The 137,880-nt window shown below is 59.2% G+C and overlaps 3 protein-coding genes across 5 annotated transcripts; 2 read left to right on the top strand and 1 right to left on the bottom strand.

Annotated features, from left to right (window-relative positions):
• The first annotated feature begins 16,974 nt into the window (after positions 1-16,974).
• PTP4A3 (protein tyrosine phosphatase 4A3) lies at positions 16,975-38,621 on the top strand. 3 transcript variants are annotated; one of them, XM_087447389.1, is made up of 6 exons: positions 16,975-17,001; positions 27,551-28,424; positions 30,633-30,725; positions 32,966-33,096; positions 33,786-33,860; positions 35,872-38,621. In XM_087447389.1, exons 2-6 carry the CDS (start codon positions 28,320-28,322, stop codon positions 35,987-35,989), a joined length of 522 nt encoding a protein of 173 aa, XP_087303515.1. In that variant the 5' UTR covers positions 16,975-17,001; positions 27,551-28,319; the 3' UTR covers positions 35,990-38,621. The 3 variants fall into 3 exon arrangements, with proteins under 3 accessions (XP_087303515.1, XP_087303516.1, XP_004431093.1); XM_004431036.3 differs by lacking the exon at positions 16,975-17,001 and adding an exon at positions 24,533-24,818; XM_087447390.1 differs by lacking the exons at positions 16,975-17,001; positions 30,633-30,725 and adding an exon at positions 24,531-24,818.
• On the bottom strand, positions 38,561-106,512 carry LOC101408306 (maestro heat-like repeat family member 5). Its single transcript, XM_087447101.1, has 30 exons — positions 106,451-106,512; positions 101,209-101,385; positions 99,793-99,943; positions 98,808-98,936; positions 94,832-94,991; positions 93,247-93,299; positions 82,348-82,455; positions 81,884-82,000; positions 81,058-81,177; positions 79,855-80,001; positions 79,068-79,190; positions 78,187-78,266; positions 75,492-75,627; positions 74,216-74,311; positions 72,557-72,730; positions 71,226-71,361; positions 70,764-70,936; positions 67,012-67,161; positions 65,942-66,096; positions 57,112-57,271; positions 55,365-55,573; positions 49,272-49,409; positions 48,673-48,787; positions 47,669-47,812; positions 42,513-42,689; positions 41,767-41,922; positions 40,930-41,052; positions 40,654-40,756; positions 40,360-40,434; positions 38,561-40,006 (listed from the first exon to the last, which is right to left on the bottom strand). Exons 1-30 carry the CDS (start codon positions 106,510-106,512, stop codon positions 39,909-39,911), a joined length of 3,945 nt encoding a protein of 1,314 aa, XP_087303227.1. The 3' UTR covers positions 38,561-39,908.
• A 10,128-nt stretch (positions 106,513-116,640) lies between these two features.
• On the top strand, positions 116,641-121,386 carry C23H8orf90 (chromosome 23 C8orf90 homolog). The gene is made up of 2 exons (XM_087447110.1): positions 116,641-116,719; positions 120,899-121,386. The coding sequence occupies exons 1-2, from the start codon at positions 116,641-116,643 to the stop codon at positions 121,384-121,386; spliced, it is 567 nt and encodes a 188-aa protein (XP_087303236.1).
• The last annotated feature ends 16,494 nt before the right edge of the window (positions 121,387-137,880 follow it).

Below are 137,880 nucleotides of genomic sequence, written 5' to 3'. Positions count from 1 at the left end.
GCCGGCCTTGTGCTGTGCCCTCTGGGATGCCCTCCCTGCCAGCTGCCTGGCTGGGCCACCTCCTACAGGAAGCCTTCCCAGACTACCTCAGGGCACTTTATTAGTTGCCCCACCTCAGGGTCTTGGGTGGCCATCACCTCCATCCTGGCACCCTTACTGTCACCTGCTCCCTCTGGTCCCTGGCATCCCTCGCTGTGTGCCAGGGCTTTTCCCAGAGCAACAGGGCAAGGCTGGGCTGGAGTCAGGAGGCCCTGGGTTCAGAGTTTCCTACCAGGGACTTAACACCTTGCCCCTCGGTTTCTGCATTGGTCACATGGGAGCAGCATGGGTGCGGGATCAGCCGCACAGGTGAACACCGCCTGGGCGCTTGGAGGTGTGAGGTCAATGTGACTTCCCTTCCCTCCTTCCCACCCAGACCATCACCGTGGCCCTGTACCCCCTTGTTGGGAGCAGGGGGGCCTCTCATCATCTGGGTGGTGGTCCTCGGTGGGGCCGGCACCTCTAGAGTCACAAGGGGTGTGGAATCGCTCTAAGCAGCCAATCAGGCATTCCTCTCTCACTGAGTCAGTGAAAACTGAGCACGTACTGTGTGCTGGGCCCTGACACGCTGTGAACAGGAGCTGGGCCCTGCCCCCCTGCAGCTGGCGGTCAGGTGGAAGGGGCTCACACACGCGCAGGATGAAGATCACGTCCCGTGATGAACGTGCTGGGAAGAAATGGAGTAGGTGGGCCGTGGGGGCGGGCGGCCCTAGGACCTGTCCCCGCCGAGCCTCAGCGTCCCTTTTCTCCTTTGGGACAGTGATGCTGCGTAACCGATGGGCCGTGTGTGCTGACCGATGCATGTGTCCAGGGCCCTCTCTGCCAGGTGGGGCTCCAGGCAGTGAGGACCCGGGAACAGAACAGATGTGGCCCTGCTTCCCGGTGCCCTGCCTTCAGCGCTGGGGGGTCTGGTGGGTGGGTGGGCGGGCTGTGGGCCGCTGGGAAGGCCCAGGGCTCGGCCTCTCCCCCCTGCCGTTCTCCTGGCCAGAAGCCAGGCCTGGAAGGACTCTGAAGGCTGGAGGGAATGAGCGCAGGTCCATTTCTGCAGAACACGGCTCTGTCCCCGTCCCCAGGGCCAGAGCGTCTTGTGCTCCGCAGCTCTAGGAGGCGGGGGTGACAGCTCTGCTTACGGGTGGGGAAGCCACGGCTCGGGGAAGGTAGTTGCCAGGGTGTTGGGTGCCTGCTGTGGCCAGGCCCCTTCCCGACCCCATCCCGGTGTGTCCCCTGGCAACGGGAGGCATTGTCCACTCCTCGTGCAACAAGAGGCCCAGGATCAGCAAGGCTCCTCACTTCCCGAGGTCACACGGCCTCTGGCAGGGTGGCTCGGGAAGGAGGCCCCTTTAGTTGGACCCTACGTCTGGCCCCGTGACCCAAGCCCCCTGTGCAGGCTGGGAAGGCCGGCCCAGGTCGGGGTTGGGTGGAAGTGCCTCAGCGAGGCCCAGTTCCTGCCGCAGTGACCACTCTGCTGCCTGGCCTGGGGCCCTGGCCTGGCCTAGGGCCCATCCCCTCCCCTGCCCAGGCGTCAGTTGGGAGCCCAGGGAGTGGGAGGGTGATGCTGGGGCACACATCCCCTGCCAGCCCTTGAAGGACCGGTGGTGGTGGATGTTTGGACGTGAGGACTCAACCCTCAGCGGGTGGAGAGGTGGCTTGAGCCTCGTGGGGACCAGTGTTCTCTCCAAGAGGCGACAGTCCATCAGAAGGTGGGAGTGAGATTCTGCCGTCCCCGGCCGGCGCAGCTAGGGGGTAGTTTAGGAGATGCTTGTCCAGCAATCAGACCTGAGCCAGGCATCCCTCCCCCACGGCCCCAGGGTCTCAGGCCTCTGGGCCATGACCCCCTCTCTGTCCTGGATCTTCTGGGCCACCACCTTTCTTGTGCACCTACCGTGTGCCCTGACCGAGCTTGGCTGAGTCCTGGCTGGGACGAGCTCGGGACGCAGGACCCTGGAAGGTCAGTGTAGGCTGACCGTGAACGAAGTGGTGCCCAGAGGAGGTGGGGCAGAGCCCTTGGGCTGGGCCCAGCGGGGCTAGGGCCAGCAGGGAGGGAGCCCCGTGTCCTGTGCTCGGGAGTTGTCTGCTAGACGAGAGGCCAGTGGGGCCAGGCGCGGAAGGTGGGGTCGAGGCCCCACTCTCCTGCTGGGTGACCCGGAGGTGTCACCGACCGAGGTCTCCCTCTGCGCCAGCACAGGACGGGCTGCCCCAGATCACTGTTGGCTGAGGAAGCTGCTCTTTGAGGAGCACACGCATGTCCCCCCGGAGCCTCTGATGTCCCCGATCAGGAAGCACCGTTGCTGGTGTGGGCGGATGGAAGTTGGGAACCCCCAGATTGCAGCATGCTGTGCTGACTCAGATTCTGGGGGATGGAATGTTCTAGAGCAGGGTGTGGGATGGAGCAGGGCCTGTAGGGGTTCCACTCCCCTGGGTTATGGTCCTGGGAGTGGGGGCATCAGGAGGAGGGCTCCCACCATGGGGGTCTGGGGGTCTTGGGTGTGTGGCTGGGAGCTGATGTGCTGGAACAGGACTGTGGGCCGAGGACATGGGGATGGGTCTGCCATGGGTCTCCCCAGCGTCCAGCCCTGGGCTGCCCAGAGCACGCTTAGTCGATGACAGGTCATTGGCTGAGTGGCTTTAGGCCAACTCTTGTCCTCTGGGGTCTCAGTTTCCCCTCCTGCAGGAGGGGGCTTGGACCTGCTGTCTAGGGCTCCTCCATCCCCCGGCCCCTCCTGGGAGCCGCAGGAGCCAGTTCCCACGGCCTCCCTCGCCACAGAGACCCCGAAGCCAGGGCTGGCCCAGCTGGAGGAGGCGGGCGGGCGGCTCTGCCCGTCCCCTTCCCATGGGACCAGTGCTCCCGGCCGGCGCTCTCCTGGCCCCCGGCCCCTCTTGTGACTCAGGCTTCCTGGAAGAGGCCCGGGAGGGTGCTGCGGAGGATTCCCCGCCACCCCACCCAGAGTTCCCGCCCGCCCGCCCCCTCACCACCCCTGCGGCTACACACGGTGGGCTTTACCTACTGGTCTGCTCTGCCCTGGCCCCGGAGGTGCCCCTTCCTGCTAGCAGGCCCCCCCCCGCCCCCCGACACCGTACTGTCTGCTGGTGTCGGGACGCCAGCCCCTCCCCACCCCCTCGCCTGGCCCGGGCCCTGCCAAAGCAAACATTTCTCTCCTTTCATCTCCTCGCGGGGCAGCTGCTGGGCTTCCTCCTGGGCGCCCTTCTCCCTGGCTGCCTGCCCAGTGGCCCGTCTGCTGGGAATTGCCATGCGGAGCTCAGGGGTGCCCGGGACTGCCCGGGGCTCCCCCCGCCCCGACCTCACTGTCCTCTCCACACGGCCCTAGGGAGCCTGGAGCTGTGGCCCCAGCTCTGCCAGGCCTCTCTGGGTGACCCTGGGCCTGCGCCTGCCCTTCCTGGGCCTCGGTTTTCTTGTCTGGAGAATGGGAGCAGACCATGGACCTTCCACCCCCACCCCCAGCCGACTGGCGGAGGGGTCAGGACAAAGCCAATGGCCTTGGGGGTTAAGCCCCAGCCCCTGAGCCGGGCTGCCTGCTCCCACTCCTGCATCTGCCCCGTATGACCGGACTAGGGGAGGCTCGCCATTTACCGTCTCCGAGGCCTGTGACCTCGGGAAGAGCCATCTGTGGTGCCTCGGTTTCCCTGTCTGTCAGGTTGTGCTCTGGGGCCTGGCCCAGTGCAGGGGTGGGCAGAGAGGGCCCAGCGTCCTGCAGTGAGAGTGCCTCCTGGCCGCAGGAGCTCACATGGGGGGAGGGACAACATTCAAACAGTGCTCTAACTATGTTGTTACTGTTTTAATCACAGGTTTAGTGAGGTTCCTTATAAAAATGCAAAAAGCCCAGGAGATTCGTAACTGCTGCGGGCTCTGGGCTTCTGGGCATATGCTTGACTTCACAGGAACAGACTGCTCACATGTGCTGTTTTGCATCTCTTGAGATTTCCCTTAATGCTGCATGTGGACCTCTCCCCTCATGGCACTCGTGGGCCCAGGTCCTGGGTCTGGATGGACCCTTGTTTGTTAATCAGGACCCTTCTGATGGACTCTTATAAACAGGGCCGTCATCCTTCCGTACCATCACCTCCATCTTGGCTGTGTAGTGGCCTCACTCCTGCCTCCCACTGCCTCTTGAGGGGTGGCCCAGCCCTGCACTGGCCCTCGTGGGGGATGGGAGGAAGCAGAAAGAGGTGGTCGTACCCCAGAAGGGACCTAAGGGTGGACAGGACCCACGGGAGACAGCAGTCACCTTCTTGGAGGGTGTCCCCAAAACTTTGAGGCTGTGGTGGGGCATTAAGTCAGGGTGGCCTTCTGGGAGGAGGTGGCATCTGGCCTGGGCTTGAAGGATGTGGGCATCACAGTAGCTGGAGGGAGGGGGCTCCAGGAAGAGGGGGCTGGGTGAAAGCAGGCTTCCCGGGGCCCAGGGCCTGATTGAACAGCATCACCCGAAGCGATACCGTTGTGAGCTGGCTCGGGGTGGACGGTGGAGCTCGTCCAGGGCCCCTCTTCAGTCCTCATGGTCAGCTGTGTGGCTGCCGCCGCCGCTGCCTGTTTCCCAGGCGGGAAGGCTGGGTGTTTGAGGCCGAGGACCTGCTCGGGGTGGCGGGTTGGGACGTGGGGCTGGGATGGAAGGCGGGCGCGTTAGTGCCCAGTACTCTTTCAGCCGGGGCTGTGCGGTCCTTGCAGAGTGGCCTGGGGCCAGACTGTCCGTCCCCTCGTTTACAGATGAGGTGCCTCCAGGTTTGTGTGCGACTAAGGGGGCAGAGGATCCCATCCCTGCACAGTGGCTGGCTTATCCTGCCCTGGAGACCCTCCCCTCTGTGGCCTCGGTTTTCTCTGTCTCTGAAATGGGGCTCAGAGGACTGGCCTCCAGTGGGGGGGGGGCCTGATAATGAAAGGGGCATCTGTGAGCGGAGGGGAGGTCCTGCTCTGGCCTCTGATGTAACTTGCCTGTCTGTGCCTCAGTTTCCCCTTCTGTAAATGGGAGTGCGAAGCCCTCTTGTGGGGGTGCTGGGAGGCGTAAGGGGGGTGGGTGGTGGGCCCCGGCGGCCCGGGAGTGCAGTGGGTGCTCTGCGGGTGGGTGACGCAGCCCCCCTGCTCCCGCCGCTCCTCCGTGGCCTCAGCGGCTAGGCTGTTCCCACGGCCGCCAGGCAGCCGCAGGAAGCCATCTGGAGGCCTTGTTTACCCCTCCCCCAGCCTCCCTGGCAGGAAGTCACCGGAAGGGCCGTCCCGAGGGGCCCCCAGGCCTGTGAGGACAGCCAGTGGCTGGGGGTCCCCGGGTGGAGCGTGGGGGCAGGGAGCGCAGAGGCCAGAGCTGGGCGCTCCTGGGCCCACGGTGTCACGTGGGCTGGAGTGTGGATTAAACCGTTTCTCGAGGGTGTCCATCTGTCCGTCCACCCTGTCAGCTACCCCGTCCCCCAGCTTGGGCCCCAGACAAGGCCCAGAGCAGCGTGGCCCACAAAGTCAGTCTCCAGACGCGGACAAGGCTACCGCAGCCTCAGTCCTGGGTGGTCTGTCTGATGTTGGGGAGGGGAGGGGCCCCTAACCCACGGGGCGGGGGGGCCAGAGGAAGAGACCTCGGCGTCAGCTGAGGGTCGAGGAGGAGGTGTCCAGGGGAAGGGGGTGGGGGGCGAGGGCTGCAAGCAGAGGGTTGGAGGCCCCCCAGGGTCGTGGGTCTGAGGCTCTGAGAGGCTGAGGGGGTGGGGGTGGCAGGAGGCAAGATAGAGAAGGGCAGGGTCTGGGGGCATGGAGGGTGACAGTGGGGGGATGGTGACAGTAGGGGGATGGTTGACAGTAGGGGGGATGGTGACAGTGGGGATGGTCGCGGCCTTGCAGACCTCTTTCTCTCTACCCCTCCCCCACCTCTCCAGCCCCTCCTCAGACCCCCCCACAAGACCCCCAGATCAGCCTGCAGGTCCAGACATGCCCGGAGCAGGATCAGGGCCTGGGCTTCCGCCCCTCGGGACATGCCCAGCTGCCTTGGCATTTGCGGCAGCCCCAATGCCCACTGACTGGCCTGAGTGTGGCCGGCCGGGCCTGGGGACTGTTCCCACGGACACTGCCAGCTGGGCCTGCCCGGCCCTAGGAGGGACGTTGACCCCGGCGCGGCCTTGCGTCCTGTGTTCTTGGCTGCCTCCGCCTTCATAACGAGCCTGGTGGGCTTGGGGGTCAGACAGCCCTGCCTGGCCAGCCACAGGGGAGCAAGGAGCACCCCCAGCCTCGCTTTCCTCCTCTCCCCCCTTACTGCTCAGCCCTCCTGTGTTCTCCCTGCTTTTCCTCCCCTCTCCCCTCCCCCCTCCTCCCCCCCACCTTTGGAAGTCTCTGGCTCAGGGTCCTTATGGGCAGAGCCCTCCCTGAGAGTCTGCTGGGGTTTGGGGCCCGGGTGAGTGTCCCCCACCCTCCCCGTGAGGAAGCGAGCGTGAGAACCAGGGCTTCGGGCGGGATCGGGCTCCAGGAGCCGCTGCTGGGAGGCGTGTCCATCGGCCAGTCCTGGGCCGGGAGTGAATGTTCCAGGGGCATCCATGGGCTGAGGGCGGGCGGTCGTGGGCCTGTCCCAGGAGGGTCACTGGCTGTTCCCAAGCCCCTACTGCGTGCCAGGCTTGCTAGCGTGTGACCCAGCCTCACAGCTGCCCTTGGGGTGTAGGTACCCATTTGCAGAGGATCAGCTACCTCCCCGAGGCAGAGCCCGGGCCCACCCCAGGTCTGAGCAGTGTCGGCCTCGCCCCACTGCCTTGTAATGAGACACGAAGTCCAACAGAACATGGCAGGAGAGGGAAGGATGCGGTCTTTAAAAGATGGTTGGCTGCATGCGTGACCAAGCGGTGGGTGGGTTCCCTGGTGCTTGTCGAGATGCTGTTGGAATGGGAGCAGCCTTGACGGGCGTTGGGGGAGCACTGGGCCAAGAGTCCGGAGCCCAGGGAGGCTGGCCTCGGGACAGTGGCTGGCCTCAGCCCCCTAGACTGTTTTTTCTTGGGTGCGTGACAAGATGGGGCTCTCCGTGCCTCTCCCCGTCTGCGAGGGAGTCTGGGCTGGAAACTGGGTGGAGGATGGGAGATCCTCGGTGTGTTGGGGGGTCAGATTGGGGCAGGGGCTTTTCGGCAGCTGAGGGCCTCTCTTCCTCTCTTGCTGTTGCTGGGTTGTGGTCAGGGGGTGCCTGGCCCCCAGGGTCACTACCTGGTTGCTGTGGCCAAATTTGCTGTCATGCCAGGAACTGAACTTTTCTCCCGTGAGCTCCCTCAGACCTGAGCACAGCCATGGCACCCAGTAGGGGCTCAGTGTTGGTGAGCTGGTGAGTGGCCCTCCAAGGAGGTGGGATTTGGACGGGCAGAGTGGAGCCAGGAGGGAGTCCTAGGTAGGTGGCACTGAGTGGGCAAAGGCCTCGTGGCAGCATGGGATGCTGTGGGGACGGAGTGCTTCTGGCAGAGGGCACAGCGAGTGCAAAGGGCCAGAGGCAGGCCCATGCTGGCAAGTTGCACAAACAGCAGGAAGGCAGGTGAGGCTGCAGCAGAGAGAGCAGGGGAGCGGTGGGAGAGGGATGTTGGCAGGTCGGCCTTCGGGGTGGTGAGGACCTAGGCTTCCTTCTGAGTGACGTGGGTGCCACTGGAGGGTGTCCACCGAGGAGGACAGGATCGACTTAGGTGTCACCAGGTAGGAAGTGGGGGAGCAGGAGCGGGGGCACCCGGGATGCCAGGGTTGGGGCTGGCTCCCGGCAGGTGCTCCCCAGATTCCCAGTCACCCCAGGTGGCTCCAGGCACCTGGGCCCAGGTGCTGCCATCTCACCTGTCACCACCCACGGCGGCTCTCCTGCCCCCGCTGGGGATTCTGGGGAGTTTCCACTTCTTTCCCTCGAGCTTGATCCAGAGACTGGCCTGGATTGTGACTGCAGAGGCCTGCCCCTCGCCGCAGCGATGCTGAGAGCCGGTGCCCACCCCGAGCCCGCCCTCTGGGCGCGGTCCCTGCGGTTTCCCTGGAGGCTGAGCCACCTCTGCTCCCTGCCCTGTGCCGCCTCCTGGCCTTTGCTCGGGCTGTGCCCTCCACTGGGGACACCCAGCCCCGTTTGCCCTTCTCCGTTGGATCTCTTCAGGCAGAAGGGAGACAGTGTGTCCTGCAGTGTCCTATGGGTGTTGTCCAGCAGGGCCCCAGGGCAGTCCACTCTCTAGGGATGTCCGCACTTGCTGCTGTGGTTGGATGGGGCCTGGACTCCGGGAGGTGACGCATGAATGTGCAGACTTTTGTCTGATGGAGAAGGTGGCCCTTGCACAGGCGACGGAGGCGTTGCCCTGTGGCACCTGGCCTGGCTCTGCTCTCTCGTCTTGTCTGGTGCTTGCTCTTCGCTGCCATAAGCACTCGGTGCCCTGGATTCGGCTCTGAGCCGGCTTTGCTCCTGCCGGTTCCCTCACCAGCAAAGTGAATACACCTCCGACCTGTGCTCACTGTATGTGTGTCGGTTGCGTTTTAACTTCTAAAAATGCTTGGATAAACCTTTCCCGTCCTTGAAGGCCAGCCTGCCCGCCTGGAACCCTGGAGGGCCCCTCCCAGCCTGTCCGGCTGCTGGGACCTCTGTCCCTCTCCGACCTGCCCGGTGCCCTCGGCAGCCTGGTGCAGCCCTGATAGGCCCGGGATGGGGCCGACCAGGTGCCCCCAGGTGTGGACCTGGGTCCTGCCCGCCGTGGCCCACGGTCCCGCCTGGACCCCCGAGCCCTGCACCCCCCCGGCACACCCCGTCTGCCCCGCCTCACTCCGCCCCGCGTGTCTTCACACACGTGGGCGCACAGAGGACTCCACAAGGCTGTGTAAGGTAGCATCTAAGCCTCCTGCTGCTCCAGTACTCCGTGGGGTCTCGGCAGAATGGATGCTTGTGGGTGTTTGTTAAGACACCCCCCACGTCCAGCATCGCTCCCTGGTCTGTGCCGCTGAAATGAAACGGTCCATGTCGGTGACATGAAAACAGATCTGGAAATGACCCAAACGTCCATCAACTGAGGAGCAGATAAACAAAATGCGGTCTCTCCACACAGTGGAATATCACTCAGCCATGAAAAGGGACGAAGTCCTGATCCATGCTATAACATGGATGACCGTTGAAAGCATTATATTGAGTGAAAGAAGCCAGACATGAAAGACCACGTAGTGTATCATTCCATTCGCGTAAAATGTCCAGACTAGGCAAATCCACAGAGATGGAAAGTAGGTGAGTGGTTGCCAAGGGCTGGGGAAGGGGTAACGGGGAGTGATGCTAACAGGTGTGGGGTTTCTTTTTGGAGTGATGAAAATGTTCTGGAATTAGACAGTGGTGATGATTACACAACACTGTGAATATACTGAAAAACACCGAAGTGCACACTTGAAAATAGTTAAGATGGTGAATGTCAAGTTATGTGAATTTTATCTCAATTAAAAAAAGAAAATTTAAACAGCTCCCTGCCCCGCACAGTCTGGCCTGAGCAGGTTCTCAGTTAAAGTCTGCAAAATAGGATTAGCTCGGCTCTGCCCCAGCAGGGCCAGCACGTAGGGACTTTTACCTCTTCGAGGAGAGAGTGAAGCCAACAATTGCACGGTGCTGGGGACGTGTGGGGACTCGACGAGTGCTGGAAAACAGTGAGGCCGTCCTTCCTCCTGCCCCAGTGAGGGCCTTGCATCGGTGAGTTTTGTCCAGTGAGTGAAGGAGGGGAAGCTTAGGGACAGGTCAGTGTGTATGAGCCAAGTCCCCCGCCCTCCCCTGCCCTGGGAGCTTTGTCACCTCGATGTGTGTGGCCTGTGTTCCTGTTTATCCAGGGTCAGTTGTCAGTCTCTCCCCACCAGGGTGTCTGCCTCGCTGCGGGTCCACAGAGCCGGGGCGGGTGCACAGTGGGGTGCGGGCACACGGGTCGTGACGGGAGAGAGGCTGCACGGTGTCTGAGTGTGGAGTGGGGCAGTCCCCGCCTTGCTCTGCACCTCAGGTCCTCGCCCTGTACGGGGCTTACAGAGTTGCCCGGGGCCAGAGGGAGCAGTGGGCACACCTTGGTCACCTCTCAGGTGCGTGCCTCGCCCGTCCTGTCCCTGCACACTTTCCACTTTCGCCTGGCTGGGTCTGATGAGGAGGGGCCCCCGTGCCCAGCCACCCACCTGGCGCTGGACATTTTGCCCAATGCGAAGAAGGTGCCGCCCCAGGGCTCCTGGTCCCCGAGGGCTGACCGGCGGCGGCCTCCCTGAGTCCTGGCCTGGCTCCGCGGGAGGAGGCCTGCGACCCGCGGCGTCCATCTGACCGAGGGAATGGCTGCCGTTCGCTGCCAAGTGGGACAAAGTTCTGGCCCTGGGGCCGTCCTCAGGGCCTTTGGGGCTGGTGTGGTGGAGACCAGCTCCTGGGAGCTCCCTCCCCCTAGCTCCACTGCTGGGGTCCGGGGCTGTTAGGGGTGTGCCCCAGGGAAAGGGGCTGGGCCCGCTCCAGTGCAGGGAGCCGGCTGGGAGCAGCCAGCGCTGTGCCCGGCACAGGTCTGCCTGCCGCCCTCCTGCCGCCCGTGCTGGGCGCCCACAGTGATGCCCAGAGCCTCTGGAGGGAGCCAGGGCCCAGCGCAGACCCCGGGCTGGAAGACCCCTCATAAAGTGCCCGGAGGTTGCCAGTCCCTCCTGGGGGTCCTCAGATGCTCGGGAGAGAGGGCTTTCCCTGGCTGTCCGTTCTGATGGTTGCCGCTTCCTCCCCTGGGAGCCGGGCAGGTGCTCTAGGTGGCCGTGCAGGTGACCTGGGGTCTTGATGCCCAGCTCCCTGGACGCGCCGTGCCTTCTGTCTGGGAAAGCAGCTCTAATGGCGTCAGCGGGGCTGCCGAGGGGGTGGCAGGGGCAGTGGTGAGGGTGGCATGGCTGGTGCTTGGTGGGGCCTGGGGAGGGTCTCTTCCCTCCCTGTGGCTGCAGACTTCATCCAGCCTTCGATGTCCTCGCAGCAGGTGACGCCTGCAGCCAGGAGCCCATCTCTCCATCCTCAGGTTGGTGTCACCATGGCATGATCAACGTGGGGACACCGGGTGGGGGGGTCAGGGTGCCTGGGCTCTGCCCCCACCTCTGCTGTGATGGTCACCACGGTGACAGCCAGTGCAGCCCGCCTGCGACGCTCTTCATAGTCACAACCTGAGGTCTTCGAGGTCCCATTTCACAGATGAGGCCCAGGCTCAGAGAGGTGGACCTGGCCACACAGGCAAGTAGGAGTCGGGGGGCCAGGAGGCAGCTGGGCGGCTGGGGCACAGGGCCAGCCTAGCCTGGCATTGCTGAGGTGGGGTTCTGCGAGGTGCCCTCATTGCTAGTGCCTGGTGTCAAAAACATTCCGGAAATGTGCTGTTGGCTGCCCCCTCGCCCCCACCCCCACGTCTGTAGAGGAATAAAGTCTCTGAGACGTCCTGTGGGAAAGAAGCCCCCTCGGGTGTCCCAAGGAACCCACTGGGAGGATCACGAGCCTGAATGTGGATCCTCCTGGGGACATCAGAGTCCTGTCAGAGCCCCCGTGGGTGCCCGGCACAGCAGAAGCGTGTGAGGGACTCGGCAAGGCTGCTTGGAAGAGGCGTGTCCTTCCAGACCCCAGGAGAACAGCCACGAGCAGCTCCATGAAGGATGAGCTTCCAGCAAACCCATTTTACAGATGAGCAAATCGAGGCACAGAGAGATTGAGGGATGTGCCCAGCATCACATAGCTGGCCATGGGGGAGCCAGGGTGGGAACCAGGCCAGGCCCCCACGCCGGGGACCCTGTGGGAGGGGCGGCTCTGTGACAGTAGCCACAGCCTGAGCAAGAGCATATGGGGCAGATGCTGGAGCCACACTGGGCCTGGGGTGACAGGAGGGAGCTGTGCCCTCCCCTGAGCCCCCGGAGAACCTGCCCAGCCTGGGTTTGGGCAGAGGCTCCACCTCAGAGTCTCATGCCCTCTCTGGGCCTCAGGTTCCTGTTGGTGAGACGGTCTCTGGCGCCCACAAGGTTATGGGGGTGGTGGTGACCGTACGGGGTGAATGGAGCCCCAGGCTGGAGGCTGCACGCAGCGCTGGCATCTCGGGGGTGGGGGCCGGCAGCCCTCAGCACAGGCCCCTCCCCACATTCACCCAGCGTGAGGTGCCCGTGTGGGCGCCTGGCGGTGTCTGTGCCATGGTCAACCCTCCTGGGGCTCTGTGTGCTCAGGGTCCGAGCTGCTGTGAGCAGGGAGCAGAGCCCCCCTGAGTTGTTTCAGGGACCAGATATGGTTCTTGGTCCACCCGAGTGCCCAGCATGGGGCTTGGCACACCGAGATGGCCTGTGAATGCCAATGGGACCATCGTGGAGCTGACATGCTCTGAGCACTGGGCAGGCTTTTTGTAGGGAGACGGCTCAGAAAGGAGAGGTGGCAGTGGGGTCCCCCAGCAGGACCTCGGCACCCTGGGGGCCCTGCTGGCCCCTCTACCATGTGTCCTGGGGGCAGCGACCTGCCTCGCTGGGCCTCAGCCGCCCCCTGGCTCTGGCTCTTTGGGGGCGCCGGGGGGCTGCGTCTTGTTGCCAGGCCGGCCCAGAAATAGCCGTGACCTTCCGCACCCAGCTTGGCAGCGCCAGGCCAGGTGGCCTACGTGCGCCCTGCTGAGTCCTCGTGGGGCGGTGGGGCTGGTTATTTTGGACGTGGCCTCTGGAGGCCAGGTCAGAGCTCTTTCCCGCGGCTCCCGCAGGCTCCTCTGACGTGCGTCCACCAGGGCCTTGGCCAGCCGCCCTGACTACCTCCGTGACCTCGCGCCCCTTCCTGCCCGCCCGACCCGGGGCCCTGCGCTCCATGCGGGGGTGTGGGGGGGTCGCAGGACTGGAGCAGGCGCAGGCCTCCTGGAGCCCTGACGTCCGTCAGAGGGCTGGGCCTCAGTGTCCCCCTCAGGGGCTGTTTTAAGGAAAGCGCCCACCCTGGGCTGGCTCCGAACCCTGGCTCAGCCCCTCACAGCTGCGTGGCCTCAGGCAAGTCCCTGACTGCATGGCCTGAGCCTGCTTCCTCATCCATAAAGTGGGGCAACGGCTGCCTTCCAGGACTGCCTGGAGGATGGATGTGGGGAGGGGCCTGGCCGAGAGCACCGTGTGAAGCCATTACGTGGAGGGGGTCCTCGCAGGACTGGACACCGGTCCTCGGGAGGGGACATCCATGGGATGTACGAGGTGTGATGAGCTGGGCAGCAGCTGAATGTGGACTCAGGGCCATGAGTGGCCTGTGGACCTGGGTACCAGCTGGGCCACAGTCTCATCTTCTATGACATGGGCAGAATGTGCATGCCGCCTGCTCTGGCCAGGCTTCTGGGTGTGGTGGTGAGCAGAAGCGGCCACCACACCATGATGCCAAGGTCCAGTCTCCCCTGGGGCCCGTAGGCTTCCTGGGCACCCTTCTGACAGGGTCCTGCTGTGGAGGACAGGCCTGCTCTGCTCCCCACCTCCCAAGTGGGTATAGAGTGGCTGGGTGGGCGGAGGCGATTGGCTGCCCTGTCTGAGGGCAGAAGCCCCCATCCACCCCGAGGTGCCGGTTGGGATCAGGGTGCAGCAGGAGCGGCCGCATTGCCTGCCTGGTGCTGGCTGCGTGCTGACGGCCCTTCTCCTCTGCCCAGGGTCTCTCTTTCCCCACCCTGGGGGGCCCTGCCCCTGCACTGTCCAGGGGTCCTGAGGAGGAGCCACTGCCGCCCCTCCATGGAGAGGGGCTGGGGGCCCGGAGCCCAGGGCCCGGTTCCATTCAGGCGGGTGCGTGGAACCCAGCCGAGTTCTGGATCCCTCCTGCAGAGCAGGCTTAACGAGCCCGTCTCCTGTGCGCCCCACGCCCTGCCCTCCAGGCCATGTGAGAACTCCCTAGGCACCTGTGGGGTGGGCACCTGCAGGGTACAGTTCTTGTTTGCTCACCTTGTGAAGGGCTGGTTATACCCACTTTGAGCTGGTGACTCAAAAGGCCCAGAGAGGTGAGATGGGCCCAGGGGCACATAGCAGCCGTGGGGAGGACTTCCTCAGTTGCTGTGGGCACTCAGTGTGGGCCTTGTCCCTTTATGGGCTGAGGGCCCCTGTGGGGCCTCCCACTGATCCTGGTGGGTGAGGATTGGTGGGCAGCCTCCTCCTGGCCAGGGAGAGGGACTGTCAGGCCACGTGGACCTCTGCGAGGGCCATGACACCCACTGGGTTCTCTGAGGCCCTGGCCTGGAAGCTGGGTTTGTACCCTGGGGTTCCTTTTGCCAGTTGAGGGTCCCGTGTGTGCACCCGGCATGGGGGGGGGGTGGTCAGGCTCTGCCTGGTGAGCCGGAGAGTCCTGAGCTCTTGGGAAGGCCAGACTCGGGGACCTCCTCTTGGTCTCCTGGGGGCCTCCATGTTCCTGGCAGGAGCTTGAGCTGGGGGCCTGGGGGTGTGAGGGCCTCTCAAAGGCCGGTAGCTCCAAGCGGATCCGTGAAACTCCATGCCCTGCTGGGACGCCACGCCCATTCTGGGCACAGCCTTTAGGGGCCTTGGAGACGCAGTGGCATGGTGCCAGGAGTCGGTGCCAGCCCAGCGGGGCCCCGGAGGACAGAGCCAGGGACTGTGGGTGCAGCTCTAACGCCCAGGCCGGGGTGGCTTTCGGGCTCTGTTCCTCCTGTCTAGAATCCTGGAGTAGTGGAATTCCCAGTCCAGCACCCCGTACTCCAGAATATTGGGCTCTGGGCTGGAAGCCGCAGCCAGCACCTCAGATCACCAGACCTCCTGTTCTACCAGCAGGGACGCTGGGGGTGGGGGTGCGCAGTAGGGCCCACACAACACTGCTCCCAAGGGCGCAGGGTCAGCCGGGCCGGGTGTGTGAATGCAGATGCCTGGGCCCCATAGGGGCTGGCGAGCCCTGGGAACCTGCCTGTACCCAAGGGCACCATTTTGGAAACACAGCTGAGTCCAGCCGTGTCCATTCTGAGACAGCTGGGCTGGGGCCCAGGGCCCACAGTGGGGGGCTCTGACCCTCTGGGCACCAAGGTGGGGCCCCTGGGCCTCAGACGGGTGGACACCCCATCTCCACGTGGAGGTCCCTGGCAGGGTGAAGCTGGAGGGCTCACCCTTTCCAGTCCATCAGCCGGGGCAGAGGCCTTCTAGGCCGCATGGAAGACAGCGTGTGGACCAGAGGGCCTGGATGGAGGTGGAGGTCCGCTGGTGGTGTGGCGGTGCCGGGCTGCGGCAGGGCGACGGGGTCCCCCACCCTCCTGGCACAGGCGTCTGGTGTGGACGTCCCTATTTGTGGCACAAGTGAGTGTACATGTCTCCAGTGTACACATGGACAGAGTGGCCGTTGGGCTGGGTTCTAGGTCCCACTGGGAGGTGGGGGATGAGCGCTGGAGTGCTGTCCGAGCCCCTGACTTGGCGGGCTGGAGCAGAGCTGTCCCATCTGCTTGTGTACCATGATCCTCGGAGGTTTGTATCCTCCTGTGGGGAGATGTGAAGGGGAATGATGTGGCCCTGCCCTCTGGGGGCCCAGACTGGTGGGTGGTCCCAGGTGGACCTGGCCTCTGGGACTGGCCCAGAGAGAGGGGCTGGAAGTGGAGGCGGGGCGGCTGGACAAGGGGAGGTTCATGCAGGGGGGGTGAGAGGGGGCAGGGCAGCCAGATGGAGGGTCCAGCAGGACAAAGGCCTGGCGGCAGGTGTGTGAGTCGCAGCACCTGGCAGGGGCCGCAGCAGGTGCAGCGAGCAGCAGGAGAGGCGGAGGGCTGGGGGACTGGGGGGCTAGGGAGGGCTCTGGGGGCTGGCCGAGAAACTCAGCTGAGCTGGACTGCACAATGGGCCGTCGGGAGGGGCCTCGATCTGGGGGTGGGTGGGCTGGTGGGCAGCTGGAAGGCAGTGGTGGGAACCAGTGGGGACATGTGGATGGGGGGATGCCCGGGCAGGGGGTGGTGAGGTTATGGGGCAGCGGTCTGGGTGGCAGGGGGTAGAGGCCCCTCCTACAGCTAGGAATTGCCCTGATTGCTCCCCTGGCGGAGGAGGAGGCATAAGCATGGACTTCTTGGTGGCCTCCCTCTGCCCCCAGGGGTTACAGTCCTGGGGGCTGGGCTGGCCTGAGATACCCCCACCCCCCATCCAGGGTTGGGGAGAGGACTTTGCCCCTCCCAATGTCACCATAACTGGGACAGCATCCTGGAGGGGGAGGGACAAGTGACCCTGGCCGTGGGAGGCAGGACCAGCCCCTCCCCCACTGGGGGGTTCCTGCTTCCTTAGTGCTTTTGCTGATTGGGAGCCCAGGCCAGGCTGGGCTGGGCTGACCTGCCTATTGCCTGGCCTTCTCCCTGCTTCCTTGTGGAGGCACTGGGGACAACAGGATGAACTGAGCATCTAGCTCAGAGGGAGTCTGGGCAAAGCTGGGCCGGAGAGACCCTGAGGCCCCCTGAGTGGGCTGGGGAGGGTACTGGGGGCTACTTAGGTGGGAGGCAGGTTGCAGAGGGCTGGGCTGTTCCTGTGTGTGTGTGTGTGGGGTACAATGAGCCCTGGGCCCCACCCACGGCCCCCAGCAAGGGAAGGGCCCTAGGATCCCCTTCCCAGACCACAGCAGGCAGGGGGAGAGGCCAGAGACGTGGGAAGCCCCCAGCTGTCCTCCTGTCCCCGCCCACCCTGCCAGCTGCAGGGCCTGGGCCTTGGTGCCTGGACTCCCCTCCCCGCTGGCTCTGTGCCCGCCCGTCCTGCCCACTCCAGCTCTGGCCGCCTGCGGTTACAGGGCCCTGGGGACTGTCCTGCCCGCTGCGGGCCCCAGAGCCTGGCCCAGCGCGGGAGGGGGGCCCTCCTGGCCGCTTCCCGGGAGCAGGGTGCCCGGCGCGACCTCAGACCCGCGTGCCAGCCCCTCCCCGACTGCCGGAGCCGCCCTGGGAGGCGGGACCGCGGCGGGATCTTTCCGGGGCTCCCTCGCCTGCGCCCCCTCCCCGCCCCCGCACGATTTACGGGCGGCGGGCGGGCCCAGGGCCTTTGACGCGGGCGGGCGGCGGGGATAAAGCGGGCCGGGGCGCGGCCGCCGCGGGCCTCCAGGACTCGGGTCGGTGAGTGTCCGCGGGCTCCGGCGGCCCTGGGGTGGGGGCCGGGGTGCGGGGGTGGGGCCCCCGGGGAGACCCCAAAGTGGGCGGGGCCCGGGTCCCCAGGCTTCCGGCTCCTGCCCGCAGCTCAGCTGGAGCCTCAGTGGTTTCCTCTGGCGAATGGAGCCAGGGGGCCGCCCTGGCGATGGAGCCTTTCCTTCCAGAGCACAAACTGACCGTGTGGGAACCTACAGTCTCCTCCCAGGCTCCTTGATATTGCCGTGTGCCCGGAGCCTCCCCGTGGGGGTACCCCGGCCTCAGTGGTACAGAAGGAGGGAGACCGACGGCTGGCTCCCTGGTCACATGGTCCTTTCTCCGCCGGCTGCACCGTCCGGAGGCGGGACGGGGTCACAGTGCAGAGTGGGGCCTTGGCGGGCAGTGGGGTCCAGCCTGGTTCTGCCCCTCGGTGCCCGTGTCCTCTCTTGTTAACGAGGGTCACAGCGCAGTGGTGGCATGATGGATCGTTTATCGTCCCGTCGAGGAGTGAAGGCAGGCTCTTGAGTCGTCTCTCCAGGACAGCTGGTGTGAACGGAGGTGTCCCGGTCACCATTGGTGACCGTCAGCACGTGCCCTTGGAGGTGCTGGGGGGCTGGAACTGCCACACGGGCGATCTGTGGTTGGTCTGGCCATTAATTGAGATGCTGATTTAGGCCACACTCTCTCTGGAGTGTAGACTGACATCCTTCTTTGATCCTGTGGGGATCACCTGTGGGGTCGTGTCAGCCTGTGGGGTGGTGTCAAACCACTTGGTACAAAACAAATCAGTGGAGTTTCAGGGACACACAACCCCTCCCCACCCCCCACACCCCAGCTAATAAACAGAGGAGCTTAGATCTGTCTGGGTCCAGGCTCTGCCAGAAAGCAGGTTCTCAATAAGTGGTAACTGCCATTGTTACTATTTTATTAATTAAAATTAACTTTTAGTTAAAATTTTATTAATATTAATAACAACTGATATTTATTGTTCCTAATAGCAGCTGGGTCATCTGTTGTTATCTTGGGTTTTAACAATCCCCTGAGGGGTTTGGCAGTATCTATGGCTTTCTAGGTTGGTCATAATTGTGTACAAAGCAAGAGTCGCTGGGCTGAGTTGAGGCCCCGGGGGCCTCTCCTGGGGCTCCGTGGCTGATGGTGGCTGATATTGGTGGCTGGGCCTCCTGGCATCCACTTTGGCTGCTCTGCAGGCCTTGCCATGGGTATTAACACTCCCCAGGGCCTGGCTCTGAATGGATGAGGTTTGCATGATTCATTGGTAGAAGAGAAGAAGGAACCCTGGGCTTGGAGCCAGAAAGCCAGGTTTCGGGCAGCTCTGCTCCGCCTCTCTGTCTGGCCTCCGTGTAAAATGGGGCTCATGAACTTTGGCCTCTAGTGGGGTGTGAGTGTGTAGGAGTGGGGTGATGGAAACAGCGTGAGGGGGCTTCCTGAGCCGGCAAGCGGGAACAGACATTGGTGCGCACTGTTCTCGTGGGGCTCACAAAGAGTCTGATGCATTCCCCACTCGGGGGCGCACGCCGTGTTCGCCATGAGGCCAGAGGCCACCTCCTCACAGAGGCCTCCCGGATTAACCTCCCCCCCAAGTCATTTCCTTCTGCCGCAATCCATTGCCTGGTTGTTCTGTGTCCCCCCACCGACCCCCACCCCAGAGTCTGAGCTCTCTGAGGATGGGGTCATGGGGGTTCACTCACCCCTGCCCCTCAGCGCCCACCATGGGGCCTGGAGCCAGGAGGGTGCTGGGTAGGTACACAGAAGAAGGAGAACCCGGTGGGGGAAGCCCAGGCACTGAGGGCTTCCTGGAGGAGGAGGGGACCCTCAGCTGGTCTTGAGGGTGGGGACTGTCTGGGGGCATTCTGGGCAGAGAAAAAAGGGTGACTGCAGGCGGGAATCCTACAGCCCCTTCCCTTCTCCCCCTGGGCTAAGAGTAGGAGGGGCACAGGCCAGCGGGCCAGGCTGAAAAGTCAGAACTCTGTTTTGCAGGCTATAGGGAGCCACAGAGGGTGTGTGAGCAGCAGCAGAGTGGGGGCCACCATTCCTCTCCAGCCCCATGCCAAGTCTCACTGTGGGGGTGCACCAGGTGGGCCTCGACCCATGTCTAGTCTGGGGCTGGAGCTGGGACATGCGCTCATCAAACCTATATTGAACCGCCCTCCAAGATAGGAACACGTGTATCTCTTGATACCCATCCTGGTGGGTAGAGTCGGCCAGCTGGTCCGGCGGGGGCAGTGGAGAGAGAAGGGTTGGGTGGGGGCTGGAGACCCCCGAGATTTCCCTCCTCCAATGGGGGTGCAGGGAGGGCAGGTTGCCCCCAAATTTGGGTCTCAGGTAGGGTCCTGAGCTGCCTGGGGGTGTCAGGGTGGAAGGGGCATAGTGACAGGGGTGAAGGGCCTGGACAGGTGAGGCCTTGAGGGGAACAGGGGTCAAAGGCGCTGGGCCCTTGGCAGCTGGATGCCAAGGCCGGTGGACGCACTGAGATGGGAGGAGGGGCCGTGACCTGCTCCCTGGGCTGCGAGGGTCCCGCAGGTGGTGCAGATAGCTGGGCTCTGGCCGTACTCTGCACCAAGCCCTGTTCTGAGCACGTTCCGTGGCTGGATTCAGCCATTCCTGACAACGGCCCAGTGAGGCAGCTACTGTCGTTTTCCCTCTGTGCAGATGAGGAAACTGAGGCATGGAGAGTAACGGCCCAAGTTCCCCCGGTCAGTAAGGATTTCCTGAGGAGAGGGGGTTTGCACGGAGCTGAGGAAAGGCGGCGGTGGGAAGAGAGGGCGCCCGGGGGAGGGAAGTGCGTGGTCAAGGACTGGAGCGGGGAGGGCCCCACTGGGGCTGTGCGGGGGCAGCTCTGGGGCCTGGGGGTCAGGCTGCCCGAGGCAGGAGCCCGTGGAGGGAGGGGGCGGGGCCAGTGCAGGGCGAAGGCACTGGAACCCCCGTCTGCCAGCCTTGGTGGGGCTCAGGTGTGACCGAGTGACAGGTGGTGTTGGGAAAATGCCACGTTCTAACCCTCCATGTGACAGCCTGGGAAACTGAGGCACAGGATGGAGTAAAGTCTCTGCGAGGAACCCAAGGGGCTTGGCTCTGGGGATGAGGGACCCCTGACTCAGTGGTGCGGTCTGCCTGGGGGCAACCCCGCCCTTCTCCTGGGGCAGCCAAGATATTGTGATTACCAGGCCCACCCACGGTGGGCAGTCTGTGACGTGGCTTTTCAGGGCAGGGGTGGAGGGGCAGCCGTCAGCCTGGTCTGGGAGAGCAGGAGGGGTAGGGCAGGCTTTTTGCCTGTTCTGGTGATTTTTTCCCTTGCATCCTCCAAGCTTAGCCCAGTGCCTGCACTAGAAGATGCTCAATAAATATTTGTAAATTGGATGAATGAATGAATGAATGCCTAGTTCCCCTTTTCCCCTTGGGGGGGTCCTGAGTCTGTGGTGGGAGCAGGGGAGGCCACAGCGGGGACACAGGTGGCAGAACAGGCTCAGAGCCAGTGCTGAGCTCCGGGAGGGAGGGGCAGTGTCGGGGTGGGGACGTCCTGGTCAGTGATGGGTGAGTGGTGGGCTTTGGGCAGAGGCAGGCCGCCCCTGGATGCAGTCCCCCATGTGCTGGAACACCTGGATGTGCTGTGGCCAGCGTGTCACCATGTGATGTCACACATGGCCTGGCCAGCAGTGGACACACCTTCCAAGCCACGGCCTGCCCCCCACTGCTGCCCCCAGCTGTGAGCTCCCGGCAGGAAGGGCCGCAGGAAGGGCTGTGCAGGAAGGGCCATGTGGGGGGCTGGGGTGCCGGGGGCGTGGGAGGGAGGCTGCCGTCTCAGGCCCCCAGCCAGGGGAGGCGCCTTGCCCCTCGCCGCCGGGTGGGCTCGTGAGGTGGCCGAGGGGCGCCTGCAGGGCACTGGGGGCCCGGCTTCTCCTGCCGTGCCTCAGTTTCCTCATCTGAGCTGCCTGGGGGCCACGGAGGCCGTGTTTTCCAGCTGTCAGTGCCTACTGTCCCCTTTGTCCCTTCGACACCTCAGCAAGGCAGGGCTTGTACCTGTTACAGATGAGGAGCCAGGGCTCGAGGGGAAGTGGTCCCAGGCAGCACAGGGTGTGGCAGGCTCTGTGAGCCCACAGCCTGGCCCTGACTGTGCTTGGCACTTGTTCCTGCTGTTGCTCCTATTCTCATCCCTGCCCCTCCTGCCCTGCTCCTTTCTTCTGGCGGTCCCATTGGGGGAGGCTCCAGGCCCCGCAGGCTGAGGCTGGCCTGGTGGTGGCCCTGGTGGGGAGGGCCGGGCCTCAGGAGCCGGGCTGTGGGGAAGGGTCCACGTCTGGCTGGGACTGGGCTGACAGCAGCCCGCAGAGTGGTAGTCAGCGCCCATCTCCTGGCGGTTCTCCACTCACCTGCCGCCAGGCGAGCGCCATCGAGACCGGGGAGGCTCAGGGTGGGGTTCAGGAGATCCAAGGGGCCTGGTCTGGCACCCCCGGCTGCCTGCCCGGCCACTAATGACAGTGGGCTGGAGCCCCGTGGCCCGGCCGCCCACGTAGGCGGCGGTTACAGCTCCCGGGTCTGCGGCGGAGCTGCGGCCTGCCCGGGCAGTGCTCGCGGCCGACGGCACGCCAGGGTGGCCTGGGGGCGGGCCGCCTGGGTTGGCAAGTCGGCACCACGCCCCACAGGGCACCGTTAAAGCCAAGTGTGTGGTGAAGGTGGCCCCGTGTGGCGCCCGAGGGGCAGCGGCCGAGCTCTGGTCCTGCAGCCCTCTCCTCCATCCCGAGATCCCGGCGGCTGGAACAGGTGTCCGCCCGGGGGAAACTGAATCCCGCTGCCAACAGCTCTGCTTCCAGGTCACCGCCCGGCCGCCTCGTGACCGGCTTGGAGCTGGCACCACCGCGGAAAGAGGCTTTCCTCTCTGGCAGTGTCTCCATTTATAGGGGAGGCCACAGGCCCCAGAGAGGGCAAGCGCTGGCCCTGGGTCACACAGGGAGTCAGGGCAGCCGGTCAAGCCCTGACGATGAGGTTCCCGGCATTGGGAGCGTGGCTGTCTCCCCTGCTGGCCAGCTCCACCAGGAAGCCTTCCTGACCACCTGATCCTCCATCTCTGCCCTCTGCAATCCCTGCTGTGCTGGCTTATTCTGCTCGGAAGCTTTCCTCCTGCTGGTCCCCATTCCAGCAGTGGGCACTCGGGAGCACTAGGGGGAGGGACTGATAACTTGGGGAGCTGCCCGAAGGCAGAAGGTGCTGCCACGGAGTAATGAGTTCCCTGTCATCTGAGGTGTGCAAGCTGGGGGATTAGATTGTGTAGGTGACCTTTGAGGTTCCTCTGGACCTCAGGGGCTGTGATCCCGTGATGGGTCCTGGACATTTCCCAGGTCTGGACCTCTGCCCAGAACGTTGGGTCATTTGTTCCTTCCACAAACAAGTGGGGAGCCCTCCTGGTGCCAGGCCCCGTGTGGGAGGCAGGGTGGGATTGACAACCTCTGAGTCCCTCCTTCGGGACATGCCTTCCCTAGGGCTCGGAGGGGCCTGTGGCTGAAGGGAGAGGGGCTAGGACAGGGCCGGGGGAAGGGAGGCAGCAGTGCTTGATCAGTGAGGGAGGCTGGACCCTGGCGCTGCCCAGGGCTCTGGGAAGGTTTCCTGGGGATCAGTGTGGGCTTGGCCTGCTCAGGTCTCCTCTCCCGGCCCCCCTAGCACTGGGGGACTTGGGCTCGCTCTGGGAGGATTCCAGGAACAGCTCCTGCCCTGTTAAAAATAGACTTCTCCGAAGGGCTTGGGGCTGTGCCAGCTGCAGCAGGTGCCCCCCAGGCCTGGCCAGAGTGGGTGCCCCAGGCAAGGGGGAGAGGGATGCTGGGGCCCAGGTTTGCAGCCCGAGCAGCCGGGTGGGCCCTGTGTCCCGGGTTAGTATCGCTGAGCTTGACGGGAACTTGCACCTTGTCCGGATGAGGAAACGGGCTGGGATGATGGAGGCAGCTTGCCCCAGAGGTCTTCTCTCCTGGAGGGCCAGGCTGGGATGAGCAGGGTCTCTGGGGGTCAGCAAAACTCAGCCCCAGCTCTGGTTCTTCTGCTTCCTGGCTGTGTGACTTGGGTAAGTTGCTCGATCTCTCGGAGCTGCTGTGTTTTATCAATACAATGTGGCCGAGGTGTCTTGTTCGTGGGCTGCAGCGTCTGGCACAGTGTCCGAGGGCACAGACTCTCAGAAAGCGGTTAAGGTAGGAGATTGGTGGAGCGCCGAGTGCCCGGAGCCGGCCTTCAGGAAGATGCTGCTGGAAGCAGGAAGTAAGAGCACTGGAGTGGGAGTCCTGGCCCGAGGCCCACCTTGGTGCTGGGTGGAGGCACGAGGGCAGGAGCCCTGCGGCTCCACCTGGCTTGGCTGGGGTGTGCCTGTGGGTGGGGCTTCTGCAGGCCCTTCCACCTGTACAGTCTTCCTGTTCTCACTTCCCCCGCCTGCTCGCCCAGCTTGGGGATGGGAGGAAGCCAGGGTCACAGGCATGGCTGACGCTCCCTGGGGGTGTGTGGGGAGAGCCTGGGAGGGGGCCTTGTTCTGGGCTGGGCCTCTGGCCAGCTTCCCCCCCCCCCCCCGCCCGCCCTTGTGGCGCTGACCGCTGATTGCAGGGGCCAGGCTGGCTGTCTGGGAGCCGGGCTCAGAGCTGGGTTCCCAGCAAGGCAAGGCCTCTGGGGACCCTGTGTGCTGGGGGCTCTACCCACCCTGCTCCACCCCCTTCCGAGGGCCTCCAGGCTGGCCAGGGCAGGTGCTGGGTTGACCGTGATGCCAGGTCCACTCTTGGAGCTCATAGCGGGGGAGCACTTGCATTCCTGACGTCATGCTCCCAGGAGGCAAAGCCAGGACCCTGCTGGTAGGGGCAGGCGGGGACCCTGGGGAGGGTTTCCCCGGGGAGTGGGCACCTGCATTGAGAGTTGGAGGGTGAGTGGGATGTGGCGACAGCTCCCTGGGTACATCCTGCCTTCCTGTGTGACCTGGTGTGGGCTCCTAGTCCCTGTGCCTCACCTGCACACTGGGTGGGGGTGACAGACCCCTCCCCTCAGGGGTGTGGTGAGGATTCAGTGAGGGACAGCAGTGACTGGCACATAGTAGGCAATCAGGAAGTGGAGGGGTCCTCAGGTGGGAGGTGGGAGAGCTGGGCAGGGTTCTTGACAGGCGGACTGGGGATGGGGAGCCCCCATCCTGTGGGTGTCAGCCTCCTTAACACACCTGAGCCAGGGCACCCTCCTTCCATTTTCAAAGTGGGGAGCCCTCCCTCCAGGCCTTTGCCTGTGCTGAGGTCCCCACCAGGCACACGGCCCTGCGCTAAGCTCCTCCTGGCGCTCCAGCACGGAGCCCTGTGCAGCCCCCTCTGCTGTGGGAGCCCTATTGCGAGACGGGGCTGTGGGGAGCCCCAAAGGGTTCTAGGGCCAGCGCGCATACGGCGCGGGGCGCGCGCTCCACCCAGCACAGTGGGAGGAGGGCGGGTGCGTCGGCGGCAGGGGCCCCGCCCCGCGGTGGCCAGCGGCCCTCCCCTCTGCCCTTGCATTTCCCTTTCCTCCGCGGCGCTTCCTCTCCGCTCGGCCCTCCGCGGCCTCTTTGTTTGCCCGGCGCGCGGGCGGGCCCACGGTTATATTTAGGCGGCAGGTGTGGGAGCCACAACAAGCCTGGTCGCCCGCCGGTCACCGGCCACCCCGCCCACGTGATGCCTGGGCGCTATAAATAGCCCCCACGGCGCGGGTCCGCCGAGCATCCGCTTGGAGGCCGGTGCGCCCCGCGCTCTGGGTCTCGGCCGCCGCGCCCGGCCCGGCCCGCACGGATGGAGGCGGCGGCGGGACGCCTGCGCGCGCGGGTGAGCCTGGACGGCGGCGGGGCCGGGGGGCGTGCCGGGAGGACCCCAGCCCTGCTCCGGGGAGGGGGCCACCTCTCGAACCAGCCCCCACGCGCCCCGGAGCGCAGGCACCACGGGGCATGGTGGGCCCCGCCCACGACCCCGCCCTGCCCACGATGGTCCCACGCCCCTGCCTTACCTCTCCTGGGACCCCACTGAGTCCTAGTCCTTCAGCCTACCCCCATATCATACAGGGTCCGGGGTCCAGAGGGGCTGGCCCTTTCTGAAGCCCTCTGGATTCGGCCAGCTCCTTAGCCAGCTGTGACCAGGCGTGAGGGCGGTAGCCTCCCGGAACCTCGGTTTCCTCTTCCGTAAACTGGGGTTGAGTGTTGTTCTTGCCTCCTAGTCTTGAGATTGAAAAGCCACCGGCAGCCGTTGCTGGACGCTGGTCTGGTCAGGGCCCAGAGGAGGTCCTCCACCTCCCCGGCTGGGTCACTTATTTGCCAACAGGGACGACACTGGGGCCTCCCCTAACGGGCCTCTAAGGGATGGCTGTTTGGGACATGGCAGAGAGCTCAGTGCCCTCCGGTGGGAGGAGGCGGGCTGGAGTCCCAGGACGGGGATGTGGGGCCAGTGGAAGAAGGCCAGAGAGAGGGAGGGGTATTGAGTCTGGCTCCTGCATAGTGGGTGGTGGGCTTGGGGGATGGTGGCTGGGTGGGCCCTGCCTGGGGCTCAGTGACCTGACTGAGGGATGTAGTTAGGAGGGAGGGTCCCTCCGTGGGGGGCACTGGGCCTGGTTGAGCCATGTGAGGGTGCGGGAGGGGGGGCAGGAAGGGTGGGGCATCACTGCTTTGCTCCCACGCAGGGTGGGGGCCCCAGCCTCTTTGGAGACTAGTGGGGTGTGTGGCAAGACCCCAGCCTAGTCCAGGCAGTGGCCTTAGTCCAACCTCGGCCCAGATCCCTGACCCCATTCTAGCCTGGGCCCTGCCCCCTGACCTCAGCCAGCCTGACCCCTGCTGACAGGTGACAACTTCTGGCTCAAGAAGGCATAGTGTGGAGTGGCTCTGGAGGATCTGTCCAGGGAGACTGGGCCGCAGAGCCAGGCCTTCTGCTGTTGCCTCGGGGTCTCCCCAGGTGCCCAGCAGCTGTGGGCAGTGAGGTGGCGGGCCAGCCCCTCAGGGAGAGGCCTGCAGTGCTGCGGCGTCCTCGGGCCTTTTCCGTCCTTTCTTTCTGGTGCACACATGCACACAAACGCACGCACGCACGCGCACGTACAGGGGAATGTCCCGTGGCCCCAGGAGGGACAGTGTTTGCGTTTGCGAGCTGTCTGGGCGCCTGCGGCGGTCTCTTTCCTCACCGGCACTCAGCCGAAGCTGGCTCTGGGGCGGTGCAGGTTCGCAGCTGGCTCAACCGGGACAGGATTCCTTCTCTCTGCTTTTTTCCTCCCCCCCGAGTACACCCCGTGTAGCCCTCCCAGGACACGGCAAGGGGCAGGGTGTGACGTGGCACCTGCCTTGAGCCTGGGAGCAGCGGTGGAGCTGGCCCCTGCATGTCAGGGTCCCGGGCCCTGGGCCCTTCCTTGCCCAGGCTGAGGCTCTGGGGGCCTGCAGAAGGGGGTGCTGGGCGGGGGCGAAGGTAAGAGGCGGGGGCTTCGGGTGGAGGACTCTACGGAGGAGCAGCTGGTAGTGCGGGGGGTCTTGGGCCAAGCCCAGTGGCTGGAGGGGTCTGTGGACCACTGGGTCACAGGCTGGAGAAACCTTGGGGCACTTCGTTGGGCCCCCATGGTGCAGATGGGGAAACCATGGCCGGTGCCGTGCCCAGGGTCTCCCAGCTCCGTGGGGGTAGGAGTGGTGCTGCGCTCCTGCTGGGGGGGGGGGGGCGGCGGCCTGGGACCTTTGGGGCCCAGAGTGGGGGAAAAGGCGTGGAGGTGCTTGATGGCTGTGTCTGTGGCCCGGGGGTGACCCTCCCTGGGGCCCTGTCACAGTGTGACCCCACTCCGTGCCACCTGTGCTGTCACCACCTTGGCATGCGCCTGGCGGCCGGCCCTTTGGCTGCTGTGGTCTGTCCTTGCTTCTCCGGGCTCCTGAGGGCAGAGCCCGGCTTGTTGACCTCCGTGGCCAGTCAGCCTTGTGGGGAATGGTGGAGACAGTGGCCAACGGGCAGAGGCCCATCCGAGCTGGAGATTTCCGTGGGGGGCCCTTGAGAGACGCTTAAGGTGGTTCGTGCTGTGAGTGGGGCCGCCTCCCCCTCACCCACTGCGGTGCGGCACCTTGGCCTCCGTGCCTGAGCCCCTTCCCCTGAGGGCGGGCCGCCCCAGAACGATCTGTGCTCAGAAATTCCGCAGGGGAGGGTGGCTGTCTCCGGGGTGGGGGTGGGGTGTCTGCTGCTAGCAGGCCTCAGAGGGGGCCAGGCTCAGGGGCCTGGGCCCTGTCACCCCAGACTGCCTCAGAATCTGTGTGGCGGGTTCAGCATGCTCCAGGGTTGTATGTCCCTGAAAACCCTCCCTCCCTGTCCCTCTCCACCCCGTCCTGGTGGCTGTCCTGTCACCTCAGGGCCCTGGGTTGGCCCTGGCGGGAGCTGTACTTCCCTGTGTTCCCAGGTGGGGACGCTGAGGCCCGAGGAGGTTCAGTCACTCGGCGTGGTCCCGCGGGAGGGCCGGGAGAAGCGTGGACCGTGCTGGTGGGGGTCGGGCAGGCTCCCAGGAGGCGGGGCTCCCGGTGACCCCTTCTCTGCTCTTTTCCTTGTCCCCACAGACCTTGCCTGCTGCAGACCAGCCTGGGATTTATGGAGAGGGCCTCGGGGGGCAGCTCTGAGTACTGCCACGCCCAACATCGCTGCCGCCGCCGCGCCTGCTGCTGAGGAGGCCCCCGGGCCACCGGGCCTCACCATTGCCCTTGCCCGCGCATGGCCCCCGCTGCCCGGCCCGGGGCCGCCTGAGCCGCCCGCCCCGCTGCAGGACTCGGTGGGCCCCGATGGGGTAACGTGACCGCGCCCGCGTCAGCTCCGTGCGAGTCCGCTCTGCCTTTCAGCCTTGGGGGTGCGGGGCCGCCTTTGAGCCCCGGGGGCCGTCCGCCCATCCACCGATGCCGAGAGGACGTCCCCAGCCACAGGCTCGGCCACGGCCACGGCCACGGCGCCCGGACACGCTTCGGGCTTTTTACAATTTTCTTTGCTGAGGTTTTCGGGTGTCGTTTTTATTTTTGCCCCCTTGTAATTACCCGGCTCTGGGGGCAGGAGCTCGGACTGACCTGTTTTACTTCTGGGGGCTTTTTCGTTCCTTTTCTTTTTTAAGGAGTTGGGTTTCTTTTTTAATTCTCCACGTGCCGGGCCGGGCGGCGTCCTCCCCCGTCCCGAGTATTTGCACAATATTTGTGCGCGGCGCAGGGGGCAGGTTTTGTAAAAGTCGTTTCCTCTCTCGCGGACAAGCACAGGGATCTCATTCTTCTCGGGTTCTGGGGGGGCTTGTCCGTGTCCCCTCCCCCGTCTGCAGCCCCTCCCTGGCCCCCCCCCTCTGGAGGAGCCATGGCTCGCATGAACCGGCCGGCCCCCGTGGAGGTGAGCTACAAGAACATGCGCTTCCTTATCACGCACAACCCCACCAACGCCACTCTCAGCACCTTCATCGAGGTGAGTGGGGCTGGGCGGGGGTCCAGCAAGCCTGGCCGTGCTGCCCCGGGCCTCCCGGGAGGCGTTGAGAGGCCAGAGCCGGCGGGAGCGGAGGGGTTATGGCTGTCAACCCACGTGCTGCGCTTGGGGCCCTGGTTGGAGGATTCCGGAGGTGTGACACAAGACACTGGCATGCCGTGGGGAGCCCGGGTGTCAGGGCTGTTGGGGGATCCGCTGGGCTCGCTGGGGGCCTGCAGGGTGGGCAGGTGGGACCCCAGCTGCGCGAATAGAGGCAGGTTCAGAGGTAGGAGAGATGTGCATCGCCCCCTCAGGGCATCGCCCATGACCGGAGTGGTCCTGAGCCCTCTGCTGGCCCTGCGGCCTCTGTGCAGAGGCTGAGCAGGAAGGAGGCGGAGAGGCCCCCGTGGGAGGAGTGGCTCTTGAACAGCCTGGAGACAGGCACACGGGGGGGATGGGGCACGAAGGCCAGCTGCGGGGCCAGCCCAGGATGCAGGTAGCCCATGGGCTCTGGGGGAGGCCTGGGGGCTTCAGGCGCAGATGTCTGTGGGAGGAAGGGCTGGGCACGAGTCTTGAGCTGGCCACGGGAGAGTGCCCCCTGTTCCTGGAGGGTCAGCAGGCAGAGACGTGTGCTGCTCCTGGCTCCAGCAGATGTGAACAGATGTGTTTGCAGAGCCCGCAGGGCTCCACATGGCCTCCTGTGGGAGCCTGGCCTCTGCAGACTCCTTGTTGTTTGCAGAGCCTGTGGCTGTGTGGTAGGTCCTTTGTGGCCTCAGACCCTTAGCCTTTCTCGCTGCAACATGATATAAGCCCTCATGGGTGCTTGTCACAGTTAAACATGGATCTGGGCATGAGGGGACCTTGACAACTGTATAGAGGGAGGCAGTGGGCAGTCTGCCATCAGGGGACCTGGACCCTGGACACTGAGCCGGGAACCCTACAGAGGAGGGCTGCCCCCTCATAGCTGAGACCCTGAAGATAATGGCAGGACCTGGGGAAAGACTGAGCACAGCACAGCCTGTGATCAGGGTCAGGGCTCAGAGTGTGACGGGGGTCAGGGCACAGAGTGTGACAGGGGTCAGGGCTCAGAGTGTGACCGAGGTCAGGGCTCAGAGTGTGACTGGGGTCAGGGCTCAGTGTATGACCAGGGTCAGGGCTCAGAGTGTGACCAGGGTCAGGGCTCAGAGCGTGTGTGGGCTCAGGGCTCAGTGTGTGACTAGGGTTAAGGGTCAGTCTGTGTGAGGGTCAGGGGTCAGTGTGTGACCAGGGTCAGGGCTCAGCATGTGTGGGCTCAGGGCTCAGCCCTGGGCTGGGTGGCCACACCCTCTGCTGCAGGCGCAGACCTCACAACCCCCACGACCCCAGAGCCCTGCACCCCCTCCTGCTCCCTGCATTCTCAGAATAGCTCTGTCCTGCCCTCACTGTGTCCGATGTCCCCGTTGCATGACGAGTGAGGTCCGGCAGCTGATTCCTCACCACTCCCGAAATAGCTGCTGGGAGCAGGTGGGGTGGGAGCAGCCCCTGCACGTGGCCTCCTGGGGTGGACCCCCTCCCCCCGGGTATTACTATCCCTGTGCCTGGCCATGAACTGCCTTGACCTTTTCCCTGGTAGCCTGGGGCTTCCGCACTGTGTGCAGGGCTCGACTCCCTCCCAGCCGCTGTCTGAGCAGCTGCCCGCCCTCCCCGCTCTGAGGGCCACTGCCGCTGAGGCCTGCCCCTCGGAGCCTCCGAAGGCCCCAGTGAGGGGTCTGGCCGTGCCCCTTGCCTGGACCTTTCGTGTACCCCGGCTGGGAGGGCTGCTCAGAGCAGGGGTCGTGCAGGGGTCCATGTGTGGGCTGGCGGTGTTCTGTCGCTGCTTGGGGGCCCAGGAACTTTATCTGGAAGGTGGGGCCTTGCTGGTGTGATCCGGGGTCCTGAGCACCCAAGAGGAGGGAGGTGATGTGCTGGGAAGCCGGGCTCACAGCCTCGATTGCAGTGAGAGTAGGTGGGGACGCTCTCCTCTCTGCTGTGGGGGCCAGGGGACAGTTGCCCAGAAGCATCAGGAAAGCCTCTTCCACCCCCGGCCGGTCAGGGAGCCCGAAGGTCCAGCACTGGGGGCTCACGCTCAGCATCAGCCTTTCTGTTTTGTTGAGGGGGGCACGGCCCTGCCCTGGGGGCCCGGTCAGGAGATCGCCACCCCTGAGCCCTGCCCTCTCCCTTCCCCCCCGCCAGGACCTGAAGAAGTACGGGGCCACCACTGTGGTGCGCGTGTGTGAGGTGACCTACGACAAGGCCCCCCTGGAGAAGGATGGCATCACCGTCGTGGTGAGGGCCGCGTGGCGCCGAGCGGGGGCCTCTCTGGGCCTGGGCAGTGAGTCTGGGCCCCCTCGCTGTGAAGCAGGCACACGTGGCCTCGCTGCGTGCCACCTGCCACTTCCCGGGCATGTTTGTGCCCGGGCCATGTGCGTGTTTGGGCACATCTCCGGGAAACCCGGGCGTCGGGTCATGTGACCTCGAAGGAGTCAGGTCCTCTCTGCACGGCCTTTTTGCACTTCTAGAGCGGGCGTGCTTGTCCCTGGCCAGCCTGGCCCGGGAGGCAGGAGCACACTCCGCACGGCCACAGCCCCCGCTGGTGCAGCCGGTCCTCCCCCGTGCTGGGGTTGGCAGGCTCTGCCGCGCGCAACGGCTTCTCAGCCTCGTGAGAGCCCCGCGTTGTGGGGAGACTGAGGCTTGGGTCAGACGCTGTCTGAGGCCACACCAGACTGTGACAGAGGTGGGACCGCCTGGGGAGTGGCACTTTAGCAACAACGCCCACTCCAGGTGTGCCCCACCCCCCCATGAGCTGCACTGTCCTCTGGGTATGCTTCCCCTCCAGGTGCATCCACCTCCAGGTGCGCTTCCCCCCAGGTGTGCCCCCCCAGGTGTGATCCCCTCCAGTTGTGCTCCCCCTCGGGGACTGGGGCTCTGGTCCCACGCCCTGCCTGGCCGGGAAAGTAGCTCCACTTTGCAGACAGCCCGAGCTCAGAGGCCACCCAAGGTCCCCGAGTGAGTGCGCAGAGCCGGCCCCCGGCGGCTCCTCCCAGCTCCTCTGCGTCTGGGCCTGTCTCAGGACCTCATCTTGCTGCCTGTTTGGGGCCCTGTCGCTGGGCAGCAGGTGCCACTGGAGGGTGGGTGGGCACACCTGTCAGGTCCCTGGGGAGGCTCTCTGTGCAGGCGGTGGGGAGGGACCCTTGGGGCTGTTTCCTTGGTCCCCTGGCTCTGGGGACCTGCATCCGGGCGGAGGGCGGGGCAGCTGTGCTGCCACATCCCTGTTGGTCAGGTGCAGGTTTCACGGGGCCTGCCCTGGCGTGGGGCTGCCTGACTGGGGCTGGAGGCCCAGAGCAGGGGGCGCAGCCCTGTGTCCAGTACACCCCACCAGCTCTGCTGGGCCTCCTCAGCACCAGAGGACCTTTAGTTATCACTCTTCATGCAAGGACACCGTTTTGGCCCATGTTACTGTGTGTAGTCACCTCTGTTGGGCAGTTCCGGGTGGCGGAAGGAGCCGGAGCTGGGGTCATACGGGCCTGGCCTGAAGGCTGCCTCTGCCCCTTCCCTGCTGTGTGACACCCGGTTCCTTGCCTGTGAAGTGTGGGGGCTTGAGAGGCCGCGAGTTGACTGCGTGTGAAGCACCTCTTAGCACGGGGAGCAGCGGCCTTTCCTTCCCGTCCGCTGCAGCAGGAAGGGTTTGCTCAGACTTAGGGCGGCCAGGCAGACCGCTGCCCCCAGGTGTGGCTGTGTCTGGAGGCTGGGGTGGGATTAGCTGACCCGGGGCCGCCTCCCTGTCAGCCTCGGGGGCCCGTGTGGAGTCACCCCGGTGCCAACAGCGCTAGTTGCGGGGCCATTGCCCTCTGCCTGCACGAATCCCTGGGACTTGAGAGTCTCTGTCCTCACTGTGGCCACCCCGGGCTGGGCCCGACCCGCGCAGGTCGCCTCCCCTCGTGCAGGGCGCTGGCGGGGGGTGGGGGGCAGAGCTACGTTCTCACAGCCAAGTTAACCCCGGGGGCGTCTGCAAAGGCCGCAGGTGTAACTGACCGTTGGACCTGGCTCTCAGAATATCGGGCCTCACCCTCCAGCCTCCCTTCACGCCTTCCCCGTAACTGGGCCGGGCCTGCCCTGTGCAGCCGTGCTGTGGGCTGGGGACACGGAGAGGCACGGGTCAGCCGCGTTTGTGGACCAGACCCCTTGGGCCTGCTGAATCAGAACCTCTCAGGCTGGGGGAGGGTCAGGCTGTGACCCCAGAATCACAGCACAGGCTGTCGGGGAGGGGGAGTGGGCTCCCGGGGCTCCCAAAAGGAAAGGGCAGAGTTCCCAGAAGGCTTCCTGGAGGAGGGGCAGCTGCAGTTCATGGCCAAGCCAGCCCCTCCTCATGCTCTCTGCTCTCTGTGGCCTGCTGCCTCTCACCCTCGTGGCTCCCAGCATCCTCTGCTTCTCAGAGTGCCCTGACCTCGTGGGGCCCGCGGCCTGCCCGGCCCCGCTCTCCACCCCACCTTTGGGCAGGGGTCCTCAGGGGCTGCTTCCCTCGGCAGGACTGGCCGTTCGATGACGGGGCGCCCCCTCCCGGCAAAGTGGTGGAGGACTGGCTGAGCCTGCTGAAGGCCAAGTTCTGCGATGACCCTGGCAGCTGCGTGGCTGTGCACTGCGTGGCTGGCCTGGGACGGTGAGTGGGCGGGGCAGGGCGGGGCTCGCTTGAACTCGGGGATCTTGTGGTCTGACTTGCTCTCGGGCATGGGTCTGAGCCCATATCACACATGATCTCCTTCCCAGAGGGTTCCCAGACATGGGCCTCCCACAGCCTGGAAGGGAGGAAGTCCTTCCTGAAGTCTGACCCCACTCCCTCCTGCTGTGGGTGCCACTTTGTCCCTGCACTTGGGCAAGAAGGAGCTGCCAGCACCCCCACCCCCAGACACAGAGACCCCTGTCCCCCACAAACAGCCTGGGTTTGATTGAAAGGACCCAGGCAGTGGAATCCCCGATTTGCCGACTGAGGACCGGGCAAGTGGGGTTGATAGAGTATCAGGCTCTTACCCTAGGCCAGACCCAAGCCTGGTGCTGTGCTCTTCCTCCTTTAACCCCCTCACCAAGACATTTTACACGCAGAGTCTGAAGCACAGAGAGGTTGTGTGGCCCACCTGAGGTCACACAGCAGGGACAGGAGGGAGCAGGATTTGGACCCAGGTGGTCGGGCTGAGCTCTGAGCCAGTGCCCTCCAAGCGGGGTTGGGGGGTGTCTGGGCCGCCCTCAGCCGTGAGGGTGAGGGCTGCCTGGCGTCTGCAGCAGGTGGCCTGTCAGGGGAGGGAGGTGGGCAGGCAGATGCTTGGCTGACTCGGCCCTGCTGTCTGTCCCCAGGGCTCCGGTCCTTGTGGCACTGGCCCTCATAGAGAGTGGGATGAAGTACGAAGACGCCATCCAGTTCATCCGACAGTGAGTGGCCGGCCGGTGGGGGAGGACAGTTGGTGAGGGCTTGGGGGTCCAGGTTTAGGGGGCCCTTACCCTGCGCTGCCCACCCTGCAGGGGCCCAGTGCCCTGCCAGCGGGCACTCCTGACCCCTGGCCCTGGGGTGTCCTCTGAGGAGTTCCTCACTCCCCTGCAGCCTCACGTTGTGGGATCAGCACACCCTCCAGGCCGTGAGGGCCCCACAGCCAGGCCGCCCAGCCCCGAGTGAGGACTGGTCCCTGCATGTGGCTTGTTCGTGGGGTGCTGGGCGGGGTGAGTGAGGAGAGGCTACAGTGAAGGCCCAGCCGGTCCCATCTCCGTGACTCAGCCCAGAGTGCATCAGTCAGGCCAGGCTGAGTAACGAGCAAGCCTAGCACCGTCTCTGACAGAAGAGAGTTGGGCAAGCAACAACTCTTTAGGCCCCGAGATCCTGATGTGGCGATGTCACTCCCCCACCTTCCAGAAGAGGAAGGACCCCCCCAGAAGCCATCCAATCTAGCCCCTCGGGGAAAAACAGGAACCTGCAAACCTCCCATGGCACTGTGCCACCCTGCCTCAGCACCCCTGGGGCCGGGTGGCACACAGGGTCCTTCAGAGCTGCCCTTGTGATGCCCCCCCCACGGTCCTGGCCCACCCCCAAGGCCTCAGTCAACCTCTCTCAGGCACCCCTCCTTGGCCCCCACAGAGGTTTTCTGGCCCACTCTCTTCTTGTGGCTTGGTGGCCTCCCTGGGGAGGGCATCCCACCTGCTCACTGCTCCCGGGAGAGGAGCCCGGCTGGTGCAGGGACGGCAGGGGCCGACTGCAGAGGAACTGGTGCTCAGCTGGGCCCGAGCCTGGCCCCCAGCCCAGCTCACCGTGTGTGTGAGACATGTGCACACACACACACACGCACTGTAGAGGGCGTGTTCTCCCCTGCTCCCCTGACGGCGGCTCCCCGGGCACAGCCGTGATTTTCTCCTCGGGGCAGGCTTGTTTACCAGCCGAGCCAGCCCGCCCTGTGTGCACGGGTGAGCGTCTGCCTGCAGGAGCTCAGGCCTCCGTAGGGGAGCCCGGCCCGTATACGCACCCGTGTGCACCGTTTCTCTCTGCGAGCTCACGTGTGGCTCTGTGCCTTGGCGTGGGTCCGAGGAGCGGTGCCCCGGGGCGGGGGCTGGGCATCACCATGGGCTCTCCTCACCCCGCCCCTCGCTGAGCCCGGGCTGGGCCCACCTCCGTGGCCTGTGGCTCCCTCAGCCCAGGGCGCAAGTCAGGACGGGCCGGGCGTGCTGAGTAACGAGCAGGCCCAGACTCTGTGCCCACGGAGACCGCCCCAGGCTGCTTCCTCCCTCGCGTGACCTGACGTGGTCAGTTGGGCTCTGCGCAGGGCCCTGGGGCACCGTCAGCGGGGAGCCCCATCTCCAGCATTGCGTCGCCGGGCCTGAGGGAACGGGCGGTGGCGGAGCGGCACGACGGCTCCGGGGGCTTGGCCTGGCGGACGCATGTGCCTCTCCCACTCACGTTTCATTGTCCAGAGCGAGTCCGTGGCCACGCCTGAGGTCACGGGCAGGTGGGGAGGGATGGCCTCTGGAAGTGCTTGGTGTGCAGCCCCAGGCGCCCCCACACCCATCACCGAGGTCCTCCCCTTCTCTCTCCCCCTGCCCTCCCTCCCAGGCAGCGGAGACGCCGGGTCCTCCTGCGGCCCTCTGGGAGCCCACTGCTGGGGGTGGGGTGGTAGCTGGGTAGACATGGAGGCCATGGGAGCGTGGGGACCATGGGGGTGGGGGTCAGGGAGTCAGCCTGGAGGAGTGATGGTCAGGTGAGTTGAAGGCCAGCAGGGGTGACTGCAGGTGACCGGGGAAGGGTGATGCTGGCGGCGGGCACAGCCTGGACAAAGGACGGGCTCTGCTGGCCACGAGGACCCGCTTCGGCCCCGTGGACTCTGGGCCTTGAGCCCCCTGGGCAGGGCAGGTGGCCGAGCCCGGGTCCCGCCTGATCCCCACCCCTGTCCTGCCTCCCCAGGAAGCGCCGCGGAGCCATCAATAGCAAACAGCTCACCTACCTGGAGAAATACCGGCCTAAACAGAGACTGCGGTTCAAAGACCCGCACACGCACAAGACCAAATGCTGTGTCATGTAGCTCAGGACCTCAGCCCACAGGGCCACCCGGCCCCGCCCCGCCCAGCGGGGCTCCCGGCCTCGGCCGCCTCCCCCTCGCCTCTTCTCTGGGACACTGCAGCTCGCCCGCACGCCCTTTGCTGTCTCTGTCTCCCCCTGTGTCTGTGCCCGTGTCTGCCGCCTTCCGGATCCATCCTTCCCTTTGTCTCCGTGCCTGGTCTCTCTGTCTCGGTGCCTGAGGCTCTGTCTCTTTATCATCTCTGTGCCCAAGGCTCTGTCTCTGTCTCTCCGTCTCTGTGCGGTGTATGTCTCTCTGTCTCTGTGCCCTATCTCTCTGTCTCTGTGTCCTGTCTCTGTGCCATTTGTCTCTCTCTCTCTCTCTCTGTGCCCTGTCTCTCTGTCTCTGTCTCTCTCTGTCTCTGTGCCCAAGGCTCTGTCTCTGTCTCTCCGTCTCTGTGCCGTGTATGTCTCTCTGTCTCTGTGTCCTGTCTCTGTGCCATTTGTCTCTCTCTCTCTCTCTGTGCCCTGTCTCTCTATCTCTGTCTCTCTCTGTCTCTGTGCCCAAGGCTCTGTCTCTCTCAGGCTTACTTGGGGTCCCCCGTCCCTGGCCCTCCTGCAGTGCTCTCCCCACACGGCCCAGGCAGCTCTCCTCTCTGGCCCATTTGTCAGGGGGGAAGCAGGGGTGGGGGGCAGGTGTATATTTTAACCACTGGGCCCGACCCCTTCTCCACGGCCCCGACCTGTTCACTGCACCTTAAATTATTGGGGCGGTCAGACGTTCTGGACACTCGAAGGCAATAAACAGGTCCCTGTGGCTGTGTGTGCGGAGAGTGGGGTGCGCGGCCGGGCGGGGTGGACGGGTGGCCTTGTGAGGGTGGGCGGGGCCCAGGGAGGCCACTGTCCAGGATGGAATCGTGCAGCCCCTCCGGCCGGGGGCCGGGGCCTCCCCCTGGTGGCCACGCCGGGTCCCTGCGCTCCGACACACTGGAGTGGCCTGAGCTGCGCTCCCCGCAGTTGCCATGTGGACGTTTCGGGGGCTGGTGCACAGAAGGCGAGGCAGGCTCACCAGCGTTGCCCCCCTGCAGGGCGGGGTGAGGGTCACTTGGTAATTCCTCGGGGCCTCGTGTCCAGAGGGGTGGCCGCCCTGTCCTGTCCCGCCAGGTGTCCTCATTCAGCCTTAGGGGCCCAGAGGAGGGAGGGGTGATGGTGGCCGACTCTGCTCGGGGTAGAGGGACACGCCATCCCATCAGCCCAGGGCAGGAGGGGAGGGGGGAGGGTGACCCGGGGTGCCTGGGGTAAGTGGGTCTGAGTGTGTGGGGGGCCTGGCCTGCCTGAGGGCATGGACGGCTGTCCTCCCGTGGGCCTGGGGCTCGGCCTTTCTTGGGCTGAGAGACAGGTGCGGGGGTGGGGGGCGCAGCTGGGACGAGGGGCGAGGGCTGGCCTGACTGGGAGGAGAGAGGCTGAGGCAGTCTGCCCCAGGGCCCCCCCTGGGCACTGTCCCCACCTTTGGACACCACCCAGGGATCTTTACTGATCCCTTCTCTCCCAGGCGCTGGGACCCGCTGGCTGTCATAGTCGCAGACCCGGGCCTAGTGTCCAGGCTGCCTCCCCACCTCTGCCTGCCCAGCCTCCTCCTCCTTGGAGCCCACCTGGCCTGCCCCTCCCCCCATCCCACCCTATACCCTATACCCCTCGGAATGGGTCTGCAGGAGGGGCTCCCCCCTCCCCAGCTCGTCACCCCTGTTTTTCCCAGAGAAGGAGGTGGGCCCAAGAAGGGCAGGCCTTGTGCCCAGGGCGCACAGTGAGGCCTTGGCAGAGACTCATGTTCCCCGGATGTGGGCGCCCCCTGCCTGGGCTCGTTTCGCTAGTACGTGAAGGGTGGCCCTGGGGTGGCTCTGTGGGCTGTGCCTTCCCCGGGGCCCTGGGCAGGTGCCAACAGGGACACAGACCCCGTCTCTCCGTCCGCCGGCCTGCTCCAGCTGGCCTGGCATGAACTGGCACACTGGTGCCGTTAATGGGGCACCCGCGTGGGCCTGCTCTGTAGAGCCCAGCCGCCCTGCTCAGGAGGAGTCGGGCCCCTTCCCACTTCCAAGCTCAGCCTCTCTGAGTCAGTTTCCCTGAGGGGCTTCCGGTCACCGTCGGCTCCAGGAACCCATCGGGTCCAGTCCCACCCACCTCCAAGCTTTTACTAAACCAGACTTTCTGGAGGGAGAAGGAACCAGAAAAGAGCGTGGAGGGCAGCCTGCCTACCCACTGCCCCATGGGGACCACAGGGCACCTGATGGTGAAACCAGGGAAGCATTCCCTTTTAGGGGAGATGGCACCCCTGCTTGGGACCACGCCCACCATGCTGGACCAACAGCACGTTCCTCCCTGGCCCCTTGGTCCTGAAGGAGCACACCGCCCCCAGCCAGGGGGTTGGCGCAGAGGAGGGGCCGGTGGATGCTTGTGGAGGTCAGTGGAGCACATGGGGAGTAGTGAAAAGGCATACCCCCCAGCCCTCCTTGGGGGCGCCATTCAGAGATGACGGATGGGTAAGATGGGGCCGCGGACCCTGGCCCTTCCCGGGCTCCTCTGGCTCTCCCGTGTGGTTATTTCCTCCTTTTACCGAACACATCCGAGAATGCAAATAAATCTGACATCTGTTCCGTGAAGGTCGCTGTATATTTTCAACCCACCCTCCAGGTTGTGGGGCCTCCTCCGTGCCAGCCCCGTGCAGCCACATCCCTGCTCCGAGGGGCTCATGGTCTATGGGGGGTGGGGGGTGACAGGCTAGGAATCTGTCTAGGGCTGGGGGGGTGGCCAGCCTCAGGGCTGGAGACGCGTGGGCTGGTCCTCGAGCAGTGGGGTGGTGTGGAGGCCCCGAGGGGGTGAGGATGGGGGCCGCAAGTGGGAAGAGCTGTCTGAGCGGAGGTGGGGAGGGGTCAGTGTGTCCCTCGAGAGAACAGGCAGGGGGCAGGCTTGGCTGGAGCACCCCACTGGAGGGACGGCCGGCCAGTCTGGTGGGGGTCCCGAGAGAGACAGCCTGCGGTGGGGCCCTAGGAGAACTCTGGCAGGCAGGGGAAGGGCTCAGCCCCCATTTCACATGTGGGAAGACCAAGGCTGAGGGGGTAGGGACTCGACTGAAGGTCGGGTGTGTCTCCAGGTGGCTCCCAGGGAGTGGGGGGACCCAGCCAGGAAGGGGCCTCCTCTGGACGCGGCCCTCCCAGGGGTCTCGGGAGGATCTTAGGAGCCATTTTACAGATGGAACAGCTAAGGCTCAGAGAGCCGGGACCCCTGCCTCAACCACAGAGCTAGTCCAGGGTGGGCCAGGTCCCACTGGGAAGGTCTGACTCTGGGCCCAGGCTGGTTCTGCTGCCACCCCAGGTGCAAGCCTGACTGGACTCAGGAGGATGGAGATGGGGGCGAGGGAGACCAGCCAAGGGACCTCTTCCCTACCTGCAGCCCCTCAGTGACTATGAAGCTCCAAGCTGGAGACAAACTGAAGACTCTGGGGGCACCTTAGTGAAGCGCTCCTTTCAACCGTGAGCCCCGACGGCCAAGGCTGTCCTTGGAGGGCCCTCTCAGCGCCCAGGACACTGGCGGCCGTGGCTTGGGCTCCCGTCCAGTGGAGTCCACCTGATCTCCACGAGTGGAGGGGCTGTCATTTGCAGGGTCCCGCACAGACTTCACAGTTTATCTCTGGGGCACCCTGCCTGCCCCACCACACTCCAGGCCTGGCCCTGTCCCCTAGTCCTGCCAGGGTCTCCTGGGCTTGCCTTGGTCCCCGGGGGGCCCGCAGATGGTGGGCAGGGTGCGGACAGGTGTGACGCTTCTTTGTTGAATCTAGAGCTTTCTTTTAAATGGAAAAATGTTCTGCAACCCAGCTCTGTGAGGACGGGGCAGGGCTGACCGACACGGTGGGCACAGGGGAGGAGGAGGGTGAGGGAGGACGCTGGAGGTCACTGCCGTCTGGCAACCACGGCCTGAAGGAAGAAGAGCTGTCTGGTGGCAAATTCGCGGATGCCGGGCTCCTGGTCCTTCTTGAGATCTTCGAAAGCTCCAGGAGAGGAGGGACACGTCTGAGGTGACCCCACCCCGTCTGCCCACAGCCCCGCCCTGCTGGAGGGAGCCTGGGGCCCCAAACTCCCTGGGAGCAGCCTCCTCATCTCAGCCTGGGGTAGGGGGGTGGCAGGACCGGCCCAGACCCCCTCCTTCGCCTACAAGACCTGGGGTACTTCCCGTCTCCCACCCCACCCACTCCCAGCCCCCCTTGTTTGGGACCCCACCCACAGCCTCGTCGAGCCTCAGGCAGCCCGTGGAGTGGGTGTGAGCCCCCGTCACAGGAGCCCAACCACCTCCGGACACGGGCTGGTGGTGTGGCCTGGGGGGCGGGGACGGGGGGCCGCTTACTACAGAAGAGCAGGTTTATGTCGACGTAGTTCACCATCCGGGACACGGCCTGGGGGTGGTAGCAGATGGTGTAACCTGTGGAAGGCGGCTCGCTGGTGGGTGGGGGGCTCAGACCCACGGCCCCTCTGAGGCCCCCTCACCCACCACGTTTCCTCTCTTTCCTCCACCTCTGGAGTTTGGTGGACCCCGAACTCCAACTGCAGAAGTGTGGCAGGTGCTAGGTGGGCGGGTGAGGGTCAGGGGGCTCAGGCGGGCAGGCCTGGGGGTCCCAGAGCCTGGCCATCCCCTGCTCACCTAGGAAGAGCGCTGCCCAGGTCTTGATGTGCCGGTGGCGGCTGTGCAGGTAGCTGAGTGCCTGCGCCAAGTGGATGCCGAACTCCTCCTGGCTGCGGGTCATCTGGAGAGAGCGGCTGTCACTGGCTGGGCGAGGGGGGCTGGCCCTGCACAGACCGGCGCCCCAGCGCTGTCCCCCAGCCCTCGGGGCTGTGTGTGGAGTGGAGGATAGAGGGGGAGCGCCCAGCCTGGCCCCAGCTCCCTGGCCCTGCCTCCCCCCGCCCCCAGGCCCCTCACCAGGCAGGTCCAGAGGAAGTGGCGGGCACTGAGGCCCCTCTCCCAGGCCAGCGTACAGAAGAGGGTGTGCCGCAGCCGCCAGGGGAGCAGCATGGCACAGCGGTAGAAGGTGAACTTGGCCTGCTGTGGGGACAGCATGGGGGGTCTGCCCGGGGCCTCTGAGCCGGAGAACCACGGCTTTGGGTGGGGTCTGGGGACGCCTGCAATGTCCCGGTTCCTCCTGGCTTCCCCGTCTCCTTCCCACTGCCGGCCCTCCCTCAGCCTGACCCACTCTTCCCTGACTGCACTCTTAACCCACCTCGGCTCCTACAAAGTTGGCCCCCGGGGAAGCCCCCCATCTCCCCGGCGGTTCTCCCATTCGCTGTGGAACTGCCCGCTTATTATCCGTCTCCCCAGTGTCCAGGAGCCCCAGGAAGGCCGAGCTGGGTCTTAATGGCCTGGGTGTGGGACGTGGGCTGGCACAGGGTAGAGCTGGCACACAGTAGGGCCGGCACACGGTAGGGCTTGATCCACATTTCAACAACTTCAACCAAAAGCCTACACCCCCACCATGTGCTGGGCGCTAGGGACACAGCAGTGAGAACAGACCGGGCCCTGCCTGCACAGAGGGCACAGCACACCTGTGCAGTGTGCATGTGTGCGTGTATGTGCGTGCACGTGGGGAGGGGCAGATAGACCTTGGTCAGGGAGATCAGTGCAGGTGTGCAAACCCGCTGCCCCAGGGAGCACCCTTCACCCTCGGGCAGCCCTCTGCCCCCCGCAGACCCCCGCGCCCTGGCCCCCGGCCCCCTGGGGTCCCCAACCTCACCACGGCGAAGGCCCGGCAGCAGTACTGACCGTGACGACTGCTGGGCAGTGGTCCTTCAGGTGCAGGAGCAGGGGCACCATGCTCTGGTGCACCTGGGCTTGCAGGCCGTTCAGCTTCCTGCCTGCCATCGTTGCCACCAGGTCCCCGAACAGTGCCATGGCCGCTGCCCGGATCACATCGCGCTCCTGCAAGGCAGTTGCATGGAGCAACTAAACCTGCCTGGAAGTCCCAGCCTCCACCCCGTGGTGGGGATGGGGCTCAGTGCCCTCAGCAGGATCATTTCACCCAGGCCCTGGGGGAGGGCTCCTGGGGTCGGACCGTGCCTCCCCCCTCAGACAGGGCTCCCGGGGCGGGGCGGTGCCTCCCCTCTCAGACAGGTCTCCTAGGAAAGTCACAGGCCATCCTCAGGGACCTAAAAGCATCTTTCTCTCACACTCACGAGCACATCCTGACAACCCAAGTGTCATGAATGCAGTTGTGGGGGGGCTCATCCCTCTCCTTTCCCAGTGAAGGAAAGACGGTCCTTGTAAGGATGCCCACACGCCAGGAAGGCAGGGACCCGGTGGGCTGGAGGGACTTCGTGTTGGTGCTGGTTCAGCCACGTGGGGAAGGGGCCGAGCGCCACCTGGCAGCCACCCACTGGCCCACCTGCGCTGGGCCACACCCAGGTGCCCCCTGGGCCTCCACCTCCCCACCCCCGTGGAGAGGCCCGCGGCCCTCCCTGCCTTCAAGGAAGAGGGGGAGGCACAGGAGGGACATGGGTGGGCACACTCACGTCGTCGAAGAAGGAGCGGGCATTGATGGCAATGCTGAGGCTCTGGGCCCCTGCGCCCTGCAGGCCCAGGCAGTGCAGCACGTCTGACACGGTGCCCATGATGCGCAGCACCACCGGCTCGCTGTTCTGGAAGAAGCCGTCGAGGAAGAGCGGTAGCTGTGCGCGGAGCAGGCTTCCCTGGGGGCGGCAAGGGCGGTGGGCCGAGGGCACCAGAACGGCCACCCCTGCGCCCCTCCCACCCCCAGCCCTGCCAAATGGACCCAGAACAAACTCAGGCTCTCCCCACCATGCCCCACTCCAGACCCCCATCCTGGCCTGGGCACTTCCCTGCCTGGTGTTGGCCCCCACGCTCTAGGATCCCGCTCTGGCTCTGCGCACAAGGGGAACTGTGCTCCCAGCCTTGCTCTGCCCACCAGGAGCTGTGTAGCCGTGGACAGGGCTTTCCCTCTCTGAGCTCCCTGGGGTCCTCCTGGGGCCAAGGGAGTACGAACCCCATGCTAGCTGGCTCCCAGGTCCTTCCTTCTCCCGTCTCCATGCTGGCCAGAGGGCCCCTTGCCAAGTCCTGGAAGCCACCCTTCCCTCCCTCCACCCCATCCTGCTTTCACCCCCATTCCCAGCCTCCCCGTGGGTCAGACAGGGCCTGGGGGGTGGGTGGGACAAGGTAGGTCGGGTGTGCACGCAGTGAGGTCACTGGCTGCTTCCGTCACAGGGGGTCTGGGTGCACCGGTGGTGGCTCCAGACCTTCCAGGAAGCAATGATGATTTTCCAATTTTACACTAAAAAAAAATACTGAATTCCTTTTCAGCCAATTCTGTCCGCTCCACTCTTGTGCAGCGTATTCAGGAGTTGTCTAGATGAACTGTCGGAAAGTGGCGTGTCGGCGGACGGGTGTTTCCTGCCATTAGGCCCCTTAACCATGACTTGTGTGCAAGCCAGGCTGATTTTCACAACTTTTTAACAAGTTTTAGGCAACTTCCTTGGCTTCCTAAGCTCCATTTAGTTTTACAATATTAAATTCATTTTCAGCAAGTGAGTCACTTGACAGCAAGACTTTCTGAGCACCTACTGGGCGCAGCCAGGGCTCCGGCAGTGGAGGAGAGGGGCTGAACGGCACTCTCGTGGGAAGGACCAGAGAGTAAACTACACACGCACAGCACTGTGTGTGTCAGGGCGACGAGCGACATGGGGGAAGACACAGCAAGGCAGAGGGTGCAAGAGACTGGAGTGGAGGTGGGAGGTGGCAGTGGTGACAGTTGTTATAAAGCTTTAATTTAAGTAAGTAGGATCAGAGGTGTCACTGAGAAGCTGACAGCTGAGCACATTCTTATAAAGAGGTGCTGGAAGAGGATTGCAGCAGAGGGAGCAGCAGTGCAAAGGCCCTGAGGTAGGAGCACACCTGCCCTGTCTGTGAGCAGAGGAGAGACTGATTCACATCACAGGAGCCCACTGGCCGCGGGGTGAGAATACACCAAAAAGGAGAAGTGTATGGCCTGGGCAGAGGTGCTGGCGGCTTCAGTAGGGACAGTGGTGAAGTAGGAGAAGTGGCTGGATTCTGGGAGCACTGTGGGATTTGTTGATCAACTGGATGACCCCAAGGTTTGGGGCCAGAGCAACTGGACAGGCGGAGTCCCCATCAACTGAGATGGGGCCGCAGGAGGAACCTGTCTTGGGGGGAGGACTCCACACATGTGGAGTTTGAGATGCCGGCCAGGATCTCAGCACTAAGGCTGGAGCTCAGGTCCAGGGCTGGGATACAGATTTGGGAGCAACTGGCTAACAGACAGTCCTTCAAGATTGGAGGAGCCCACCAAGGGAGTGAGTGTAGACCGAGAAGAGGAATGGGGAAGGACTCTGGGGTGTGAGCCAGGGCCAGGCCGGGGACGGGAAGAAAGACCAGGGAAGATGAGAAGGCACCACCCACGACGAGGGAGGAAAACCAAGGGGGCCAAGGGGATGGCAAGGTCCCCCAGTCACGTGCACTGAGGGTCCAATAAGACGAGCACTGAGTGACCATTGGGGGCCGTCACGGGTGACCTGGACAAGAGCGGTTTCAGGTGGGCAGCAGGGGGAGACGCTGACCGAAGGGCTGTCTGCCGGGCCCCATGGCTACGTTTGCACCATTTTCAGTTGACTATTTCATTAATACGTCAGCATCTTCATAAAGCAAAATGCAATTTCCAACAAGCACACAATGGCTAGGATGCCATTCCTGAAGATAGTGTCCAGATTGTCAATGTGATTTCCACGCGACAGTGTGAAATACTGTGGACTGGTCGTCTAGACCCCTTCTCTCAATGTGAGTGAGACCACAGGAAGGATCTCCCCCAGCCTGCCATGCTGGGCAGAGCTGCCGAGCCGGCCCATGGACAGTCGCCCCTGTTCCTCGGTGAGAGGACCCCTTTGTGGCTGGGCACACGGGAGCCACAAAGAGATGGATCTCCCTTGCGGCTAGGGGCGACTGCTCAGCCACCAGGACTGGAGCCAGAGAGAGTGCACGACCTATGGGGGTGCCCTCAAAGGGCAGGGCACGCCTGCTGGCTGGAGTGGACCTGCTGGTGGCCAGCCAGCCCCTGCAGGTGAGGGCAGCCCCCAGGGCGGGGTGCAACAAAGGAGGAGGGGCCTGTCCCCGTGAGGCAGAGCCGGACAGCCACACCGGCGGGGAGAAATGCACTTCTATCTTGCTTGAGCCGCGGGTAGTTGGGGTCTTTCGCACGTAGCTGCTGGTTTCCTGGCGCGCACGCCGTTACCCAGTTAGTGTAGTCTGTGTTCGACGGGCGACGGGGCGGCTGAAGAGCGGCGAAGCAGCGAGTGGACACAGTCCTTTGGGGACATGTGTTCTTGCGGGTCCCAGCACAGGGCACCTCTTTGGTGTCTGGGGCAGTGACCGTGACCCTCCCTCGGTCCTGTGGCCTGCTCCATCCCCACCCAGTCCGGCCTGTCCTGTCCCCACACCTGTCCTCCCTGGCTGGGAGTGCTCTGGATCTGCCTGTTTCCCCAGCCCTGCTGTGGCTGTCAGCCCACACCCCACTCGGGAACCATCCCCCCTTCCCCCGCCCTGGCCATCCTGCTCTGGAAGCCCTCCTGCTCTGTCTTCTCCATTCCCTGCCGGGCCCCAGTGCGGGCTTTAGAAGAGGCACATCGAAACTTCCTACTGATGGCCTGTCTGGGAGAGCAGCTGGAGAAAGACGTACGGATGAGTGACCACTGACTGACTGACTGACTGAATGAGAGAGCAAATGTGAATAACTGGTTGAGTGAATGAATAAATCTATAATCAATGAATGAAAGAAATAACGAAAGAATGAGTCATAAATGAAAGACTCAGGGAACAAATGGATGGGTGGATGGTGGATGAACAGATGGATGGATGTGTGGATGGACGGATGGATGGCTGAGTGGATGGATGGATGGGTGGGTGGATGGATGGGTGGGTGGATGGACAAGTGGATGGATGGATGGATGTGTGGATGGACGGATGGATGGCTGAGTGGATGGATGGATGGATGGATGGGTGGATAGTGGATGGATGGATGGATGGATGGGTGGAGGGATGGATGGATGAGTGGGTGGATGGGTGGATGAGTGGATGGGTGGATGGATGGATGGGTGGATGGATGGATGAGTGGATGGATGGATGGATGGATGGACGGATGGATGGATGGACGGATGGATGGGTGGATGGATGGATGGGTGGATGGATGGATGGATGGACGGGTGGATGGATGGACGAGTGGATGGATGGATGGGTGGATGGGTGGATGGATGGATGGGTGGGTGGATGGATGGGTGGGTGGATGGATGGACGAGTGGATGGATGGACGAGTGGACGGATGGATGGATGGGTGGATGGATGGATGGGTGGGTGGGTGGATGGATGGATGGATGGATGGATGTGTGCATGGATAAATAGACGGATGGGTGGAGGGATGGATGGGTGGGTGGGTGGATGCATGGATGAGTGACTGGATGGATGGATGGATGAACACATCAATGAGGAAGTGCTATCTAGTCTCCATTATTAAGTACCTACTGTGTGTCAAGTGCAGTGCAAAGGGCTTTGCCAGCTGTGACCCTAATGGAGATCTCCTCTTAACCATCTGGAGACTTACAAGGCAAACACAATGGGAGTAAAGTGGGCTGACGGGGAAAAGGCTTCAGAGTCTCTTTGGAACGTGGTCCTTCTTGTGGCCTTCCTACGATCAGACACCTTCTCCCATAAGCACTGAAAACGCTTATGTTCATAACAGCCCCTCCCATAACAGCCCCTGGGGTGGATGGGGTGGGTGAAGGTGAGCACTCCCTGATTAGGTGAGAAAAGATCTTTCTCTAACTTGGCATTTTTATTGTAGGGCATCAGCCACTGGCAGGACCCACACGGGGTGCCAGGGATGAAAGGCTACTGCTCGTGACAGCAGATGGTTAGAGGGGACCATGTGCTGGGTACTGGTCTCAGCCTGGCACTCTTGCGTTGCCCACCACGAGGCAGGTCCTGTCACCACTCCCATCTTATGGGTGCTGACACTGAGGCCCAGAGAGCAGAAGAAACCAGCCGGCTAGAAAGTGCTGGGTGAGCTTGGATGACCTGGAGTCTTGGGCAGTGCCTGGACATTTCACCCTTGCATGGCACCCAGGAACCCGCAGCAGGGGCGACGGCAGGAATTCTAGGGCCTGCCCTGGGGGCTGTTGATCGGGACGGCCTTCTGTCCTGCCTCTTTGGTAATGCCTCCACTGTTCATTACAGGATGTGGGCTGTTAGCATGATGGGGTGGCACTGGGAGGGAATGGAGAAGATGAGTCAACCACGGAGGGGGCACCCATCCATAAGATTCTCAGGGGGCATTCTCCCCTGCACGCCAGCCCCCTTGGTGGGCTCCTTCTAGGTGCCTGGAGCAGCATTCATCTCTCTCCTGGGCCTGGAGGAGACAACGTTTCCAGGAACAGACACTTCACCACACCCCCCTCAACCTGCCAAGAGACCCTCACTAGCCCCGTTCTTCAGATGAGGAAACTGAGGCCCAGAGAGGGGAAATCATGTGTCCCCAGCCGGCTGCTGGAAGGGACAGAGCTGAGATTCCAACCCAGTGGCCTTGTCTACATCCCACGCCACCGGCACTGGGGATGGGGGCGGCGCTGCACGGCGCTCCTCGGGCCCTTACCTTCTCCGGGTGGAAGAGGATGTTTCCCAGGCTCTGCAGGCTCAACACGCGGACCTCGGGGCTGGGGTCCCTGAGGCTTCGGGCCAGCACCATCAGGGCGGCCTGCTGGGGGAGCACCTCCAGCAGGGCGGGGCTGTAGAGGAACTGGGGCGGCCCCGAGAGCAGGTGGGTCAGGCCTGGCCCCCTCTCGTAGGGAGCCTGCGTCTGCGTCTGGGAGCGGGGCTGTAGGGCCAGGGTCTGGTGGGGGATTCAGGAAGGGTGGTTGACCAGCACCCTCCAGGTATCTTGGTTACCCAGTATTTGAAACGCACCTCCAAGCTAGTTCTATCCTTCAACGTACAGCTGGGGAAACTGAGGCCCAGAGGGGGAAAGGGCCTTGCCTGAGGTAACACAGCAAGGCTGGGGCCAACATACATAAACAGCCTGGCTCATGGGACACGGTGGACCTCCCCACAGTGCAGGAAGGCCCAGACGATCCTGCTGGTAGGGTGGGGAGCGGCCCCAGGCTTTGATTTAAATTTCCCTCTACTGGTATCTGTTATGGAAATGACACACAGCCCCCACGCCCTGCCCTGCCGCTGTCCCGAGCTCACAGTTGCAAAGCTGTCCACACCCCAGCATCCACCTGGTTCTGACCAATGCCCTCTCAGCTCACAGTCCCAGGGGAGGGAGGACAGGCTTCAATTCGAGCCCATGTCTGCCTGACCTGTGCCTGGTACCCCCTCAACTCTGCAGGGGTTGGGCCAGGGAGGGACGGGTGGATACAGGTCCTTCCAGGCCACAGGCTGAGGGGGAACTGAGAAGCGGGGGCCCCAGCCAGGAGCCCCAGACTGTGGACCCCCGCGGAGCTGGAAGCGGAAGGAGGGGGTGTGAGGGGTCTGCTGGGCCGGCCTCCCCCCGGTCAGGGTGGGGTCCTGGCTGGGTCCTGATGGGGCACTGAAGCAGCTGGGGGAGGGGGTTCAGGCTGTCTCTGAGGGGCTCTTGGCCCCTGCCCAGGCTCCTACCTCCGTGAGGATGAGGATGGCCACCTTCCTCTCCCGCTCCTCCCTGCACTGCAGACTGGGCAGCAGCTGGCTGATCACCGCCTGGATCTGCTTACAGCAGTTCTGCACCATGGCCCTGGGGCGCGGGGGCAGGGCAGGCTCGGGCCCGGGCTCGCGGGCACCGCGTCCACCCTGCTGCTTCCACCCAACCCAGCCGGGGCCGGGCGGCCAGGGGGGTCACTGAGTGTGGGTGGGCACCCATCTCTTTCAGCGTGCTCCTGCTCCCTCTGCACCCGCCAGCCGCCCTCTGGTGCCAGGCCCAGGCCCGGTGTGGGGGAGACAGAGGAGCGGGCGTGGCCTTTGCCCCCTGGGAGCCTCAGGCAGGGGTGGAGGCTGGAGGAAGACGCCCGCATCCACAGGCTCCAGCGTGTGCACGTGTGACCAGGGGCAGGGGACACACGCCTTCCATGCCAGAGGGCCACGTGTGCACGCGCGTGGGTCCGTGAGGCGGTGCTCATAGGCAGGCCCTGGGGGTCACTGCTGTCCACACACACACCCAGCCTCCTGGACGGGCGATGGCCTGAGGCAGGCTCCCTCCCCTGCCCCAGCCCTGCCCCTACCTGGCGAGGACGCCCACGCCCTGCGGGTAGGTGTGGAGGGTGGTGAAGAGCTCCCAGGCGCCCAGCAGCTCAAGGTGGGCGAAGTCCTGCCAGTGCCCCGTGGTGGACAGCAGGCTCTTCAGCGCCTCCAGCGACGTGCTGCGGTGGAGCAGAGGGGGTCACTGGGCCAGCCCTGCCCCGGGGAGGGTGCCCTGCCGCCCGCAGGGAAAGGTGCGCTCTGGCTCCTGTCTTGGCTCAGAGCCTGACACCTTCTTGGGGGCCAGCTCATTCCCACCCTCATTTGGCAGAAATATTGGGGTGTAGGGCGGGCCGGGGCATGTGCTGGGCTCAGGGGGCCGCGCTCCAGGGTCAGGTGCTGGGGCGAGACCGGAGGGGCCTTCTCGGAGGGGGGACTGTTCTGGGGGCAGCTGGGAACGGGCTGGCGCACAGCCCTGTGAGGTGCCTCTGGAACATCTCAGAAGAGATGGCGATTGTGTCCGCAGCCGGCTTTCCAGGGCTGGAGAGAGCGCTCTGGAGACACCTGGGGACCTGTGGCCCCCGAGTCACAGGGTAGAAGAGGGTCCCGGCCGAGCCCTGAGGGACGGTGCCGTTTAAATGTGGGGCTGAGAATACGGAGGGGGCACGGTGGGGAGGGAGGAGGAGAGCTGAGGGGTGTGGCATCATGGAAGCCCAGAGAAGGGTCCGTTTGCAACTCCTGACGCTACTCTGCCCTCAGAGGACTCTGGGAAACCAGGTTCCGCCGCTGCAGGCCACGTGTAACGGAGAAAGGACGCCAGACATGAAGCATGGTGTGAGCACGCGCTGGTCAGCCACCCGCCTCCCCTGCACCGTCTCAGGTGACCCTCTACTGCCACCTCCTGACAGAGGAGGGAGCAGCCCAGAGAGGGGACGTGCCCTGTCCCGGTCACACGGCCTGGTCACACGGCCTGGCCAGGGGCAGCAGAAGTGGAGGCCAACCAGGCCCCCAGCTCCAAACCTGCACAGCGATGTTGCGGCCCCAGGCGCTGAGGCAGGACACAGGCAGGGGGCCTGGAACGCAGGCCACAGGAAGCAAGGCGGCCTGCCCGGGGCCTGGCTCCCCATGCGGCCACCCTGCGCCTGGTCACATCACCCTCTGTGAGTGAGCAAGCCCCCGGAACGAGGCTGCCGGCTCGGACCAGGCACGGTTCTGAGCAGGTCTGCAGAACCAAGTGTCAGAGGATGAAACGCACTCCGTGCAAGTCCCCGTGGCACCAACACAAATGCCAGCTGGCTTGTCATCTCGCCCCACACTGTGCTACTAAAACAAGGCCGCGTTTTCCAGGTCACTAGTTGCAGCCACAGAGTGACACGGTTTCAGGAGAAGAAGACTTTGGGGCAGAGCAGCATTTTGTCCCTTCTGTGACGATTCTCAGGAACTTCTGGTCCTGGGCCACCTTGGGCATCGTCTCTCATGACTGCCTTGTCCCTGCAGCCACACCAGCGCTGCCAGACAGAGGCGATCAGCTGATTCGGACGTTCTCAGGACTCCCTGTCCATGCCGGGGCGAATCACAACCCTGTGGAGCCCTGAAACATGAAGGCCCCCCAGCCAAGCACCCCGGCAATGCAGTCCCGAGGCCGACTGAAGACGGAGCCCTTCAGTCCGAGCCCGGCCGTGCAGGACGGTCCTCCCTCCTCCCTGTGGCCCGAGGTCGTGCCCTCCTGCAGCCTCACACCCGGCGGTGCCCAGGCAGTGGGAATGTGAGGATGAGACCACGGAGGAGGGGAGGACGTGGCGTGTGGAGAGTCGGCGGTGCCACCCGAGCTGGGGCCACCTGTGCATTGGCTCATGTAGCCCGCCCAATGCCCTGGGCATGGACCCCGGTTATCCCCGGTAAAGCGGCGAGGACGTGAGGTGCAGTCCTCTTCTCTTTGACTTGGAGTGGAAAGGCCCTCCCAGGAGTCCCCCCGCAGATGTGAGCTGCAGAAGGTGGGCGCTGCGTCTCCCTCGTCTCTATAGGTCGCCCACTCTGGCCACCTCTCTGCGGTGCCAACTGGATCCCGCCACGCCCTCTGCACAGAGCCTGCCATGGCTCCCCACTGCTCAGGGGGTGGAGGCTGACCTCGAGGCTTCCTTGTTTCTTCCTATCTTTGTCTCTTCCCATCTTGGATCCCCACACTGGAAGGATCTCTGCCCTCCCTGCCCCCACCTGGTGAGCTCTGACCCATCATTCAGGTGTGCCCCCCTCACCCCCTGCCTCTGTCATCCTCTGCAGAGGCCGTGACTCTCCTTCAGGCACTTTCTGGGTGTGTCACCGTCACCAGGCTGTTACTTGACCCCGTCTGCATTTCCATGGGGCTGTGAGCTCCAGAGCGCAGGGATAAACCTCTCGTGATGAGCGTGGTCTGGGACATAGCAGGCGCCGTGAATATTTATTAATATTAATGAGAGTGGGGCACATCGTGCACTTCACAAATACTGACTGAATGACCAACAGCCCGTTACTCCTCTCTCTCCTCCTTTCCACCCAGAGCTGCGGGGAGCAGGGAGCGGAGGGGAGAGTGAGGCTGAGGCCGGGGGCTGGGGGCTGGGGTCGGCCAGGAAAGGAGGCAGGTCCAAGCAGGGCAGTGGCGGGGGGGCTCCAGGGCGGCAAGAGGACAGGCTGGGACAGAGCACCATGCCCCCTCAGCCCCTCCCTGCTCAGGAATCCCTGCTCAGCTCCCTGGGGAGTCACCCCCTGCAGGTCCCAGGGGTCAGGAGGCCCCTGGGCCCCCGAGACCACGACGCCCCACTGGGCAGAGCGATGAGAAGATGCTCGGGCTGGGGTGATGACGGCAAACCCTTCACCTTGGATGGGAACCAAGGCCCGGAGTGTCAGCCACTTGTCCAGGGTCTAGAACAGGAGCTGCCCAGTCTTGGCCATGCCTGACCCCCACAACCCCTGAAGAGAGACCAATCCCAGCGCACAGACGAAGAAACCAAGACCGTGAGATGGAGAGACCAGCTCAGAGTGCTCACAGGGGAGGGCAGAACGAGCTCTCAGATCTCAGGTGCAGGCTCCAAACTGCATTTCATTATGAATTACTTATTTGTTCCTTGTCTACTGCCAAAAACCAGGATCTTAAACAGTATTTTAAATAAAAAAGCTTTAAATTTAAAGCTTCAAGTTTAACAGAGAACTAATCAGAAGGAGGTGAGAAACAAAACAGAAGCACCACACACCACAGTGGGGGGCACTGAGCACTAACTTTAGATATGAGCGCCCTGGCAGCTAGGGCTGAGAGGGAAATGTGCCAGGTTACACTCATAAGTGGTCCAAGGGAGTGTCATTGAAATAAAGAGAAGTCAGAGGCCCCATGAGAATTCAAGAGAGTCAATCCATAATGGATGAAATGAGAGAAATGAGAAGTCCTTCATGGGGCAGGACAGACATTGACTGGAAGAGGACCGGCTCTGAGAACTGACCACAGCAGCCAACGTCTCTAAAGAGAGGAGCGTTGTTCCTCAGACATGCAAAGGAAAGGGGTGGTCCTGCAGGCAGGGCTCCTTGCAGTCCTGCTGGGGGAAGAGTGCAATGCCCAACAGCCCCGCCTGCTGGCCCCAGGGCCCAGCCCAGCTTAGCTGGATATGAAAAACCTCAGAGGTCCAGGACTAGTCTGACCCCGACTCAAGGCTCACCCAGCTGCCACCCAGTGTCCCCCATTGCTGAGGGCAACCACAAGACCGTGGGCCTCTCAGCAGTGTGTGCCCACATCCCTTCCTCAGTCCCCTGTGCCCTTGACGATACCAATCTGCCTGGCATCAGATCCTGGACCACAGTGATCCTGGGTGACAATGCCCTCTGAGGCCCTGGGAGTGGCTGCCAACTCCCCACCGTCCCCAACCATTCGCCACCATCACCACGGGCTGGCCTGCCCCTCGCCTGGGCCCCTCTGGGGTTGCACCAGCATCACGGTCTACCCCTGGGGAAGGAGGGCTGGCTCCCATCCCAGCTTCACGGGACAGCTGGGAGCCAGGCCTGGCCAATCAGAGCCCCACGCGCCCCTGTGGCCCAGGTGATTGGTTCAGGCGTGGGCATGTGACCTAAGCCGGGCCAATCAGAGCCAATGGGCTATGCCAGAGTGACAGCATGGCTGCTGGGGCTACCTCCCCCTCCAGGGGAGGACCCACCCAGAGAGAGGCCAGAGGCCTTGGAAGTGGAGACGGAGAGGGCTGAAGCTGCTGGACCATCTCCATCCATCGGGACTGGGCAGAAAGCGACCCAGGGGCCCCAGTGAGATGGACAGCACCTCTGCTCTCTTGGGGAGCCCTGAGCGAGACAAACAGACGTGCTTGCTCTCTGGGGGAGCCCTGAGTGAGACAGAGAAACAGTCTTGCTCTCCGCAAGTTTCCATTCTACGGGGCGCAGATTCCAGATCTTAGATGGTGGTGGCGCTGTGGGAGAACACAGCAGGGAGGCGGTGGGGCCGCTATTTTGGAGAGGGTGGTTGAGGAGACCTGCAGGAGGTGAGGATACCTGGGGCATGATCAGTCCAGGAAGAGAGCAGCAAGTGCAAAGGCCCTGAGGCAGCAGCGTGCTGGGTTTGAAGAAGAGTGGGCAGACGCTGAGGCTGGAGCAGGGGTTGTGAGTGGGGAGCAGCAGGAAAGGCCTGTCCCAGAGGTGACAGGAGCCAGATGGAGGAGGGCCTGTGGACCCCTGCAAGGATCCAGCTCTTTCTGAGTTAAATGGGGTGGCGGCAGGAGGGTTTTGCACAGGCTCGAGGCAACTTGACAGGTTTTAATAGGATCTGGGCTGCGGCTGGAGGGCAGCGAGGGGGGCAGGTGGGAGCAGGAGAGCGCGGGTGGCCGGCAGGGGCGGGGAGCCGAGGCAGGAGACGGCTAGCGGCAGCTCTCTCCTAACCCTCCCACGTTCTGGGAGGAGAACGTTTTACTAGCTTATTAGGGAAGATTCATGCGTTTTGCATGGTTGATCTGACTAGAAAAGGAGCTTTACGTACATTCGAATTCAGAGGCAATAGGAGAAGAAGTGACGCCCTCGGGGAGAACTGTTAAAACTGACAAGTTGCAGGAAGCGCATCAGAATACAAACAGATGGAAGGAGTCGGCCCAGCGGCTTTTAAAGACTCGCTTATTGGATTTCTCAAAACACAGCAGAGGGGAGACAAGGCCGCCAGCCTGCACTGTAGCAGGCCAAGGGGGGGCGGGCGGCCATCCATGATATCAGTGCAAAAATACTTGGGGTACCAGCAAAACGCACCAGGGGAGCCGGAAGGGCGTCCGCCTCCAGGGGCTGAGCGCCGGCCAGGCCCACGCCCGCCCCTGCCGTTCTGGGCGCTCTAGCTCAGCAACGCAGGGACGTGCTGTGTGGCTCAGGGGAAGCCTCTGACCCTCTCTGAGCCTCAGTTCCCGCATCTGTCAAACAGGGAAGGCACATTCGTCTCACAGAATCCCTGCAAGGAGCACAGTCAGGGGCGGTGCGCACGCTGTGTGGGCAGACGGCAAGTGCTGCCCCACGGAGTCCCCTATGCCGGCAGTTACCCAGTGCCTCCGCCGCCGAGCACCCTCGGGTGACAACTGAACGGGACGCAGCCTGCCCTGAGCCTCACGCCGACTGCTGCCCTGGCCACGGCCGGTGTTTGCAATCACGTCTGTTGGGGCTGAATTGTGTCCCCCAAAAGCGATGTTGAAGTCTTACCCCCTGGTACCTGTGGATGTGACCTTATTTGGAAACAGGGTCTTTGCAGAAGGAATCAAGCTGAGACGAGGTCATTAGGGCGGCCCTAATCCATCGTGACGGGGGTCCTTGTAAGGAGAGGGGAATTTAGACAGAGACACACGGGGAGAAGACCACGGGAAGACGGAGGCGGGGACGGGAGCCGTGCGTCCACAAGCCAGGGGGCACGAGGGATGCTGGGAGACCCCGAAGCTGGAGGAGGCAGGAAGGACCACTCCGTACAGGGTTCGGAGGGAGCACAGCCCTGCTGACACCTTGATCTCAGACTTGCCGCCTCTGGACCTTTGAGAGAAGCAACTATCGCTTTAAGCTGCAGGTGGCGGCACCTCCTCACTCAGCCCCAGGAAGCCCCAGAGCCAGGGCGGCTCTGCCCCCGGTTCCTGTGGGCCTGGTCTTACCTCTGGGGGCTGGGCGCCGCCACCTCCTGGGCCTCCTGGGCCTCCTGGGCCTCCTGGGCCTCCTGGCCGGGCGGGGGCCCCGCCGGCAGCTGCAGCTCCAGGACGTAGTGCATCTGGGTGAGCAGGGCCAGCAGGAGCGCGGGGTAGGCCTCCTGCACGGCCCTCCTGAACTCCCGGGCAAGCTGCAGCTTGTGCAGCGTGTTCATGGCCTGGGGGGCAGCAGGGGCCGCTGAAGCTCCGGCCTGGGGCCTGGGGGCCCGGCCTTCTGATCCACCCTCCGACAAAACCCACGTCCAACCGCGCCTCTCCCCGCCCGCTCACACCCTCCGGGACCAAGACTCTCCGGTATGTCCCTCCTGCGGGGCCCTGGCCCTCCCCCCGTGCCCTCTCTCTCTGGACCCTCCACCTGTCTCCCTCTCCCTGCTGCTCGCAGGCCAGGCGGGTGCCCCCCACCCCTCCATGCCCCAGGGACGCGTCCCCGACCCCGCTTGTTCCCGCTCTGCTGTCTCTCTGGAGCCCTTGCGCTCAGTCACTGCTGAGCAGGCGACCATCTGCCTCATGTCTGGCCCGTCTGCTCTGTAGCCCTGATGGCCAGCCGTGCGGGTCTGTGCTCCCCGCAGCATCCTCAGCACAGAGCCTGGCACACGGCAGGTGCCTGACGAATGAATGTTGGGAGAACAATGGCCCTGGAAGGCAGAGCTACCAGGCAGCAGCCCTGGGGCCTCCTGTGCCTCAAGGGGCATTTGGTCCAGCATGTTCTAGGGGGGTGGGGTGGCCAGCACTGATCTGTGATGACAAGGGGAGGGCAGGGGCTGGGGGCACGGTGCGGTGCAGGGAAGGCCACCCTGCTGACCCCATGCTGCTGTGCGGTCTCCAACAAGAAGGCCGGCATCAGCCTGGGGCTGGGGGACATCGAGGAGAAGGGCCGACGGAGGGCCAGGCCAGAAGAGAGGGTGGGACATCCCTTCTGCCACCACGTTCAGCCGTCACAGCTCTGCTGCAGGCAGCAGCTTGTCTAGGGGGCTCTGGGTGGGGAGGGGAGGCTGCGTGCTCCGGACCGCTGCTCAGGGGGCTTTTAGGTGGGAGGTGACCTCAGCCTGGACAAAACCAGGGTCGGGCCCAGCTGCGCCCCCATCAGAGCCCAGCCAAGGAGGACAGGGTTAGCTGTGTTAGGAAGTGAGCTTCCTGCTCCTGGGGCGGTGCAAGCAGGGCCTGGGCTTGTGGGGAAAGCTGAGGGGTGGGGGATGAATTCCTACAGGAGGGTGGGGGCTGCAGGAGGCAGCCTGTAAGATTCCCCCAGAATCTACAGCCCCCAGAACTGAAGGATGCGTGTGGGGCCTCACCCCCTTCCTCCCTGCCTGAACCCCGCCTGCAAAGCCCCTGTGCTGGGAGCCAACCACGCAGCGAGTCCTGAGTCCTGGGTACACACCATGCGACTGAGTGCCCTCACTGGCCCTCAGGACTGTGACTGTCACACTTCACCGAGGGGAGACGGGCTGCTCAAGCAGGAAGTGGGGAGCTGGGCTTGGGCCCCGGGCCTGTGCTGTCAGCCCCCCACCCCAGGTGGCTCGGAGGCCCCCTCCTCCAGGCTGGGCTGGGCTTCCTGGATATGGGGCTCCCCCTCCCCAGGGGCTGGCACACAGTGGGGGCCCCAGATGCCCCGACATCTGACTGAATGCACACATGACGTCAGCCCCGGCCTGGTGGCAGCTGGGACGGGGTCGAAGTGGGTGGTGCAGAGACTCACGGCCAGCGAGCGCAGGTAGCTCTTCTCCTGGGGCTGGGAGCTGCCGTCACTGGCCCCGGTGGGCAGGGGCCGTTCCCGCAGCCAGGCCATTAGCAAGGCCAGCACCAGGCGGCTCACGGGCAGCTCGGCCCCCAGGGCCCTCCACAGCTGCAAGGCGAGGCTGTGGGCAGAGAGGGGCCGGGAGGGCAGCACTGAACCTCCGGCCTGCGGGCTCAGCCATGCCTGGACCACCACGACCAGGGCCTCAGGTGCCTAGAGCGGAGGCCAGGCTGGGTCCTAAGCTGGATCCTAGCAGGGCGGAAGGCCGAGGGGTGGAAGGAGCTCTCAGGGTGGGGGCTGGACAGAGGAGAGTGTGGCCTGGGGGACACGTGGCAGAGATGGCGCCAGCTGCCCTGATCTGTGCTCCTGGATCTCCCCATTTTCTGGGTCTCCCCTCCAGGCCCCTCCCACCCCAGCTGTAGACTCTGACTGTCTGTCACCCTCAATGGCTCCCAAGTACTGGCAGGACAAGTCCAGCTGGTGCTCAGAGCTGTCACCCTCTGACCCCTGCCCTCTGACCTCCAGCCCTGCCTGCCTTCCCTCCTCTCCTGCCTCTGGGCCCTCACGTGTGCTATTATTCCCTGTGCTTGGAGCCTTCCTCCTCACCTGGCCTACTCCCACTCAGCCCTTAGGGCTCACCATAAAGTCACTTCCTGACTTTCCTAGGAGGAAGCCTGGCTGCTTCCTCCTAGGCCTGGGTTTACTGGGGTCCAGCTTCCCCGGGCCCAACCTGGGTCAAGTTAGGGGCCATCACTGGTATGTGCAGAGCTGTGCAGTGTCCTCGTGCCCATTTTGCAGATGGGGACACTGAGGACTGCGGAGGGAGAGGATGTGCCCTGACCAGGGCCCTGCCTTCTAGCCGGGGAGCTGGGGAGCTGGGACGGGAGGCCAGGCCCGCCCGGTCCTATGGCCTTTCTGCCTGGTCCAAGGACGTGGCCCTGTGAAACCTGGGGGAGGCAGGGGGTGTCAGGGCTCCCAAGATGTCGGTGACCATGATGGCCCTGTTTTCTGCAGTAGGTGGTCTTCGGGCCTGCGTGCTGGGTGGGAGGGGCTAGAAGTACAGGAGGGGCTCTGGAGTAATGGGGTGGGGGCTGGGAGAGCCATAGTGGGGGGCCTGGATGAGCCCACCCCTGGCTTTAAGACAGACCCAAGGGGGGCTGCCCTTGAGCCCTGGGGAAGCCAGCACAGTCCCATCTGCCCCGGGGCTGGGGGCCACAACAGCTCAGAGGACTCTGGGAGATTCCAAAGTGTGGCCACTGCCCCCCCTGGAAAGAGTAAGGCCTTTGGAGTCAGAAGGGCCTGGGCTCAAGTCCCTGCTCTGCCCCCTGCTGACTGTGTGACCTTGGGCAAGTCACTTCACCTCTCTGGGGCAAAGCCTGCCTGGAGAGGCTTACGTGAGACGAGTCTCCAGGAGCAAGGGTGCCCAAAGGGCCAGGGTTTCTATTTTACCCCCTGTGGTCATCTGTCACTCAGTCGGCACGTGTGTGCTGAGCACTGTCATGTGCAGGCAAAGTCCCAGGGGACCTGCAGTGACAGAACCGGTGAAGGTCCCTGACTGCGTGGGAGTGAGCCCCTGTGGTCTGACCCGGGCAGCAAACAAGGGCATGTCAGATGCTACATGTAAAAAGTCGGGGGGGGGGGACAGCGGGAGGGCACAGCTAGGGTGTTGTCAATTCTTAGTAGGGCAGCTGGGTCCCTTCGCTCAGAAGGGGCACGAGCAGAGACCTGAGGTGTAAGGGGGGAGCACACAGCCCTGGGGTGGGGAGAACCTTCCGGCTCTGAGACAGCTGCATTCTTGATGAGTCCAAGGGACAGCAAGAAGGGCCAGCGTGGTCGGGCGGAGGGAGGGGGCAAGGACAGGAGGACAGTGAGACCGTGGGGCCACGTCACGACCCTGTTGGCCACTGTGAAGGTTCTGGATTTGACTTTGGATGTGATGGGGCACCAGAAGGGTTGGAGTAGAGGAGTAATATGGTCTGACTCATTGTTAAGGCTACTCTGGCTGCTGGGAGGGCAGTGACAGAAATGGGCCAGGGACCCTCAGTGAGAGCTGTGATGTCCTGACCAGGGTGGTGGTGGAGGCTGGGGGAGATGATGGGGGCTGAGGGAGATGACGGGGCCTGGGGAGATGGGGGCTGGGGAGATGGGGGCTGGGGAGATGGGGGCTGGGGAGATGGGGGAGATGGGGGCTGAGGGAGATGACGGGGCCTGGGGAGGTGGGAGCTGGGGAGATGGGGGCTGGGGAGATGGGGGCTGAGGGAGATGACGGGGCTGAGGGAGATGACAGGGGCCTGGGGAGATGGGGGCTGGGGAGATGGGGGCTGGGGAGATGGGGCTGGGGAGATGGGGAGATGGGGGCTGAGGGAGATGACGGGGCCTAGGGAGATGGGGGCTGGGGAGATGGGGGCTGGGGAGATGTGGGAGATGGGGCTGAGGGAGATGACGGGGCCTGGGGAGATGGGGGCTGGGGGAGATGGGGAGATGGGGGCTGAGGGAGATGACGGGGCCTGGGGAGATGGGGGCTGGGGGAGATGACGGGGCCTGGGGAGATGGGGGCTGAGGGAGATGACGGGGCCTGGGGGAGATGGGGGCTGGGGAGATGGGGAGATGGGGGCTGAGGGAGATGACGGGGCCTGGGGGAGATGGGGGCTGGGGGAGATGACGGGGCCTGGGGGAGATGGGGGCTGGGGGAGATGGGTCCTTAGATGTAGGTCACAACCCGATCCTAGCTTTTGCACAGATGATGGCTTCCCAGGTGCGTACTGGATCACTACAAGAACCACTGCTCTAAGTAAGAAATTAAAGCAGGCCGTGCACAGAGCAACGATGGATGTGTGGCACACCAGGGATGGCCTCTAGTCCAGTCTGGGGCAGCTGAGGGCCAGTCCAATAAAAGTAGTAGGGGAGGATGAAAGAGAGAAAAGAGAAAACAAGAAAATGTGGTAAACTGATTCTGAAAGTTGTGTAGAAATGCAAAGGGCCACGAACAGCCAAGACAGTCTTGAGCAAGGAGTGGGGGCACTTTCTGTACCGGGAGAATTATGACAAAGTTACGGGACTTAGAACCTTGGGCGCTGGCACAGGGACAGACAAGCAGAGACTGCCGAGCAGAGATGGGCCCCAGCACACGGCACTGGACCGTGAGCAAGGGGGCGTCCGGGCTGCAGGAACGGGGTGGGGTTTTCAGTCAAGGATGCTGGGATGGTTAGGTGAAACTGGGGCCCGATCTCACGTCTCGTGAAAATCACTTCTGGTTGAGGGAGGGGGGCTGGAGGCCTGAAGGCCAAAGGCAAACGCTTGAACTTTCATAAGACAGCGTCTGAGAGGGATTAACCTCAGAACTCCTTTTCGTCAAAGACACTAAAGGAGAGAAAAGGCAAGCTGCAGGCAGAAACAGGTATTTGTAACATAATAATCAGCAGAGGGCTTGTATGCGGATTCCATAAAGAACGCCTAGAAATTGATGAGAAAAAGACAGACAACCCAATAGAAAAATGTGTCGGATACTCAAACAGCGTATCGCCAAGACACCCAAATGGCCAAAGAGCACATGAAAAGATGTTCAGCCCCAGGATTTAATCAGGAAAGTGCAAATTAATACCACAATATGATAAACATACCAGATGGGCTAAAATTTTTGATGATTGGCTAAAAAGTTGATGCGAAACGCTGGAGAAGAGGTGGAGGAACAGGAAAAAACAAACAAAGCCTACTGGTGGAGTGTGAGGGGTATGAGCATTTTGGAAAACACTTTGCATCGTATATTGAACTGGGATCTATGCAGAGCTTTACACTTCAGCCGTGTCTGTCCTGGATGCAGTGTGGAGCCTGGGTGCGTCTGTGCATCGGGGCGCACACAAGCCGTTCACAGCAGCACCGTTCATCATCGCACCAAAGAGGAAACCCCCCAAATGTCCATCTGTAGTAAAAAGCATAACTGGCATCCATACGCTGGGACATGACACAGCAACAGTAATGAACCAACTCCAACCATATGTAATATATTAGGATGAATCTTAAACACATACGATTGAGGGAAAAAAGCCAGATAACAAAAGGATATTGGAAGAGTACATATTGCACAGTTCTGTGTCTACGGTTAGGACACACCACTATTCCTTCATGTACTTCTACAGAAGAAAAATGAGCACAACAGGAGTCCAGTAGGAGATCCCATCCTAGAGCTGGGCCCCCAAGGGCGGCATGTTCAGTGTAAATGTGATAAAACAACATAACACCTGCCCTGCAGAAGGAAACAGCGGGGAGACCTGTGTGCCTCAATCAGCCCTGGGTGCAAGGAGCGGGGTTCTCCTGAGAATTTGAACCACAAAACCTGTCTGGGGTCTGAATTCACACCACCTGTGTGGCCAAAACATCCTTAAGCGGAGACTTTAAATCTGAAGTGTCCTCAGGCTGACAGTGTCCCCATGTGACTGAGAAGCCCACCTAAACCCAGGTGTAAGCACCATCCATGTATAATGCACTCCCATTTCAGACATGTTACATGAGAAAAATGTGCTTCTTAGAACTGAGGAAACAAGACATAAATTCCAAAACAGATAAAACTGAACTACAGACTTCTGGGCAGCTGAAGACAATGGTGGCTGCCCTGGTCCCATCTCTCAAAAGTTCCCTGAAAACAACACAGAGCAAGAAGAAGAGAAAAGTAAAACCACACAAAAACAGGACCCCAGAGAATACTCAAACTTCAAAATTACTGTAAGCAAAACAGAAGAATGCCAGTCCCAGCCTGCAATCTCTTACATCCCACCCACCCCTGCTCCCCCAGAGGCTTCGTGGCAGAAAAGGCAGAAGGACAGAAACTGTGGAGAAGAGAGGAGACAGCAGCCAGCTACGGGGCTCAAAGCTGATCCACATCACCTTCAGGAAGACAAAGTCCATCCTAAGTCTGAAAATTTGGAAAAAGGGGAAAAAAAAAGAGTCCAAGTAGACCAGGGCACTGAGCACAGGAGAGGGACTGAAAAGTATGCCCAGTCTGAAGGGCAGCTGTGGGGAGAGGAAGAGGGCAAAAGAAAGACGCACCCTTTGGAAACTGAGCGGTGAGAGGGAAAGATGCGAAAGGGAGAAATTTAGGGTCCTGCAAGAGAAAAGAGACCCCAAAACTGGAGGATACTTGACCCTTTCGTCTACTACCCAAACGAAAAAATCCGCTACGTTATCTGGGCTTTCCTGTCCTGGCAGAAGAGGGTGCCATTGAACTTGAAATCCTATAAATCACTTCAATAGTGTTTCATAGGAACAGGTACAAAATTAACAGACACATAGAGTTATTGCAAAGAAATCAGAGAACAAAAATCAACACGTCAAATGAGGAAACTCCTCCTCTGAAAAACAATCGTGATGCAGAAAAAACTGTAAGACAACGCTCCAAATGCAGTTAAATATACTCAAGCAAGCATTTAAAGATATGAAAGCCACCTTGAATTATAAATTCAAAAGGACAAAAAGAAAAAAGCCTCAACAAGAAATGAAAAGAGAGTTGACTGAATTCAAGGAAGAGATGGAAAAAAAATGACAAAATTAGCTCAGAAGTGAAAAAAAGTACAAGGTGCCCCAAAGAGATAAGACTCAAATGAAAATCTGGTAGGGGACATTGAGGAAAAGAAGAAAAACCATCAAGAAAATGAAAGTAAATTTAAGAAGGAAGTAAGAAGGATTAGAGAGAAAGCAGTGGATACGGAGGACAGCATGTGAATTAACGGAGTCTGTGAAGAAGAAAAACACAATGGAACAGAACTAATATTTAAAACTATAACCAAGAGAACTTTCCAGAAACAACAACAACAGACCCAAATCTACTTATTCAAAGGACCCACCATGTACCTAGGAAGATTAACACAGAATAATCAATTCTGAGACATTTCTTAGTAAAACTGTTAAATTTCAAAGATAAAGAAAAAATCTCCAAGGTCTCCAGGCAAAAAGATCAAATAACTCACAAAGGCAAAAAAAAAAAAAAAAATTATTGTCATCAGACTTTTCAAAAACAAAGTGAGGTAACAACTGGGCAGCATTTAAAAAATACTTAATAAACGAAAGTATGAACCAAGAATTTTATATCCAGCCAAGCTGTCCTCTAAGTAAACAAGTTTCAACATAAAGGTACCTAGGGGTTCTGAAGCCATGAACCTTTGTTGAGAAATCTATCAGAGGATGAGCTTCATCAAGCTAAGAGATGACTAGAAAATTCTGGCAAAGGGAGTGATGGTGAGTGTGTGTACACACTGAAAACAAATGTGGAGTGAGGGGGGACCACTAGAGTGGAAACTTGCACAAAGTAGAAATGTGCAACTGAAAACATAGGAGAAGGGAGACAGAAAGAAGAAGATAGAATAATCTCACTGATGATTATATGCGCAAGGGGTGGGAGTTAAAGGACATCAATAAAAATGGATAAACCTTGGGGCCAGCCCCATGGCGCAGTGGTTAAGTTCAGTGCACTCTGCTTTGGTGGCCTGGGGTTTGTGGGTTCAGATCCCGGGCATGGACCTACACCACTTGTCATCCACGTGGTGGCAGCAACGCACATACAAAATAGAGGAAGATGTTAACTCAGGGATAATCTTCCTCAAGCAAAAAAAAGAGGAATATTGGTAACAGATGTTAGCTCAGGGTGAATCTTCCTCACCGAAAAAAAAAAAAAAAAGGATAAACCAGATATTAAAAGGTTAAATAAGGAAACAAGGGACTCAGGCCATTAAAATAGGTGAGGAGTACAAAGGTAACAACTAGAACAAAAATACAACCCTTCCCAAATTAAAAAAAAAACCTAAAGATCAAAGACTACACATCTCATAGAAAAAGAAACATAGCAAATATAACAAAATACACACAATTACAAAATATTATAACAGAGCCGAGACTCAAAATATCAGTCATATCAATTAATGTGAATGGACTTAACTCACTTATTAAAAGAAAAAGATTTTCAGTTTGGATCACAAATCAAGACCAAACTGTATGCTGTAAATAAGATGACACCTAAAACAATGGATTCCAAAAAGTTAAAATAAAAGGAATGATGAATGCATACTGGGAAAATGGGAAAGAATAAGAAAGCAGAGGCAGTGATCCCAACAACAGACAACGTGGAATTCGGGCCCTCAGAGCACTAAACGTGACAAGGCAGGACACTTTTTAAGGGGAAAAGTCACAGTTCATAAAGAAGATATGACCCTTATGAATATGAATGCACCAGATAACATGGCAACCACCTTTCTGAAGTAAAAACTAGAGGAGATGGAAGGATACATAGACAGAAACCCATTAATAGGAGGAGACTTGAACACACCCGTCTCAGCACAAGACAGATGAAATGGACACAGATTAAGTAAGGATGTGCAGACCTCAACAGCACGATCAGTCAGGTAAATCTTGTGCATATATATCAAGCCCTACCACTGATGACAGAAAATACACCTTCTTCTCAAGTGTCCGTAGAACATTCACAAAAATTGTTGGAAAGAGCAGTAAATCCCATAAAGCACAAATGTTACAGACAACATTCTTTGATCACAATGCAATAAAACTAGAAATGACTAACAACAACAAAAAAGGCCCTTCCAAATGGAAATCAGAAATCTTTCTGGAAACAGGCCTTGGGTGCTGGCAGCTTGTGGGAACCCCTCCTGGTGGCTTCTGACTTTTCAGTGGAATGGAAGCTAGGTGGGCAGCTGAGCGTGAGGGGTGGGCGGAGGTGCTGGGGGCGGAGGGGAGGGGGTGGGGAAGTGCAGCTGAGGGCCCACTGGAGGCGCGTGGTGGTGCGCTTTTTCCTGCCTTTGGCTGCACAGGTGCAGATGTGAAGTGGGTGGAGCCAGGTTTAACCACAGTTGGGTTTTGCCAGCTAAGTGTGACAGAGGGGACAAGGGACTTGAGGTGTGTTTAGGGAGTGACTGTAACACTGGGAGATGGAATCTACCCTGGTAAGAAGGGAGATGAGGAGAGGTGAGGGACAGTGAGAAGGTGGGCAGGGCAGTGAACCTGGAGGTCCTGGAGAGCAGAGGCTCCTTGGGGCATCAGAGAGAGCGAGCTGTAACGGTGGGAGGTGGTCGGAGGTGGGGGAGAGACGCATGGAACTGGATATGACCAAGCAGAGGGGAGGACACTGGGAGAGGAGGGCTGAGGGAGGACGGAGGACGGGATAGCTGGGAGAGAGGACATCCAGGCACTGAGAAGTCAGGGTGAGGGGAAGATAGTGAATCCCCAAGATCGAGACAGGGTGAGTGAGCCACAGGGTGCTTGTGACCAGCATCTACATCCTCAGGGTCCCAGGGGTGACCCAGGGCAGGCACGAGGTGGATGGATAGCAGGTGACGCAGACTGAAGACCTGGGACTCAGAGCTGGGATTTTAGGGAGGAAAAGGACCACCTAAATGCTCAGGGGTCTGGGGGCTGTGGGAGAAAGCCAGCCCCCCTAGAGATGGCTGTGGTGGCCGCTGGGGGTGCAGAAAGGGGAGTCGAGAAGCAGGAAGGATGGCGAGGCTTTGGTGTTGGCTGGGGTCCTGCCCCCACCCCCCCATCAGGTGATGGGTGGTTGAGCCTGGGGCAGGGGTGTTTTATGTGGAACACGATAGAATGAACGGTGAGCGTGCCTCCCCAGAGCCGGCCCCAGGAGGTGCACCATAAATGAACAAGTATGTGGGCTTTCTCCCTGCCCCCAGCCCCGTGGGGGGTCTCCCTGTGGGCTGTGAGGGGGCAGGCAGGAGGGCCCCCTGCCTGGGGGAGGGGGGAGGGTGGGCAGTGGGGCAGTGAGGGAAGGTGGGCTGGGCACCTGTCCAGGGGGATGGAGAAGTCCAGGAAAGCAGCCACCAGCTCGGGAGTGTGGTTCTGGGCCAGCAGGGTGATGGCGCGCAGGGCATTTTCCTTGGCTTGGGAAATGCGGATAGAGTAGAGCTGCAGGTGGATGGCCCGGCTCAGGCTGGCAACCTGTGCAGGGAGACAGAGTATGGGGGAGAGGGCTAGTCTGACGGGGGAGGCCAGGCCCTGCCCTGGTGAGCCTAAAGGGGGAGCAGGGTCCTGCCCCGGTGAGCTTGGAGCCCCTTCAGATATGGTCCTCTCCCGAGGGGGGAGGCACAGCCCTGCCCAGGGAAGTCTGAGGGGGGAGGCACTTCCCTGTCCTGGATGCCTGGTTAGAAAGGGAGTCCCAGTCTGAGAGAGACAGGTACCACTACTTTTTGCATTGGGTTTTGGGTTTTTGCATTTGCATTTGGGTTGGCATTTGGGTCTTCCAACTCTGTCCAAACGGTGCCCAGTCATTGGAAGGTTCAGACACACCCGCCTCGCCATCTCCTAACACCCCACTTTCCGTGTGCCCGGAAACCCTCCTCCCTCCACTGTCATCCATGAACCCCAGCTCCAGCATTGCCCACCCAAGGCTTCCAGGCCTGCAGGACCTGGCACTCGTTCTCCTCTCTCGGGGGCCCCCCACCCCCGGGGTGCACCCCTTTGCCTTTCCGTTCACTATGCTGTCCATCCTTCTCTGTGCCTTGCCTGTCCCCTCCGTCAGACTGAGAGCTCCCGGAGGGCCAGGCCGTGTCTTCCCCTCCTCCATTCCCACATGAGGGCATGCAGCAGCTGCTCAATCAATGCACGCCTGCCCCTTGACCCTGCAAACACCACCCAGCGCCCCAGGACACCTGCTTGAGCCATCCCCTCATTCATTCATTCATTCATTCATTCAGCGGGACTTAGCAGGGTGGGATCTGTCTCCCCCATCAGGCCCAAGCTCAGGGACACTACCTTGGCCGGAAGGCCCTAGTCCCTGGGTGCTGACTGCTGGGGTGTCCCTCCGCCCCCTGCCCCCTCCTGGCCAGCCCTCAGTGGGGTCCCCAGTGCCCTTACGGTCTCCAGCTTGGCCCCATGCTCCTGGATGGCGACCAGCAGCATGTCAGCGGCCGCCTGCACGCAGGAGGGGTTGGTGGAGCCCAGGCCATCGATGGCCGTCCAGATGAGGTCAGTCAGCTCTGCCACCGTGAGATACTTCATGATCTTCTGTAGCAGGGGGAGTGGAGGGCAGCTGTCACCACAGGTCACCTGTGCCCAGGCGCCCACCTCCTGCCTCTGCTCTTACCCTCTCTCCTTTGCTCCAGCTCCCCCAGGCTCTGAGCACTTCCAGACTCCTGAGCCCCACTCCTCTGGCTCCCCCAACACATGTACCCCATTTTGCAGTTTGATCGCCTGCACAGATCTCTGAGTCAACCACAGCCCAGGGGGCAGGAAGGGAGGGCACGATGCCCATTGTAGGGCAGAATCACGGCTCCCTTCCACACTCAGGGTGTGTCCCAGGACCCATGTGACCTGGCCAGCCTCCTCTCTTCCCCTCTCTGCCCGTCTTCACCTCACAGGCTTTCTCGTCTGCTAGCATCAGCCCAGCTGGGTGCTCCCCAGGCCAGCCCCCAGCATTTTAATCAAGATCAACTGAACTTCAGAGCTTCCACGGATCTTCAAGGTTACCTGGACCAACCCCCAGGCCCTCACCACGCTGTAGGGTGGGGCTGGGCGGGGCCAGGCTGGGTCTGGAACCCAGGGCTCCTGTCCCATGGCAGGGCCTCCCTGGGAGCCTGACTCTGCTCTCAGACCACATTCTCCCAGGAGCAGCTCTAATGGTCCAGGGAGGTGGGTGTCACCTCCAACACCAGACCATGAGCGTTGGGGTAATGAAGAGGCTCTAGCAGAAATGCAAGGTGGTGGGTGGGATCCCTGTTCCACAGCCTCAGACCATGTCTCTGAGAGGGAGTGCTGGGCCAGCTTGGGGCTGCCCAGGCAGAACCTTCCAGAAAGACTTAAAGCATCGTTGCTCAATATGGTAGCCACCAGCCACATATAACTAATGAAACTTTAATTTATTTAAGTAAAAATTAAATTCAGTTCCTCAGTTGCACTAGTCACATTTCAAGTGCTCAATAGCCACACATGGCCAGTGGCTACCTTGAATAGTGCAGACATAGACACTTCCATCCTTCCAGAAAGTTCTATCGGAAGGCCCTGACGTGGAACATCTGATAATCAGAGGAAGATAGAATGCTGATGATGGACTGAAAGTTGGGAAGCCTGAGAGAATATTATAATGTTTGCAAGGAGGTTGAGGATGGTAAAACGTTTCTTTGCACGTTAGGGTATTTGTTGAAATGTCTGAAAGTCTATTAGGATGTTTGTATATTACATATAAAAATAAGTGTTGAATAACAGATGTTAGAATATTTATTAGAATCCTATTATTCTAAAATTCTGGTAAAATGTTTGTGAGAATGGTAGGTTATTAGTTGTTTGTTAGAATGTTAAAATAATTTTAATGAACTATTTGTAGTTTATCACAACTTTTTAAGAAGAATATTTGGCTATTGTTAATGTGGCTAGAACATTTGTTAGAAGATTAAATTTAAAATTGTTTTCTAAATGTTAAATTTTGGTTCAAGTTCTAGTATTTAGAATATTCGTGAAGAAATTCAACTTGGAATGGTGGTTAGATTCTCAGAATCCCAGAATACTACAATCTCAGGATTGGTAAATACTTACGAGATGTCTTACTTTAACCCAGGGCATGAATAAATGTGAAAAGGAGGTGGCAGAGATGGTAGAGATGGTGGTGGTGGTGGTGGTGATGGTGATGATGCTGATGGTGATGGTAATGGTGGTGATGGTGATGGTGGTGATGGTGGTGATGGTGATGATGACGGTGATGGTGATGGTGGTGATGGTGATGGTGGTGGTGGTGATGGTAGTGATGGTGGTGATGGCGGTGGTGATGATGATTGTAGTGGTGGTGGTGATGATGATGGTGGTGGCGATGATGGTGATAGTGATGATGGTGATGGTGATGGTGGTGATGATTGTGATTGTGGTGATGGTGATGGTGGTGGAGATGGTGGTAGTGATGGTGGTGGTGGTGATGGTGGTGATGGTGGTGGCGATGAAGGTGTAGTGTATCCAAGACCACATGGGGAATCAAGGACAGACTTGGGACCAGAACCCAGGTCTGTTCTCCATCTCAAACCTTCCCAGATCTACCATCCCTTGATTAGCAGACCATTCTATCCTCTCCTCTCTCTATGCTCCTGTCTGTCACTGTCTCTTGTCCACAGAGAGCCGGAGCCGAATGCCCACTCCCTGTGTGCAGGGTCAGCGCAGGTTAGGGCAGACTGCCCTTCCCAGCTCCTAGACACTATGCTCCTAGTCCACCTGAGGGCCTGAGTGCTCTGGGGCCCCTTCACCATTGGCCCCCACTGAGCTGATGGCCAGCGGAGCCCTCCCTTCCTGCCTTGCCTCTGCCCCTAGCTCAAGTTCTTTGGCATAAACTGAAGCCAAGCCAAGTTTTCCCATCTGGGACCAGACAATTGATGTGTTGGCCCTAGGGTGTTAGATTTTCTGTACTAAACTTCTGATCAACCTCAGCACGGACAGCTCGCTGCAGCTGCAGAGAGCACAGATCTGGAGTCAGCCAGGACCGGGTTCAAAACCCAGCAGGGCACTTACGAGTCATGTGCTGCCACGTCATCATTTGGTTCAATTTGTTTCAACTCAATGGTGCTTACTAAAGGCAGGCTCTGCCGTCAGGCCCTGTGCTGGGCCCTGGCAAGATCCCGCTTCTGGCCTGGAGTGCTAAAGGTCTAACGAGAGACTGACAAGCACAGCAAGAGCAGGGGTCTTCATTAGCCACGGGCTCAATACCAAGAATGGGCAAGACACCACGCCGAAGCCACTATGTTGGAGACATCATGAACTGGCCACTCAGAACATGAGGCTCCATGGAACATGGCCTGTGCAGCCAACACCAGCGTCCAGTCCACACCCTGCGCCTCAGCCTTGCTCGTCTTCAGGGGACCACACAATTAACATCAGATAGGGACTGTCACAAAGATACGAGATTTCACTGGGGTGACGAGAGGGACCTTGGGGAACTACCAGATTCCCCAAGCCATTGACCAGGGAGGATCTGGCCAAGGTAGACCAGATGACAGCGCAAGAGGGGAGACATGATATGCCTTCAAAGGAGGAGGGTTTGGCTTTCAGAGGATTAAAAGAGGCCCCTGGGAAAATGAGGAAGGCGGGAATATTTCTGCAGAGTGGTCATCCTGCAAAAACCAGACTCAAAGGGAAGGAGCTCGCATGGTGCCTCAGAGAACACCTGCTATTGGAACGGCCCTGAGCCCCCATTTATTGGGGGCTCACAGCAGCCAGGACTTCATTGGCACCACTCTGCCCATTTTACAGAGGAAGACTGAGGCTCAGAGAGGAGAAGGGGCTTGTCCAAGGTTGCACAGCCATGAGAGACAGAGCCGGGACTCAAGCCTGGGCTGCTGATCCCAGAATCTGTCCCCAGCCCCCTCCCTCCAATTTCCCCTCCCTCAGCTCCCCTGTCCCAGACCAGGGGCGGGGGGCTTCTCCAATTGCTCGCAGTTAACCACCAAAGATGCAGGCAAGATCCTGGCCTCGGTTTTAATATTCACACCCCGGCCCAGGCACTGACCCCCTGAGTCCAGCCAGCCCGCACCAACAGCTGGAGCCCTGTCAGAAGGGGCGGTGGCAGTGCAGGTGGGAGCAGAGCATGGCCATGCCCGCCCACCCGGCCCTGCCCACGACTCTAAGCCTTTGACCTTGATGACTTGGGAGCTGTCGAGCTCGGAGATGTGGTCCTTCGGGGTCACCATCCGCCGGGGGCTGGGAGGAGCGGCCTTCTGGTCCCCACTGCTGCAGACGGGGGCTCCATCTGCACTGGGCTGGGCAGGCTGCTCGGGGGCCTGCATTTCCACCTGCGAAGTCTCTTCTGCTTGCCAGGGGTGGGCGGGGGTGGGATTGGGCAGGGGTGAGGGCAGGGAAAAGGTGGACTTGGGGTCTAGGCAGGCAGGAGTTAGGGTGGGCTCATTGCAATCAGAATCAGACCTGTGCCCCAGTTTGGGTGTGCGGGTCAGGTGAGGCCATTACAGGGCTATGGTTGAGGTGAGAGGTGGGTTTGGGGGCAGATTTGGGGGAGGTGGATTCAGGAGTGCTGGCACAGGTTAGGCTGAGGCCATGGCTGGGGTGGGAGTGGGTCCACCATGGTGGCCCAGGGGGCTCACCTCTCTGGCGCATCAGGAGCCAGTAGAGGTGGCCCAGCCCTTCCAGGCTGGAACTCTGCGTGGCCCTGTCTGGGTCCTGGCACAGAATCCCCAGCATGCCCACCAGCTGCCCCATCCGTGTGAAGTCCTCTTTTGGCTGTGGTGAGAGTGCAGGGGACCCACTGACAACAGAACCTACCACGGGGGTCCCCACCCTGCTGTGCACTTAGCCCAGCACGGTCAGTGTCAGAATGGACCCCTCAAATTGCGTGCCAGGACTTCGGTTTGCGCAAAATTGAAGAGGTGGCCAAAGAGCTCAGAAATCAAGAGAAATAATAGTTTAATGTAATATTTAGAAAAATGAAAATGAATGCAAAAATCCACGATGAGCAAAGTGTCAAACTTGTAAATAAGACAGGATCCGACCTTGCATTTCCATGACTTCGCCTTTCTCTCCTCACCCTGATACTGACCCTGGTTCCAACAAAACTTGGTTACAACCACAGGCAGCCAGCGCACAGGCCGTAGTGTTCTGAGCTGATTGTTTAAAGCCTCACACTAAAATACTCATGATTGTGGCGTGTTTTGCTGCCCCCATCCATGTCACCCCTGAGGCGAGTGTCTGACTTGCCTCACCCTAGGCCCCGTCCTGTGGTGTGGAAATTGATTTTGAGTACATTGAAGGCACTCTGAGCCCCTCTAGAGGGGTCCTCCTCACCCCAGGAATGCTGGAGGAGCCTGTGCAGTGAGCTTTCCCTGCGCGGAACACTCCCTGCTGCCCAACACCACTCCTGGCTCTCCGCCTTCACGAGAAAGGCACACCGCCGGGCATCAGGCGGGGACGAACTGATCTCCTGGTCTCCCCATAAGTCTCCATGAGGAATTAGTGCTGATTTTGGCTGAAGCACAGAACCAGTCCCTGCCTGAACATGTGCTCAAGTTCCTTCAACTCCAGGGCCACAGTGACAGACTGCCAGCTGCGAACCATGAAACGATGGGCCTGGTGACGGGCGGAGGGGCCGGGAGGTGGGAAGCTGGCTGCCCCACGCAGTAACTGCTAGCCCTAGTCTGGGGCAGGGCTGCACACTTTACAGCCCTTTCACCGCCCCCGCCCATCTGATTCCCACTCTATCACTCTGAGGAGGACTCATTTCCTCCCATTTCATGGCTGAGAAACAGGCTCAAGGCTCAGAAGGACCTGCCCAAGGATCAACGTGCGTGGATGACAGCCCAGCTTCCTGGGTCAGGGGTCAGGCAGGGCACCTGGGTTCAGAGCCCAGCTCGGGGACCTTGAGCAGGGGTCCCCAACCTCCACCCTGGCCTGCTTCCTTGCGTGTAAAAAGGGGGATTACCTGGCCGGGCGGCAGGGCACTCAGGGATCCACTCGGTCCTGGTGGCAGGGACCCAGGGGGCCTTGAACGCCACAGGTCGGGGTTGCGGCTCAGGAATTTGAGGAGGGCCACGAAAATGTACGCAGCCCGCTGCCGCTCGTGCGTCTTCTCCGACGCCAGCCAGACGTACAGGTGCTGCGGGGGGCGGGGAGGACGGGGGACGCGGACAGGGAGAGCTGCTGCAACCCCGGACCCCAGCTCCGCCCAGGCTCCGCCCACCCCAGCCCAGGCCACACCTTCTGCTCAGGCCCCGCCCACCAGGCTCAGGCTCCGCCCCCTCAGCAAGCCTCTGCCCTGGAAGTGAGGCTCTGGCTCCGTCCCCTCAACGAGGCCCCGCCCTCTTGTCCCAGGCTCTGCCCCCTCGGCTTCCAGGACGCCCCCGTCCAGCCTTCCCTGTCCTTGCGCACAGCCTTGCCGGTCCCCCTGCCCCAGGCAGCCAGCCACAGAGGAGGAGTCATTTCCTTCCTTTGTAGCCCACACACCTCTCCTGCTCGAAGCCCTTTGCGGCTCCTGGTTTTTAACCTGTTTCACACCATGCACCTCTTCCAGAACAGTGCTTTTCAGCGCACAGCATAAATGCACAGAATTACAAAGGGATAGGAAGGCATACTGAAACAGTTACGTCAAACAGTGTGAAGCCAAATTTGAGCCTCTTTGTTAAGGTGGTATAGGATTAGCCAGTGATTCTGAAAAGCGGTGTTTGGAGATCCTGTGACCCGCTGATGTGCTATGACACAGTGGTGACTTCCACTGGTGGCAGACACAGCTACTCCTGGCACTGCTGTGGTTTGTCGCCAACATCCCCAGGGGAGGGACATGCTACTGTGCAGTGAAAATGCATAAGGCATTTCCTCCCAGCCACACTCTCATTTCCTTCCAGCTCAGCACCCCGGGTCGGGAGCCCCCCCCAGAGGCTCCCCTCGCTCCACGAGGCCCCTAAGCCTGATGTGGCCTGGTCCCTGCTGACCTGCGCTCACCCTACCCCAACTGCACACTCACCTGGGCGCCCTCCCCCGCTCCAGCCATCAGAGCCTCCTCCCTTCTGGCACACTGTGCTCCGTCACGCTGCTCCCCTCTGCCCCCGCCTGGCCCCTCCCTTCTCTTCCCACCACCTCCTTAGTCCTCATTCAGCTGAGTCCCACTGGCCCTGACCTCCGACCCTCCCAGCAGAGCCAGCATCCCTGCTCTCGGCTGTCCCCTGCCCCTGGACTGTCCCTGCCTGTTGACTAGTCTCCGTCTTGTCAAGGCGGGACCCCCAAAGGGCAGTGGGTGAGTGGGGTGGTGGGCTCGTGAGACCCCTTTACGGCTGGGGACACTGCTGCAGGGGAAGTTCTCTGGGGGTAGGGAGGGCAGGTCTCGGCCAGGGCCATGGCCCGCTTCCTCACCAGCTCCCTATAGTGTGGCATTCAAGGTCCACTTACCACCAGGCTGCACCTGCTGCCCCCCGCCCCCCGAGTTGTCCCAAACCAATGTGATCGCCAAAGATGGACAGTCCTTAAGCCTTCATGTTCTTGGACCACTCCCATCCCAGTTCGGGCCCTACCTCCTCTGCGACATCCTCCTTCGTCCCTCCCCTGCCCCGCCTGTGCCCTCCCCAGCACTGCCCCCACTGGTCCTCACCGACAGCAGGAAGTACAGCTCGTCGGCCACGGGGTTCTGCGTGATGAAGCTCTGCAGCATCTGGTCCAGTGCCTTCAAGGTCTGCGTGTAGAGGGTCTGTGCAAGGATGAGGAGCCCCGGTGGGACGGAGGGCTGAGGCTGCGGCGGGGCCTGAGCGCACTGGCCTCTCGGTGCTGGTCGTGCCACCTCCTGCAGACTCCCCAGGCCGGGCTGCACACCAGCGAGCCCACACCAGGCTCAGGAAGGGACCCCCACCACCCATCCGTATTTGGCAGCTGGGGAGACTGGGCAGGGGGCAGTCTGGGACCTGCCCAAGGGCACAGGTTTCTCAGGGGCTGAGGCAAGTTCATTCCCAGCAGGGCTGGCTTCACAGGCGTGCCACCCGCACCAGCCCTGGCGCTCAGAAGGGCTCTGGGAGAGCTCGGTTTAATGCTCTGCTGTCACCATCTTGAAGTTCTTAATAAGTTTTAAACAAGAGCCTCTCGTTTGCACTGGTCCCAGCAAACTATACAGCTGGTCCAGATTCCTGAGTCTCACCCACTGAGTCTCACGCCCCAGTCTTTACTGCATGCTTGCCAGGCACGCTCAGGGAGGGAGGGGGCCACAGGAACGACCCAGTCACCCTCTTCTCAGTGCCCTCAGGAGCAGAGCACTGGGGCATTGGCCATAAACTCCCTGGGCACCCTGGGGAACTCCCTTCAGCTCTCTGAGCCCACCTTCGTCACCTGAGAACTGGGCGTGAAGCCAGCCCCACTTGCCAGGGTGGAAGGGGACACTGATGGGAACAAACAGGAGTCCCCAGTCCAGCGCCTGGCACTGGGTCACACTCCCCACGTGGGCCAGTCATGATGTCTCCCTGCAGGGGCGGCTTCTATTAACAGAACCCAGAGGGCTGGGGGCTGGCCAGGGGTGGAGAGCATCCCCGAGCTCCCTCCTCCAGGCTCCCCGGGCGGGGCGGGGCGGCAGAGGAGGGAGCCACTTACACTCCTGTTCACAGAGCGCCCTCTGCATCCAACACAGGGCACCCGGTATCTCCTTTCACCCCGAGTGTTGAGTACCATCAGCTTTATGATGGTCACCCCCATTTTACAGGTGGGCAAACGGAGGCTCTGAGCAGTTAAGAAACATGCCCAGGGTCCCCCAGCCCTGGCCTGTGGGGGTTCAGGGGCCCTGCCCGTCCAGCCCGCCCCCTCTCAAGCCCTGAGCAGCAAGCAGAGCTGGGTACCCTTCCCGAGGGGCCCCTCTTGGTGGAGGGACGTGGGCGCCAGGTTTGCACCTGTACGTCGGGCATCTCCAGAGAGAGGTGGATGTCTTTCTCCAGGACGTCCAGCGGCGGCAGGGCCAACACGCTACGGAGGCAGGTGGACAGAAGCCGCGATTTCCTCTCCGGGTCCGGGGGCGGCCTCAGCTTACTGTTTGGAGGACAGAGGGCGGTGAGGGTGGGGTGTGGGGGCTGGCAACTGGGAGGGGACCACCTTCCAGAACAGACAGGGGTCTGTGATCCCTGAGCAGGGCCTCTCACGCCTTTCTGCATTGACCAGGGACTCGGGCCTCCTGGGCAGGCGAATTCCAAGGGGGTTTGTAAGGGGCTCACCCGGCCTGGCTGGGAGCAGAGACTCCTGAAGCCCTGCACCCTGGACTCCCTTTTACTGGGCAGAGTGGTCTCCCCCAGCCCTGGTTACCCCCATTAGACCTTGAATGACTCTGTTTTGGCAAATGATGCCAAACTTTCATTCTCCAAGGCCTGAATTAATAATAACCGTTACTGTTTATTGAGTGCCTCTTATGGGCTGAGGCTGCCAAGCGCTTACCTGGGTGTGGCTACAGGGATCCCCACAGCTGGCATTTTCTCCTGCTCAATAGACCCTGTCCTGACCCTGCTCCCCTCCAGGCTCCACCCCACTTCTCTCCTCCCCCTGGTGCCCTTGTCCTGGAAGGGTGGTCTGCACGTGAGCTCCTCGCCCTCTCCGCCCCTCTCAAGGGTGCCCAATCAGACTTTCACCCTGAACACTAGCCCCTGCTCCTGGCTGGTCACAGTCATGGGTGGCCTCCGATGGGCAGGTCCGAGGCCTGGTTTTGGGTGGCTTTGAAGAACTGATCACCCCTCCTCAGAACGCTCCTTCCCCTGCTCCCTGGCCCACCCCCACCCTCCACCCCGCTCTGGCCCCCTCCACTGGTCCCTCTGCCTTCCCCGGGCCCTCAGCACCAGGCGCCCAGCCCGGGCCTTGGTCTACTTCTTCCCACCCCCGGCCTTAAAAGCCACCTGGATATGCTGACAACCCCAAGCCTGTGTCTGCAGTCTGGGCTTCTCCCTGAACTCCAGATTCACGTCCCTGACTGCCGACTGTGTCTCTAGGTGATGTCTGAGGGGCGTCTCAATCTTGGCCTGTCCCCAAATGGATCTGCCCCAGGGGCCACCTGCCCACAGCCTGCCCCACTGCAGTAGCTGGTGACGCCATCCTTCTGGTAGCTCGGGGTGAAGACGTCTGCACGTCCTTGATTCTTTCCCTTCTCTCAGTGCTGCATCCAGTCCAGCAGGTCTTGACAGCTCTCCTGTCACCATTCATCCAGAATTTCAGCACTCGCTACCCTCGTCACTCATTACCTTTCTCCTGGATTGTTCTAGGGGCTTCTCACTGGTCCTGCATTTTCCCCCCTGCTAGCAAGCACCATCCTCTCTCTACACAGAGGCCAGACATCCTCTCAAATGTAATCCCCTCAAAGGCCCACCTCACTCAGCCAAGAGCCAACGCCCCTGCAGTGGCCCTCATGATCTTCCCATGACCCCTGGGACCTCATCTGTACTCACTCCTTGCTCACTCCACTCCAGCCACTCTGGCCCCCTTGCTGGTCCTCCAGTACCCAGGTGTTCTCCAGCCTCAGGGCCTTTGCACTTGCCATTCCCTTGGGGGGGTACCCCCAGGGCTCACTCTCTTACCCTTTCCAGTCTTTGTTCAAACATCTCCTTCTCACAGAAGCCCAAGAGTGCCAGGCACCCGTAGGCACTCCATCGGTCAGTACTCAGTTGATTCTCCTTGACTCAACCTGAGGCTCGTTTACTCCTCAACCCCACGAGGACTTTACATGGCCTCCCTTCTCTCTACCCTCTGCCTCATTTTCCTTCATCACCCTCATCAGTCCCTGATATGTGTGGTTTGCTCATTCTGTCCCCCTCCCCAGTGTCAGCTCTCAGGGAGCAGGGACATTCTCTGCTGGCTCACAGCTGGGTCCCCAGAACTCAGAACAGTGCGTGGAACATCTTAGGTGCTCAAAGGTTATTTGCAGAATGAATGAAGTAGGAGGACAGGGTGTGGAGAGGCAGAGTGCCTGGGTGGAGGTGGGAATTAAACCTCGTCTACCTGCTCTGGGGAAGGCCCGCCCAGCTCCGCCTGCCACCCTGCCCGCGGCAGTGCAGGGCCTGCAGGGTGCACGGCTGCTGCCTGCACTGGCCTCTGCAGCCTGAGAACAGGCAGCTCTGAACTCTCTGGGCCTCCACTTCCTAGCCAGCCTCACCCTGTCCTGGCCAGGATAGGGAGGCCAGGTACCGCCTTGCCCCACCTGCAGGTGGACGGCTACATCTGGACCTGTGCCTGTGGCCCTGGGATCCCTGAACGCTCTGCACTCTAGCCTCCCTCCCTTCCCTGGGATGTAGGCTGGAGTCTAGACTCATGGCCCCTTTGCACTTCCTCTCCTGAGTGCCGGAGCCTGCTCTACACTCTGCCTGTGGCTGAGGTCCTGCCACGAATGGCTGCTCTGACCTTGAGTGCGGCGTGAACTCACTTTGGGGGCTGGTTGGGCCCCCCAACCAAAGACTCTGGTTTCTGTGAGCTGCCCACCCCTGCCCCCAGCCCAGCTCAGTGGGGCCTTGATTTCTGACCTCTCCTGCCTCGCTGTCCTGCTGGCACCAAGCCTGAGCTGAGAGGCTGCTGTCTGATGCAGAGGAAGGCCCTGTGTGGGGACGGGGAGCCTACCAGAGGCTGGAGATGATGTGGATGGTCTGCTGGCGGTTTGGCGTGCACAGCGTGTCCCGGGGCTCCTTCTCCAGCAAAACCTGCAAATCCCCAGGTGAAGACTTCATCATCCGTGCCTGGGCCCATCCCACTTCTGACACCAAGTCACATCCTGCCTAAAGACCTCAGTGCTCAGCACCCCGGGACCCACAGGGTTATGCTCCAGCTCCTCACCCATGCAGGGGCCCCTCTCGGGGGGGTTTCCTGGTCCCCACTCGGAAAACTGGAGCATAGACTTTAGAATCAGAAGATCATGTCTGAATACTGGTTACCACATACTAGCTACATGACCTTGGCAAGTCTCCAAGATGCTCTGAGCTTCATTGATTCATAAATAACATGGCATTGTTGCACGTGTGTGACGTATAAAGCAAGGTGTGCAAAACACGATGTCTGAGGCACAGCAGGGGCTCAGGAAACAGGAATTAGCATTATCATTATTGTTGTTATTATTGTTATTATTACTATTATAATCGTCCATCACTTGTGTGTTTCCTCCACTGCCCGGGGGTGGTGTGAGGCCAGAATGTGGGTAACTGGTGCTCTGAGCTGGGTTGGTGTGAGCAGAACGGATGCTGCTGGACTTTCTGGGCCTCGGCCACACCAGCTGTGAGGTGGACACACCTGGCCAGCTCAGGGTCACTGTGAGAACCAAGAGAAGTGGGGGACACAGATGTGCTTCCAGGTGCAAAAGCCTGTGAGGGGCTTGGACACGCTCTAGAAATCCAACTTCCCCACCCCTTTTCCAGGAGGTGCCTCTCATGAGTGCTGCTGGTGCAGGGGAGGGGCACCCCCTCCATCCCCATGAAGCCCCTTCCTCTGCCCCAGGACCTTGTGCTCACCATCAGACTCTCAAGGAGCTCGGAGATCTGGGAGAACGTGTAGCTGTGGGCGCCCTCGTCACGGCTGATGGCCTCCACCAACATGAGGACGGCGGTGAGGAAGCTCTGCTTCAGGGTCTCGTCCTGGCACGGGGTTGGGCCATGGAACAAGGTGGGTGAGGGCAGGGAGTGAGAGCACCAGAGGGGCAGAGGGAGTGAGAGCCATGGTCACACATGGCGGCAGGGCCACTGCTGAAAGGGCTTCCAGCCGGGGCCCACACCCACGGGGCTTTTCAGGTGTGGGGAGCCCATGCGGTTTGTTTAAAAATGTAAGTTGATGACACTTAGATGTCAAGAGGGTGCAGGTAAGAAGCCCAGCGTCTGGTTTCTCTCGAGGGGTGGGAACCTTGAGCCTGAGGGTCTTGAGTGCGGGGGCCTCAGGGGCCTGCCTGGACCCTCACAGCCGCACGGGGGAAGGCCCCTGGTGCAGAGCACAGCGTCAGGGGACTGTCGTCATGAGGCGTGACGGGAAGTCACCCGGACTTCCAACACCCCAAGGCGAACACCCAGGGTTTATTTAGGGGGAGAGGTGTGGGGGATGGGGTCAGCACGAAAGCCCTCACGGCCTTAGGTGGGGCAGGAAGGAGGCCAGGCCCCGCCCCTTAGGATTCCAGGGTGGAGCGGGAGGTGGGGAGGAGGGCTCCGAGGCCTGGAAGGTCCTGGAACTCTCAGAAGCAGGTTCTGGCGGGCCCCTGGGCTGTGACAGGCTGGGCTCCAGAAGGGCGGCCCGGGCACCGTCCGTGCGTACCAAGGGGCTGTGCTGGAAGTAGTAGACCATGCGCGACAGGATGTTGTCCACCCACGGGAGGATGTGCGCCTTGGCCTTGGCCGCCATCTGGCCGTAGGCAAGGAGGATGGTGCTGCTGGCCCACTTCCACCGAAAGTCCTCTGAATTCTGACCACGGTGGGGTGGGGTGGGGTGGGGCAGATAAGAAACGTCAGGGCCCTGCCGACTCCTCTTCTGGGGGCGCAGTGACAGGAGGTACCCCAGGCCCTAGTGGGGTCCTGGAGGCAGGGTGTTCTGAGGGGTGGCGGGCCTCAGTTTACCTCAGTCGGAAAATAGGGGAAATGGAACTTTCTCTGTGGGATTGGGACAGGCCTTGTGGAGTCACCTGGGGGTGTACGGAGGAGTGCTTGGCTCTGCCATAACTGGCCCCTCACCCTCCCTGCCTGTGGTAGCCCCTCCCCAGGGGCCCAGGGGCCCAGGGGCCATGGCTCCCCTCACCCACCTCAGGCTCCTGGGGGCCTGGGTGAGGAGGGTCGTGCCTCCACCTAGAGAGGCAGTGATGGCATTTGGCGCTTTGGCTCCAGATGAGACCCAGAGAATGAGGGGACATCTGGGACACCCCTGGATGTCACCTGAGCACCATTGTGGCTCATGCCCATCAGTGACAAGGCCCCTTTGAGATTGAGAGGTGGGTCCCAGTCCCTGCTCTGCCACCTGCCGGCCGAGGGACCCTGAGGAGGTGGCTGGCCCTCCCTGGGCTGTCCGTGGTTACCCATGACCGCTCCCTCCCCTGTCTGTCCTAACTGAGCTCCTGCAGTCCCAGGCAGTCTCTGCCGCGGGAGTGATCTGGGTGTGGTGAGGACGGGGTGCGTGTGTCGCCCACCAGCAGGGGCACAAGGTTGACCTCTGGCCCTTGTCTCACGTTTCAAATGAAGCACACGGTCAAAGAGCCGTTAATAAACAGACAGCAGCCACCACAGCCACGGCTCTTGTCAATCCCGACAGGAGGGAGGGAGGAATTATTATTCAAGAGGGGGACACTGGGGCTCAGGGGTCACACCGCAGGTGGGCATAGAGATGGGACCGCAGACCAGGATGCCTGGTCCAAAGTGCATGCCTCCAACTCGCCCCACGAGTCCCACCCAACCTCAGACCTTCTTGGAGGGCAGGGGTCCCGATGTTCCAGCCCCTTGCTGAGGCCCCCAATGACCCCCAAGCCAGCACCTTTGGGGATAAGGAGTGGAGGCTCCACTTGATGGGCTTGCTCCGGCCAAACTGCTCCAGGACGGCCCAGACGTGGTCCAGGTGGCAGACCGCGGCCAGCCCCACAGTGAGAGCGATGCCCTGTGGGGGGCAGGGTCACCCATGTGGGGTCACAGGTCCAGGCCTGGTGCCTCACCTGGGGGATTGGACACTGAGTCCCAGAAAGGGAGGGGACTCGTCTGAGGTCACAGGCATCAGCCTCCCACCCCACCCTCTTTAGGACACGCAACTCGGAGCCCAACCCCGTGAGGCATCTCTTACGGGGTCTGGTGGGTGGGTGGGGGAGGCAAGAGGAAGAGGTGACTCTCTGGAGGCCTGTTGCCCATGCCCCCACCAGCTCTGAGTGGACCTGTGCTAGAGGGAGGAATGAGGGTCCAGGAAATATGTGTATGACAAAGGAAGAGGATAAGCTGTGATGGGTCAGGGCTCAGCGTGTGACTAGGGTCAGGGCTCAGCGTGTAACCAAGGTCAGGGCTCAGTGTGTGACCAGGCTCAGGGATCCCAGTGTGACCAGGGTCAGGGCTCAGTGTGTGACCAGGATCAGGGCTCAGAGTGGGACCGGGCTTAGGGCTCAGTGTGCGACCAGGGTCAGGGCTCAGCGTGCGACCAGGGTCAGGGCTCAGCGTGTGACCAGGGTCAGGGCTCAGCGTGTGACCAGGCTCAGGGCTCCGAGTGTGGCCAGGGTCAGGGTCAGGGTCAGGGCATTACAAGGAGGAAGGCTCAGTCTGACCAGGCTTGTACAACTAGGGTCAGGCAGCCGTGGAATGGGGTGCGGCTGTGTCCTCACCTCCCTCTGCTTGGGCCACTGATGAGATGTTTCCAGGAGGGTCAGCAGGTGTTTCCTGACGGTGGTGCTGTTCTCCTCAGCTTGAAGGATCCGCCCGTAGTAGGAGAACAGGAAGGCCTGGGGGTGGGTTCAACTTCCTGTCCTGGGCCTGGCCCACTTCTGTCCATCCCTGTCCCCTGATGGCCTGCTGCCTCCCCTGACCAGGCTCCCTCGGCCTCCCTGGGCTCCTGTCGCTGCCCTCACCACCCTGCTCTGGGACCGTGTGAGCCCCAGCCTCGTGGTGGAGCTTCAAGGGTGCGGCTTCAAGTCCCCGTGCCCAGGCCCCGTCCCTCTGTTTCCTTCAGGTCCACCAGTTCCTTCCTAGGGCCCCGGGCCTCCTTTAGGTGTGCATCCTGCCATCAGAGCCCTGGGCCTGCTCAGGGGGCAGCAGGGGCTGCTTGGGGGGTAGGCGGGGTGTGGCCCACCTTCTCTGGGGGCTGCTCCTGCTGTGTCCAGTTGGGCTTGGTGAGCGCACACAACAGGTCCTTGGACCACACGTCCATGTTCAGGAACGGGACCGACTTGACAGCCATCTGTGAGCGGATGGTGGTGGGTAGGGCTGGAGTGGTCTCTCCCTCCACGCTGGGAGCCGGGGCCTAGGCCTCCACCAGCCCTGGCACCCTCCAGCCACTCGGAGCCCTGACTCCATCCTCCTCTTGCCCCCTTCCCTCTTCTGAGGCTCCAGGGTCAGCTCCCTGATTTGTTTGGTAGCCCTCATGGATGAGGAACTCATTCCTCGAGATGCTCTCTCTGGATATGTTCAAGGGGAGGCTGGGAACGGGGAGCCTGACCGTGTCCTTAGCACTAGGCAGGGGCTCGGACATCACAGATGCTTGGTGAGTGTCAGCTGAAGGCGGCCCCACCAGGTGGCGTACCCGGAGGGCCAGGTTTGCCTCACCTGTTCATGGCTGTCTCCCTGGCACCTAGAACAGCACCCACACGACGTCAATGCTCCGTTAACATTTTTTTGAATGAATGAATGAATAAATGAGACATCAAATAAATGAATTACATGTCCCTTCGAAATATAAAGTCCTAATATCACACAATTTTATGATGATGACTGCAAGGCTCTCTCTTTCCAGTGTTCCCAGATTCCACGATTCAGCAATTCCAAGATTTTTGATCCCAAGATTCCTTGAGGTGGAGATACCCCTCCCAAATACGATCCCAAACCCAAAAACCTTAAAAAAAAGAAAGATTGATAAATGTGAAGATAAAAATTTCAAGTAGTGTGTTCAGCAAAACCACCATCAGTTAAGTTGAAAGACGCAGTAAAGTTTTGTTTTGCTGGGACCTATTGCCAAGGGTTAGTACCACTCATGAAGAGCACTTTATAAACCAAGAAGGAAAAGACAGAGGGTCCACTTTAAACTGGTGAGTCACGTGTTTGACTTTGTAAGACAATGGCAGTTTTCCGCGGCGGCCGCCCCATTTCACCATCCCACCAGCAGGCAGCGAGCTTCCCGAGGCTCCACGTGCTCGTCAGTGTCTGCTGGTGTCATTCTTCCTCACTCCAGCTTTCTCCATGGGTGCGTAGTGGCAGCTCATTGTGGTGCTTTCAACTGACATTTCCCTGAGGATTCAAGGTGTTGATCATTGTTTTATCGGCTTGTCGGCCACTCATATGCCTTCCTTTGCGAAGTGTGTATTTAAATCTTTTGCTCACTTTTTTAGTTGAGCTCTTTGTCTTCTTCTTACTAACTTGTAAGAGCTTGTCATTTATTCTGGATACAATCCCTTGTCAGATGTGCGTCTGGCGAATATTTTCTCTGTGTCTGTGGCTTGCCTTTTCACTTTCATAAGGGTATTGTTTGATGAGCAGACAGTTTAATTTTGATGAAATCCAATTTATGCATTCTTTTCTTTTCATGATGAGTGCTTTCTGGGTTCTAGGAAATATTTACCTTCCTCAAGGTTGGCAAGATTTTCTCCTGTGTTTTCTTCTAGAAGCTTTGCAGTTTTAGCTTCTATGTTTAGATCTTGGTTCATCTCAAATTAATTTTTGTGACTGGTTTGAGGTAGGCATTGATGGAATAAATGAAAAGCAATAAGGAAAGTTAATATTATTGAGGTATATGAGGAAGCCATTTTGGTTTAAAACTGATTCGGCCTGACCTTGTTTTTCTGCAATGGCCTGACGTGGCCTGTCAAGCGTGCATTGTACATCTTCTTTAAACATTTACAGTAACCCAAACCAAAGAATGCTGCCTTTAAATATAGGGATGAACACCTGCCTCCCATCTCAGCATTTCTTTCAAGATGAACATTCCTTCCCAGAAACCTGGCTCAGATTGATCTGCTGTATGTAGAAAAACATCTTGTGATTGTGGTAAAAAGAAAAAAAGGTATTCCTGTCATATTTGATATACGTTGCTTGTTCCAGAATGGTCTAAAACCACGCTGTACAGCTCGCTTCTCCGGACTGCTTCCTTCCCTGGTGGAGTTTGCTCCCCCCGGCTACAGTCCTGAGAATTGGCTCATATATTAAACTCACCTCATTTTTGATCTATAGATTGACTATCAGTTATTTGTGTCGACAGCATTAACATTCATTTGTTTCCCTTATAGGTATGCAATTATTCCAGAACGGTCTGTTCAAAAGACTGTCCTTTCCCCATTGAATTGCTTTGACATTTTTGTAAAATAAATAAATAAATAAATAAATAAATAAACTGACCATATAATTGTGGTTTTATATGTGAGTTTCTATTCTGTTCCCATTGATTTATTTGTTTAATCTGTGTCACTTCCTTACTGTCTTTTTGACTATAACTGTATAATAAATCTTGAAACCAGGTAGTGTAATTCTTGCAACTTTGTTCTTCTTCAAGATTGTTTTGGTTATTCTAGGTCCTTTGAAATTTCCATATGAAATTTTAACTTATAGATTATATTCAATTCTATAATAAAGCATGCTGGGATTTTGATTGACATTGTATGAATCTATAAATCAATTTTGGGTGAATTGACACCTTAACATTATTGAATCTTCTTATCTGTGAACATTACATGTCTCTATTTGTTTAAGTTTTCTTTAATTTCTTTTTGCAATGATTTGTAAAGATTTGGCATATATTTTGTTAAATTTGTCTTTAACTCTTTTATGTTTTTAATACTGCTGTATCATTGTTTTAAAAAAACTTTTCAATTGTTTGTTGCTAGTATATAGAAATTCAATTGACTTTTGTATATTGATCTTGCTAATGTGGGGGATCAGAATTGGCCACCTCAAAATATGTCTCTTTACCTTGATTATTTTCAAGAACAAAAGACTCTGAAAGAAACTTTGACCTCCCCGCTAACTGCCTAAAAGAAATTTAAGATAGAAGGCCTGTCCCCAGGACAGGCCATCACCATAGATAACTTTGGGTATCAATAGACTGGGAGGGTAAGCTAAGCCCATTCTTATCAAAGCTCTGAAAACTAAGTAAAAGTAGAAGGTACCTTTTGTAAGCAACATTTACATTTGTAAAGGAAATCTCCATTTGTAAAGGTATCTCCTTCTCTGTATCAGGAAGAAGGGGGGATGACCTTATCTTCAGAAACTCTTATCAACGTGGAAGGCAAGGACTTAAATCTGAATAGTAACCTTACTCTTGTTTACTGTGCTTTTCTGGTAATCTCCCATAACTGACTTCTCCCACCCCCAACATCCTCCTTTGTCTTTAGCTGAAGATGGTATTTAAGATGAGAGCCTCTGCCATTTTGTTGAGTTATCCACTTTTTCCTGGGTCTGTCCCATGTATACATATCATAAAGCTTTGTTAGATTTTCTCCTGTTATTCTGTCTCATGTCAGTTTAATTCGTCCCAGCCAGAAGGACCCAGAGTGGGTAGAGGCTATGTCTTCCTTCCCTACACTAAATTCAGTTATTAGTAATTAATAGTTCTAGTATTTTTTTAAGTTTCTGTTAGATTTTCTAAGTATGCAATCATGTCTGCAAAGAAAGACAGTTTTACTTTTTCCATTGCAATCTGTATGTCTTTTTTCCCCTTTATCTAAACTTATTATTATTCTTACCTGGTAAGGACCTCAGTGCAATCTTGACCAAAAGTGGAGAGAGTGGACATTTTGGCCTATTTCTGATCTTAATGGGAATGTGTTCAGTTGTTCATCATTAGGTATGTAAGTTGTATATTTTTCATAGATATCAGTTTCCTGTTACTCCTATTTTGTTGACAGCCTTTATCATTGTGATGTGTGATTTATAATAAGGAATATATATTTGGTCATCATCCCTGTTCCTGGCACAGAGCTCCTAAAACCCTTGGAATTTCCTAAGTGATTAGAGCAATAAAGATGTCTTTTGTTATTCACACCAAGCTCCTTTCAACCACAGCTTAGTTTATGGTAATGAGGTGACTTTTGAAAAGCCCTTAAAAGCTGGATGGGGGCTGGTTGCCAGGAGAACCAAACGTGTGATTACAGGGTTGGGACTTTCAGTCCCCTCCCCCTAACCTCCAGTGAGGGGAGAGGGGTTGGAAATTGAGCTCAATCACCAATGGTCAACAATTTCATCAATCATGCCTAGGTAATGAAGCCTCCATAAAAACCAAAAGGATGGGGTTTGGAGAGCTTCTGGGTTGGTGATCATGTGAGGGAGAGTGGTGTGTCTGGAGAGGGCAAGGAAGCTCTGCGCCCCTTGCTCACACCTTGGCCTATGCATCTTTTCCATCTGGCTGTTCCTGAGTTATATCATTATCAAATAAACTGGTAATCTAGTGTAGGGGAGGAAGGCAAATCCTCTACCCTCTGGGTCCTTCTGGCTGGGGTACGAATTAAATTGACATGAGACAGAATAACAGGAGAAAATCAAACAAAGCTTTATAACATGCATACATGGGAGAGACCCAGGAAAAACTGGGTAACTCAACAAAATGGTGGAGGCTCTCATCTTAAATACCATCTTCAGCTAAAGACAAAGGAGGGTCTTAGGGGTGGGGGGGTCAGTTGTGGGAGATTACCAGAAAAGCACAGTAAACAAGAGTAAGGTTATTATGCAGATTTAAGTCCTTGCCTTCTGGACTGATAACAGTTTCTAGAGGTAAGGTCATCCCCCCTTCTTCCTGGTACGGAGAGGGAGATACCTTTACAGATGGAGATTTCCCCTACAAATGTAAATATCCCTTACAAAGGATAAATTTTACTTTTCAGAGCTTCTTGCATGTCTGCAATTTTTAAAAGTAATACTCCTCATAAGCCCAAAATAATCCTCATGCCAAAGAAACACATTTTGGGGTGGCCAATTCTGATCCTCCACACTAGTCAGTAAACTGTTTTCCTGAGTTCTGTGAGCCCCTCTGACAAATTAATTGAACCCAAGGTGGGGGTCACGGGAACCTCCCATGTATAGCTTGTGGGTCAGAAGCACGAGTGACAACCTGAACTTGCAATTGGCATCTGAATTGGGGGTGCAGTCTTGTGGGACTGAGCCCTCACCCTGTGGGGTCTGACACTATCTCCAGGTAGATAGTGTCAGAATTGAGTTAAGCTGCAGGACACCCACTCAGCATCTGCTGAGAACTGGAGAACTGATTGGTGGTGTTGGAAAACACACATCAGAATCACGAATTGACGCCGCATTTTGTCAAATGCTTTCTCTTCATTGAGATGATCATAATTTTAATACTTTATTCTCTTAATCTGTTGAATTACATTTATTGATTTTCAAATGTTAAATTGACCTCATGTCTCTGGGATAAAACCCCCTTGATCTTGTTGTATTATCCTTTTTATGTATTGCTGAATTCAGTTTGCTGATATTTTGTTAAAGATTTTTGAGTCTATCTTCATGAAGGATACTGGTCTGTAGTTTTCTTGTAATATCTTTGGCTTTGGTGTCAGAGTTGTGCTGGCCTCATAAATGATTTGGGAAGTGTTCCTTCCTCTATTTTCTGAAAGAATTTGTGTAGACTTGGTATTATTTCTTCCTTAGCTATGTGATAGAATCAACCAGTGAAGTATCCAAGCCTGGAGTTTTCTTTGTGGGAAGGTTTATAATTACGATTCCAATTTCTTCGATACAGGACTACTCAGATTTTCTGTTTCTTTTTGTGTTGGTTTGACAATTGGTGTTTTTCAGGGAATTTGTCTGTTCAAGCTAAATTGCCTAATTTACTGGAATCATATTTCATTATTGCCATTTCACGTCTAAAGGATGTATAGTGATATTTCTTCTTCTTTTCTGATATTACTATTTTGTGTTTTTTAGTTTCTTTCTTCAGTCTATCAAAGAGCTTATCATTTTATCAATCTGTTTGAATAACTTACCTTTGGTTTTATTCACTCTCTACTGCTTGTCCCTTTAAAAAATTTCTTTGATTTCTAGTCTAGTCTTTATTATTTCTTTCCTTCTCCTTACTTTGGGTTTAATTTGCTCTTTTTTGAAAACTTCTTAAAATGTAAGTTTATATAATAAACTTTACAGCTTTCTTCTTTTCTAATGTAGGCATTAAAAAATATAAATTTCCTCTTATGCATTCCTTTTTGTTGAACCCCACAAATTTTCATGTTGTGTTTTCACTTTCATTCAGTTCAAAATATTTTCTAATTTCCCTTGTGATGTCTTCTTTGACCCATGGATATTTAGATGTGTGCTGTCTAATTTCCAAATATTTAGAATTCTTTTGAATATGAATATTGAGGTCATGTTGGTTTATAACATTATATAAATTTCAGGTGTACATCGTTATATTCCGACTTCTCTATAGACTGCATCATGTTTACCACCAAAAGTCTAGTTGCCATCCTTCACCATACACACATGCCCCCTCTACCCTCTGGTAACCACCAATCTGTTTTCTGTATCTATGTGTTTGTTTATCTTCCACATATGAATGAAGTCCCATGGTAATTGTCTTTCTCTGTCTGGCTTACTTTGCTTAGCACATTACCCTCAAGGTCTATTCATGTTGATGCAAATGGCAAGATTTCGTCTTTTTTATGGCTGAGTAGTATTCCATTGTATGTATATACCACATCTCCTTTATGCAATCATCTGTTGATGGGCACTTAGGTTGCTTCCACATCTCGGTTGTTGTGGATAATGCTGCTATGAACATAGGGGTGCATATATCTTTTCAAATTAGTGTTTTTGTGTTCTTTGGATAAATACCCAGAAATGGAATAGCTGGATCATATGGTAGTTCTATTTTTAATTTTTTGAGGAATCTCTATGCTGTTTTCCATAGTGACTGCACCAATTTACATGCCCACCAGCAGTGTATGAGGGTTCCTTTTTCTCCACATCCTCTCCAACACTTCTGATTTCTTGTCTTTTTAATAATAGCCATTATGACAGGTGTGAGGTGATAACTCACTGTAGTTTTGATGTGCATTTCCCTGATGATTAGTGATGCTGAACATTTTTTCATGTGCCTGTTTGCCACCTGTATACCTTCTTTGGAAAAACGTCTGTTCATATCCTCTGCCTATTTTTTGACTGGGTTGTTTTTTGTTGTTGTTGAGTTGTATGAGTTCTTTATATATTTTGGATATTAACCCCTTATCAGATTTATGATTTGCAAATATCTTCTCCTAATTGGTAAGTAGTCCTTTTGTTTTGTTTTTGATGATTTCCTTTGCTGTGCAGAAGCTCTTTAGTCTGATGTAGTCCTATTTGTTTATTTTGTCTTTTGTTTCCCTTGCCTGAGGACACATGATATTCAAAAAGATGCTGCTAAGACTGATGTCAAAAAGCACACTGCCTATGTTTTCTTCTGGGAGTTTTAGGTCTTACATTCAAGTCTTTAATCCATCTTGAGTTAATTTTTTGCATATGGTGTAAGATAAAGGTCTACTTTCATTCTTTTGCATGTGGCTGCTGGTTTACCCAGCATCATTTATTGAAGGGACTTTCCTTTCTCCATCGTATGTTCTTGGCTCCTTTGTCAAAAATTAGTGGTCGATAGATGTGTGGGTTTATCGCTGGGATCTCAATTCTGTTCCATTAACCTGTGTGTCTGTTTTTCTGCCAGTACCATGCTGTTTTGATTACTATGGCTTTGTACTATATTTTGAAATCAGGGAGTGTGATACTTTCAGCTTTATTCTTTTTTTCTCAGGATTACTTTGGCTATTTGGGGTCTTTTGTTGTTCCATATACATTTTAGGATTCTTTGTTCTATTTCCATGAAAAATGTTGTTGGGATTCTTATTGGGATTGCATTGAATCTGTAGATTGCTTTAGGTAATATGGATATTTTAACTATGTCAATTCTTCCAATCCACGAGCATGGAATATCTTTCCATTTCTTTATGTCTTCTTCAATTTCTTTCAACAGTGTCATATAGTTTTCAGTCTATAGGTCTTTCACTTCCTTAGTTAAATTTATTCCTTGGTATTTTATTCTTTTTGTTGCAGTTGTAAATGGGATTGTATTTTTGATTTCTCTTTCTGCTGGTTCATTGCCAGTGTATAGAAATACAACTGATTTTTGTATGTTGATTTTGTACCCTGAAACTTTACTGTATTCGTTAGTTATTTCTAATAGCTTTTTGGTGGATTCTTTAGGGTTTTCTATATATAGAATCATGTCATCCACAAATAGTGACAATTTTACTTTTCCTTTCCAACTTGGATAACTTTTATTCATTTTTATTGCCTAATTGCTCTGGCCAGGACTTCCAATACTATGTTGAATAAGAGTGGTGATAGTGGGCATCCTTGTCTTGTTCCTCTTCTTAGATGAATAGCTTTCAGTTTTCCACTGTTGAGTATGATGTTGGCTGTGGGTTTGTCATATGTGGCTTTTATTATGTTGAGGTACTTTCCTTCTATACCCATTTTATGGAGAGTTTTTATCATTAATGGATGTTGGATCTTGTCAAATGCTTTCTCTGCATCTATTAAGACAATCATGTGATTTTTATCCCTTATTTTGTTAATGTGGTGTATCACATTGATTTGCGCATGTTGAACCATCCCTTTGTTTCTGGCATAAATCCCACTTGATCATGGTGTATGATCCTTTTAATGTACTGCTGTATTCAGTTTGCCAATATTTTGTTGAGGATTTTTGCATCTATGTTCATCAGTGATATTGGCCTTTAATTTTCCTTTTTTGTGTTGTCTTTGTCTGCTTTTGATCAGGGTGATGCTGGACTCATAGAATGAGTTACGAAGTGCTCCATCTTCTTCAATTTTTAAGAATAGTTTGAGAAGGATGGGTGTTAAATCTTCCTTGAATGTTTGGTAGAATTCACCAGAGAGGCTGTCTGGTCCTGGACTTTTATTTTTTGGGAGATTTTTGATTACTGTTTCAATCTCTTTATTTGTGATTGTTCTATTCAAATTCTCTATTTCTTCTTGACTCAGTTTTGGGAGGTTGTATTATTCTAAGAATTTATCCATTTCGTCTGGATTATTCAATTTGATGGCATACAGCTTTTCAAAGTATTCTCTTATAATCTTGTATTTCTGTGGTATCCATTGTAATTTCTCCTCTTTCATTTCTGATTTTATTTATTTGAGCTTTCTTTCTTTTTTCATAGGGAGTCTGGCTAAGAGTTTGCCAATTTTGTTCATCTTTTCAAAGAACCAGCTCTTAGTTTCATTGAGCTTTTGCTATTGTCCTTTTAGTCTCTATTTCATGTATTTTCACTCTCACTTTTATTATTTCCTTCCTTCTACTGATTTTGGGCTTCATTTGTTCTTCTTTTTCTAGTTCTTTTAGATGTAGTGTTAGATTGTTTATTTAAGATTTTTCTTGTTTCTTGAGGTAGGCCTGTATGCTATAAACTTTCCTCTTAGTACTGCTTTTGCTGCATCCCTTAGGTTTTGGTATGTTGTGTTTTCATTTTCATTTGTCTCCAGGTATTTTTTGATTTCTTCTTTGATTTCTTTATTGACCCAATAGTTGTTCTGTAGCGTGTTGTTCAGTCTCCACATATTTGTGACTTTTACAGTTTTCTTCTTGTAATTGATTTCTAGTTTCATACCTTTGTGGTTGGAAAAGATGCTTGATATGATTTCAATCTTCTCAAATTTATTGAGACTTGTTTTGTTTCCCAACATATGGTCTGTCTTTAGAATGTTCCATGTACAGTTGAGAAGAATGTGTATTCTGTGGCTTTTGGATGGAATGCTCTATATATATCTATTAAGTCCATCTGGTCTAGTGCTTCATTTAAGGCCAATGTTTCCTTGTTGACTCTCCGTCTGGATGATCTAGCCATTGATGTAAGTGGGTCCAGATATATTTTTACTATTGATTTTTAATTTATGTTCTGGTCAGAGAATGTACTCTGTTTGATTTCAGCCCTTTTAAATTAATTGAAACTTGATATATGGCCCAGCAAATGATCTATCTTGGTGAATGTTCTATTTACATTTTAAAGGAATGTCAATTAGACCAATTTGGTTAATTATGTTGTTCAAGTCTTCTATATCCTGAGTGATTTTTCTGTCTTGTTTTTCTATTAATTACTTGTGTTGCTGCTGCTGCTGCTGGTATTATTTCTACTAGATGCCATTTAATTACTCCTATATGGTCATGATAACTAACAATTAACAAGGGCTTCCTGTGTACCAGGCATGGTGCCAAGCACTTTATATGGATTATTTCTTATGATCTTCACAACAAACATGTTATCCTGGTACTTTTATCCCCATTTGACAGATGAGGGAACTAAGATATGGAGAGGAAAGTAGGTCACCCAGGCCACACAGCTGTGATTGGTCAAATCTGCACTTGAACTGAGGTCTGCCAGAGTCTTGCGTCCTTTCTCCCAGCCACACAAGCCTCTCACTTGGGTGTGTGGTCAGAGACGGACCTGCATGATGCCACTCCTTGGCCGTGGTGGCTTCTGTCCACCCTGACCTGCTTCCTTCCTCCTCTGATCTCAGATCTGGCCTCTGCATCCTCTCTGGCCCCCTCAGTCATGGATATAGACCACAGGATGGGTGGGAAGGGCCTTGTATGTGTTGGACACCTGCTCTGTGTCAGGCATTTAGAGGCCAAGGTTCAAGTTCCAGCTCCCCAGGGACCAGCTCCATGACTGAGGTCAAGACCCCTTCCCTCCTGAAGCCTGTTTGCTCATCTGTAAAGTGGGGCTCTCCCTCCTTCCCTCTCCCTCCTCCTGCCCCTTCCCTCCCCTCTCCCTCCTCTACCCCCTCCCTCCTTCCCCTCCCTCCTTGTCTCTCTCTCCTTCCCCCTCCCTCCCTGTGTTCCCTTCCTCCCCTCTCCTTCCTCTCTCTACCTTCTCTGCCTCCTTCCCTCCCAGGGCTGAGCAGGTGACCATCCACACTGGTTTGCTGCTGCTCCCCTGTTGTCCCCACATCGTCCCTGCAGAAGGCCCCAGTGGCTGGGCTCCCTCCCTACCTGGTCCAGCTGCTCCTCCCAGCATGCCTTATCTCCAATGCTGAAGATTTCCTCTGCTGGAGAGAGAGGAGTCACTGGAGGCTAGGTCTGATGTCCATGGCCATGGCCGGATCTTGGGCTCCAAGCCCAAATCCCGTGGACATGAGACTGAGTCAGGGTGACATCGTTCTGCCTCTGCCCATTCTGGCTCCATGGAGAAAGTTAACTCAGAGGATAGTGAGCCAGGCTTGGGCTTGGAGTCCAGAGAGCTGGGTTGGAGTTGTGGCACTGTCACTGTGGCTGTGTGACCTCAGATAGCCACATTCCCTCTCTGGGCCTCAGGCTCACCAATGGTGAATGGAGGGGTCTCTGTGGGCATGGCCATTTGGGATGCCCTGGCGTCCCCTCACGGGTGGGAAAATAAGGCTCAGGGAGGGGTGCACTGTAAGACTGGAAAGCGTTAATGGAACTTTGGAAACCCAACTTCAGAGGGAGGGGCTGCTTCGGGGATGTCCCTGGGGGTCTCAGGGGTCACCTAGCCCACCCAGCCTGCCAGTCCCAGGCAGAGGGTGCAAAGCTGAGCCAAGCTGGGGCCTGCCTCCTCCCACCCAGCCTTAGAGTCCAAACTCCCAAGCATGGCCTCAGAGGCCCCCCACCAGGCTGGACCTCCATGTCGATAGCAGAGTCTGCCACCATTCCCTCCTCAAACTCCTACTCATCCCTCAAGGCACAGCTTAGACTTGGCAGCCTCCTCCAAGAAGCCCTCCCTGATGGCCGCCAGGGCAGCCCAGTACCTCCCCAGCTGGGTGGTAGTGAGCTCAGTCATGCTTGTGAATGAATGAACACGTGACTAAATGAAAGCTGGCACCTGCCTCCCTTGCGAGGCTGTGAGCTCCTGAAGCCAGGCTGCCTGGCTCACATTGCGTGCTCCATCAGTGTTTGCCTCTTGCATTAGCTGAGCTCTCATCATGGCAAGACCCCTCTTTATAGGCCCTCCCTCGGGGTCCTCAGAGACCCCCACTGTCCAGGGCGGCCTTTCCCATGGCTCGGGGGCAGTGGCTATTGTGGAAGCACCCCGACCCGGACACCACAGGCCTGTGTCATGCTGCTGGGTGACCTGGGCTCGTCACACTGCCTCTGTGAGCTCGGCCTCCTCGTCCACCAGTGTGGAGGGGAACCTGCCTCGGTGATCAAGGGAGAGGGCCAAGCAGCCGTGCTGGCCTCACACGCATCCTGGGCCACCTCCCGGAGCCTCCTCGCCCTGTCCTGGTCCTGTCCAGGCCCATAGTTGAAATGCTGACAGCAGGATGCGGCCTAGTTGGGACAGGGCAGCACAGCAGGATGGTGGTACCCTCTCACGGGGGTCCCCATGTGGCCCGGGCCGGCCGCGGGGAGGCGGGCTGTTGGATGCTTGGTCAGCAGCTGGTCGCCCTCTGGCACGAACATGCGTCACTGCTGTGCAACCGACGCTTGGCCCTGCTTGTGTCCTGGGCGTCAGCGGCCCAGCCGGGCCCCTCCTGGCTCTCTCTCCGTGACCTGACCTGCCCCACCCCCGTCTGAGGCCAGGCTGGGTGTGGGGGCCCGCAGGCCCTGAGGCAGGACATACCATTAAAGGTCAGGGTGCTCATCACGTAGAACAGGCTGCGGTGGGGGAAGACGCCTGTCAGGACCTCGGTCTCCAGGAGCTGGGCCACCGCACGCCACGAGTGCCTGCAGATGGCCACCAGCACGTCACCGGCCGCGTCCTGGTACACCTCTTCCAGATCCTGGGGTGGGGAGGCGACAAGCAAGAGCAGGCGCTTAGACAGGGCTGTGGCATTTCACACGTGGTCTGGTCTGGTGGGCAGGGCAGCCGTTCTCAACCCATCTATGGGACAGAAAACCGAGGCCCGGAGGCCCGGAGGCCCGACATGCACACCTGGCAGGTGGACCTCAAGCTCAGCCCCAGGGCTTAGAACTTCCTGTGACTCCCACATCCTCTGACACTTCCAGAAACCCATCGTCTTCTTCCTGCTTCTTCTTTCTTTTTGAGGAAGAGCAGCCCTGAGCTAACATCCATGCTAATCCTCCTCTTCTGCTGAGGAAGACCGGCCCTGAGCTGACATCTATTGCCAATCCTCCTCCTTTTTTTTTTCCCTTTTTCTCCCCAAGGCCCCAGTAGATAGTTGTGTGTCATAGCTGCACATCCTTCTAGTTGCTGAATGTGGGATGTGGCCTCAGCATGGCCAGAGAAGCGGTGCGTTGGTGCGCGCCCGGGATCCGAACCCGGGCCGCCAGCAGCGGAGTGCGTGCACGTAACCGCTAAGCCACGGGCCCGGCCCCTTCTTCCTGCTTCTGAGCCTTAGCCCATGCTGCCTGGAACACTGTTCCCACTTGCCCTGTCTATCCAAATCCCAGTCCTTCTTTAAAGCTCGCCCCCAGGCCTACACTCAGGAGATGTGTCCTGAAGTCCATGCCACCTCTCTTCCTAAGCTCCTGGCAGCTCAGGACAATGTCACATCCTCTGATTCTTCATCACCATGAATTCCGGAGTTCTCTGGCCTAAGGAGTCAGAGTGTCAGCAGCTCAGGGCAGAGACCCAGCTGGCCTGTCCCCTGGCCAGGCCACCACAGTCTAGAGGAGGGGCGTTGTCAGGAAGAAAGGAACCGCCCATGCCCTGGAGCCCAGCTCTGTGTTGCCACACCCGGTACTTTTCTCAACAAGTGTGTGCTATTTCCTTTGATCTTGCTCCAATTTTGAGTTCCTCTCTTCCCCATTTCTTAGTGGGAGCCGTCAACTGGCTGCTGGAGGGAGGCAGGTGCCACAGGATCATCGCTGGGCTAAGGCCAGGGGTCTGCCCTGCATTTGGTGGCATCTGAAAGGCTCCCCCCATGTGCCCTGTGATGATGTCTGACTCACTGTATGAAATCATTATATCATTTATAATTTATGAGGGCTTCTCGTTTCGATGGATTGAATCCGATTTTACTCTTCTAAAAAAAGACCTCAACTGAACTACATTTAGGAGATTTTTTAAAAGGATGACAGCAACCACATTCTGGAGGCTGGAGAGCAGATGGATGAAAGGTAACCTGGCTGAGTGCTAAGCCAGCAGCAGGGCAAGCCGAGAACTAGCCTTGCCTATGCTGCATAATCTTCCCATTGTTGGATAGAAATCCGAGAGGTGCGTCTCCTGGGCCTCTGCAGCCGGGGTGGTGGGTGTAGGGGGAGAGTGGTTTAAGAAGTGCTCAGATGCCTAGATGTTCTCCCCTCTCTGCACACCTGGAGGGTCCAGCAAAGTCTGCAGGCTTGGTCCCAGGAGAGGGCAGGCAGGGGTCTCTGAGCGTGGAGGCCAGGCCTGTAAGCACAGGGGAGAGTCACTTCATAGGCCAGGCCCTCCGCAAGGCTGCCCTCGGCCTCAGCCTCCAGGCCAGGCCCTGAATTGGGGTCTTCTCTGGGAGATCTGGACGTTCCAGGAGGAAAGATAGAGAGGTGCCGATACAGGCTGGGGGTTGGGGCACACGGGGGGCTCACCTCATTATTCTACAGTGGACCCCAGATCCTACCACCTCACCCGTGTGTTCAGAGCACCCTATCAACTTCCAATCACAGGCAGACAGCCACGCCGGAGAAGCCCTCGGACGTGGGAGTGAATGAAACCCACAGCCACAAACCTGACGAAACCCAGAAAAAACCTACTTGGAGGAAAGAGAGGCCAAACAGAGATGAAAACTTCAAGGCAAACTCTCTTAAATATGCTCTGAGAGATAACAGCAGAGACTGCATCCACAAACGCTGTAAACAGCATGACAGGAAAAAGGAACATTCCGAGAACAAAAACAAGATCTCTGGAAAGTTAAAGATGCAAGAGCATAAACGGGAGACTCAATAGAAGGTCTGGAAGATAACAAGGAATCTTCAGAGAGCAGAACAAAGAACAGAGAGAAGGAAAAGCAGAGGCAAGAAAAGAACATTAGGAATTATTGAAAGTTCTGCGTGTGAGTGTTGGGCATTCCTGAAGCCCAGAGCAGAGAAACGCCGGGGACAGCCTCATCAGTGAAATAGTGGAAGCAATCTTCCAGAGGTCCCAAGCAGCCAGACTGAAGGACCCAGGACCACAAAGCCTGGTGGCTGAACACAGACCTGGAGTGAGACACCGCATGGCAGGATCACAGAACATGCAGGGGGAGAGAAGGCTCAAGGAGCCGCCGGCAGAGAGGCGGGTCTTGGATAAAGGACTAATGTTCAGGATGGTTTTGAAGTCCCAACAGCTGCAGCGGGGGAAGGAAGACCATGGGACGATGATCTCCCACGCATAGTCCAGGGTGTTTCCGGAGATGCAAGGTCTCAAAATTGGCCTGCCCCAACCTGAGCTGGGGAGCTGGAGGTGGGCTGCAGTGTGCTTACAAGCAGAAAGCGCAGAGCAGCCGACTGCGGCACCCAGCCCTGCACGGCCCTACCCCACGCTGGCCCAGGGCGGCTCCTGTCCACCCCCAGGGAGGCAGAAGCCAGGTCGCCCCAGACACGGGTGGGCTTTCTCGTCCCGCAGCCCTCACCAGCCTGGGACGCCGCCGCCCCCGCCACAGCTCTTTATTATCGTTAGTCTGTGGACTATGCAAGAATGTCTTGCATTTCTAAGACATGCCTGATGTGTTTCACAAGGACGGGTTAAAAATGTTTTTAAAAATTAAAAAAAGAATTTTAGAAAGAAAACAAATATAGTGGATATGGACTTTGTCCCCTGTTTTTCTCTGAGTCCCACTAGGATGGATTCACGAACTTCTCCGTGGGGAGCAGGGGAGCGCGTCACACCTGCTGTTCACAGCTGGGGAGCCACTGCAGGCGAGCCTCCTAAACTCTCTGAGCCTCGATCCCTCCGTCTGTGCACGGGGGTCATAAACGCCCTGCGGGAGGGTGAAGTGAAGCCCCTTGCTGCTTCGTGGAGTGCCAGGGATTGCACCCGTGGTGGTGCGCCTTGGTGACTGGTCACCCCTCTCTGACCGTGACTGGTCACATGTTTACGGACTAGTCCACCGTGGGGCGACCCCGGGCTAGTCTGTCTAAATAAAAACCCTAGACCCCCAAAGCTTGGAGCTGGAGTCAGCAGAGATGGCGGACGGGCCTGGGGCAGCTCCTGGGCTGCAGCCTGAGTGGGGGTGGGATGGCAGGGGTGGCACGGCTCAGGTCCCAGCCTGCGCGTCTCCATCGGGCAGGGACGCAGAAGGCGGGCAGCCACGGGCTGGGTTACAGCCTGGGGAATGGCCGAGACTCAGAGGAGGCCTTCCAGAGGCTGGGGTGGTAAGGAAGGTGGAGAGAGGGGGACCCAGAGCCCGCCTTGGAGCAGGGACTTCTGGGGAAAGGGAGGTAGGCACCAGAGCAGACATTTGGCTCATCCACTTACGAGTCCTGTGGCCTTAGACGAGCAGTGAGCTCTCTGAGCCTCGCTTTTTCAACTGTAAAATGGGTGCATGAGGTTGTCCCTCAGAAGGGGCTGAGGGTAAGAAAATGGGCAGAAACCACTTGGTCAATAGCAAGGCTGGGCATGCCCAGCATTACTTGGATCCGTGGGGCAGTGGTCTATTTGCTGGAGAGGGGAGGCCCACCGTGGACTTGGTCATGTTCTCCAGGGCCAGCTGCATGAAGGTTTTCTCCCAGGTCACCTCCAAGGAGTCAAGGGCTCCAATGACAGCCTCCATGACGCGGAGCAGCCGGAACTTGTGCCAGGTGGAGATCTGTGGCTAGCAGAGTGGACAGAGGCTCAGGGACAAGTTGGGTCTGATCATGCGGGGAGTTGCCAGTAGGAGCATAGGTGGGGGGCAGGTGAGGAGGTCAGAAGGAAAAGATCACAGGCGGATGAATTTGACCATTCGTCCAGGAACCATTTACCGAATATCTACTGTATGCAGACCCTGAACTAGGTTCTGCCGAGACAGATGAATAAAAATGTGTCCTTATCCTCAGGGGACTGCTATGTGATTTTAAAAGTCAGTTCACTCATTCATTCATTTATTCACTGATTCATTAAAACTCAGACACATCCTCCCCACAATCATCCACACAATCATCCACCCACCCAACCATTCACCCATCCATGTAGCCATTCATCCATCCATCCATCCATCCACCTATCCACCCATCCACCCACGCATCCACCCATCCACCCACCCACCCAACCATCCACCTATCCATCCATCCATCCACTCATCCACACATCCACTCACCCATCCATCCATCCACCCATCCATGCATCCATCCATGCATCCATCCATCCACCCATCATCCATCCACCCATCCATCTCTGCCACTTAAAAGCTCTATGACTTTAGGTGAATCACTTCCCTTCCCTAAGCCTCAGTTTTCTCATCTATGGGGATCATAATATCTATAACATGATACTGCTCTGAGGGTGATAACACACATTTGTCTACTTCCCTCTCTCCCCGCTCAGCCCATTGGACATATGAGGAGATTGACTTGCCCAAAATCATGAAGCTGCTATATGGAGAAGGCAAGATTTGAGCCCTCCTTGGGATCTAGCCCTCCCCTCTGCTCCCCATGCCTGCCCCAAATGGCCCAAGCAGCTCTCACCTCCATGTTGTCTATGAAGTAGTTATAGACGGTTTCCAACACCAGGTTGGGGGCCTTGTAAGCCATGATCTTGATCTTCTTGATGACGTAGCTCATGTGGAGGGGGTCTGAAGCATTCAGTTCCTGGAGCAATTTGAGGCAGTTGGCTAAAGCAGACAGCAAGAACGTGTGAGGGTAGACGGGCTGTGGGAAGGTCACACTGTGCCAGCAGTGCTGGGTGGGCAGGGAAGGGGTAGGGCTGGGAATGGGAAAGGGTGATCTGAAAATGAAGACTGGAGAACTGAACACACTGGGAAATCCTGGGCCTCCTGACTGTCCAAACAGTCCTCCTGGGGTTCAAGATAGGATAAGAAGCATAAATGCATGCAGAGCTGCACACTCTTATTCACGCAGGCATGTTTTCATCCTTTCATTGATTCAACCATCTTTTCATCCACCCATTTATCCATTCATCTATCATCCACCTATTCATTAATCCATCTGTCTATCCACCCACACATTCATTCATATGTTTGTCTATCAATCCATCTATCCATCCACCCATCTGTCCATCTTTATATTCATCCACCAATCCACCCATTAATAAATTTATCCATCTACCCACCCATCCACTCATAAATTTATCCATCCATCCACCCATCTATCTACCCCTCCATTCATAAATTCATCAGTCCATCCACCTACCCACTATCATCCATTTTAAAATCCATCCATCCATCCATCCATCATCCATCATCCACACATCTATTCAAAAATTAACCATCTATCCCTCTGTCCTTCCGTCTATTCATTCCTTCACCCTCCATCCAGCCATCCACCACTCAATGATGTTTGTTCTGTGTGGTCATAGGGCTGTGTGTGTGGGCTCAAAGAGGAATCAGGGCCCAGCTCTGTTCTGAAGGAGCCTCCAGCCCAGGGGAGCCCTACCCAGTATCAGTGGACTTTGGTTCTCTGGGGTAGTTGTATAAAAGGCCCTAGGTACACAGAGAGGGGAGGGGCAATAAATCCTGACTAAGATGGAGGGGCAGTCAGGACTGGCTTCTCAGAGGAGGTGGCAGTTGGACTTTGCCTAGAAGGATGAAGGCAAGTCATCCTTTGAATGAGGGGAAAAGCATGCCAGTGACAGGACAGGGTGTGGGAGGAGAGTGGAAGGTGGGGTGTGAGAGAGGGTATTCTTTTGGGCTTTGTATGGTGTTTCGGGAGGCATGAAGGGGCCAAGGAGGGTGTGCAGGGATCTCTGAGAAAGCTTCACTATGTCCACACCCCTTGATGTCCCCAAGGTCCTGGGGAGTAGACTCCCTCTGGCTCTCACCCTCAGACTTTCTTCGGGTGGAGGCACGTGGTGGTGGGATCTGCTGGAACCTGAGCAGCCCACGCCCCCGCCTGCCTGAGTCCCGGGGCTGGTGGTCGTCTGCTTTGTAGTGTTCTTTCGTGAACATCTGGTGCTCCTCGGGCACCAGTGCAGCGGGGCTGCTCTGTGACTCGCGGAGCACGATGGTGGTGGGGTGCGCCTGTCTGTCCCCGCGGGCAGAGTCCTGAGGTACCTTCGTGTAAGACAGGACCTTTGTGGATTCGGAGATGTGGGAGGAGCTTCTGAAATGGAAAAGGGGTCCTGGGTGTATGCAGCTGGACGCCCTGTGTGTTCACGGACGCAAGGAAACGCTGAGAGCTACACTGGTGTGGATCAGGCTGGGAAGCACCCTTCCACGTGTCCACCCTTCCCCTCAATGGGCTGGCAGAGCCCTGGGAGGAGGGCAGGGGGCTTAAGGCCTCAGGGGCACTGCTCAGTAGGCAGCATCGCCTGTGGCCTGGTGGGGCCTGGCTTCCAGCAAGTGTTGGCGGGGCACACACAGCTGCGGGACGTGGAGGGCCCAGGGGATGGCATTCCCCAACTCTAGCTCTCGCGCTGACCTGGAGGAGCGCGTCTTTCAGGACCGCACGTGAGAGTGCCCTGGCTCCTGAGACATCACTGTGGGGCCTGTGAAGGAGGCCAGAGAGCTGCAGGAGCAGGAGTCCGGGGCTGGGCGTGCAGCACCCCACCCACCTGTGGTGCACCCCTGGCCCCCCATCCTGGTGCTTCAGAACACTGGTGCGTGCGTGAGAGACCCGAGAGGAAGTGTGCTGGGGGAGCAAGGAAGGCTGTGGGGCTCCGAGGCTGCTTCGTGCCCTCTCCTCCTCTCCTTCCTCCCTACTCCCTCTTTCCTTCCTCTTCTGCTGCCGTGGGAACAGGACTCCCCCAGACCGTGCTCATTGCCTTAAGGGGCTGGAAAGGAAGGCATCCTTCATTTTGGGGGTGCTGCCTGAGCCGGGCTGTCCCACAGCTCCCTCCAGCGGAGCCCCCCGGCAGAGCAGGTCTCTGCTGCACCCGCTTCACGACCTCACGTGCTCGTTCACTCCCGGCTCCCGCTTCCCAAGCACCTGCCGTGTGGGCGGCTCGCTCTTTCTAGGCACCGGGGATATAACCATGAGCAAGATAAACAGCAGACAGTCCACATGTCAAACAGGTGTGCTATGTGCTATGTTAGAAGGTGGCTCATCTCTTAATAGTTTACCCGTTTGTTTGCTCCTCCACAGAAGAAATGTGTCAGATCACGTCACTCAAAATCCTCCCGCGGTTCCCCAAATCTACTAGACCCAAAAAGTGAGTGCTGCAAGTTTGCAAACATAAAGTCAGCATGCTAAAATCAGTCTTGTTTCTACATACTGCAATGAACAGTTGGGAACTGAAATAAAAAGGTACCTTGTACAGCAGCACTATGAGCTATTTAGGTATACAGTCCAACAAATAATTGTGAGCCCTATCTACTGTAAAGTCAAAATCCTGATGAAAGGAATAAAAAAGACTTCAGTAAGTACAGTCACATACCATGTTCATGGATTGGAAGACTCAATATTGTTAGGATTTCTCCAAATTTATCTAAATATTCAATGTGATCCCAATCACAATTCCAGGAGGACATTTTTGTAGGAACCACAAGATGTTTCTAATATTTATATGGAAAAGGACAGTAACTAAGAGAATCAAACAATTTTGAGAAAGAGCAGAGCTGGACGCTGACACTCCTGGTTTCAAGTCTTACGGTAAAGCCACAGTGATCAGGACAGGGTGGTGCTGAGGGAAGCACAGAAATATAAATAAACAGAGCAAAACAGAGTCCAGAAAAAGACCCACACGCATTAAGCTAATTGATTTTTTATAAAAGTGCAAAAGCGATTCAATTAAGGAGAGTCTCTAAACCAACGGTGAGGCAACACCTGGATGTACACGCTCAAAAACACCCCAATTTATACCCCACACTACGTACAAAAATCAACTCAAAATAGGTCAGAGACCTAGAGCAAAACCTAGAATTCTAAAACTTCTAGAAGAAAATATAGCAGAAAATCTTCCTGACCTTGGATTAGACAAAGATTTCTTAGATGTGACACCAAAAGCACTATCCATCAAAGAAAAAAATGATAAATTGAATTTCATCAAAATTAAGAGCTTCCGCTTTGTGAAAGACATCTATAAAACATGACAAGATAAGCTTTGGACTTGGAGGAAATATTTGCAAATCACACATCTGATAAAGGACGATATCCAGAATATGTAATAGATAAATAGAATAAATAACACAAAACAAAACCACAAGCAACCTAACAAAACACGAGCAAAAGATGTGAACAGACACGTCAACAAGGGGGACATACAGAAGGCAAATAAGCAAATAAAACGTGGTCGGCGTCCTTCCTCACGGGAGAAACAAGTCCAAACCGCAGGGGGAGATCACAACCCAGCTACTGGAGTGACTAAAGTTAGAAATCTGGCAAATCCCCGGCGCTGGCGCGGTGGCAGAGTGACGTGAAGTCTCTACGCGGCTGCGGGGTGCAGAACGGGACAGCCGGGGTGGAAGGTACTTTGGTACTTTCTTAGAAAATTAAACATACATTTACCATCCAACTCAGCTAGTCCACGCCTAAGCGTCTACTCAAGAGAAACAACTTATTTTCACATGAAATCCGTACACGGATGTTTATAACGGCTTTATGTGTCATAGCCCCAAACAGAAGAAATCCAAACGTCCTCCGACCAGTGGACGCGTAAGCAGACCGTGCTGCATCTCAGCAATAACAAGAAGTGAGTGACCGATAAACGCGACCTCATGGGCGATTCTTACGTGCACTACGCTGTGTGAAAGAAACCAGACCCCCAAGGCTGCACGCTGTATAGTCCCATTTTTATGACCTTCTGAAAAAGGTAAACCATACAGACAGAAAACAGAGCAATGGTTTCCGGGGAGCGGAATTGTGGGAGGGTTGGTTATAAAAGGGGGCTGGAGGGTTACGGGGGAGATGGCTGGCGCTGCTTCCTGTCTTGGTTTTGGTACTGGATACACGACCATATGAGTTTGTCAGAACTCACAGAACTATATGCTAAAAAGAGTGAATTTTACTGTATGTGAATTATACCGTAATAAAGAAGAAAATAAGAACAAAAGAAGTGAGAACACATCATTTCACCTCCTCTGATCTCATCTCTTGCTCTCTCTTGCTTCCTCCACCCCAGTTACAGTAAGCGCCTGCTGCCCCTCACACCACCAGGCATGCCTCTGCCTCAGGACCTTTGCACCAGCCGTGCCTTCAGTCTGGGGACGTCCTTCCTCTAGACAGCTGCTCAGTTCAGTCCCTCACCTCCTTCAAGTCTTGGCTCAATTGCTACCTTCTTGATGAACCTGTTTAAAATTGCACCTGGGCCTCACCCCGCACTCTCCACCTCACCCCTGTCCATTTTCTTCCATATCACTTTTTTGCTTGTGACATGTAATTTACTACATCTATCATTTATTGGCTGTCTCCTCCACTGAGGGTAAGCCACGAGGGCAGGGACCTCTCTCTCTCGTGCCCAGCTGTGTCCCTGACGCCTAGAATAGTGTCTGGAACACTTGGCAGGTACTCAGCAAACATTGCGGATGAAAGGTAGAGCCACGCAGCCAAAGCAACAACCGGCCCCGTCTCTGATCTTCCGGCTACAGCCCTGTGACAGACCCTCCCAGCTCACAGGACCCTGGTGGTCTGCCCCCTGCAGCCTCCACACCAGGATCCGGTGTGCAGCTGCCCCAGCCTGTTCCAGTCGACCTCTGGGCCTTTGCTCTCCTGGCCCCTCTGCCCAGAGCATGCATCCTTCCTCCTCCCGTCTCGCCCCCTCGTCAGGGCCAGGCAAAGATGCTCTTCAGCCTTCTTCGCTTGGAAAGAGCATCCTAGGGTTAGGAGTGCCTCCCCCACTGACTGAGCTCCCCTGAACCCTGCTGACTAACGCTGGTATTCCCTCCTCAGTCTCCCTGGGGATGTGCCGGCTGTCTCTGGGGGCCCCCGTGCATCCCCGGGCAGGCCCCAGTGAAGGCTGACTGGCCGAGTGAGAGGACGCATGCAAGGGCGTGCCGCCTGGGAGGGCCCTCCTTGGACAGTGGGATCCTCCTCCTCGCGTCCCCCTGGAGCCGCTCCCAGCAGCCCTGCCCCATCAGCCCCGCTCCCAGACGGCATTCATGCTGGGGGCTTGGGGCCCCTCACCCCATCCCACGGCCACGCCAGCCGGAGGACGCTCCACCCTCCCCACCACCTGCCTCTTCGGGAACCCGTGACCAGGTGGCCGAGCAGGGGACACTCGTGGGGTTGCTAGAGGGGTGGCATTCCTGCACGTCTGAGCGCTGGGGACACAGAGGACTGAGCCAGCTGTGTCCCCGGGAAGCTCCCATGTCCAGGGGACACGCTGGGGTGAAAGCATTTATAAAGTGCAGGAACAGAGACTGGGGGGCACCTGGCCTGAGGGCGACTGAGCATCTCTGTCCCCCCTGGGGCCCACACGGTGCCCAGCGCAGGATCATTCTTTCCTGCCTTCATCCATTCGGTGGTGTTGATGAAATGCCTACTGTGTGCCAGCCCCGCTCCAGGCCCTGGGGGTCATCAGTGAACCACACACAGGAGCCCCTTCCCTGCGGCTCTCGCATTCTGGGGGCAGAGAGAGGATGCACGGACAAGAAACTATGTCCTGTGTCAGCTGGGGACAGTGACACGGAGGATCAAGAGGGACAGGGATGAGACGAGCCTTTGGGGGGCATTTGAAACAGCCTGGTCAGGGAGGCCTGGCAAAGCACATGCCCGGCGTGGGTGCTGGATGACTGAATAATTGAATGAGTGATGAATGAATGAAGACATTCTGGGAACAGGGCAGCTCCCCCAGCTGGATACTTCCTGCCGGGGAGGGACGGGCGCCTCCCTTCTCGTCACCTCCCTGGGTCCCCCTACCCCCATCATCGCCTGCACTGCAGCCACAGGCTGGGCACTTGATCTCGCCCACGCTATCTTCAAACCAACGGCACAAGGCGCTGAGACACAGAGAGGTTCGGTGACCTGTCCCAGGACACACAGCCTCTGCGGGATGGCGCCAGTTCAGACCCGAGCCCCAACCCCGAAGCCTGCATCCTGGGGACCGTGGCCTTTCCTGGGGCGGCCGCTTCAGGGCCCAGTGCACACGTTACCCCTCCTGGAGGGCCCCTTCTTCCTGTGACCTCTCCGAAAACCAGCCACTTCCCAGCCATTCCCAGATACTCGGCCTTTTACGTGGAGACGGCGGGCGCCACCTCTGCGGGCACCTCCCGGGGTCGGGGTCTGGCCTCACTCTGCGCCCGGAGGGGCCTTGGGCGGGTCAGCGTTGGCCACAGGCGCGAGGGAGACCTGCATCGCACCCCAACCGGCATCCCAGCCCCGCAGCAACCAAACTGAGCGTATTTTTAAACATGGAAAACCGACAGGAACAGAGTTAGGCAAACAGCTGCAGGGGAGCGTTTTCTCGCCTGAGAAGCATCCAAGCCGTGGCAGAGGAGGAGACGGCCTGACACACAACACAGACGGGAAGAGCTCCGTGTAGACCAAAATAACTGAGTTCAAAGGCAGGTACAAGGCTGCTCCTTCTGGAACAGCCCCCAGCAAAGGGAACCCACGCAGGAATGCCGCTCCGGAACCCGCCTGGGAGAGCCTGGAGAGCAGGGCCTGCCCGTGTCCCCGGAGGGCACTCCCCCACCACCGGGGCTCCCAGGAGGCAGGGAGGGAGCCCGCCAGCCGGCCTCTGACCTGCCGTGGCCGCAGGAAGGTGGAGCTGCCCTAGTGCCCGCCCAGGATGCTGGGGACACTGGGCCCGAAGGCCACAGAGGAACATTCCTTATGTCTCCGCAAGGACACTGGCTGTTGTATCATCTCCTCCCCGCAGGTGGAGAAGCCCAGGCTCAGGGAAGCGGGTGGACAGTCTGTCTGTCCATCAGTCCATCTGTCCACTCATTCACACTGCAGGCGCGTGTGGACGAGCACTGACACATGGCTGGCCACACCTCTGGCCTCACCAGCAGTCAACAGCCCCACAGCGCCGTGATGGCCAAGCCGTTTCCTCCCTCTCAGCCTCCTCTCCACCAGGTCAGCCCCAGACCCCTCCCCAGGCTGCTCCGGGCTCCAGGCCCCTCCCTCCTTCGCCCGGATGCCCCGCGGGGGTGCCCTGCAGGGAGGCACTCTCCTGAGAGATGGAGAGGCCAGGGCTCCTGTGAGAAGCAGGGCATGGGGGTCCCCTCCTGACCCCCACACCTCCTGGCCTAGAGCCGGGCTGACCTGGAGTTCCCAGACACGGCGGATGGCGTCCCATCAGCTGCAGTGGCGCTGTGTGGCTTTTCCAAAGGCTCCTCGTCCATGCCAGGGTGCGGTTTGGAGAACCCACAGGCTCTGTCCTCACGCAGGGCGGGGCAGCCCTATCCCTGGGCGTCCCCCTCCCCCACTGCAGCCCGCCCTGACCTCACCCCCGAGGTCACAATGGTCCCTTTGTCCTTTCCAAGGACAGTGCTGTGGAACTGGACACCGTGTCTGGGCCCAGCACGTGCACGGGTGTGTGCGTGGACGTGTGCTCCCAGTGTGGCTGGGACTAGGCCCTTCCCTCTCTGGTTCTCAGTTGTCTCCTGTAAGGCCCGTGCAGTTGGCCCCAGCCCGTGCCTTGACTGCAGCCTTTCGAGAGACCCTGAGACAGAAGACCTGGCTAGGCCACGCCTGGATTCCTGATCCCAAAACTGTGAGATAGTAAATGCGTGTTGTTTGAAGCCACTAAGTTTTGAGGTCATTTGTCACACAGCAGTAGATAACAGACACATATTCCACGCCAGGGACAAGGCAGCAGAGGCAGGATTCTGTACGACGTCCCTTCACACGGGGCCAGGGTCCAGCAGCATGCTGCAGGGCGGAGCTGGTCCAGAAGGCAGACTCGGGACTCCCCGCATGGACCCTTGTCACCATACTCGGCTGTTGGAGGCTCTTAGGGTGGGGCTTGCGTGAGGAGGGGTTAAGAGCGAAGACATTGCACGGACCACGGGCCTGTTGGTGCTGGGACCTGCTGCTGGGCCAGTAGCTCCAGCCCGACGAGCGTCTCCCCCTGCCCAGCCAGGCCCTGGGCTTAGGGGCTCCTTGCAGGCACGTCTTGGAGGCAGCCAGGAGCCCAGGACTGGGGCAACGGTTGGGGAAGATTCAGACACTACAGACGGCCACCGCCCACCCCCCACCCCAAGGCCCCCAGGGCTTTAGAGCTGGCCCCTGGCGCTCAAATCCCAGCCCTGGGACTGCTGGCTGGATGACCTCTCCGAGGCCACGACCCCTTTGTATACAGGACTGACAGCGCCCATCTCCCCTGGCTGTTCTGAGACTTAAACTGCTTTTCTGTAAGAGGTGCTCGGTGCAGACGAAGGCCGGGCTTGTGGGCAGCCTCGCCAGGCCTAAGTCCGATAAACCTCTTGACATTCCCACGAGTGGGTATTATAGATCGTCACCATGTGTCGGGGAGGAAACTGAGGCTGGGAGGAGTGAGGCGAGAGTAAGGGGGGTGGTACGTTTACTGAAGCATCACCAGGTCCCTGCGCTGTTCTCGGTGTGTTACCTTGTGTCTTAAGGCTCAGCACAAGTCCAGGAGGTGGGCACTGTGATTTTTTCCAAGGCACAGACTCCGGACTCCGGATCTTCCATCCTCCTGGGACCGTGGAGGGGACTGTTACTAACTGGGTCCACAAATGCACTCATGAAGGGGGGTCCCCGGGAGGGCCCCCCTGCTCCCGCAAAGCTGCCAGAAGAGGCGTCTTGGAAGTGTCCCTTGTCTGAGAACCATCCCCGCCTCCGGTGTGCCCCGGACAGCCATTTGTCTGAGGGGTGGGCTGGAGTTGCGCCAACAGGCTTGAATGACTGGACCTTAAGTTGTCAGCCATTCTGAGAGCTGGTTGTTAAATATAGCCATAGAAGCTTACAATTAAATGGTTTATATTAAAAACAGAGGTAATACATACCCCAGACTCCTCACTTCCTGCTTATCCGACTGTATTTCACTGTTATCCATGCCCTAGTGGTTACTCATATCTGTGCATCTACATCTGGGGAGCGACTGCGCGGGTAGCGGGTAGCGGGAAATCAGCCGTAGGTGGCGGGAGTATTTACACCATGGAAATGGGCGACGCTACAAGTCTGGGCCTTTGGTTTTTGGAGAGCTCCTTGTTAAACCTTTGCCAGGCTGACTGGGCAGGGTGGACCGACGAGTTCTCTTTCTTTGAGAATTTGGAATTGGAGCCAAGAGTGAGGCCTCGGGGTTGGGGGTGGGGTCCCCTAGGGCGGCCCATCCCCTCCTTGGGACTCCGGGCAGAGGGGAGAAGGAGGAGGGGATAAGACAGAGGCTGAGCCCTGCGGGGCACGAGCCGGGGGCTTCGCAGGTCCTGGCCCCAGACCTCCCCAGGGCCCGCTGGGGGCCTTCTGGCTCCCGGGAGTGTCCTAGACTATTTGTACCTGGAGTATGGTGAGGCAGGTTTTCTGTAACCTTGTTCCCACAGGAGAACTTTCCAGTAAGTCCTGGCCAGGCAAAATGAGACGAACCGCTTTGGGGGTTGTGTGTTCCTCTCTCTGCAGGGTTCCGGGGGAGGCTGGGACGGGGGAGGCAGGGTTGCGGGGGAGGCCGGGAGGGGGGCAGTCCGGCACCACACTGAGGCTGGTGAAAGTGAATGAGCCCCTCCGTGGACCAACCTTGACCCCAGGGGACACGGGGAGGGACATCTATTGAGACCTGGGATCTGACTCTTGTCTACCTCCCCCTGCCCCCTATGTTTAAAACTGGTGAGACATCAGGGTTGCAGTGTCTCCCCATGAGCCTCTCAGGAATTAGGGAGCACCATCAGCACCAGGGCGCACAACTTCCGCTGGATGTGGGCTCCCAGTCTGGTGGCTGCTTCTCACAGCAGCCTGGGTGCCGGGTGTGCTCACCACCCTGGGATTGGGACAAAGCTCAGAGAGGGTGAGGAAGCAGCTGGAGGTCACACTGCAGTCAGTGTTGAGGCCAGGTTCACACTCAGCCCCCTAAACCCAGGGTGAAGATGAGGCCCATGGGCCATCTCACACCTGCCTCCCTGGGCTGTCACCCCGTCCCCAGGGTACCAGTCCCTCCAGGCCACCCCCTGCCCAGGGTACCAGCCGGCAGGGGCCTCCAGGCCACGCATGCCTGTGCCTCTCCCTGCCGCCGGCAGATGGTGCTGCGGGCCCAGGCAGGACTCGCGGAGGGACCGGAGGGGAGGCTGGGAGGGAGCCTTCCTGCAGACACACGCTCTCCCTACCCCGCAGCCCTCCAGAGCCCAGGACGATGGGTGCGGGGAGGGGACCTAGGCCGACATGAGGGTGCGACACCGCTGCCACTGGGAGGGGACAGCTATGGGGGCGCTCCAGCTCGCTCCCACCTCCATGCCTTTGCACCGGCTGTTCCCCTTCCTGGGTTCCCTCAAGCTTGGGCTCCTGCTGGGGGCCACACAAGAGGCTGCTGTTACTGCCTCAAAGACGGGGAGGCCTGACCCTTGGCCCTGCAGCCCAGACCCTGCCCTGCCACTGAGACCCCGTCTCTCGGCCCCCCCAACTCCTCCGGGTCCCCAGCTGCAGCCAGGTCAGCCCTCTGAGGCTCTGTGCACTGCCCTCCTCCTGGAATGCCCTTGACAAGGATTCTGTGCTTGACTGAACTCTAGTCAGGCTCCTGAACCTCCTCCTGGGCCCAGCTGTTCCCCTTCTTGTTAAATCCAGTTTTAGCAAGAACCCCACCCTTGGTATCTGATCACCTCCATATGTGATTGGGTACCTCGTCCCCACCACCAGGTGAGGTCTGATCACCTGGCCGCCTTCAGCAAGAATCTTGTCCAGTTGGTTTAGCTAGAACCATCCCACCTCCCCAACTTAGGTTTCCTCTTAGTAATTTTCCATCTGCTGCCCTCACTTTCTCCTCCTTGGCTATAAATCCCCTCTTGACCCTGCTGTATTAAGCACTGAGCCCACTCTTTCCCCACTGTGGGAACCCACTGCTGCTGTCCCTGCACTTATGGCGATAGCCACCCTCCCCCATAAGTCTGCCTCACTGGTTTCCACAAGTGTCATAAATATGTTTTTCTTTAACATCCAGCCCCTCCTCACCACATCCTTGCTTTCCTAAACAAACTCCTCGCTCACTCCTGTTCATCCTTGGAGATCCCCGGCCCAGGTCACCTCCTCCGTGAGGCCACCCGTCTTCTCTGGGCTCCCGCAGCATTTACGCTCGCTGCTGTGGTTGGTTCAGCACGAACTCTCTGCGCACGGGCTCTGTGCTGGGTGCCTTGGGAGGTGGAGGTGGAGGCTGTGGTGTTGACGGGCGGGGCCGGGTAAGCACACCCAGCCCAGCCTCAGGAGGCAGGGTTGGGATTCCCGCCCCCACTGGGCTCCAGCATTTCCTGGCTCGGGGGTTACTCCCCTCCCTGAGCCTCCTGTGGAGTGACAGCACCCCACAGAGCACCCACCTGACGGGCCCACGCGCTCCCTGCTCAGTCCTGGTCCTGCCAGCCCAGCCAGGCTCGCTCTGCCCTGCCCACACCGCAGTCCTCCATCTGCTGGAGCCCTCCCCGCCCTCTGCCACCTGTCACTGCCCTGGGCAGCCTTTGTGCCCCTCCCCCAGCCCAGCCCCGGGGCTCCACCTGGGGGGCTTGGCTCACAGCCAGGCTCTCCCCACTGGACCCCGCGCCCTGTGAAGGTGCAGGCCTGGAGTTCCCTCCCTGCTGTGCCCCAGCCCCCAGTAGGCACCCACAAAATGCCCGCTGGGTGAAAAGAGTACCTGATCCCCCTGGTACAGGGGCCCAAGGAGGGGTCCCGCCCCGTGCCTCTGGGGCCCATGGCGTGGGAGCCCAGAGTCAGCAGAGGCCCCCCGTCCCCAAGCAGGCGCACTGCCCGGGGACACCGCTGCACCTTCCGGGGACGCCTCCTCCCTCCACACCCCTCTCCTAAGCCTTCGCAGAAAAAAAGAGGGGGGAAAGGCAAAAGACAGAGGCTTTCTCCTCCACTTTCTGAAAATGAGATTTTAAAAATAACTCGGAGGCGGTGGCAGTGCCGGGAGGGGATTATCCGGGTAGCGCGGGCGGCTCTGGGCAGGGCCTGCCGGCCCCTCCTCCTCGGCAGCCGCACTGGGCCCTCCTGGCCTGTGGCCTGCAGGCCTTTGCCTGGCTGCTCTCTCTGCCCGGAGCCCCTTGTCTGACCCTCAGGGAGGCAGGCGCCTCCGTTCCTCCCCACGGGGGGGCCTGCTGAGAAGGGAGGTGGCCGTGATGGTGGAGGAGGAAGGTGTGTTTGACCCCAGGCTGGAAGAGGTGTCCCCACTCTCACTTGGTGCGCCTGCCCCTTCTCTCTGCTCTTGATCCCCAGGCACATGGCCTCCTGGGCTGTTCCTGCTCCTCGGGCACTGTGCCTTCCCTGCACAGGGCCTTTGCACAGGAAGTTCCTCAGACCCTCTCCCCTCCCCTCTCAGGACATACTGCCCTTACCCTCAGCTTCCATATCAACTCCCCAGGAGGCTGTCCCTGGCCACAGAACGGCACGTGGAGTGTCCCCGTCACTGTCACAGCGCCCTGCCAGTTTCCTTCTGCATCCCTATCACATTGGTATTTCTTTTACTTATTGCTTTACTGGTCTTTTATCTCTCTCTCCAGCTAGACCACAGGCTCCGTGAGGTGGGGGACTGGGGAGCAGATGGTACTGGTCCCCCCATCACGTGGCATGTACTATTTCTGTAGTTCATTGCCAGCCCCTTTCTCTGTCTGCGGGGCTCTCTGGCCACTGGCTGAGGAGCCAGGGCATCAGCTGTCCTGGGAGCCCCTCTCTTCCTAGGACTGATGGGCAGGTGGGTGCCTCCACCCCTTGCCCCTCAGATAGGTGGCCCCGTGAGATGGAACCCCCGTGGCTCCCGGGGACAACCACTCGCCTGATAACACACTTGATGGGCTTCCTTCTGTCCCCTCAGTGTGCCCTGGGCTCCCTTCCCAAGTCACCTCTCGTCCTCAGATCTGTCTCAGGGTCTGGTGGTGGGCTGGCTGATGGCCACCAAAGATATCTATGTTCTCATCCCTGGAAGCTGTAGTTGCCACCCTGTACGGCAAAAAGGACTTTGCAGCTGTGATTAGGTTAAGGCTCTTCAGATGGGGAGACTATCCCGGATTGTCTGGGTGGTCCCTAAACACAGTCACGTGTACCTTGTAAGATGGAGGCAGAGGGAGTTTGATGCGCAGACGGAAGAGGAGGTGGCCATGCGGCCAGAGCGGCAGAGACTGGACTGGAGTGGTTTGGCTACAAACCAAGGGCACCGGCTGCCGCCAGAAGCCGGGAGAGGCAAGGAACGGATCCTCCCCTAGAGCCTTGTGGGGAGCGCGGCCCTGCCGACACCTTGATTTCGACCCAGTGACGCTGCTTTAAACCACCGAGTTTGTGGTCATTGGTTCCAGCAGCCACAGGAAACTAACAGCACGTGCTTCATCGTGCTCCAGGGGAGCCCAGACCGACACATCGGTCTGTCTTCATTACTGTGGCAAACGGGAAGCTGTCCCTCGTCCCTCCAGAAGCTAGGCACCTGGGCGCCCAGGTGTGTACTACACTTCCCAGCCTCCCTTGCGGCCAAGAGCAACCACGTGACTAAGTTCTCACCCCTGGCATCTGAGAAGTGAGTGCACTGTCGCCCCTCATGTTTTAAAAGGACACTGCCGGCCGTGACTGCCTCTCACCTGCCTCCTGGGCTGAGATGCGATGGGTGCGCCTCCGCTGCAACCCGGCAGAAAGACAACACCCTAGGAGTGCAGAGCCACGGCTGGAAGGAGCCTGGGCCCCCTGATGGCCCTGGGGAGCGGAGCTGCCTCACGGCCTGGACTGCTGGACGGCCGCATGAGGGAGACGAATGCTCCCTCTCATTGAGGCCACTGTATCGGGGGCTCCTTGTTACCAGAGCTTAGATGTCACTCTGACTAAGACATCGTGGTTGAGCGGCCACTGACTGGCCTGGGCCAGTCCCCGGGGCCTCGTGACGGTTTGTAGAAGGAGAATGTCAGTATCGGGTTTTTTCTCCTGTGTTAACCCCGCAATACTGACAGCTGAGCCGCCACCTGGCCTGATCCCACCAGGCCGAGCCCAGTGGACCTGACGCCTGCCCTGAGAGCTGGAGTGGCTGGAGTGCAGGACACTGGAAATACGGGCACCCACGTGCCCGCGGCTGACTGTGAGGCCCGAGGGCTGGTCGTGCTCCTGCGTGTGAGCACCGTGAGTGCCGGGCCCTCCCTCAGCCTTCCGGTCCCCCTCCAGGTCCCAGCCCAGGGCCAGGCCCGGCCACGGGCTCAGGAGGTGCTGGGGGTGGAAGGCAGCGTGTGCCAGGCGAGGGTATTGGCCCCGTGTGGGGGCTGATGGGGCACTGGGTCACCGCTCCTCAGGACCCCCAGTGGCACTCAGGGCCGAGGAATAAGAGCCCAGACCGCCACCTGGCCGGAGGCCGGACCCCGGAAACGCTCTTCGGGGCTCACGCTCAGGCCCTGGGGCCGTGACATCCATCCTGAGGGCGGGAGAGCCTTGCAGGGGGGGGGGGGTCCCACTCAGGAGGGGGAACGGGAGGGAGCTGTGGTCCCACTCTCGCTGGCTCCAGGAGCATGGGGGAGTTCTCTCCATCGTGGGCGCCTCTGTCGTTTTCTGTTCATGAACGTGAAACACGCTCCCTGGCTTCCAGAGGAGAGCTGAGGTGCCTTCCAGCCCCAGCCCACTGCCCCGAAGACCCTGTCACCAGGTGGCCAGTGTTCAGGGACGGGGGATTCTTCACGACCAGGTCGGATTTCCAGCTTTGTTACCCTATATTGTCCCTTCTCGAAGGTGCATTACATTTCTCATTTAACCCCAGGTCGGCTGATTTCAGCCCGGTTTTACAGATGGGGAAACTGAGGCTCAGGGAGGTTATGCTGTTTGCCCAGCCTGCACCGAGCCACTCCTGCCCAGTGTCCTCCTCAGCCGAGTTCCTGAGGGCGGTGGGAACACCAGGGGTGTAGTTCATTTGGGGGGGCGAGATTTCAGCTGTCCTGCCGGGCTGGGCTGACCATGTCCAGGGGTCTGGCCCAGGGGAGGTGTCCAGGCCTGCCCTCGAGGGGCTCCCAGGGACGGAGACGGTAGAGGGGCTGCAGGGTCCTCACCATGACAGGCACAGCCTCCTGCACCTCCCCTCACGCACCCTCCAAGGCCTGAGGGCGGCACTCAACCCAGAGATCTAATGAGGGAGGCAGGGGCCCTGGACTCAGAGATGGGGCTGCGTGTAACCCAATGCATTCAGGAGTCCTCACCAGGACACATGGGGACACGGGGAACACACGGGAGGCAAAGGCAGGTCCCAATCTGACAAGGCAACTTTCAGTGGGAGGGCCAGCCAGGCCCTGTGGGGCCCTGAGGTGTGGAGCAGGCAGGGAGGGCTTCTTGGAGGAGGCGGTGTGAGTGAGTCTGCATTGCAGAGGAGGGTGGGAAGGGTACCGGGCAGAGGCGTGGAGGTGCGGAGATGCAGGAACAGAGCACAAGAGACTTCCAGCAGGCCACCTTTCTTTCCTCTGGGGCAGCACTGCAGTAGCAGTCCGAGGGGCTGGGTAACAAACAGCCCTGGGCCTGTGGAGTGGCTCAGCTGCCATAGGAGTTTATTTCTTGCTCGCATAACAGTCTGAGATGGGGTCTGGGGCCCCAGGCTAGGAGTGTGTCTAGGTCTTCGCCTGAGGGTGTCTCTGGCCACTGGAGGCCGCTGTGGGCCGTCACGCTGGGGAGTAACATCTCTCCAGGAGTGCTCACGGGAGTCAGAGATGACCGCCTGGCCCGGGCTCTTGGGCAGGCACGGTGATTCTGAAGCCGTCCCAGCTGCCCACAGCAGTCACAGCGTCCCCACGTGCCCTCGTGGGCTTCCTTCCTTTCGCTGCCTTACGTCCCTGCTTCCCCACTGGTGCTGGGGTCTGCTCTGGGGGAACCCAAACCCACACGGGTTCCTGGAGGCCAGGGGCCCGGTCTGACCCATATCTTGGGGACTATGGAGTTGCTGAGGACGGGGCTGCCAACCCACGCCCTGGACCCTTGGAACACCCGTGGGATGCCCGAGGTTGGGCCAGGCGGCCAGCCTCAGCTGGATCATGGCCTCTACTGCCCCGTGAGCATGTACAGGACGGGGCTGTGGGCACCAGACTGACCTGAGCAAAGGGCGAAGGAGGGGTGTGTGGCCCGATTAACCTGGGCAGGTTGGTGGGGACGGGCCGGAGGTCTCTGAGGGCCAGGGCGGGGTCACGATGGTTCCTGAGCAGGGCCAGGTGAGCTGCAGGGGTGTGGGGGAAGGGCCACTGTGCCCTCCGAGCCCCCTTACCCCCCTCCCAGCCCCAGCCCACTTCCAGGTGGGGCCCCTTTAAATGCAAGGTTCTCTCCTCCCCTAGGGCCCCTCCCCCAGTCTCCTGGGCAGCCAGGTAAACAAGCCTGACCCCACCTGCAGACATGACCTCCCCCTGTGCAGGGGACCCCAGTCCAGCAGGCCTGCCCCCTCCTTCTGTAGCCACTCCAGGTGAGACACGGTGTGGGGGAGGGATGGAGGAGAAAGGGGTGTCCACAGTAGGGGGGCTCTGAGTATGTGGGAGAGGAAGCCGCCATCCCACCTCCTCTTCCTGGGGGGCGCCCTGCAAAGGTCACACAGCAGGACAGGGCCGGGGTGGGGGCATCGACCCCATCCCCTAACAGTCCCTTCTTCCTGCGCTCCTGCAGGACCCGCTGCCCTGCCGCCCCCCCGGGGGTCCCACAGCCTTTGGACCTGAGCCTGGAGGTGGGCCAGGGTCCCCCTTGCTCTTCGGGGCCCCTTCCATATCATTCTCTGGCCCTCCTTCCCCACCGCCTCCCCCAAACCCCAGTGCTGGCTCCCAGGCCCTCAGAAGTACACACCCACTGCCCAGGCTGGGGAGGGGCAGTCATTCACCTCCACTGAGGTCACTCTCCCACCTTGGGTTTGGACTCTGGTCACCGACCCTCTTTCCATCTCTGCTGTCATCACACTGGTGATTTCTTCCCTCATCCTGGCCCCTCAGTCTCCCAGACTCCTCGCCAAGGATCTTGTCCCCCATACCCAGCCACCCAGCCCTGGTCATGCCCTTGGCCTTGTCAGTCCCTAAACTGCAGCACAGCCATGACTCCACCCATGACCCCACCCCGGGAGTCTGGCCCCAGCTCACGCCCTCTAGAGCAGGAGCCCAGCGCCCCCCAGGCGAACTGCTGTCCACCCTTTCTAGCACATTTCCACCTCCGCCCACCGTCCTCCCTCCCGCTCCCTGCTCACCCGGCACTGCCACGATCCTCACACCCTCACGCACCCCTCCCTCTCTTGTTTCATTGTACCAGCCTGGCAACTCCCCAACTCTCTGCCCACTCCTCGCCTGCTCCCATACAGCTGAGTGGAGCTGGGGGTGAACCCGACCACGCTAACGCTCTCTTCAAATCCCGGAGCGTGAGCCTGCAGGGGGCTCCCACGCTGGGTCCCCTGCATTCCTGTCTGTCCGGTCCCTCGCTCTCTCCTAGCAACGACCTTGCACCTCTGTCTCTCCGAGCCCCACCCGCCTCTGCCTCCTCTCACTCAGCTGCTGGCCTTGCTCCTTCTTTCACCGAAGCCATCGAAGAGGACTCCATGGTCCCTGGCACCACCTCCCCTGTGCCCACGCTCTGTCCTCCCCCGCCTGCTCCCTGCCCCACCCACCCCTGCTCCAGCCGAGGCCAACTTCCAGCTCGTCCTTCCCTCCCACTCCCCGCCACCCCTCAGCGCCTCTCCACCCACCCTCTCCTGTAGCATGACGTTCTCTCTTTACTAGATCTTTCCCATCAACATAAAAGCATGCTGCCATTTATCCTATCTCTTGACCCCGCTTCCCTTTTAGCTGCCACCCTATTTCTCTGCTCCCCACTTACAGCAAAATTACTCTTCGAGAGGTTACTTATACTTGCTGCCTCCCCAGTGTTCCCTCTCATTTGCTCCTGAACCCACTCGAACCTTCATTTCCGGCACTTTGCTAACGCAGCTCTGGTCAAAGTCACCGACGACCTCCATGCTGCTAAACCCGAGGTCAGCTCTCAGGCCATAGGCAGGTCATGGCTCAGGATGGCCCCACCTCCTCGCTCGGCTCCCAGAACCCCCCACCTCCTGGCTTTCCTCCTGCATCACTGCCAGCTCCTTCTCAGTCTCCTCGCTGGCTCCTCCTCCTCCCCCTGACCTGGGGAGGGTAGAGAGCCCAGGTGGGCTTCTCAGGCCTCTTCTCTCCCTGTCTTCACATCCTTGGTGATCTCATCCAGTTCCGGGGCTTTAAATACCATCTCCCAGGTCCACCACCAGCCCGGAGCCCCGGCCCAACTCCTGACTCACAGCCCCCTGTCCTCCGCACCTCTCCCCAGGCCAGTCTAAAGGCATCCACCGTCCAAAGAAGCCTCCTGACTCCCCAGCCCAGCCTGCTCCTCTCTCAACTGACCCCACAGATCAGTAAATGGGACCTCCTTGCTTCCAGTTGCTCGGGCCAAAACCCTCCGAGTCCTCCTCTTTCTCCACTCCACACCCCCATCCCTCCAACAGCAAATCCTGTCGTTCTATCCTCAAGACATCCAGAGTCTGAGCACTTCTCAGTGCCGCCCTGGTTGCACTGCCAGCCCCTCTCCCCTGGATCACTGCCCTGCCTGCCCCATGCTGCCCGCCCCCCTCCCCCCTGTCTGCACCACGACGGCCAAACTCGCCAGGCTAAACGCAAGTCAGAGAGTGTCACTCCTCTCAGGGGCCCCAGGGGCCCTCTCCTCTCCTCTCCTGGGGGCCCCATCCACGATTCTCCTCTTCTCCACAGCTTTCCCTCACCCCCAGCCCGTAGCAACACCCCACAGCCCTCCCCGACAGCCCATCCCCCTGCTGGTATGAGTGCCAGGCCAGCCACTCGCCCTGGAGGCCTGCAGGGAGGAGGCGTCCTGGTGGATGGAGGGGCTGCCCAGGATGAGGCCCTGCTCCCAGCCCATCGGGGGCAGAGGCTCCTGCACGGTGGCCTTGGAGCTGTCCACGGTGCTGGGCGCTGCAGGCCCTGAGCTGGCCGCTGCCCGGGTCAGCTGCTTTGGCGTTGTCAGTGGGGTTGAGCCAGGAAAGCACTTTCCAGTGGCAAAGCAGGTTTGTCAACGCTATTTTTCAGAAGGGGAGGCAGGCGCAGGGAAGCGAAATGACTAGTCCAGAGTCTCACAGGTAGAATGTAGGACCCCCGACCCAGTTGCTGGCTCTTTTCCCTGGCGTGCACAGGAAACCTGCGTGTGTGCTGTTCACGGCTGTGGCGGGCGCCCAGCACGGCGCCCGTCTGGCACACAGCAGGTGCCCCGTGAGTATCTGTGTGAAGGGGAGGACAGTCACCATCAGGAGGCTCTTGAGCCGGGAAGGTGTGGCATAGTGGCCAGGGATACCCAGCCGGGGTTCTGAGTCAGGTTCTGGGTGTGACTTCTCTGGGTCTGTATCCTCACCAGTATAACGGACTGGATACTGTCGCCCCCTCTCGGGGTGCTGGGAGAAGGACCTGAGAATCCATCATCAGAGCCTTGAATAGGTTCATCGATTCCCTCCTCCCAGGCCCCCCAGTCCTGCCTGTCCTCAGGGAGCTGCCCAGGCTGTCCTGTGTCCACCCGAGGCTTGTCTATATCCCTCTCTGGGCTTGTGCTCAAGGAAGGTCCGTGCCTGCCTCACTCCCTTCAGCGTGCCCAGAGATAAGCGCGTTTGCTGAATGAATGAAGAAAGGAAGGAATGAAGGAGAGAACGAAGGGGTCTCTGCTGACTCGGGGGCCCGGAGCTGGGCACCACAGCCCCCACAGGGTGTGGGCATGGAACAGCAGCTTGGGCTGCTGTCTGGGGCCATGGAGGGGCTTCGAGGGTGTGGGGGACCCAAACCAGGGGCACAGTGCTGTGTTCACACCCACAAGATTCTCTGAGACGGGTCCCCGGACTTCACCAGATCCCGGAATCCCCGCGTGACTCACTGCAAGGCCACGGGACAGGGATCTAGAGACTCTTCCATTTCTCCGGGGACGTGCTCCCGGGCGAGAGTGTCCAACAGACACAGAACCGGCTCACCTTCCAACCTGACCCCTCTCCCCCGGGGCGGCTCCTCCCCGGGGCCCAGGGTCGCTGTGCCCAGGCCGGGAAGCGGGCTGTCACCCTGCGCTCCTCCCCACCTGCATCTACAAGGGCTGGCATTTGGCCCCTCAGCGTCCCCCCAGCCGAGCGCCTCTGTCCGTGTCCATACTTCATCCTGACCTGGATCTGACCCCACCTGCAGGCCGGGCCCCACAGTCCGTTCCCTGCACAGCCCAGGATGAGCTCGCATCTGAGGGCCACCCGTCACCCCTGTCCAGTCTCCGCTGTCTGAGGGACGAGCCAACATCAGGAGCTTGTGTGGCAGGCCGTGCAGGGTCAGCCCCACCACCTACCCAGACTTCTCTCCATCCGGAACTTTCCGCCCAAGTAATATTTAGTGGTGTACACTCTGCCTTTCTGGTCCTTCCTAGTTGGTTGGTGCTGTCCCCTCAGGAACGCCGCCTTCCCCTTCCCTCCCCACCAGCACGTAGCCCTCACCTTGGCTCTCCAAGGCTCGCCCAGGCAGCAGGTCCTGCCACCTCTCTCCCCGCCGCCCCGCCTGGCTTGGCAGCTCTAACTGTCCCACGGTGGGGACTCATGCTCTAGCCCTTCCGTGCCCCCGCCCCGCAGGTCCCGCAGCGCCCCCGGAGCCCCCCTTCCCGGACATCTACTGCGGGGACGCGCAGCTCTGGGAGGCGCACTTCCGCGGCATCGGGCGCGCCTACCGCGCGCTGGGCAAGGAGGACGACTTCGCCATCCGCCTGCTCACCGAGGACTTCACGCTGCCCTTCCCGTTCGCCTGGCCGCCGGGGCCCGACCCGGCCCGCGGGCCGCTCTTCTACGACCCGCACGACCGCGCGGGCTTCGACTTCCTGCTGCGGGGCCCGGGCGCGCCGCCCCCCGCGCTGCTGCGGCCCCTGCACAGCACGGCGCAGGCGGCCCGGCGCAAGCGGCGCCTGGAGCGCCTGGCGCGCAGCTACGCGCACGCGGGCCCCGGCCAGCACCCCGGCCTCGTGCTGCTCGCGCCCGCGCCCGCGCACGCGCACGCGCCCGAGGCCGGCACCCCCGCGGCCGCGCCCCCCGGCTGGGCGAGCCCCCGGCTGCCCCGAGAAAGTTAATAAAGTTGCCTCTGCTTCTGCCGACCCCCAGGCTCTCTGCTGCACACACCTGGACGGACATCTGATGCCGGCGCGGTCCTGATCCCAGCTCTGCCCCCAGGCCAGGCCTGGTCAGCCGTGGTGCCCGATACCCACGTGGGTCTCAAGTGGACAGTGAATGAAGCAGTGAAATCGAAATGGCAGCTGGGGCAGGCTGGCCTCGCGACAATGGCTGTCAGAGGGATAGAGGACCTGGGGTAGGGAGGGTGGGGGCCGGGCCCTGCCCGGTGGTGCCTGCCCTCTGGGATCTTAGCGCAGCTCTGTGGTGGGGATAAGCGGCCCCATTCCACACATGAGGACCCCCAGGTCTCAGCTCCTCCAAGGAGCAGCTGGCATCTGGTTCCCCGTGTGTGTGACTCCAAGTTCGGTAGTTTTGCCATTTTCCATGACAGAGGGGTGTCCGGATGTGGGGAGATGGGGTAGATGGAGAGGCAGATGCGGGGAGACAGGAGATGGATGGAGAGGCAGAGGGAAGGACAACAGGTGGCTAAGCAGGGAGAAAGGAACTTGAGGAGTTGACAGTACAGGGGGGTGGGGGCAGAGGGTGTGACAGAGAAAGGGACGCCAAGGCGGGAACGCCACGGCACAGTCCCCAGAACTGCTGTGCCCCCACTGCCCTCCCTCTGCAGGCTCTGGGGAGAAGGGGGAGCCTCCTGCTCCCCGCTTGTGGCTAAGAGAATTGGTTCAGACTGGTACAACCACCAGCAACTGGCCCTCATCCTGGGCGCATCTCCCTCTGCGGGTGACAAGGCGGGGCAGAGGCCTGTCTGGCGTAGGCTGCTGGCCGCAGGGCAGGACCACTGCACGCATGCCCCCTGCAGCTTCCTCCTCCGACCTGCTGGGCCAAAGGCCCCGGCCTCCTCTGTGGAGGGGGCGGGTTTGGGGTCCAGGTGTGCAGGGGGCGGTGGGCAGGCCGGGAGGATGCTGTTCTCACCAAGCGCAGATGGAATCAGAGCTTATTTTTCCCTTTCTTCTAATCTGGAAGTTATTTATAGCTTCCTAGTCGTGGGCAGAAATGTTTTCTCCAAAGTCTTGCTTGGTCTGCTGAGGACCAGGGACAGGAAGTCCCACCTCTGGAGGAGAAGGAGGTCCCCAGGCTCTAGAAGAGGGGTCTCCGCCTTCCCCCTCCTCTGCCTCCGCCCCCCTCCCCCCACTCCCCGTAAGACTCCTAGCTCCTGCTCCAGGCCCCTTCCCGCCTGCGGACTTGTCTCTGATTTTACAGAGACGCCCGGCAGTGACAGTGTAATACTTACGCATTTGAATCGCGTCGGGCAGCCGCGATCGTGGTGTTAGGGGTTATATATTCTGCGTTGCATATTAATTGTTTGGGGTCCCCCAGGAGCAGTCCCTAAACACGGAATCGAGTGCAGGTGGTTTATTTGGGCGGTGACGCCCGGAAACACAGGTCGGGGAGCGAGGAAGTGGGACAGAGAAGGGAGGGAGCCCGCCAAGAGTGTGAAGAGCAGCTGGAGGGCCGCTGGGCCCGGAGACAGAGTGGGGCAGGGCCGCCCACCCCTGGGACAAGGGAGCCAAGAACTGCGTCACTGCCCCCCAGGGGCACTGACTCTGTCAGTTCAGCTCGCCCTGCGGGCCCGAGCAGGCCCCTCCTGAAAACAGCAGAAATGGAGAGTGGCCATTTAGGAACTTTTGTAGCAAGTTGACAGAGTCATTTTATGACTGTAGAATGTAATAACAAGAATTTGGGGGTTATATTTAGTATGTTCTTTTTAAGTAGAAATTTTTCTAGAAATGTATTTTTAATGTAATTTATGAAAGTATTGGTCTGTGACATTGGAAATAGAAATGCTGGTCCTTTACCACCACTAGTTTGAGAAGCATTGACTTAGGGCACAAGATCCCAAAGTTAGTAACTTGATAAAGAAACAAACATGATTTAAAAAAAAAAAGTAAAACAGGGAGATAAGTTCTATGAAGAGGATGAATAGGGACAGACCCTATTTCAAACAGAGTGGTCAGGGAGGGCCTCTCAGAGGAGGTGGTGTTTAAACTAAGATTGGGAGAATGAGGAGGAGCCAGTCGTGTGAACACTGGGGGAGGGTACTCCAGGCAGGGGGACAGCACGGCCAAAGGCTGGCTGTAGATAAGAGCTTTAAGGGTCAGAGGACCAGAAGCAGGGGCTGCGAGGCCAGGGCGGAGTGTGCCAGAAGGGAGACGCACCGGCTGATGAGCAGCCGCCCTCCTTACAGGGGCACAACGCTCCAGGGGTCCAAAGCCCTTTCACATCCACTGCACCCCTTCATCCTCACTGCAATTCCTGAGGTCAGTGGACAGATGAGGACACTGAGGCCTAGAGAGGGGAAGGGACTTGCCCAAGGGCATACGGCAGTGTGTTATTAGAACTTCACATTACAGCCACAGAAGGCCCCGCTTCAACTGGCTTAAACCACAAAAGGTTCAAAAACGGTTCATGTAACTGGAAGGTCCAGAGCTTCAGGTAAGGTTTGATCCAGGGGCTCAAGGTTAGCTCCAGTGAGTAACGTGCGTTGATTGGCTTAGGCCTCTGTTCCCTGTGGCTGCGGGTGTGATTACCTTGACTGAATTCTAAGAACAAGGCCCGGAGCACTATGATGGCCCAGGTGAGGGAGAATGGAAGGGGTGATGGAGAATGACTGCCATGTTCATCACAGCCAGGAGGTGTGAGCACTGGGATTTGGCCCCAGGGCTGACTTTTTCTGCCAAATCTTCCAGTTGGAAATGCTGCTCCCAGGGAGAAGCATGCTCAGAAGCAGCCCCGGGGGGGCCTGTGCCCTTTTGTGTAAAGCAGAGTTGAGAATCTGTTTGCTGAGCGCCTGCTTGGTGTGGGGCCCAGTTCTGGGGCCGAGCATTCGGGGAGGGAAGACACTGCCTGTGTCAAGGAGCTCATGGATTTGGGGTTGGGTGGGCATCAGAACAGCGCCCTGCTCTTTACCCCTTTGACGAGAGCCTGGGCAGTCCCTCTGGGACTCAGCTTCTGCTTCCCTCCCTCACACAGGGAGAACCATGGAGCCCTCACCTTGCCCTTTTTGCTGTGGCTGCCAGGATGCTCAGTTGTGCCCAGTTGCTGTAACTTTCCTCAGGCATGATCTTCTGGGGCAACGTGCTCTCCCTGCTGGCGTCGTTGTCTTCTCCAGCTGTCTGGCTTTGAAGTCTTAGGAGGCGGGGCTAGGATTATAAGAATGATGCTTCAAATTATTTTTGGAAATTGGAGGGAAACACCTCCTTTCTAAAGTCACAGGTCCTGGATCTGGGAGGCATCACTTTGCCCCCACCTGCTCCCCCATTGACTTGCCAGGAGATTCTGCCGTCTTCTCAGAACAAAGCCCCGTAGTCTGTGTTGTCATATTGTGGCTGCCGTGTCAGGGGCCGGCCGCTGTGACCTCAGGCTCTGGGACCCACTGGCTGGGCAGCAGCTACAGCCTGGCTTTCGGGGACCACAGACCTCAGCTTGAATACTAGGTCCTCCACCCACTCACTCTCTTCCCTGGCCTCGGGTCCTCGGCTGTCAGCAGGAGCACAGTCACAGAGCCTCCTGGCAGGGTGCTGGGAGGATGCGGGCGATCTGGCTGGTCAGGCCCCTGGGCCGGCCTGGCACATGGAGAGAGCCTGACAGAGAGAGGGCAGCCGTGTCCACCAGGATTGTCCACTCTCCCGGTGGCTATCACTTGTCCCTTGTCTTAACCCAGGGTGGCCGCCCCTCCTCTGTCCAGGGTCCTGCTTACCCCCTGGAGCCGAGGCTGCCTGCTCTCTCTCCGCTCAGCCCCAGAACATGCCTTCTCTCCACCCCCCGTGCTCGGGCCGCCAGCGGCCTTGCAGGTAGTGGACATCACCTTTGGGGCAGCAGCCCTGAGAGGGCAGGATGTGACCTGTCAACGTTGGCTGAGGACCCCCTGCACCTAGAACCCCGCTGGGCAACAGTGGGTGCTCAGTGAGTATTTTCTGAATGTGTGAAGGTGACCCGGGCATGTGACCTTGCTGAGCAGAGGAGCTGGGCATCCTGGGGTCCCACCGCCATTTGGGCGCAGGCAGAGCCCCGGGGGGGGAGGGCGGAAATCTGGGGCATCAGCTCAGAACCCTGAGGCTGGGTTCTCTCTTTTTCAAGGCCACCACTGGTTTCCCAGGGAGATAGGAGCCTGCACGCCCTTCGATATTCACAGGAGGCGGCTCCTGTTTGATTCCTGGGCTTCTGGGAGCAGGGGTCGGGCACCCCCCCACCCCCGCCTCTGCTCCACTTTCCTGGAGAACAGACTCTGAGGAGCAGCGAGGATGTTTAATTAATTGCAATTACCATCTTCAAAGGAAGCCGCGAGTTGAAAGTTGTTCCTAATTACTGTGTTATGGTGTCGGCCGGCTCCCCAAATTGATTGTGTTAGAATTTCCGATGGAGGATTAATTGAGTTGCCGTGAGGACCCACTTGCGTCCCCGCCTTTAGATAAAGCCCGCGGTCAGCCCCGGCAGAGGCGCGGCCTGGAATGATGATGAGGCTGGGGCCCGCGGGAGGCTGGAGGCAGCCGCCTGGGTGAAGAGCTCAACGCCAAGGTGGAGCTGCGGGCGCTGGGTCTGGCTCCCGAGTGGAGGCGTGGGCCCACCAGACCGGCTCCGTGTGGTCACTAGTGTAGTGCACCAAACGCCTCCTGTTCCTGCCTTCTAGACTTCCCGGGGGCACTGCTCCCCCAGACCCCTGCGGTTGGGTGGGGTCGGGTGACAAGTGCTGGCCAGTGAGTCGTGGGCACCGTGACATCTGTCACTTCTGGGTCAGAGCATTTACTGCCAGTGCAAGACCCTCTGGAGTCCTTGTTCTCTCTGTCACGGTGATGGGCGGTGCTGGAGACAGGGGCTCCTCCTCCGTCCTGAGTCCCTGGGGGACCTGCTGCGTGGGTGAGAAATGACCCGTCGTGGCCCCCACCCCTGAGATTTGGGGACTGTTTCCACCCACAGCATAATCTGGGCTCTCCTGACTGATGCAGGCTCCTGCAGGCAGGACCGGCTGCAGAACGTGCGGGCCCAGTGCAAAATGAAACGTGGGTCCTCGTTCAAAAATTAGTGAGACTTGCAGGATGGTGATGGCAGAGGGTTACGTCAGCTCGGGTCACTCTGAGCACGGATTCCTGTGGGACTGCTGGCCCCCCTACGCAGCCAGCCCTGCCGCAGACCTGGGTTTCTTCTTCGTTCCGCAGATGGGGACTTGTGACGTTGGCTGAGCTGCTTCCGTTCCCTGTGCCTCAGTCTCCTCATCTGTAGAATGGGAGGCCGTGAGGACGGAGTGAGACGGGGTGGGGGAGTGTGAGCATGCATCATGGACAGCAGGCTCTGTGGCCCACATGTTAGCGCTTGAACGGTGTGGCCCTCCTTCTCCTTCCTTCTGCTCTGCTCGCTCTCCTTCAGCCCCCGCCTGCCCCGGGGAGCCTGCTGCTGCTTTCAACAGATCGTCACCGAGTGCCGGCTGCCTTCCAGACACAGTTCTCTGCACTGGGACCCCTGCCTCGAGGCAGGCCACGGGCGTCAGGGGGCCCACGCCATCTCAGGGTGCTGAGTGGCTCAGAGGGGCATAAGGCAGGCCAGGGGGCGCTATTTGCTGTAGGGCCAGGGAGGCCAGGAGAAGGGAGGGGAGCAGAGCCCGCAGTGAAAGGAGGGCGGGGAGGCAGACAGCTGGGGGTGGAGCCCAGCTGGAGGGACGGGCGGGTGCCCAGCAGGCCGTGAGACTGGGGCCAGGGGTGCAAGTGGAGGATGCAGGCGTCTCCTGTGGGGCCTGATGGAGAGGACCTGGGCTTGTCCCCCAGTGGGTTTGGAGCAGAGAAATAACATGGTCTCACAGATGCTCTAGAACATGCATTCTTAAGGGGGCGATGTCCCCCCCAAGAGGAAGATTCAGTTCTTGGGGGATGACGAAATCTCACTCCCTGTGCGTGAAGCGCAGGTGGACATACAGTGCACGAACGATGCACAGTTCATCTGTGGCATTGAAATTCCATGGGGGGCAAATTAGGAAAAAATGTCTGGAAAGGTTTCGTAGGTCTGTGTGTGGGTGATAACAATAGAAAGGTTGAGGAACACCAGTCTGGATGGTCTGGAAGGATCGTTTGCGGTTGTGGTTGAAAATAGATCTGGGGCGGGCTGGAGCGGAGGCAGGAGCTGAGGGGCTCTTGCACAGATCCAGGTGAGCCGCGCTGGGGATCCGACCCGGGCGGCGCCAGGGGCTTCCTGAAGGCTAGACATGAACGGAAGGGAGAGGTCGGGGATGCCCAAGGTTTGGGCTGGAGCAGCGGGAAGGATGGAGCTTCCACTTGCTGAGTTGGGGAGGAGGCAGAGGAGGAGCATGGGGAGCCCAGAGGACCCCGGGGGCGGCAGGCCCTGCACAGCACAGTCCTGCAGGCAAAGGGATGTGTTGGGGACGCAGGCCCGGTATGGAAGGGAGCTTGTCTGCTGCTGGCTGAGATGCTTGAATGGCCCAGGAGAGGTGCACATGGACCCCTCCGCTTGGCAGGCCTGCGGGCTTCTCCTCTGTGAAATGGGCCCGCTGATACTTGGCCCAGAGGCTGGTTCTTCTCTGTGGGGTGGGGACGGTCCTTGGCGGGAGCTGCTGAGGCCCGTTTGAGGCCCCGGTGCTGGGCTGTTGTCTGGCGATGGTTCTCCCCTGGCCCTAATTACTGAGAGCTAACGAGCCCTGAAATTAGATTAAGGAGAGGAGCTGATGGCCTGGGCGTCCCTTGCCTCTCCACCACGGGAGGGTTAGCGGGAATCTCAGGGACAGATGAGGGCTGGGAAGGGATGGCTTAGAGCAGGCCATGCCAGGCTCCACCCGGGGGGTGGGGGCCTGGAGGTTTACCGGGTATTCTGAGGTTCAGGCGTCTGCTGGGCTCACATGGGCCCCAGGACAGAGGTGTGAGAGCAGGGGCGGGGCATGCCTGAAAGCATCCCGGCCCCAGACCAGGGGGGATCCCTCATTTCCCCTTTTCCCAGTTGGGGAAACTGAGGCATGCTGCAATGGCTGGGCAGAGAGTGACCCAGCCGGTTTCTGGCTCCAGTGTCCGTGTTCCCAGTGACCAGTGACGGCCTGTACGCTCTGAGCCCTGGTCTCCCCATCCGTGAAACGGGGTGATGGGCGCCTCCCACGGTGCGGGGTTGGTCGTGTGGACTGAAGGAGAGGATGTGCTCCCGTCCTCAGCCAGGGCCTGGCCCAGGCGGCATGACCAAGTCTCCCCCAGCCACCCAGGTCTGGGGCTGGAGGCTCCAGGGTCCTGTCTGTGCCGGGTGGGGAGTCCCAGGAGGGCCTCAGTCCTCTGACCCCGGCCCGTGGCCCTGTCATCAGTCACCACCGGCCACGCTGGGTCTCAGCTGGTTCCCAGGCCGAGCATGCCGGAAAAAGTCCCAGGGCGCTTCCCCCTCTCTCCCCGTTAAATGCACGTTTGTTCCAAATCCATGAATATGCGATTGTCGCCCACCTCCTCCCTCGAACTTCCTCTCCTCTTGCAGCCAGTTCTGCATTAATCACGGCTAATTGTAGCGGAAGTCGTTCATGTCAAGAGCCGTTATTCCTGGGAATAAAGAGAAATAAAAGATGGCTCCTTTCGGGAAGCCCTGCGTTGCCCGGGGAAGAACATCGCTAGGCTCTCGGCCCCGGCTGGCCCCATTCCAGGGGCTCCAGACCGCATGTGACAAATGGGGAGCCCTGGCCTTTGCTGAATATTTGGGGAAATGAGCGCGTCCATCATCTTCACACGTTTTTCTGAAGTTGTTGTGAGTTTCCTTGAAACCAGGGAGAGTTTTTTCTTTTTCCCTTTTTTTGGCAACAACAGCTGGGAATAAGTTGACACTTTCTAAAAACTGCCACTTAGTGCTTGGGAAGGGGGCAGGGGAGGGAGCCCCGTGCTCGCCGAGCCCCAGGCCCAGATCTGACCTCACCACCAGGATCGGACCTGTCCTGGCCTTTGAGGAGGTCGGGGTGGGGGGTCGGGGGCAGAGGGAGTCCATGGGAGGCAGGGGTGGAGGGGCAGGGGGCGGGTGTCAGCCTGTGGGCTCTAGGGCGAGTCCCCTCCCAGGACCTACAGGACGGGTGGGGAGGACGTGGGGAGGAGGGACCGCGTGTTGCTCGTGTTTTCACACTGTTTCTGCGTTGTCTTCACTGGAACGTGTCTTAAATCAGCCTATTAACGGGAGTATTCGGCTGTGATTTTCTTGTCTCCAGGGGTCATGTCTGACGTCTGCTCATCCTGACCAGGGCCACACCTGTGAAGAAGAAGGGGGCACGAGAACAAGGGGTGTGCAGAGCTCCCAGTACCCTGTGTGCACCGGATGGGTGTGCACGGGGTGAGTGAGCACCTGCCTGTGTGTGCAGATGTGTGCACGTGCGCTTGCTAGCGTGTACGCATGTCTGTGTAAGCACACTGTGCACGTGTGCGTGTGCATGTGTGTGTGTCTGTGGGCACCTGTGCCCCCCATGATTTTTGTACACAAATAATACAAAGGCCTTATGTGGTTCCCGAAGCTGCACTCCTCTCCCCCTGCCTCTGTCACGGCTCTGTGATTTTAGGCCCATTTTACTGAAGAGGAAACTGAGGCAGAGAGGGCTAAGGGGACTTGCCTGAGGGCTCCAAACTGAGAATTACCGCAGCAGGGACGTCTCTGTCCACAGGGCCCGCTCGTGAACTCCCTGCACAGTGGGCGGACCAGCGCTCTGAGGGTCCCCCTGCTCCCTCTGGTTCTCCTTCCCCTCCTGGCTGGTACTGTCCTCTCTCCAGCCCCCTCACTGCCAGGACCCTGGCCCTCTCCTCCCTTTAAGCCTTCTCAGGTGACCCTGCCACTCCCCAACATCAGCCCACCTGGCCGCCACCGCGTCCACCTTCCTGCTTCCAGGCCTGTGTCCCTGGGGGTGTGCCTCCACGCCCCGCAAATGCTCACAGGTGGGGGCGGTGGCTACCCTCCCTGGACCTGCTTCCTCGCAGGGTTCATCCCTGAGGGCCCTGGGGCGTCTCTGGCTCCTCTCCCCCGACGCCCACCACCAGGAGCCCAGCCCCTCCCTGCTCTCCCTCCTCTCCACCTCTCTGGCTCAGTCTCCTGATCACACCTCCTCCAGGAAGCCTCCTTGGTCCTCCCACACCCCAGAGCTCACCCCCCACCCAGAGCTTACCCCTACCCCCAGGCTCTGGTCACTCTGAGCGAGTGACGCTCTGCTGCCACTGTCTGCTCCCCGCAGGGCTGAGTCCTGTGTGTCTGCATGCCCAGGGCCAGGAGCGATGCTCTCTGGTCCCGTAGTTGGTGAAGTGATGCTGGTGAGGCGAGCTGTCGACCAGGACCTCAGGCCCGAGTTGGATCCCCACGTCTCGCCCTCCACGCTGACTCCCACCCCCACGTCACTGCGGGATGGCACACGGATTTGACGCTGTACCCGGGCTTCCTCTGGTGGTGTGTTGAGAAGGATCCTGAAGCGAGTTCTCAGCTGTCAGACCTGTGCCTGATTGATTAGTCATGTCTGCCGTGGGTGTGGGCGGGTGGGGCTGTCTCGGCCTGCTTGGCCAGCCGCCTCTTTATCTTCCCTCCGACCGTAAACCCCCTGAGGGCAGACTCAGGGGCTCCCTTGATCTGTGTGGCTGCCCCTGGCACAGGGCCTGAAGCAGGGAGCCAGAGGAGTGGGGTGGGAGCGGCAGAGAGGGGAGGAGGGAGCAGGCAGGGAGGATGCACCTGGGCCTCCGGGGCTGGGTGTAGCTGGGAGCAGAACTGCGTGGCCTGGGGCTCCATCAGCTCTCTGGTGACGTTGCCCACCCCCCACCCCACCCCCGCAGTTCCGGAGCTGGAGAGCCAGCCGATGGGCAGGAACACAAACCTGTCCCAGTGGCTCTGCCACAGCCCCACAGACTCCGCCCAGCCCCAGGGGCCAGTCAGAAGGCCAGGCCGCCCTCCCTGTCCTGGGGCGCCCTGTGGGCGACACAGCAAAACCCTCTGCTGCTGGGAGGGAGTGGACCCTGGCCCGTCCACAGAGCGGGCCCCAGCAGTGGTGTCCCTTTTAGAAAGCCCTGCAGCCAGACAATGACGGCCCGCTTCTCCCGCCCCGCCCCTGTCCTGGCTCCATGGATTGGTGAGGCTGCCCCAGCTCCTTCCCCAGCCCCACCTCCTGCCTGCCTGGAGGCAGCCGGGGCCTCGAGTGGGAAAGACTCGGGCTCGCACCAGGCGTCCCTTGGCCTTGCCATCCCGGGCAAGCGTCCTCTAGCCTCCGAGCCTCGGTTTCCTCGTCTGTGAGATGGGGGTGCTTTGGGATGAAGTGGGGTGAGGACTGTGAGCTTGCAGGCTGGGACCCCAGAGAACTCGGGAACCGGGTGGGAACACCAATCTTGCCGCTCTGCTGGGAATCTCCAGGTCCCCAGGCGCGCGGGCCACCTCCGCACCGCTCGGGAGCGTCAGCTCAGGACCAGATGGTGTTTTGAGCATTTTAATAAGAGCTATTTGCAGTGTTGCTGCCATAAAAAAAATTCCAGCTTAATGAGCAAATGCACATTGGTAGCGAGTTAAAGGCACTGGGATGTTTTAAATATTATGTACGTCGTGTTCATGTTAACAAACCTGATTTTTAATTACACCTTCCCCTGCTGCCTGGCTGGGCTGAGGGTAGGGGAAGGGAGGAAAAAATCAGGCAAAACAAGCGTGGTTTGCTGTCAGGAGCGACAGCCAGTTTCTCTGGATCTCCCCTTCACAGACGCTGCACTGATGGCACACACCGGAGCCTGGGGGGAGGCGGGAAGGGCTCCAGCCTTGCTAATTCTCATTTCTTAGTCACGGGCTGAGCCCTGACCCTGGTCACACGCTGAGCCCTGACCCTGGTCACCCTCTGAGCCCTGACCCTGGTCATACTCTGATCCCTGAGCCTGGTCACACACTGAGCCCTGACCCTGGCCACACGCTGAGCCCTGACCCTGGTCACACACTGAGCCCTGACCCTGGCCACACGCTGAGCCCTGACCCTGGCCACACGCTGAGCCCTGACCCTGGTCACACACTGAGCCCTGATCCTGGTCACACTGAGCCCTGACTCTGGTCACACACTGAGCCCTGACCCTGGTCACACAATGAGCCCTGACCCTGGTCACACTCTGAGCCCTGACCCTGGTCACAGTGAGCCCTGACCCTGGTCACACACTGAGCCCTGACCCTGGTCACACTCTGAGCCCTGACCCTGGTCAGAGAATGAGTCCTGATCCCTGGTTGACCACTGAGCCTAATCCTGGTCGTGTACTGAGACATGATCCCTGGTCAGACATTAAGCCCTGACGCCAGTGGCACACTGAACTCTGACCCCAGTCGTAGACTGAGCCCTGATTTTAGTCCTAGGCTGAGCCCAGATCCCAGCCACGGACTGAGCCTTGATCATGTCCACAAGCTAATCCCTTAGACAGGCACTGATGGCCTCAGTGCCGTTTGCTGGTGCCTCCACTGGGAGGCAAACATGGTGGGTCTGAGCCCGCAGGGAACCTGCGGGCCCTGGAATAATAGTGTGGGCCTTGAGGAAGGGGGTGCTGGGATGGGCTTCTTTGCTGATGGCTGAGACATGACCTCTAGCTTCCCGGACACCCAAATGTCTTCCCCTTCCCACATTCAGGCCCCAACGTTCTTGCCCACATCCCCGTGAGGATTCAGAGGTCCCTCAGGGATCCTGTGGTCTCATCGATGGGGAGAGAGAGGATGTGACTGTTGCCGAGTGGCTGCTTTGGTTGGGCCATGCGCGTGTGTATTTCAGATCTCCCCAACAGTGCCCGGGTAGGTATTATCTGTTCTCTCCCCTTCACAAAGGATAAGACGGTGGCTCTGGGAGGTGGCGTACCTGCATGTTGGCATGGCTGCTACCAACATCACCAGGGCTGGAGTGCCGGGCAGGGGGCAGGTCCTTCCCAAGGTGGAGCCCAAGAGGAGTGGCTTCCAGGCCAGGTGAGTCAGCCTGGGGATGGAGATGCACAGGGAGGAGGGAGATGCTCCCTGGACAGGACAGGTGGCAGTGGTGGTGGGGAGTGCCACCACCAGGGTCTAAATGTCTAGAGCCCTAGCGACATTCCTCTGGCTGTGCAGCCTGGGGCAGGGGAGGGAACTGACTGTTCCAACAACCTGCCAGCGTGTTCTGAGATAGCGGGCTCTGGGCAGAGAGGGTTCCCATCCCAGGCCTGCCTCCTGCCGGCCATGTGAGCTTGGGGAAGTTACAGAAGCTCTCTGAGCCACTGCTTCCTCTGCTGGAGGGTTTGTTAATAATGGCAACCCCTCCCTCACATGGCAGCTGTGAGTGTGAGAGAGAAAGCACATAGGCCCCGTCCTGTAGGGGTTCAGGCCCGCAGCGGGCCTGTGCCCTGGGCTGTGAGTGCCCACGTGCTTCTCAGCGACCCTCTCCCCACCAAGTGGGACAGCATGGCTGGAGGGGCTGGAGCTGGGTGTTTCCCTTCCCCCAGCAGGTCAGGCTCTGAGAAAACTGGTTTCTCCCGAGGGCAGGCCTTGTTAGGAAGAGCTGAGTGCTCTGGGGAATTTCCTGATGGCTCCTTTCCCTCCCCCTGCGGGAGGCACGAGGGGATTTTTCTCCAATATTCATGTGACAGCCTGGTAGAGCTCCTGGAGGTCAAACTTAGAAAAGTGTGGCCCCTGGGACTGGGCCCCCAGGCTGGCCCACCCCGAGCCTCCAGCAGTGGTCAATCACAGCTCCCCACCTGCGCCGTGCCGGAGGTTTCTCTCCCGGAAGCTGTGATTCTGTGTCTTCTGTCTGTCTCTCCAGTGTCTGGACACAGTCCGTCCTGTGGTCTCGCTTCTCTGATGGGTCTCAGAAGAGCTGTTGCTTTGCAGCTGCTCGGCTTCTTACTTGTTAGGGTGGAGGGGCGTCTTCTGAGCTCCTTATGTGCGGGGCCGGACCCCGGAAGTCCCTGTGAGGGTCCAGGAAGCGCCCCCTCCTGCTCCTTGTCCTCCTCCATTGCCTGCTCTTCTCTGCAAAGCAGGGCTCCCAGTCCCATTTCAGAGGCCCCTTCCCTTGGGGGTCCATGATTCCCACACTGAGCTTGTCACCTCCTCACCCTGCCCCCCAAACCTGCTGTCCTCCGGGGCCCTCCCTTGGGGCTGGGAATCCAGGCCCTGGCTGCTGGCGCCCTCTGTCCTTGCGGGTCCCTGAGCCCCTGCTGGAGGGACTGCGGCTCACGTCTAGCTCTGTCCACATACTGGGCACTCAGCCTGGTGTGGGGGAGACTTCTGGAGCAGATTCGCTGAATGCCTGAGCGAGCTGGAGGTCCCACAGCACAAAGTGGCACGGTGGGGTCCACACCCAGGTCTGCCGGGCCCAAGCTCCATGTCCAGGCCAGCTACACCTGGCCTGGCCCCGTGTCTCCCTCTAAGGCCTGGTGTCTTCTCCCCAGCTGGGCTGCAGTCTCCTTGGGGCACGTGGACATGGGCTCGTCCCAGCCTCCCTAGCGGCTCCCTGCAGGCAGCAGTTTCTCTGGGTTTATCTCTGGCACGTGCAGTGGAGCCTGGCACACTCTGGGCCCCAAGAAGGAACGAGAGGGACTGTGCCTCCTCCCCTCCTCCCTGTCTGTGCCTCTTCCCCATGTCTGGCATATAGTAGGTGCTCCGTATTGGCAGAAGCAACTGTGTTGAGGCCCAGGTGAGGTTTAGAATGAGGACGTTGGATTCTGGCGTGTCTGGGCGTGACACTCAGCCTGACCCTGGGCCAGTCACTCCAGTGCTCTCGGCTCAATTCTTCATTCCGTGGGTCTGTACTGAGCACCTACTAAGAGCCGGCATGTTCCAGGTCCTGGTGACGCACTGTGGACAAGACGCCATCCCTGCCCTCCAGGAGCTGGCGTCCCAGGGGTGGGAGACGCGGTACGTGCCCCAGCAGACGCTCCTGGGCTGCCGGGGTGACGGGGGGTGGGCAGCTCACATTCTTTGAAGACCTGATGATGTGACTTTGCAGCTGAGCCTGAACCGGGAGAAGGAGGCACTGGGGACGTAGAATTCAGGAACAAGGACAAGCGGGAGGGGGTGCCCAAGGGGGGCCGGGAGACCTGGATGCAGGCTGGTGTGTAGCATTGGGTTCAACATGGCCCTTCTCTGGGCTTCATTTCCGCATGTGTAAGGTGGGTAATACTCACTCAGCGAATCCCTCCCATATGCCAGCACTGTTCTAGGAGGAGACCAGACACGTAGGATCCCTGCCCTCTAGGAGCCTGTGGCTTAATGCACCAGTTCTCAAAGTGTGGTCTCTGGAACCCCAAGTGGGGTCCCCGAGATGCTTTCAGGGGATCCACAAGGTCAAAGCCACCTTCACAGTCACTCTCAGACGCCTACCTCTTTCATGTTGGCATTTGCACAGATGGTGCAAAAGCAGTGACAGGTGAAGTGAGAAAGCTTGAGCATAGATCCAAGCAGGAGTACCAACCTCTGCTCACGGCCACTGGATTCTTCAGTGCCACCCGCTTGAAAAACCCAAACCAAAGCATAAGACTTAAGACCGTCTTTGGTGGTGCAGGGAAACGCGTGCACGCATCTTGACCGTGAGGCCACGTCTGTGTAAGTGTTCTGAGTGAGGAGACGGAGGCCCACGAGGCGCTTCTGCTGGCCCTGTGGGGTCGTCTGGAGGAACAGCACTCGTGACACTGTGCTGAGTTACAGGCTCAACTAACCGTGTTTTTCACGGGAGAACCTCGGCCCTGGTGGGTCGTCCCTGCACGTGGCCTCAGCGCCCGGACGTCAACCCCACAGAGGACAGGCCAGGTGGGAGCTGGAGGGAGCCGGGGATGAGGCCACAGCATCAGAGGGACGTGCGCTCAGACTCGACTCTGCCCAGCAGCCTCCGTGGACCCTTCTCTCCCCTGGGTCAGGGGACAGTGACACCTTCCTCCAGGTCTCTGAGGTCCACAGCGTGTGAAGTGCTGGTGTTGGTAGAGCTTCAAAAAATGGCCCCAATTATCGCTGGGAATGACAACCTTCCTGCAAACCTCGTGAAATAGGCCCCAACATGTCTGCTTTCAAGAGGGGGAAACTGAGGCTCAGAGCGGGGAGCTGCCCTGTCCAGGGTTCCATAGGGAGCAAGGATTGCAGCCGGGCCTGCCTGATGCCGAGGGCCGGCTGTTCCACTCCTTGGGGCCTCCTGGTGCCCCTTTCTGCCAGCTCTCCTCAGACCCACGGGGTCCTCCCACGCTGACACCCCACCCTGTCTGCAGCTCAGGTCTCCGCCGAGCCCTGCCTCAGGTGCCTCTTCCGTCCAGAGCTGGCTCCCTGGCCATTGTCGTGGGAACAGCTCTCTCATCACCACACGCCGCTGACCGGAGAGGCCAGGTCGGATGGACAGAGAGACTGGAGCTGAATGGGCAGGAGTGAGGGCCAGGAGGGGAGATGGCTTCTGGGTGGGCCTGGATGGGCTGGTCATCTGTCTCATAGACGGGCGTGGGCAGGCCCCAGGGGGCACATGCTCTTCGCTGTGCCAGGCAGGAGCGGGGGAGCAAGGAGGGGGCCTCAGGCTGACCTCGGGGGTGGCCAGCATGAAGAATCAGATTGAGACTTATGGGTTATTGTGGGACTATTTGACATCAGCCGGGCCCAGGAATGCCCGAAGCTCATTTGCAATTACTCCCCACCTCCGGCCAGGTATCCAGGGAGCTGACATGAGGACGCGAGCAGGGTGAGGACCGAGGGGCCACTTGCCTGCAGCTACCCGAGTGCCCCGTGAGCTGGGCAGGCCTCTGGTCAAGGCCAAGGGGGGCAGGAGGCTTGGGCGTGAGCCCACGTGGTGGAGTGGCTGACCTGCTGGGCCAGGGGCCTGGGGGAACTGTTGGGGGGAGGCGGCCATAAGAGGCGGTGGGAGAGTGTTCCATGAGGGAACGGGGCCACAGGAGAAACTTCCATGAAGGGACAGGGCCACAGGAGAGACTTCCATGAAGGGACAGGGCCGCAGGAGAGACTTCCATGAAGGGACAGGGCCACAGGAGAGACTTCCATGAAGGGACAGGGCCACAGGAGAGACTTCCATGAAGGGACAGGGCCACAGGAGAACCTTCCACGAAGGGACAGGGCCACAGGAGAGACTTTCATGAAGGGACAGGGCCACAAGAGAGACTTCCATGAAGGGACAGGGCCACAGGAGAGACTTCCATGGGGGAACAGGGCCACAGGAGGGTGCAGACAGCCTTGCGTGAGGGAACAGAGCCATGGGAGAGCCTTCCACAAGGGAACAGGATCACAGGAGGGTGTGGAGAACCTTCCATGAGGGAACAGGGCCACGGGAGAGCCTTCCATGAGGGAACAGGACCATAGGGGAGCCTTCCGTGAGGGAACAGGATCACGGGAGAACCTTCGATGAATGAACAGGGCCACAGGAGGGTGCAGAGTACCTTCTGTGAGGGAACAGGACCACAGGAGGGTGTGGAGAACCTTCCATGAGGGAACAGGGCCACAGGATGGTGTGGAGAACCTTCCATGAAGGAATGGGGCCACGGGAGGTTGCGGAG

Source organism: Ceratotherium simum, chromosome 23 (assembly GCF_057802395.1).
Source record: "Ceratotherium simum simum isolate JZ-2026a chromosome 23, ASM5780239v1, whole genome shotgun sequence".
In the NCBI taxonomy this organism is placed as follows: Eukaryota; Metazoa; Chordata; class Mammalia; order Perissodactyla; family Rhinocerotidae; genus Ceratotherium; species Ceratotherium simum.
Note: the sequence above shows the minus strand (reverse complement) of the source record. Positions and strands in the feature narration are given on the sequence as shown.

What these genes read in the sequence shown, in the direction of transcription:
- PTP4A3 (XM_087447389.1), top strand. Translation starts at nt 28,320, where the DNA reads ATGGCTCGCATGAACCGGCCGGCCCCCGTGGAGGTGAGCTACAAGAAC. An exon ending in AGGATGGCATCACCGTCGTG is followed by an intron (nt 30,726 to 32,965) that starts GTGAGGGCCGCG and finishes TTCCCTCGGCAG; the next exon opens with GACTGGCCGTTCGATGACGG. An exon ending in GCCATCCAGTTCATCCGACA is followed by an intron (nt 33,861 to 35,871) that starts GTGAGTGGCCGG and finishes CTGCCTCCCCAG; the next exon opens with GAAGCGCCGCGGAGCCATCA.
- C23H8orf90 (XM_087447110.1), top strand. Translation starts at nt 116,641, where the DNA reads ATGACCTCCCCCTGTGCAGGGGACCCCAGTCCAGCAGGCCTGCCCCCT. An exon ending in CACTCCAGGTGAGACACGGT is followed by an intron (nt 116,720 to 120,898) that starts GTGGGGGAGGGA and finishes CCCGCCCCGCAG; the next exon opens with GTCCCGCAGCGCCCCCGGAG.
- LOC101408306 (XM_087447101.1), bottom strand. Translation starts at nt 106,512, where the DNA reads ATGCAGGTCTCCCTCGCGCCTGTGGCCAACGCTGACCCGCCCAAGGCC. An exon ending in TTCACGAAAGAACACTACAA is followed by an intron (nt 99,944 to 101,208) that starts AGCAGACGACCA and finishes CTTGCTGTCTGC; the next exon opens with TTTAGCCAACTGCCTCAAAT. An exon ending in CACATCATCTCCAGCCTCTG is followed by an intron (nt 75,628 to 78,186) that starts GTAGGCTCCCCG and finishes TCCTCCAAACAG; the next exon opens with TAAGCTGAGGCCGCCCCCGG.